The following is a 144179-nucleotide window of genomic DNA, read 5'->3' on the forward strand; positions in this document are numbered from 1 at the left end:
AGTAGAAATGGGGAAAACGGGGTTATAACTCTCGAAATGACCGATCGAGTCGTTACAGTATCACTATAGATTTTGTTGTTGGACTCCCACGGACTCAGAGAAAATTTGATGCAGTTTGGGGTCATTGTGGACAGGTTGACCAAGTCAGCATATTTTATTTCAGTGGCAGCTACCTATTCTTCAGAAAGGTTAGCTAAAATTTTCATTCGTGAGATTGTCCGCCTTCACGGGGTGCCCGTGTCTATTATTTTAGATCGAGGTACGCAATTTACCTCGCACTTTTGGAGGGAAGTACAGCGTGAGTTGGGTACGTGGGTTGAGTTGAGCACAACATTCCATCCTCAGCCGGACGGGCAGTTCGAGCGTACTATTCAGATCTTGGAGTATATGCTTCGTGCCTGTGTTATTGACTTTGGAGGTTCTTGAGATCAGTTCTTGCCGTTAGCGGAGTTTGCCTACAATAACAGCTACCAGTCGAGCATTCAGATGGCTCCATATGAGGTATTATACGGAAGGTGATGTCGTTCGCCAGTTGGCTGGTTCGAACCGGGAGAGGCTCGGTTATTGGGTACCGATTTGGTACAAGATGCCTTGGATAAGGTCAAGATTATTCAAGATCGACTTCGCACAGCTCAGTCCATGCTGACCGTAAAGTTCATGATATTGCATTCATGGTTGGATAAAGAATATTGCTTCGGGTATCGCCCATGAAGGGTGTTATGATATTTGGGAAGAAGGGCAAGTTGAGACATAGGTATATCGGGCCATTTGAGATCCTCGAGAGAGTGGGGGAGGTAGCTTATAGACTTACGTTGCCTCCAAGGTTATCCTCAGTTCATCCGGTATTCCATGTGTCTATGCTCCGAAAATATCATGGTAACCCGTCCCACGTGTTAGATTTCAGCTCTGTCCAGTTGGACAATGATTTGACTTACGTGGAGGAGCCCGTGGCCATTCTAGACCTGCAGGTTTGTCAGTTGAGGTCAAAGAGTTACCCTTCAGTTCGAGTGCAGTGGAGAGGTCAGCCTATTGAGGCAGTTACTTGGGAGTCTGAGTCCGATATGTGGAGTAGATATCCCCACCTTTTCACCAGCCCAGGTATTTTTCTATGTCCGTTCGAGGACGAACAGTTGTTTTAGAGGTGGAGAATATGATGACCCAAAAGGTCATCTTATGTTTTAGAACTCGAATCTACGCTCTTAAGCCTTAAAAATCTCAATTTTACCCTCCTCGATTTGCGTTCACTGTCCGGGCAGGTTTCTGGAAAGCCTTTATCTTGAAAACTGATGAAAATAAGAATTTTTGCCTTAAAAGTTGATTTTAGTTGACTTCGGTCAACATTTCTGGAAACGGTCCCGGATCCATGCTTTTATGGTCCCGATAGGTCCGTATCGAATTATGGGACCTGGGCGTATGCCCGGAATCGAATTCGGAGGTCCCTAGCTCAAGTTATGAATTTTTGATGAAAATTAAAAGTCTGAAAATTAATTATTTTTAAGAATTGATTGATGTTTGTCATTGTTAGTACCGGGTCCGTATTTTGGTTTCGGAGCCCGGTACAGGTTCATTAGGATATTTAAGACATGTCTGTGAAATTTGGTGAGAAATGGAGTTGATTTGACGTGATTCGGACGTCCAGTTGAGAAATTAGAAGTTTTAAAGTGTTCTTGAGAATTTCATTTGGTGCTAAATTTAGAGTTCTAGGTGTTATTTTCGCAATTTGATCGCGCGAGCAAGTTCGTATGATTTTTTTGGACTTGTGTGCATGTTTGGTTTGGAGCCCCGAGGGCTCGGGTGAGTTTCGGATAGGCCACAGGATGTTTTGGACTTGGGAAAAAATCTAGTTTCTGCAGATTCTGGTGTCTGTCATATCTTTCTTCGTGTTCGCGAAGAGTAATCTGATGAGGCTGAGACTTCTTCTTTGCGAACGCGAAGGCCTAGTCGCGAACGCGAAGTGATGGGGGATTTACCCTTCGCGAATGCGACCGGCTCAATGTGAACGCGAAGCATGTGGGGACCTGGGGGAGGGGGGGTCGTTCCTTCAGCGCGAACGCGAGACATTCCTCGCGAACGCAAAGGCCATAGGGGAGAGATCATCGCGAACGCGAAGGCTTGACAGCCAGTACCCTTTGCGAACGCGACAGTGCTCTCGCGAACGCGATGAACACCGTCGCCCAGCACTTAACAAAATCCAAAACGGGATTTTTGCCAAAAAAAAGTCATTTTTCTCAAAAACCAAACGGTGAGGGGCGATTTTTCAAGAGTCATTCCTTCCCCAAATTGTTGGTAAGTGATTCTAAACTATTTTCTTTCAATTACCCATTACATTTCTTGAATTTTCAACCTAAATTCTAGAGTTTTCATGGTAGAATTAGGGGTTAGGTAGAAAATAGGGATTTCGAGAATTTGGGGATTTAGACCTCAATTTGAGGTCAGATTCCAAAACTAATTACATATTCGGGCCCGGGGGTGAATGGGTAAAAGAATTTTGATCCGAACCTCGGGTTTTGACCAAGCAGGCCCGGGGTCAATTTTTTCGACTTTTTGGAGAAAAATTTGGAAAATTTAATTTATGCAATATAATTGATTCCTTTAGCAATATTTGATATTATTGAGTCATTTTTGAATAGATACGAGTGGTTTGGAGGTGAATTCCAAAGGAAAAGTTGTGATTGAGAATTAAGTGGCCTTCAGAGCGAGGTAAGTATTGTGTCTAACCCTGATTACTTGCTAAGTGAAATTCATGTGAGCGGCGTATATGTGAGGTGACGAGTACTTATGCGCCGCCAATTTACCTGTTTTTCATGTTTCTCTATTTTTCTTATATTGTCTCATTCCTATGCCAAATTGCTATGTGTTATACTACTGTTGTTCAATTTATCATTCTTATCATGTTTACGAATTTTCTGGTGATAGTTGAGTTTTTATTTCAAAGTTGATATTGATATTCTAGAACCAAATATTGAAGTAAGGCTTGTACTTATTATTCTATCTCCCTGTTGTTATTTATGCATTGCATTATGGTAAGGGAGAGTGTTAATGCACGAAGGGTAATGCCGTGCCATATTGTGAGTGTTAATGCACGAAGGGTGATGCCGTGCCATGATATGAGAGTTAATGCACGAAGGGTGATGTCGTGTCGTTTCTATTAATTTTATGGTAAGATTAAGAGTAAAAGCACGAAGGGTGATGTCGTGCATTTTTTCTTACTGTATTCACTATTCCTGTTGATTCATGGTATATTGACTGCTCCGGTGATCATTTTGTTGTAGTTCTTTATCTTGTATTCTTCTCAGTATGTTCCCCTCCCGACATTTCCTGTTTAGTTCTTCATTTCTGTTATTTGCATATACACTGTTAAATTGTACAAGTTGATTTGTAGGTGCCTTGCCTTAGCCTCGTCACTACTTCGTCGAGGTTAGTCTCGACACTTACCAGTACATGGGGTCGGTTGTACTGATACTGCATTCTGCACTTTCTGTGAAGATTTTGATACCGGCTCGGGTTGATCGAGATTTTGCTATTGGTCCACTGTCCGGAGACTCAAGGTAGATCTGTCTGCGTTCACAGACCTTGAAGTCCCCGTCTATCTTTTCTGTTCTATTGTTTCTTTCATTCAGACAATTGTATTTTTTTCTGACTATTACTTGTAGCAAATTCTAGAATGCTCGTGAATTGTAACTCCAGATCCGGGTGGTAGTAATTAATACAGTTTTATGATATTCCACGCTTATTATATTTCATCTTAGTTAATTATTGTTATTTACTGAATGGAAATAAAGAATTGGTTTAATGATTCTCTAACGTTGGCTTGCCTGGCAAGTGAAATGTTAGGCGCCATCACGGTCCCGTCGGTGAGAAATTTCGGGTCGTGACATACACCATGTAAAAATGTTTCCAGTAATGCCAGCATCCTGCATACCCCAATCTCTCATACAAGAAATAAAGTCACAACTTTTATCAATTCTATAGGGTGTTCCTCTATTTTTCTCTTCGGGATCAGCTATAACATTAAAATCTCCCATGATAGCCCAGGGACCTCTCACGACTTTAGATATAACATTTAGCTCACCCCATAAATCTTTTCTCAACGAAGTTCTACATTTGGCGTAAATAGTTATAATATGAAGCACTGTAATAGAGATTATGTGATGTAGTCTATAGGTTACCTGTTGCTCCGAGTCAGTCACTATGTCAACTTCAAATCATTGGACCAAAAAGGCCATATTTTGTTATTAACATTTGAGTGACAACCGTGCATCCCAATTTATCTCATGTATCTTTCTATTTGGTTTGCATTCACAAAAAGTTCTTGCAGTCCAATAAAACTAACCTTGTATTGATTTTTAAGAGTCTTGAGTCCTTCAAAAGCACTTTGGGATTTAACGCTCCTTATATTCCAAGAGATTGTGTTAATCATTGGAGACAAAAGGTGATAGAGCTATGTTTTCTCTCTGTTGGCATTGTTCTTCATAGTATTAGGCCCTCTCTTTTCCAGTGTAGAGCCCTCTTGGGGATAGATTGTTGTTGTTTGCTAAAGTATGTGGGTCTTGACTTAGTTCCATGTCCACATTTTCATGCAATATAGTATGCCCACCTTTTGAATTTTCGAATTCACTGTCTCAGATAGACTCCTTCATAGGTTAGAATTGAGTTTCCTCAACTTCTTCCTCAGATTCTGTCTCATAATGAAAGTAATCATCGTTTACCTTCTCTTTGTCTTCTTCCTATGGTTTGTGGGTCTCGTTACCTATATCGACTTCCATGGCAAAATTTGTTATATTGTTAGTGAGGTGAATAGGATCTTCACTGTTAGTCTGATCCTTTCCCTTCTTTAGCTCTTCCTCTATGTTGGGATGTATCTCCGGATCTGGAGGTTTAGAAAGCTTCCCCATTTTAAGATTCAACATTTTCTGACCTTTTACACTCTCACAAAGATCTAATCCTTGATCTTGATATGTGATCTAGGCTTTATTTTCCTCAGCATCCTCCCTATTAAATCTCCTTTTCTTACTTTTTGTCTCCCTTTCATCAGGATGTTTTACTTTTTCAACAAAATTATTCTTCTTGGAGATTTTGATTTTCCTGGATATTTCTTGTTTGGGTTGGCTTCTTGCTTTGTTCACCACAATATTTCTTTGTCTCATCTGGTCGACACTCTCAGTTCCCATAGAAGTGAACGTTAATTTTTTTTGAAGTCTGCTTGGTATGCTCTTTTTGATTTCTTCAATTTTGTCATTCTTTACTGAGTCGCACTTCTGTTGCTTTTCATGATTATCTTTACTGCCTTGAAGGTTGTTGATAGCGTGAGAGTTCTTTGTATGATTCTTCACTTGAGTAACCATCTGGATATGATTGGGCCTTGGAACTGGCCAAGATTCACTTTTTTTTGTGCCTTCATTTTGTAGCTTCGGGCATTCTGACTTTCAGCTAACATCATGGTGGGTTGAACATTGTTATTGTTGTTTTTGCCTTTATTCTTTCCCCTGCCATTAGACACAATAGTCCAACCTTCCTCGTCCTCTAAATTCTTCACATTCATGGAAGTTGAATCTTGAAGCTTATTACTAACATTTGTTTCAGATTTATTGTCGACTTGCATTTCACTAGCACGACCCCCCCTCCCCCCCCCCCCCCGATTCTCTCATCTCCTTTGCTTTTGGATTAGGATGTATCTCCTTCCTCTCGTTAGCTTTGTTAACATTTTGTCTCAGCTCAGGATGAAGAATTTCACACTTAAGGTCACTGTGACCTTGCATTTTGCAGTGGTTGCAATACTCTGGTATAGATTTATATTCCACTTTTTGAAGAACAATTTCTTTTTGTCCTTTCTCATTGAGAATATCTATCCGGATCTCATGAAGCAAAGGTCTTGTTATATCAATTTCAACTTTAATTTTTGCAGTAGTTTGCCTAGTCTTTGATAGAGTTGCCTTGTCAGTGATAATAGGAATACCAATTGGCTCCACAATTCTACATAAAGTTGCCCATTCAAAGTAATGCCACCGTAAATCAGGTAGGTTAATCCATACCGGGGCCATAGTTGTTTCTACTTCATGTTTGAAATCAGTGGTCCACTTTTGTAATTTCATTTGCATTCCACCAATTATTAGAAATGTCATTCCATAAACATTTCGATGGTCTTCCTCCAAATCAAAATCAATGAAACATTCTTTAAATTGTACGCACCTATTTTGACTGCTCCTTTAAGAGGGATCATTCGAATAAACTCAGACCAAACCCTTTCAATAGAGGGCCTGGTTCTTGGGAATTTGCCTACAAGGGTGAGTCGACATGTGTTTGCTAACATATCATGTTCCTCCTTCGTGAAACTTACCACCGACTTCCCATCGACAATTTCATATGGTCTATGCCTGAGTTGGATTTTTTTTCTTAGTTGAGGCTCTATTGTTGCTAGAACCTCCAAATCTTGATGCAAAGTTCAGGGGAATAGTTTCTGTCGGGACAGATTCAGTACTTGGAGCTACTTCCTTTAGGGAATTGTTTATTTGATTTGTAGATAGGTTTGGATGAACTAGTGAAGGAAAAGGGGAATTTTGCATGTTAGTAGTATCCAATGGAGCTGGGGGAGGACCAGGAAATTTCCCGATGTGGCCGGCAGTGAACATTGCCTTTGAATCTGACCGTTGGGTGTTACCGTAAGTGCAATCTGTTTCAGATAGGGGTGTTCAAAATCGAACCGAAACCGAAACCGAAAACCAAATCGAAACCGAAGCTTAATGGCTTATTGGTATCGGGTTAACGGTTTAACGGACGGGGAACGGATTAAAATTTTTTTATTAACGGCTTATCGATTTGGGGGCGGATTATTCAATTTTCTTAACGGATAATCCTTTAACCCGTTAAGAATATATATAATTTTTATTTTTATCCATATATATATATATATATATATTAAATAATCAAAAACCCTTCTTCCACTTCCAGTACTCTATCTCTATTCTCGATTACTAATTTACTATTAGACATTTAGAAACCCTAACGCCTAAATTTCAACCAGTAGCCACCAACACTCTATCTCGTCGACTTCCCGTACTCTATATAACGCCAAAAATATATAGAATAGTTTATCCACACAAATTGGTTTTAATTAAAATTTGAATCCAAAGTGACTATTTTTGCAATTGTTTCAAGCCTATCCCTTTAGAAGCCTAATTTTCATGACCCGCCTGGCCCAACCGGATCTCCCCTCTCTTTAAAACACTCATTTTCCCAAACCCTAAGAAAAAGACAGACGGATCCCCCTTTGAAAACCCTAGCTGCCTGGTCTCCTTCCTCACTCACCCATTCCCTTTCACGCAAAAGGAAGCCGAGAATTCGCCATCATGCACACACATCTCACCTATGAAAAAAGTTAAAACAAAATACCTGAATTCCCATTTTTCTACATCCGGATCTGAAGAAGAAAAATGAAAAAAAAAGATTAAAAAGGTTTTCTGATTTCTGTTTTGTTACTTGGAGAATTTATGGGTTTCTCATTTGTTTTTGTATTGAAGTTGAGGTCGACATTACTGTTCTTCTGCTGTTTGCTATCAAAATCGTAGTTGAACTTCCTTCATCTCCATTTCTGCCCTTTATCAACTGTTTCAAGCTCTATTTGTCAAGTATTTTAGGTACACATTCCTGAATCTGTACTATTTCTCCATAAAAATGGCTGAAATCATGAATGAATTTGTTTCTTATGTTCCATCTCCATTTATGTGACTGTTTTTCTTAATAAATTGCTCATTAGACTTATATATGATTTTGTTAACGAACCAAAGGGATGGCAGTCCATTTCAATTAAGTTTAGACCGTTGGAGTCTTGTTAAGTATTGGTTAATTGAGATTTTTTTTTTAATTTTTCGGAGTTGTTAATGGGCTTTAGGTGTATGCATACTAGTTAACAGTAGTATTTATCACAGTCTCTACTTCGTTGCCTAATGCTGAAATTTGGTGTATGCATATTTTTTACAGGGATCTACTCACTTATGGATTAAGCTGTTGTTTGAACTTTGAAGCTACAGAAATTCAAGCACTGTTAGGCGTTAGCTTCATGACAAATATTTTTGTGTAGTCTGCTCACTTATGGATTAATCATTTTGAAGTATGTATTCTTGACTCACTTTGAATATAGACTGGAATTTTATCATTTTAGAATTAATCAGGGAGCATTGACTTTTCCTTTGCAGTTGTGGGCGGTGGAAAGACATATGTATTCTGGACTCATCTGTAATGTAGTTTGCTTTGGGATGTAATGGACTCATCTATTGTATTCTATAGACTGGAATGTAGTCTGCTGAGCATAGGAACTTTAGTTTGAGTCACAATGGTCAGCAAACAATTAATGCACGTAATATAGATTGAATTAGGCCGATAAACCGCCCGATAAGAGCTAAACCGATACCAATACGCCCTATATCTTATCGGGTGGCTAGCGGATTAATACATTTAAAAGCCGATAACCGATAAGAGTAAATAACCGCCCAATCCTCCCGATAAGCAGCCCTAGTTTCAGATGGTGATAGCTCTACTCAAAGTAAACAAAAATTAAAAACATACTTCCTCGGTTTTAATTTAGATAAGGTAGTTTGACTTGGTACTGAGTTTAAGAAAAAACAGAAGACTTTTGAAACTTGTGGTCTTAAAAGCTTAAGGGGTAAAACTTTTGTGGGGTCATGACATTTGTGTGGTTCAGAGGCGGATCTAGGATTTCTACTACATGGGTGCACTACTAAAAAAAGGAGGAAAAAATATATCTAGTGGAATTGACCCCTATACCTCTTGATAAATAACTTAATCTTCAACCAAGTGCACCATTTAACCTTCTTGTAGCATGGGTGTCAATAGTTAATATTATACCAATTTTAGAAAATATGTACATAAACTATCTAATTTTACGAAGAGATCATAAGTTCACGTGCCCCATACTTATACCTATAAATCCGCCCCTGGTGTGGTTATAAAAGCTTCTCATCAAGGGTAAAATGAGTAAAATGAAGAGTTTAAAATTAAATATTTTTCAATTGTAGAAATGTTTCATTCTTTTTAAAACGGACTAAAAAGAAAAGTGTGTCATCTAAATTGAAACAGAGAGAGTACTACCATGTCATAAGCAAATCCCAAGACATTGAAAATGCATCACTGTAGAAAAGCACATGTGCATGCGGTCTCCTCGAAAAGAGATTTCCCTAGTAGGTTTGTACATGGTACCCGGAACCTAAATGTGGTCTTTTTAGACTCAAATGACCGAAATGAGTGAAAAACAAATTTATGACCAAACTATATATAGCGCAATTTTAAAGGGCGCTATATATGAAGTTGATTAGACTGCCAAGTATATCGCAGTTTATTAAGGCGCTATATGTATAGCGCCTTAATAAACAGCGCTATACCCCTTCAAATATCCGTCCCTTCCCTTTCCCCCGTTACAGAATCAAAACTCCCCCCTCCCCCCTTCCCCATTTTTAAAATCAAACCAGTGGTCCCCCCCCTTAACGACCCAAAAAACTCTAGCGGACCCCACCCGTCCTACAAAAAGTAAAGATTATTGGTCCCACATCCTAGCTAAGCCTTCTCTCGTTGTGGGTTGCTCGTTTCAAATTCAAATCTTCAACTTTCCAAAAAACATAAATCAAGGTATTCCGATTTAGTTTTTGTCGAAACTCGTATAAAAAATGCATAGTAGTTGTTTTAAATATGTTCTATGTTGTTTTGTGTTTTGTTTACGTTAAACTGGTATGTTATTTTTATCCGGACTAAGATATTAGTGTGCTAAAAAAATATGTAAAAATTGAGATATCATTATTATTTGTTCAAAAAAATATTAATAAGTTACTTTTTACTGTTGTATATGTATTTTCGTGAATGTTTTGTGATTAAATGTATTTGTTATTTTTATCTGGTTTAGATTATTTATTTGCTTAAAGACTAGTAATATAGTGCCCTTTTAGCGTAGTAAAATGTAGTGCCCTTTAGCGTAGTATCCCTGTAGTTATTAAAATTAATCATTTAAGTATCTCTTATACCCAAAAATACGTCAAAATAGCAGATAGATCAAACACAAACTCTGTCCAATTCTAGTCAACAATCGTAAGAAAATAACATGAGAAAACAATAATATTTTCCGGATATCTTGGTACTACTAGGCCTCAAGTATCGAGCCTGGAACCCATATATGAATACTTAATAATTAAATCTTGTATAATTATAAAAATTAATTATTTAATTTACAAACAAACATATAAAATTATAAAACTAATATGTAAAATAATAAAACTAACACATACAAGAATTCAGGATATCTTGGTACTACTGGGCCTCAAATATCGAGCCTGGAACCCATATGTAAATACTTAATAATTAAATCTTGTATAATCATAAAAGTTAATTATTTAATTTACAAACAAACATATAAAATTATAAAACTAACATGTAAAATAATAAAACTAACACATACAAGAATTCAGGATATCTTGGTGCTACTGGGCCTCAAATATCGAGCCTCGAACCCATATGTGAATACTTAATAATTAAATCTTGTATAATTATAAAAATTAATTATTTAATTTACAAACAAACATATAAAATTATACAACTAACATGTAAAATAATAAAACTAACACATACAAGAAGTCAGGATATCTTGGTGCTACTAGGCCTCAAATATCGAGCCTGGAACCCATATGTGAATACTTAATAATTAAATCTTGTATAATTATAAAAATTAATTATTTAATTTACAAACAAACATATAAAATTAAAAAACTAACATGTAATTAATGTTGTTTAATTTACATTAGACGACATGGAGGTTCCGCTTATGCATCCCGGACCTTCTAGCGATGAGCTATTGTCATTACTGGGCGATCATAGGTCCTCCCACATATGGGAGGGAGAGTTACTGGCCCAGACTCTCCGCGTTAGGAGAGTGGACGACATGTGGGACTTTCTGAAGGGAAAAGTTCTCCATCCCCGTATAGACAGACGCCTGCAGGATACGGGCTTCTATAGGATTTTGGAGATCGAGCGGCTACAACTCGATTGGTCTTTGATCACGGCCCTGATAGAGCGGTGGCGACCGGAGACGCACACATTCCACTTGCCCATTGGTGAGGCCACCATCACACTGCAGGACGTGGAGGTTATATATGGGCTGCCCGTTGATGGACACCCCATTGCTCTGTCGTAGGCCATGAGAGAGCTGACAGGTGGGCAGTACCTGGACATGTTGCAGCAGCTCACTGGTTTCCGGCCACAAGAGGAGACTGCACTGGCTGTGGCCAGTCATCTGCAGCTGACGACTATCCGAGACCATTTGGAGGTATTGCACCGTGACATCACAGGCGATACACCGGAGCTGCATATTCACCAGTACACGAGGTTGCTGTTGCTCCTTATATTTGGAAGGGTCTTGTTCCCGAACACTTCGAGGAACCTTAGTCAACTTGAGATTTCTTCATCATCTTGAGCGACTAGATGATTTACCCCAGTACAGCTGGGGTGCTGCTGTTCTCGCCTACTTGTACAGGCAGATGTGTCGGGCGACCATAGGCACCCAACATGACGTTGCTGGATTTTTGCCGCTGCTACAGGTGAAAACATATTCGTATACTTTATTCATTATAACATACCCAGTAAAAATATATCTTAAATTTTACGTCCACTTTGTAAGTTAGGTTTGGGTCTAGGAGCAGTTCATGTAGTTGCAACCACCTCTACCACCATTAGCTCCGGGTGTACCACCTCTGTTTCTCCCTCTAGCTAGGAGGTAGGTTCTCTGGCAGGGATATGGACGAGAGTATAAGGCTCGACATAATCTCCCCTTGTGCAGGGATTTGTTGGATTTGCTGGAGGGCGCACAGGTAAATGTATACCTAAGTTTACTTGGCCTGGCTTCACATGTGTTGCGTATACTCACGTTTTTTGTTGTTACTTAATAGTTCATCTGAACGCCATACAGCGACGCGCTTATAGCTGGATTGACCGATTATTGCTCGGTCGGCCGACTTATTTGGAGCTCTTCCGTCCCGTTGATGTGCCTTGATATTCTGGAGCATCATGCCATCGAGCGGGTATTTCGCTAGTTTGGACGTCCGCAGCTTGTACCGCCACCGCCCACCTGGCAGACCACACATTTCCAGCGGGATGATCGTTCCAGGGTGGACCATGCATATGTGGCATGGCTAGAGGCACAGATCGATACTTGGTACCGGTGACTTGACCTGATTCCCCCCCTCCTCACCGCGTTGGACGAATACTGAGCATGATTATATGTGCTGGTACCGCGGCGTTACCCGACTTTTCGTCAGGAATCCCATTCATCGCGCTGGCGGTCGGTACGTTCCATACGCCGGGAGGCACGAGGCACTGGTATGTTATTTGGTATTCTTACTTATAACTGTAACCTAGCGTTCCGTAATTTATATTTTACATGTTGTGTAGGCTATTGGCCTACATTTGTTCCACCAGTTAGGACAGATGCAGCAGCATGCCGGCGAGGGAGCGGCCGCTTTGCATGAGTATGGACGACAGGTTACAGAGTTGGCTGCCCAGACACTGCGGCGATCCCGAGAGGATGAGCGCTTAGGACACGACCCTGCTTATATGGCGCCAGATCAGTACCATCAAGGTAGGGCTGTCCCACGAGGTAGGGTTGTCCCACGAGGCATAGCTATCCCACGGGGTCATGGGGGCCTGCGGGGAGGTGGTCCCCAACAAAGGGGCATTGAGGCACCTGTTGAGGATGTTGGATCTGATCAGCCCGATGACCTCCTTGAGCCAGACTACCATCACAACAGTATGCCGTCATACAGTCTTTAGCTTCAGCTCACTCCAGGGTCTTCGCAGGTGACCCCGTCAGATCCATTATTGATCACGGGCACGGGCATTACACGAGAGGATTGGGATCAGTACTTTCCAGGCCCATTGACCACTGCTGATGATCGGCTGACCCAAGATGTGGATAGTGGGCGTCGGCTGAGTTATGGCTCCTCATCGAGGGGTGCCATGGATCTTTCACAGGCGCAGGTATGTTTGTATTACTATTAAATTTAAATTTATTTTTATCTCATTGATTAGCCATAAATATCTTTATGGTTTTCTTATTAAGGCTTCATCCTCGCCCGTCACGGAGGCCACTTTGTGCGATGCTGACCTGGCTGCGACGGATAATTATATTCAGGAGCCCGACGAGACCATGGTAAAATAATTTAAATTTGTTTGACTTAACACGTACATTACTAATATATATTTTCATATACTGAGCTAACTTATTCTTCTGTAGGTTACTGCTGGACCGACGACCCCTTCTACCGAGCCTGCCGGTACTACTGACAATCATGCTGCAGCGCATAAAGAGGCGACGTGATGAGGATGATCCTGATAGCGTAGCCGGACGGGATGGGATGCGCTTCAGGCCAGCAGCTGCATTGAAGCACACAGGTTGTGGGATGCATTGATTTTTGTTTTTGTATTTTATGTAAATATTATTTTATGTAAATAATAACAATAATTTTTATTGTTTACATTATATGCACATTATGTTTTTATTTTCCCGGTTCTTCGTTATTTTAATAATGCAACACAAACACAAACATAGCAATTTAACATAATTTAAATTCAGTACAACTAATGAAAATACATGACACGGAAAGCATAAAGATAAAATACTACACTCAACACATACATGGCATTGTTTAGTCACTACCGCCTAGTATTCTCTGCTCCAACCACTTTAATTTCTCTTCCAGACTATTATTTTATTCTTCCGCCTCTTTTAGTTTCTCCTGCAATGCCGCAATTTTTTGTTTTATTTCAGACTCACAGCGTTGGTATTCACAGTTCATATCCCAAATATACTGCAAAGATCGTTTGTATCATTCCTGCTTAATGGGTTCATCAACTCATACCTCAAAATTGCAATAATTTTCGGCATTGCCTCCAAACCTATTTACACACATCCAGTATCTGCGCCCAACATGACCATCGGACCAACAATCCTTCACCATACAGCGTTTGCCACCATAGCACATTGGTACATAATTACGTCCAGATATTTGTTAATGCAAAAAAAACCTTGCTTTTATGGAAAGTTTTGCTATTTGTTTTGGTTAAGCGCAAATAATACCTAAAATGCGCTAGTTATTTATAGGCAAGGCAACACACATAACATAGTATTTAATCGCGCTATGCTTCGCGTGTTAAATATTCTTTCGGGTCCAATACAGCTTCTGCAGGCGGGCAGCTTTTCAGGTCGACAAGACAATACACATAACGTAGTATTTAACCGCGCTATGCTTTGCGTGTTAAAGATTCTTTCGGGTACACTACAGCTTTTGCAGGCGGGCAGCTTTTTAGGTCGACAAGACAACACACATAATGTAGTATTTACCCACGCTATCCTATTATATACGGGACTAGGACTATATATATATATATATATATATATATATACACACACACATAATTATCAAACATCTTCCTCCTCTGACAGTGTAGTTTTCTAATAATTTTAGATTGAAATTCGAAAGTCAACGTAATAAGTTTGGTTTTTTAATCCAATACTATTTTTGATAACATGAACGGGAGGGAGAAATTTATTAATTTACTCCACTGATAATGTTAAATATCAATAATATTTAACAACAATGGAAACACAATTTTATTTGATACATTTTTCAACATAAACAAATACATACACTTATTACAACCACATTACGGAAAAAAACACTACGTGTATCCTTGATAGTTGGGCACATTAGATAAACTTCCACTAGGAGCTGGATTACCACCGCCACTCAAACCAGCTGAAGGACATTTTCGACGGTCGTGTCCTCTTTGCGAGCATATACCACATTTGCGTGCATAAACGGTATCACCAACATCCATTTGGTTCTGTATACGCGTTCTTTTTTGCAGCTTTTGCTGACGCAAAAACTCCTTGTTACACACCATTTTAAATGATTCCGGCGGCCAATAATGCTCAGCACCTACTTGCTGCAACTACCCACTATAGGTGTTTGAGTATGCAACAACACTATATTATTTATCAACATAGTTGGTTGGCCCTAAACCTATATGTTGAAAGCACTTGATGGCATGTGAGCACGACATGTGGTAGATGGACCATTTCCCACAAGAGCATAACCTTCTAAATTCATTTATGGTGTGTACACTATTCCCCAAGTTTTGATGGATAGCGATGCGAACTTCAAAAATATTTCGGTCGTGATCATACTGTAAAAATGAATGCCAATGTGCTCGCCGCCTGTATTTCTCAAATCTTTTTATTGGTTGTGGCATAAATTCAACACTCATTTCCATCAATGACGTTGCAGCTGCAGCCCTTTCAACAAACCTCTCCGCCATCTACTTGAATGACATTTGCACCATGGCAGTGACAGGCAATCCTCGTGCAGACTTCAATAACCCGTTGAAAGACTCTGACACATTTGTAGTCAGAATTCCCCATCTTCTGCCACCATCCGCATGCAAAGTCCACTTTTCAGGCTTATGTCGCATCAACCAATGATAGGCTGCCTCGTCTTCCTGCTTTATAGATTCCATGTGCCTCCGGAATGTATGCTCTTGGTGATCTGTTGCAGCCATCCATATTAAATCATAAAAATCCTTGTTGGGATATGCCTTCTGGAAATTGTCCTTCAGGTGCCTCACACAGTAACGGTGGTAGGAATACGGTTCTTGCCATGCAGGCAAATTCTCTACAGAACTTATAATACCACCATGCCGATCAGATATTAGACAAATACCTGAACACTGTTTGACAACGTGCTCTTTCAAGTGGTTCAAAAATAGTGTCCACGTCCCTTGGCTTTCACTGGCACAAATAGCAAAAGCTAAAGGAAATATACTTCCATTAGCATCTACTGCAACGGTGATCAACAGCTTAATATCATACTTTCCATAGACATGAGTGTCGTCTGTGGATATTACCGACCGACAATGCAGAAAACCATCAATTGCTGGTTTAAATGCCCAGAACACGTATTTGAATATATATTTTGGTATTCCCGGACTCCGCTCAAGTTTCCATTCAACAACGGTCCCGGGGTTAAAGTGTTGCAATGCGGCCATGTACTTGGGTAGAATTGCAAATAACTTATCCCAGTTACCATAAACAATTTCAAACGTACGTTTGCGCCCGAGAAATGCCTTTCTTTTGGTAATGGTATAATCATATTCCTGGTGGACGGATATAATGCACTCTTTGATCTTTTACCGTATGGACGCTTCAATGTGTGAAATCAGGTTAAGATAAAACAAGTCAACATCCAAGTTGAAGTGATTCCCACTGAATGTGTCCATTTCACAAGTATGGGTGCCAAAGTATTTACCCACTTTCCACATACCTGTTTTCTTCTTGCTCGCACGCAATATCCAATGACAACCCATAAATCATCTATGGCAAACAACCTTGTATACATCCGGAGTTGACTCTCATACTGTCATCTCACGACACTCTTTTATGCTGTACAGTTTCTCCGCCCTGCTTAGGCGTGTTTTATCAAGAAAAAGCATGCCCTTTGCCAGCACCGTTGGTCTAGACTCATCCCACATTGCTGTCCGAATTTCGTTAGTATCCTTTGTGAGGGCATCCACATCCGGCATACTTGGCAAATGATCAAGGTAGGGTATCTCCCTTGAATGAAACGACACTTGGGACTCGTACACTCTTAGTCTAACGGGGGTGGAGCATGCTCCCTCGTCAAATCAGGTCCAGCATTCTCTTCCTCCTCATCACCACCATCATCAGGGAAGGGTTTGTCATCTCCGGACTCATCAGCATTGTTGTCATAATTACCGTTCTCTTCCTGACTCTGTGCATCTGCTAGATCCCGATTAAATATGTCGTCTTCGGGCAATTGAGTCAGGACAGGAGGTTCAACTTGCTCGTTTTCACTGCACAAACAACAAAATAATGAGCTACTTAAATTGTCAAACACTTTACACATAGCTATATCACTTCACTTACAAGTCGTAATGTGTTGACATCCCATGATGGACATTATCATGTTGGTGATGACTCCAGGATGGACCACCATGATCCAATACACCAGAACTACGCATATTTCAACTGGGCGTGGGTTCATAATTTGTAAAATTCATATCTGGCCGGTACCCCCTGTGGAATATATGAGTGTTAATAAAAATTCAATACAACAAAAATAAATATTATAACACAAAGGAAAATTAAAGTTTACTACTCGTCTTGTGGATTATGTAAAGTAGGAAAGAAATTATTTCCTCGCTCCTCATTCGCCCGTGGAGATAAGTTTAAATCAGGCAAAACTCTTTCAGCCGGAACCTGTTCGGCAAAAATTGCTCCAGAATAACTACCCGATGACTGAGGGTTATCCCTCCTTTGCGCAACCTCATTATTGCGAACGTCTTTAACCTTCACGTACATTTCCAACATTTTTATCAAAAGAAATTTCCAGTATTCATCCGGAATCCTCAAAATATCACTCAAAGTTTCATCATCCTCGATGTTAAACTCAGTGCAACAAGCAACCCCTTGCGAAGTGACAGAATACAGATATCTTTCGGTTACTTTAAGTTTCACCGAACATTTTCTCACACTCATTTTGTTACACAACAACGATACTAGTCTATCGTACTCTATTGTAAGTGACAACTTAATATGACACTATGGAGATAAACTATAGCTCACTAAGTTATTCGCCACCACAACCTCAACCTCAAAATGCTAGATAATTTAACAAGAAGAAAAATTTAACAGGAGTTGAGAATATTTCTGAATGGATTTTTGCAAAATCCTTAACGCTTTTAAATAAGGAAATGCCCAATCCGGGGGGTCGAATTTTTTGAGGTATAACGCCCTTTTAAAGGGCGCAATACCCATTTGAATTATTATTATGTCAGTTAAGCGCATAAGAGTTATTGGTAGGCCCACAAAATATGTATAGCGCCGTTTATAAAGGCGCTATACCTGGCAGTCTAATCAACTTCATGTATAGCGCCCTTTAAAAGGGCGCTATATATAGTTTGGTCACAATATTTGTTTTTCACTCATTTTGGTCATTTGAGTCTAAAAAGACCACATTTAGGTTCTGGACTCTTGTACATGCCATAAAAAAGATAGAGAGCCGCTTAATGACCACACTATTGTGGCCCGACTGTGGCCACATTTACGAAATGACATCAACGTCCTCATTCCATTTCCTCCCTACAATTTTTCCTCCAAAACACAATATTAAATATGTTAACTTCTTCCTATTTCCAAACATTGAGCAACGTGAAATCATCCCATATTGACATACAAAAATCATCCATGTTCACATATGGAGTAAGATGAAAAGTCATTACATTCATTGTGTATTTTTTGTGTATAGCAAATTATTGTATTTTAAAAAAATACGGAATACGATCTTGAAGAGTCGTTCACATTAACGGCTATAATCATTCCCTTTTTTCTTCCTTAATCTAAAAATAAATTTAAACCAAGAAAATTTGGCGGTGCAAAAAATATGAATCTAAATGAACAAAACACAAATACAACAACCATGAATATGAACCAAGATAGTAGGTTTGATCAAGTTAGGGACGAGTTGTACAGATCTTTAGGGATGACATCGGACGGCAGTTTGTTAAATGAATACGAATGGGTCGATGTTGATTCACACGATAGTTTCAACAATATTATGCATTTAGATAATGATGATGAAGAACCCGTTGAAGAATATTATGGAGAAGCTGAGAATGATGAGGAGTAGTTTTTAGGAAATGAGTTAGAATTATATGATGTTGATCGGGAAATGAAGAATGATTTCACTGAAGAGGATATGGCTGTAGGTCCAATATCCAGAATGCGATATAGAAATAAAGATTCTTTCTTTGCATTCTACAAAGAACATGCACGATTGAAAGGATTCTCCGTCATCAAAAGAAATTCCAACAAGAAGGGTGGTGACACTGCCAGATATATAACTTACTGTTGTGATAGGGCTACGATTCGCAAAACTAAGTTTACCACCAAGAGTAACAATTGTAAAGCTTGGTTCAATGTTGTTTTGGATGATTCTGGTTGTTGGCATGTCTCTAAGGTCATTCACGATCACATTCATGATTGCTTCCTGTCATATCGCGCATGATGGCTTGACATAGGTCTATTAGTGATTATTTGAAGAGGGATCTTGTAGCTCACGATCGATCTGGCATTAGACCTCTAAGAATATTAGACTTGCTGAGGTCCAACGTGGTGGACCGCAAAATTTGAGTTGCACTCCAAAAGATTGTAGAAATTTTATTTTAAAGAGTAGGAATTTTGAAATGTAATAAGGGGACGCACAGTCATTGCTCAACCTTTTTAGTGAAATGCAGGTAAAAGATAGGGAGTTTTTCTATTCAATAGACGTTGATAATATTAGTAGGCTGCGAAATGTAGTATGGGTGCATTCACACTATAAGACGGCGTATGAGCAATTCCATGATGAGATATGCTTTGATACGATGTACCTTGTGATTCACTATAATATGCCATGTGCTACATTTGTTGGCATCAATCACCATAGACAGTCCATCTTACTGGGATGTACTCTCATGTCTCATGAAGATATCGATAGTTACAAATTAGTTTTTAGAACCTGGCTTGAGGCCATGAAAAATGTTCATCCAGATGCTACCATAACTGACTATTGTTCGAGCATTAAGCCAGCCATTGCTGAAGTGGTGCCACATACAATACATAGTATTGTATTTGGCATATATTTTCAAAGTTTCCTCTTTACTTAAGTGGTGTTCATCCTTCTAAAATTGCACGTGGAGAATTTAAATCCATGGTCCTTGATAGCATTACTGTTGAAGTTTTTGAGAGAAAATGGACATAATATATTACAAAGTACAATATGCATATAAGGAATTGGTTCAACAAGCTTTACTCTGAGATGGAAAAATGGGTTCATGTGTACCTTGATGTGTATTTTTAGGCTGGTATGTTGTCTACGCAAAGAAGTGAGGGGATGCATGCGTTCTTTGATGGATATATTACCCATCAAATCACTCTTAGGATATTTTTTCACCAGTACGAGTTAGCTATAAGAGCTAAGCATGAGAAAGAGTTGGAAGCAGAATACAGATCAAAAGGCTTTCAAATTGTGTGTGAGTCATTGTTCAAGTGAGAGTAACAAGTAATTCACTATTATAGGCATATAGTAATTCACTGTCAGCAGCCCTGACGATCATCAAGTTGTCCCTGGTGTTGAGAAATTCATCGTGAATGATTATTCAGTTGTACAAAAAATGGTGAAAATCCATTAGAGTACACAGTTGAATATACACCTATCGATAATTTTTTAGTTGCAGCTGCAAATGGCTCACAACCGTATCAAACTATCAAACTCAACATCATGGCTCAAAGCCATATCACGCCATCAAACAACTTATAAAATAATTTATTTTCTTATTTGTATTTTGTATAAAATAATATATTTGTCGCTAATCTAAGACTACCGATCTGCCAAGCTCACGCTTGTCCCAACACATGGACCGGGTAGATAAAATATATTTTTCTAGATAGGTTTTGAAAAGCAAGCATCAAATCTTAAAGCCTCACTTACCTCGCTAACGAAAAATTTTCCAACCTTGCAACGTCTAGAACACCAACCAAATAGTCTCCAATGGCCTCAATCTATACAACATATTGATAAATGATATCACTTAATAGGTCAAACTCAATATCTCTAACTTTCAAGCTTAGAGTTAAACCTTAATATTTCACACCTTAAACCTTGAATTAAAGGAGAAAATTTAACACTATCCACTACTAGAAATTCGGCCAAAACCGACCGCGGCCAACCGACCAACTTCGGTCACCGAAAAATCGACCGAAGTTGGTCGGTTTTTTTAAATATTTTATTTTTTAGTTTTTTTTTACGAAACCGACCGAATTTTGGCTCAAAAATGCGGGAAACTATTTTAGCATCCCGCGAAATTTATTTTTTAAGAAATCGATCGACATCGGTGATTTTTCATATAAAATAAATTAAAATTAATATTCAAAAACCGACCGAAATTGGTCGGTTATTTGAGTCAGTCATTTTAAAAAACCGACCGACTTCGGTCGGTAATTTTATATTTTTAATAAAATCGACCGAAATCAGTTGGTTATTTTCGCGCGAAAATGCAATTAAAGAGTACAAATAAATTAAAAGAAAGTCATAAACCAAAATGTACCAATAGTCTAGTGGTAGAATAGTATCCTGCCATAGTACAGACCCTAGTTCGAGTCCCAGACGGTGTATTTTTTAATTTTTAATTGCATAATTAAAAATACCATCGAATTCGATCGGTTTTTTCGGCAGATTTTTCTTTTTTGGGTCGTTTGTGAAAATTAATTTACCGACCGAAATCAATCGAAAATTGCGACCGACTTCGGTCGCTATTTTTTACCGACCAACTTAATTTTAACGGATTAAAGTCGGTCGAAAATTGGTCGATTTTTCTTGTTTTTCCGACCGATTTCGGTCGATATTTTTGGACGGTTTTAGGCAGTTTTCTAGTAGTGATCGCTATCTAACTTAATTATTCAATTAAAATTTATATAAATTAATACTTGTACTCCAAGTATATAAAGTAAAATAAAGCATCTTCATACGTTAGAAAAATAACGAGCAGTAGCTGAAAGGAACAAGTCCAAAAATTCAAATAAGTTTTCATTAAATAATTGAGTTAAAAATCTGATGCAAATTTTGATATGGAGTTCTCATTAAAAATTCAAATTCCTATCTCTAATCCTACTATTCATTACAGAACGATTGACACCTATTATGGCCAAAAATCCTAAGGTTTGTAAAACAATTAAAAATGGCCAAATACATATTGGCTCCTTAAACTTGACACCAAAATCCATTTGGACATCTCAACTTAGTCATGTTTTATTTAAACACTTCAATTATATTTCAACTGTGCCATTTAAACACAAAATATTGTCGTGGCAAAAAGATTGTATTCACGGCTCTTGGGCGCGTGACTGGATCTGATATAATATTTTCCTTTTCTTTTTATATCCTTTTCCCCCCAAAAGTTCATCACCACATACAACTCATTCACCATTCTCATCCCTCTCTCTCCTCCACCACTCTTCCCATTCCTCCTCCACTGTCTTGAAGCAAAATAGGCCGAAAACCTTTTAAATTTATTAGGAATTTTGGTGGCTTGATAATGACATAATCTATTTGTTGAAACTTTTTACAAAATAAAATACATAGAAAGAGAAGATTGTTGGCCCCTTCATTTATGTTGCTTTGTTCGATGATGAATTCGGGTAATATCAATTTGAAATTCTTGTTACCCGGTTCTTCAGAAATTTGAAGCTTTAAGAAAAATTAAAAATTTCATATTATTGCTGATAATATCAGTTAAAGATTAAAGCTGAAACCTAAAAGCACCACACTCGAGTTCAAAGCTTTAAATTTCGAATTTTAAATTTTAAATTTGTAGGTTATCTTATTCTGTTTTCATTCCCACTTGATTTTGTACTTGAATTTCATAGATTTGGGTTGGTTGATTTTGACCAATAGATGATTGATGTGATTATTGGAGTTTCTATGGGCAATTTTGTTCTTGAATTTCAATTCAGATCTGGGTTTTTTTTTCATTTTGGGGAAGAAGTGAGAAACGGGCTTGGCAATTAGTGATGGAATTTTGCAATAAGGCCATAAAAAATTCTGATAATGTGATCGACGGCTTAAGTAAAAAAAATGGTAAAAGAGAAAGAAATCGAAAAATAGAAATAATACATTGTTCTTCTTTCATTTTTATTTTTTTTCTTTGCTGACTTGTCTTTTTGTTAGTGGTGTTAATTATCATGTCAATGACAAGTATCGTTCACGCACTTAAGTTTTGCTTAGAGTTGTCAAAATTGTATTTAAGTGAAACAGTTGAAATGTAATTGGAGTGTTTAAATGTAACATGACTAAGTTGAGGTGTTTTAATGAATTTTGGTGCCAAATTTAAGTGGACGCATATATGTTTGGCCATTAAAAATTAATACAAAGTAAGGAGAGTTGAACAGTAGCGAAAATTCACACATATGCACAGCTAATTTCTCTAACTTTTACTTCTAAAGAATTACCCATCATTGTATCCCCTAATAATTAATACTATCACATCATGGCTTGGTATTGAGCCATCATTACACTTCTTTACCAAAACTAATTTGCAGAATAATTTTTATTTACACAACAATGAACTAATTAATCGTTATACCTGCACTATAAAAGCTAACCACCTAGTTTCTTACGATGCCGCCGCTAATTTCCCCAATACAAATCTTCTCTGAGTATTTTGCCTCTTTGTTTCAAGACCCAGGAATCCCAAATTTTCTATTCTTTAGGTCACTAAAAACGTGGCAGCCATAAGAGAATGGGCGTAGCTCACTCCTATTTATTTAATAAAATAATCAAAGTCAACTATATAAGTATAGTTAAAAACAAATTAGCCTCTAACTACTTATTTAGTACCATATCTCAAATAGTAATATATTTCCCTCCACAAACTTAATATTTGACCCCAATAGCTACAAATTAAATTAGTTCTCCAATCTTCTAATTAATAAGTATATAAAATATTCGAATTTTGTCGGGCCCAATATGAATACCGAATATCAGGCACGATACAAAAAAATAAAAGAAAGGAACAATGAATGTGACAATTTCTTGATTAAGGAGGCATCCTTAGCGAAATATCTTAAAATTAGAGGTGGAGTCAGGAATTAACTCCAATAGCCGCCTACCTAGTTTTTTAAAACTAAAAAGAGCCATTGGATATATAATATATGTAAAATTCATGTATAAAATGTGTATAACTGTATATCATCAATGTATAATTTATGTATACCGGTTAGAAAAAGTAAACAGTAAATCCCGCAAGCTATTTGTGTAAAAATCCCTTTCAATTTTATAGGTGCTGGATTTTAGAACATAATTTCAAGTACTCCAAACTTAGTTCTAAATTTAATATTTATACATATTTAATGAACTTTTTAATATAATTATTTTATTTAAATAAAAATTATTGGGTGTGACCGAACTCAGAATTCATTCTTCTAGTTCTGCCCCTGCTTAAAACGGATATTGTAGTTATTGCTAATTATATTTTCTCTTGTCCACTTTAATTGATTTTTTGGTCTTTTTTTGTGGTTCACAATATTTGATTTTTTTTATTAAGAAGGAATTAAATTCTTTTTTTCAAAGTTGTCGTTGGAGTAAAGAACTTAGGAGAATTTATTATATTTTTAATGAACAAATTAAGTTTAACATAGTTAATTTTATTGTTAATTAATATTAAAAGTGAATTCTTAATATGTGTGATAACAGTAAAAAAAATTAATTAAAGTGAATTGGAGAGAATACTATTTAAATAAAAGTTATTACACATTCGACTGAACCGTATTCAGGATTCTAACTCTGATCCTGCTTAAAATGAATATTGTAGTTAATGCTAACTTAAATTTGTTTACCCCGCTACGTAGTGTTTCAAGATAAACTACTCCTACTTTATACTTACAAGTTTTGTCTTCTTCCATTAATGGTTGCCTGTTCCCATGTCATACAAGCATTTTCTAAAACACTGTCGCACTAGTGTCTCCCACAACCAAATCAAATACACTAATTTATTGGGTTGAACTCTAAGAAAGTCGTCGCTTTAGCTGAAATTTCTGAGTTCCAACTTCCAACCATGTCTTCTTCCCCTAAACTCCGCCATGAAAATGGCCCAACAACCACCTCAAAACCCGAACTTAAACCCATAACCGGAACCGAAATTGAGGCAGAGTTCTCACACCACGACCTAACCGTAGCCCGCATCAACAACGGCAGCTTCGGATCATGCCCGTTATCAATAATCTCTGCCCAACAACAATGGCAACTTCAATTCCTTAAACAACCCGATTACTTCTACTTCAACACTTTGAAACCCTCCATGCTTAAATCCCGTACCTTAATCCAATCCTTAGTCAACGCCGAAGATGTCGACGAAATCTCCATCGTCGATAACGCCACAACAGCCGCCGCAATCGTCCTCCAACACGTCACTTGGTCTTTCTTTACTTCCAATTTTCAACCCGGTGACGCTGCCGTTATGCTCCATTACGCTTATGGTTCAGTTAAAAAATCCGTTCAGGCGTATGTTGCACGCGCCGGCGGCAAGGTAATTGAGGTCCAGTTACCTTTTCCGTTATTGTCGAATGAAGAAATTATTACTGAATTTGATAAAGCTCTTAAAATGGGGAAAATTAATGGAGGGAAAATTAGGTTAGCTGTAATTGATCATATTACTTCTATGCCTAGTGTTGTTATACCTGTTAAGGAACTTGTTGAGATGTGTAGAAATGAAGGCGTGGATATTATTTTTGTTGATGGTGCTCATGCTATTGGAAATGTTGAAGTTGATGTAGGTGATATTGGAGCTGATTTTTATACTAGTAATTTGCATAAATGGTTTTTTTCTCCGCCTTCCGCGGCGTTTTTGTATTGTAAGAAATCGGATAAGGTATTGGATTTGCATCATCCTGTGGTATCGAATGAGTATGGGAACGGGTTGCCAATCGAGAGTACTTGGATTGGGACGAGGGATTATAGTGCACAATTGGTGATTCCGGAGGTAGTGGAGTTTGTGAACAGGTTTGAAGGCGGGATTGAGGGAATTAGGAGAAGGAACCATGATAAGGTTGTTGAAATGGCAGAGATGTTGGTGAAGGCGTGGGGGACGAAATTGGGGACGCCATCAGAAATGTGTTCGAGTATGGCCATGGTTGGAATGCCTGCATGTTTAGGGATTTCTAGTGATTCGGATGCTTTGAAGTTGAGGACTCATTTGAGGGTTTCGTTCAAGGTTGAGGTTCCGATATATTACAGGGCGCCATTGGAAGGGGAGGTAAATCCGATAACAGGTTATGCTAGGATCTCCCATCAAGTTTACAATACCATCGAGGATTATTATAGGTTTCGAGATGCCATTATCAAGCTTGTGAACGATGGTTTCACTTGTGCAGTTCTCTCGAATTGACTAGGTGATTCTCTTTCAATGGAATAAAATGTCTTTTTCCAACTCTTTACTGATTGGAAATTATTGTTGTATTGTGAATATTAGCTCTTGCAGTGGAAACAACATTTTGTAGAAATGCAAGGTAAGACTGTGTACAATAAACTCTTGTGGTTCGGCCCTTCCCCGGACCCCGCACATAGCGGAAGCTTAGTGCACCGGGCTGCCATTTTGCCCTTGATTAGAACTTGATGTCAAATTTAGTTCCCTGTGTTGCACTTACAATGTGAATATTAGCTCTTTGTTGTGACCATATGGAATCATTCTATACAAAACTAACCACTGTTGAAACACCAATATTGCTTCTGAATTCTGATGAAGATATCTTTTTTGCCAAGAACCTTTGTGCCTTTCCTATTTGGCAGGATGAAAATTACTAGTTTCAAACTGGGAGCTAAATTTTGCTCAGACAGATTAAATTTCGGATTATTCCGGAAAATTTGAGATGCTTGTCAAGTACAATGGATGAACTATAAGGTTAGTTTTCAGCTTAGGAAAGTGTTGGTCCCAGCAAAGTAGGGGATCGGATTCATTAGCGGGCAGTCCGGTGCACTAAGCTCCTTTCTATGCGCGGGTCCGGGGAAGGGCCGGACCACAATGGTCCATTGTACGCGGTTTTACTCTGTATTTCTGCAAGAGGTTGTTTCCACGACTTGAACCCGTGACCTCCTTTCCTGGTCACATGGCAACAATTTTACCAGTTACACCAAGATTCCCCTTACATTTACAGAATGTAGTTAGTTTGGTGAATTAAGTAGCAGGATCTTAACATTGAAGGCATTTTCTACTTTTTAGCTTAATTTACTGCTTCATACAAAAATATATGTGTTTCTCATTTCTGAAATAACATGCTTACATCTCCGTTTCTACTTAAACTAGTGGGAAAATATCGGCTATGTCCATTTATAAGTAGCTTATTATAAAAATTGGCCAATTCACAAAATATTAGCCAATTAGCTATTTGTAACAAAAAAAAGGTCAATTTTTTGCTTTCTTTTGAGTGGGTATTATTAGAATAGATTGGGTACATCTTAAGGAGATTTAATCTCAGTTTTTGGGATGATTTGGTGGAGTTTTGAGGTGGTTTGAATTGAAAATTTGAAATAGAAGATATGAAAAAAAATGATAGGTGTATCACACTGTGTATCACAAATGTATCATATTTGTATCAAATGTGTATCACATGAATATCCATGTATACATGTGTGTGAGATACATGCGTGATACATGTTTGATCCATGTGTCGCTGAAGAATTTTTTGAACTCGATTTTAACTACGAATTTTGATACCAAATCACCTCTAATCTTCCTCAATTTTTGTATATTGACTTATCTATATGTTTTCAATGAATCTCAAACATACTCATTGAAAAAAGTCCTTTTTTGCTTAGATTTTTGGAATCTTGTATATATATATATATATATATATTGGTATTTTATCACCTTATTTGCTACCTCATCCATGAAATTTCCTTTCCGTCTTGCATCTAATGATGCTAATCACACTTTAATGACTTATTTCTTTGGTTTTAATATTTTTATGGTTTTAATCTTTGGTAAGTCTATGATTAATGGCTAGAGGTTGGTAAGTTGGGGCTTTTTTGGGACATTTTTGTAAGATTACCTAAACTAGTTATATTTAGCCCGTGCAAAGCCCGGGCCCAATTCAAAAAATTAAAGCCTGCAAGAGTATTTGAATGGGGTTTTGCATCTATACCCGATTTTGGAATCACAATTAAACTTATACCCAGTTTGCAAAAAATATGCAAGCCTACCCACTTTACAATCAACTTCAGACTTATCGGGTCTAAAATAAAAACTAGTCTGAAGTGAAAAAATTACACTTCAGATGCACTTAAGACCAAATAGGTTTGAAGTGCAACTAATTGTTTCATGCACTTAATACTAATAAGTCTGAAGTGAAAAATTGTACTTCATATGCACTTAAGGCCAAAAGGTCTGAAGTGCAACAAACGTTTTCCTACACTTAAAGCGAATAAGTTTGAAGTGAAAAATTACACTTTAGATACACTTAAGGTCAAATAGGTCTGAAGTGCAATCAATGGTTTCATGCACTTAAGGCCAATAAGTGTGAAGTGAAAAATTGCACTTCAGATGCACTTAAAGTCAAAAGGTCTAAGTGCAACAAATGTTTTCCTACACTTAAACCTAATAAGTCTTAAGTGAAAAATTACACTTCAGATGCACTTAAGGCCAAAAGGTCTGAAGTGCAACCAACGTTTTCATGCACTTAAGGCCAAGTAGGCCTGAAGTGCAAATTGCCCAGAAACAGAAATTTATTCTTCGAATTTTAACAATACAATATACGATTTAATGCCTAAATCTACTTCAAATTTGAAACATAACCTCCAAATATCATCAAGAACAAACCCCAATAATCAATTTATCAAAACAACAATAAATGTAACGAACCCATTTTGCAATTAAGAAAAAAAAAGAAAGAAACCCTTAGCAATAGTAAAAAATAAACGTCACAACAACTCATCATTGTAAAATATCATAAACTACCTTAAATATGTTCACAAATACCATATAAAATCACTATTACCCGATACGTTTGACTTCTATTTTACTTTTATTGAGATGTACAATCGTTTTTCCTAGATAGATTTTGTTTAGAATATATTTATACACCAATAAGTTTTTCAAATCCAACTGAGCCTTAACATGCTTATCCTGTTGAACTGTCAAATGTTTTTAGTTTTCTAATTTTATAGTAAGCAAAATATTAAATGTTAACTTTTAATTTGGCAACTGATTCTACCAATGAAACAAATTTCATGCACACTATAAATGATATATTGATTAGGGGTGTCAGTGGTTCAGTTCGGCTGGTTACTTTATAAAATTTGTATCATACCAATTTTTCGGTTATTCTATCATGCATAACCAAAATTAGACTTTTAGAAACTATAACAATCATGTCGGTTTCTCTTTGGTATCGGTACAGTTCGGTTAATTTTTGTTATTTTTTTAAATGTCATTTAAAAGTTACTAGTAGAAGCAGAATGCAATAACATACGTATTTTTATAGGACTTACCAAAACTCTCCAGACATTTTTACTGTTTAACGGTATGAATTAAGAAACTATGAAAGATGACCATAGTATAGATCCATCAAGCTCAATAGAAATTGCGCAAAGACAAAGAAAATATAACAAGAGTGGAAAGATATTAAGCAAGCCTGGACTTAAGAACAAAGTCTATAGAAGATCAAATATTCAAAAATATAAATTTAAATTATACGAAAGGAAATATATTCAATACATTGTAGTTTGCTACTCATAATCTCTAGAATATCTTGTGTCTTGATAGTAATATGCTGGAAATAGTTTAGTTTCAATATGATTAGTATAATAGGTTTCAGAATTAAGATTTTGAGTTTAATTACTTGTTGCCTTGTAACCGTTTTCATAATTTCAAGACCCAAGGAAAAATTTAATGCTTTATTATTTTTAAACTTAATATATAAATATATTTTCCCATGTAAATTTATTTGGTACGGTTCGGTATTTTTTCGGTTTATTTTCATAAAATAAAAAACATACCCTAATTATCAATATTATCAATACAGTTATAGATTTATATAAAAACCTATGATTTTATTAAAAGAAACCTAAAAATTAGTTCGAAGCGATACGGTTCAGCCGATTTAGTTGGTTTTAAATATCCATTGGCACCCCTAATATTGATCATGTATTGTCGCAAAAAGTAAGTTGCTTAGATAATCTTATATGAGAAAGACAGGCAACAACTACCTCTTATAAATTTATTGTACACACCAGAATAATACTTTTCATATAATGAGGCGACACAGCCCAAACAAATAAAGTTGATATATAAAATTTTCTCGAGTAATTTTATTAGGTAAATGGTATTGGATAATTCTTTGCACATTGCAACAATGTTTTCATTTCATAAATAAACTTTATTATAATGTATTTTAAAATATGGTTTTTATGCTCTTTTCGTCGAACGTTTACAGCTAAATAATGCCATCTTTTAAGACTCTTGAATTAACGCGATATATATACATGATCATAAGTAAATAAATTAGTTAGAAGTGCAAAAACAAATTGACTTAGTAACTTATCTTTGTCTTTCGGGACCACCTTTTATTTTTAAAATAACTATTAAGAAATTTCAACAATATCATATTGCTACACCTGTATTATAGTATAAGACTAATAAAGTTTCTCGTAATTAAAGATATTATGTAAAATAAAACAATGAAGAATTCTATACTAATGTTTGTAGACATTTATTCAAAATTGAGTACCAAAGAATTTAAAAGGTTTACCACGTACTCTTTTATGCGATACTCTTTTTTATTTATTTTGTATCAAACAAAATGACATTTTTTAGGAAGAAACTAATTTTAAACTTCTCAATTTAGTCTTAATATGATTATTTATAGCCATGCAAATATATATAATATGTTTTTACACAAATTTCTTTACTTACATATTTTAGTTTCTTTAAGTGTATATCTTAGTAAGATATCTCATTTATATGTTTGATAAGAATACAAGACAACATCAAAGTACTCCCTCCATCTTATAAATTTTCATGTTAATTGTGTTGAGGCAAAGTTCAATCCAAATTAAGCATACAAAAGAATTAAAAAAGTTTATCCACGTTCCGTCTTATGTGATACTCTTTTTTATACTTTGTACAAAATAGATGGATATTTTTCTTTACAAGAGAACTAATTTTAAACTCCTCAATTTAATCTTAATATGATTATTTATAATCACATAAATAAATATAATATTTTTGTAGAGTCAAATTTCTTTAAGTACGTATTTTAATTTCATTAAGTGTATATTTTAGTAACATCTCTAGTAGTGAGCACCCTCCACTTCCAACAAATAGGTTGTGAGTTCGAGTCACCCCAAGAGCAAGGTGAGGAGTTCTTGGAGGGAGGAAGCCGAGGGTTTATCGGAAACAGCCTCTCTACCCAGGGTAGGGGTAAAGTCTGCGTATAAACTACTCTCCCCAGACCCCACTAGTAAGATTATACTGGGTTGTTGTTGTTGTTGTTGTATATTTTAGTAAGATATCTAATTTATATATTTGATAAGGATACAATACATCATTAAAGTACTCCCTCCATCTTATCAATTTTCATGTTAATTTTTTTGAATCAAAATTTAATCCAAATATTAAGCATAGATCCTTTCAAGACTATTCTGTTTCATTTTCTTAATTAAACCTAATATTATGATTGTTACTGGCTAGGGAATCCCATGTTTTGAGAAGTTAGAATTTAGAAAGAGAAAAGACAAATGATTAAGTCTATTAAAGGCTGTCACAATAGCCAAGAGTGGGTCCCGCGTGAATGATTTTGGATGTCTTGGGGAAAAGGTAATCATGACGTAATTAAAAGGGTAATCGAATTCTTATTGGATGCAGCTCTTTTACTTTGTAACCGGATTCTTAATGTATCTATAGATATAGATACATTACTATTTTCCTTAAGAATCACCTAATTATAACCTAGAGTGTAAGGTTGAATATTTTCTTAATTGAAATATAATGACTTGAAGGAATAAGCCTAAGTCTAACCTCATGCATCAAAGATAAGGGGTTGTTTGGTTCGGAAATAAATTATCTCATGATTAATTATCTCGGGATTAATTATCCCACCTTCCCATAGAGATAAAAATAACACTACGATTCTGAAATTAGTTATATTGCAATATTATTCCAACCAAATGCGAGATAAATTCATCTTAAATTTAATCCCGAAAAGTAGAACAGATTCTCGTCATTAGTGGCTTTGGCTACCAAATAAAGAATTAGAATACTTGGCAAAATAGGAAAAGAACTATTTATAGAAAGAGTGAAAAGGAGAAATATTAATTAAATTATTATATTGAGGGCAAAAGTAAATATTTTGCAAACTTGAGATACATTTTTGGACCTTTTTCATATTTATTTTTTATTTTTAAAATGGCTCCGTTAGTGAAAAAGAGTAAAAGTAAATCACAAATCAAAGGGAGAATATGTGCCAATTTCGTAACGGCATGGCCAAAAAAATGCTCAACTATTAACCGAGAGCAAAAGTGTCCCTATGCGAATAGTAGAGGGGAATTTTCCTTTTTCATTCAAAGTATTCACGTCACATCACACGTTAGTACTCTTACCAACTGACTTTGGTCTATTGGAAAAACTCTTTTCGCACCTTAATCATGAAGATGTTGCTAAGCCGACTTCCCTTTTATGTTACTCATTACATTAATTTCCATTCTTTTCACATCAAAAAGAATTCTAACTGCTAGTACAGGTTGTGTGAATCAAATAGCTTTGGACGAAGTCTGATACGTATATGTATGTAATAACCACAGTTAGGGAGTAATCATAGTTAAATCCATAATTAAATGATAAAGAGTAGTCGAGTTAGTAGTTAAAATTGTTAGTGAAGGTAGTCAGAAGAGGCACGTGTGTGTCAGTGACGCCTAGTAGTTAGTTTTTATTAGTCCCGCCAATATTACTGTATTTATAAATAATAATTCTGCAAAATAAAAGTTATCGTAATGAAACAGTAATAAATTCGAGCCCACTGAATACACAGTGTTTCCTTAAGGAATTTAATCCCCTCCTAGTACCCAAGGTTATGGATTATTTCCTCCAAGGATAAAACGAATAACACACTGGTGTAGTGGTACTTCAAACCCCAGTGTTTCAGCGAACACAAAGTTCGGTAGCAAATCACACTTACAGTTGCTTTGTTTGAAGTTAAAAACAATGCAGAACGAAAGAGTAGAAAATCAGAAAATCGTATGGAAATGCTGAGAGGAAGGAGTGCAATGTATAGCCAAATCTGTTGAGCGATTTCAGTGTTATGTATTGTGTGTTGTGTGTCTTTCTTCAACAGCTGCTGCACATATATATAGCAGCCAGTGTTGAAGAAGACCAATCGTCCACCCTCTATGGTGGAGCAAGCATTAGCTTGTTTGTGGAGCAAGCACATTCATGGTGGGAAGAGCATTAGGCGGCTTCCAAATGGTCAATACGCGGATTGGAAAATATCCGTTACAAATGCGGATAATCTTACGTTAATATTTACTATTAACAAATAAATTTGGTCCAAAAAATTAATCAATCAATCGATCATTTGACCAAATCCGAATCCGAATCCGAAGCCGAAGCCGAAGCCGAGCGAGCGAGCCGTAGCCGAAGCCGAAGCCGAAGCCGAGCCGAGCCGAGCGAGCGACGATGACGACAGCGCGAGGCTTGCTTTCTTCTTAACTCTTTAAGAGCTACAAGAAGAGCAATTATATATATACCCACCAAAAATCTTTACTTATTCCAATATGGGACAATGTCTCATTGTCAAGAGGGGAAACTTAAAATTTTACTCAAAAATTTCATTTTCCCTCCATTTCCCATTCACCCTCATTTTAAGACTATTTCATCTTAAAAATAAAACCTCAACAATCCCCCACATGAATGGGGAATGGCTATATCACGGAAGTATGCATGGAAAAACTGTGTGATTTACAAGTAAGGATTAATCGCATCTGGATAAGTAGGTTTCCCTTTGAACTTTCCGTAGTAAACTTATGTCGGATATACTCGGTCAATCGGTAGATTTGATATCTTTGAACCGTCGATCTTTGGTGTATACCTAGACAACCATAAGTCACACAATCAACCCTTAACCGTCTTTGGTTCTCATTGTTGTGTTCGTTTCAGCCATGAACACCGCCTGGTTTCATAAGTGCGTAGAGAACTGGCCTTACAAAGTTCTCCTTGAAGCGGCTAACACTTCACACTTACATAGGTGATTCCTAAACGTGTCATCCTGTAGATACACTATTTGATATACCCCGTATCAAATTTAGAAATTATTAAAAAGCCTTAATGCTTTATCCTTGGTACTGAACATTGTCTCATCACAAGAACGGACTAAAATTTTATTTGACAATGTTGAACCGTCATTAATGACTTTGTTTGATCTCCTTGAACCTAGATCTTGGGATCTCCAGTCTTCTAGGTAGAGTTACCGCCACAATGACTTGTTCTCGGCCATAGCCCCATTCCCCTTGATGATTTCTCAACTACCTCTCTAGTTAGGCCTTTTGTAAGTGGATCCGACATATTATCACTTGACTTTACATAGTCAATCGTGATAATTCCTCTAGAGAGTAATTACCTAACGGTTTTATGTCTTCGTCGTATATGACGAGATTTACCTTTATACATAACGCTCCCAGCCCTTCCAATTGCCGCTTGACTATCACAATGTATGCATATTGGTGCCAACAGTTTGGGCCAAAATGGAATGTCTTCCAAGAAATTTCGGAGCCATTCAGCTTCTTCACCGGCTTTATCTAAGGCTATGAATTCAGCCTCCATTGTAGAGCGGGCAATACATGTTTGTTTGGATGACTTCCAAGATATCGCTCCTCCACCAATAGTGAATACATATCCACTCGTGGACTTAGAATCAGTTGAACCGGTGATCCAATTTGCATCACAGTATCCCTTAATCACCGCAGGGAATTTACTGTAGTGCAAGTCAAAGTTCTGGGTATGTTCTAAATATCCCAAAACTCGTTTCATTGCCATCCAATGAGATTGGCCTGGATTGCTCGTATATCGACTCAGTTTACTTATAGCACAAGCTATATCTGGTCGTGTACAATTCATGATATACATTAAGCATCCCAACACACGAGCATAATCCAATTGTGATATGCTTTGGCCTTTATTCTTTGCTAATGCAAGATTCACGTCAATCGGAGTCTTTGCAACTTTAAAGCCCAAGTGCTTGAATTTTTCAAGTACTGTCTTAATATAATGAGATTGTGACAATGCCAGACCTTGAGGAGTCTTATGGATCTTAATTCCCAGAATTAAATCAGCAACTCCCAAGTCTTTCATATCAAACTTGCTATTGAGCATACGCTTAGTAGCATTTATGTTGGCAATGTCATTACTCATTATCAGCATATCATCCACATATAGGCAAACAATGACTATGTGATTTGGAACATTTTTAATGTACACACATTTATCACATTCATTTATCTTAAAACCATTTGACAACATTGTTTGGTCAAATTTCGCATGCCATTGTTTGGGTGCTTGTTTTAGTCCGTAAAGAGACTTAACAAGTCTACATACCTTCTTTTCTTTACCTGGAACCACAAACCCTTCAGGTTGTTCCATGTAAATTTCTTCCTCCAACTCTCCATTTAAGAAGGCCGTCTTAACATCCATTTGATGAATTTCAAGACCATACACTGCAGCTAATGCTACTAACATCCGTATGGACGTAATTCTTGTAACTGGAGAGTATGTATCAAAGTAGTCTAGACCTTCTCGTTGTCTATACCCTTTGACTACGAGTCTTGCCTTGAATTTATCAATAGTGCCATCATCTTTGATTTTTCTCTTAAAAATCCATTTAGAACCCAAAGGTTTATTTCCAGGAGGAAGATCAACCAATTCCCATGTATGGTTGTTTAATATGGATTCTATTTCATTATTGACTGCCTCTTTCCAAAACAATGATTCCGAAGAAGTTATAGCTTCTTTAAATGTTTGAGACTCATTTTCCAATAAGAAAGTCATAAAATCTGGTCCAAATGAAGTAGACGTTCTTTGACGTTTACTACGTCTTGGATCCTCCTGATTACATATACTTTCTTTTGTTTCTTCTCGAGGTCGTTTAGATCCTTCACCAAACGACTCACATTCCTTTTTATACGGATATATATTTTCAAAGAACTCAGCATTATCTGATTCTATAACTGTATTATTATGAATGTCGGGATTTTCTGATTTATGAACCAGAAATCGATATGCTTTACTATTTGTCGCATATCCTATGAAAACACAATCAATGGTTTTCGGTCCTATCTTTACCCTTTTGGGTTTAGGAACTTGCACTTTTGCCAAACACCCCTACACTTTAAAATAATTCAAGTTGGGCTTCCTTCCTTTCCATTTTTCATATGGAATAGATTGTGTTTTGCTATGGGGCACTCGATTTAATATTCGATTAGCCGTAAGAATGGCTTCCCCCACAAGTTCTGTGGCAAACCAGAACTTATCAACAATGCATTCATCATCTACTTTAATGTGCGATTCTTTCTTTCCGCAATCCCATTAGATTGGGGCGTGTAAGGGGCTGTTGTTTGATGAATAATTCCATATTCTAAACATATTTCTTCAAAAGGAGATTCATATTCACCACCCCTATCACATCTTATCATTTTTTACTTTTTTATTAAGTTGCATTTCAACTTCATTTTTGTATTGCCTGAATGCGTCTATTGCTTCATCTTTACTATTCAGTAAGTAAACATAGCAATATCGAGTACCATCGTCAATAAAAGTTATGAAATACTTCTTTCCACCGCGAGATGGTATTGACTTCATGTCACAAATATCTGTGTGAATTAAGTCTAAAGGATTTGAATTCCTTTCAACTGACTTATAAGGATGTTTAACATACTTAGATTCCACACATGTTTGACATTTTAATTTTTGCATTCAAACTTGGGCAGTACTTCCAAGTTAATCATTTTCCGCAAGGTTTTATAATTGACATGACCCAAACGTACATGCCATAAATCATTTGACTCAAGTAAGTAAGAAGAAGCTGAAATATTATTATTGTTTTCCACAACCATTACATTCAAATTGAAAAGGCCCTCGGTGAGGTAACCTTTTCCTACAAATATTTTATTCTTACTAATAACAACCTTGTTGGACACAAAAACATACTTAAAATCGTGCTTAACAAGAAGTCCAGTAGAGGCTAAATTCTTTCTCATTTCGGGAACATGAAGGACATTGTTCAAAGTCATGACCTTGCCAGAAGTCATTTTCAGAAATATCTTCCAATATCCTTCAACTTTTGCTGTTGAAGCATTTCCCATATAAACTGTCTCTCCGGGTCCAGCAGGAGCATAAGTAGTAAAAGCTTCTCTAACTGCACAAACATGGCGAGTAGCTCCTGAATCAAACCACCACAGTTTAGGATTTCCCACCAAGTTATATTCAAAAAGCATGGCACACAAGTTATCAACATCATCATGGTTTACTACCATGTTTGCTTGACCCCTTTTCTTGTCTTTCTTTGGAGCACGACACTCCGTAGATTTGCGTCCAATTTTCCCACAGTTGTAGTAGTTTCCACTGAACCGCTTCTTGCTTGGGTTGTATTTCGGACCAGAAGCCTTCTTCCTCTTTTTGTTATCTTCAACAATATTTGCTCCCATTATTGTTGAATTTCTACGGCCTCTCCTTTCAGCAGCTTTATTGTCCTCTTCGATTCTCAATCGAACAATGAGATCTTCAAGGGACATTTTCTTTCGTTTGTGTTTCAAATAATTTTTGAAGTCCTTCCACAACGGAGGCAACTTCTCAATCATTGCTGCTACTTGGAATGCTTCATTGATGACAAGACCTTCAGCAAGTAGATCATGAATAATTACTTGTAATTCCTGGACTTGGGTAATAACAGACTTGCTATCTACCATTTTGTAGTCCAAAAATTTTGTGGCAACGAATTTCTTCATCCCGGCATCTTCAGTTTTATATTTTTTTTCAAGCGCATTCCACAATTCTTTTGACGTCTCCATGCTACTGTATACATTATACAGATTATTTGATCCGAATCCGAAGCCGAAGCCGAAGCCAACTATTAACAAATAAATTTGGTCCAAAAAATCAATCAATCAATCATTTGATCCGAATCCGAATCCGCATCCGAAGCCGAAGCCGAAGCCGTAGCCGAAGCCGAAGCCGAAGCCGAGCGAGCGACGACGACGACGGCGCGATGCTTGCTTTCTTCTTAACTCTTTAAGAGCTACAAGAAGAGCAATTATATATATACCCACCAAAAATCTTTTCTTCTTCCAATATGGGACAATGTCTCATTGTCAAGAGGGAGAAACTTAAAATTTTACTCAAAAATTTTATTTTCCCTCCATTTCCCATTCACCCTCATTTTAAGACTATTTCATCTTAAAAATAAAATCTCAACAGTTTTAACTAACTAACTGCACATCACGTGGATTCACCAATATAACTCACAAAACCTTCCTTTTGTACTTAGCTATTGTTGTGAAGATTAATAACATTCTCTTCTCTATTCGACTGAGCTTCATTGAGCTCTTGAAATCACTATTCAAGAGTAGTTCTTCTCGTTACTATTTAGGTGTTCCTTTTTTTTCCAATTCCAGAATTTCTGGTGCGTATCAAAGTCCTTATTGAATCCAATTATTTCGACCATCCATAAATATATTAAGGTGATAATTAAGATTGTATTAATAAACTTTGCACAATGAAAAAAAACGAAGAAAATATTTATTGCACCTAGAGATTGGAAAAGTATGGTTGGTTAATAACTGGAATAAAGAAAGAAGTCTCTCTTGATAATTGTGGTAACAATCTCTTTAATTGTTTATATTAGGAAAATCATTTTGAGCAAAACCTATAAGAACAGACAAACAATTTGTTTGGTAAGCTGATTGACAACAGTTTGAGTACAAAGATATCTCATTAACTTTCACCCATTCATTGCTAAATCTCCTGAGGCCCAAAGTAAAACAAAATGTAGCTACTTGCATTGGAATTTAGAAGCAACTCTGCTTTATTAAACACCAAAGCATCTTGATCTTATTGTAATTAAAAGCCTTACTAATTTCAAAAACTACAATTATGGCATGTCACTACTGTCAAATAGTGTTGTGCGCTATCCGACAGTCCGGTGCACAAAGCATTCCGTATTCACGTAGGGTTAAGGGAAGGGCCGCATCCCAAAGTAAATAGAATTCATTACATTGTTGTGTATAACTTAAACTCTTTATCAATTTTTGACTCCCTAGAGCTAATTTATTGGGAATAAACCCCCTACAGAAATAATATTCACAATAATAAAAGGGGAATAATAACATAGCACTAAGATACAGTAATTAACAAGAATAAAAGAGTGACAACGACACCGGAATTTTTACGTGGAAAACTCGGAAAAAATCACGGCCCCGAGACGAGCAATTGATATCACTATAGCAAGGAATTTTACACTTTGTAGGTCCGAGTAAAATACTCCAAAGGACACTACAACACTCAAAAGAAATAACCCTCTTTTGATATTCTCACCTTACTATAATATCACTCACTCTCTATTTTTCTCACGGACTATTTTCTTATACCTTGTCTGTGAAACCTCACTCTTTCTTTCTCTTTTTTTTGGTGTGTATTACAATGAGAGCAAGACACCTATTTATAGTGTTTAGGATTGCTTCATTGATGTCATCAATGATATCATGAGTTTGGCAAGAGTCAAATATTCAATGTGAAACCAAAGAAATATTTGCCATAAAATCTTCCTTACTATTCCTTTAGTTGGCTTGACAATTCAAAGCCAAAAGGAAGATGTCTTCCTTACACATGGGATGGACCCATCAAATCTCCCCCTCCAGTCCCATGCACCTGAAGGAGGTAACTCCAGTTTTTCATATAGAGTTCATGCCGATAAGTTCTTTGTACAATTCAAAGTTGTCTCTTGGTACCACTTTGGTCAGCATATCTGCGGGATTCTCGCTTGTTGAAATCTTCAAGACTTTTAGAGATACATTCTCTACCATTTCTCGAATCTAGTGATATCTCAAGTCGATGTGTTTGGTCCTTGCATGGTACATGGAGTTATTGCTAAGGTCTATTGCACTTTGACTGTCACAATAGACGACATACTCCTTCTGATGCAAGTCAAGCTCTTGAAGGAACAGTTTCAACCATATCATCTCCCTGCCAACTTCAGTGGCGGCAATATAATCCGCTTCAGTTGTAGAGAGTGCGACACACTTCTGCAACCTTGACTGCCATGATATAGCTCCCCCTGAAAATGTAAACAAATATCTAGTAGTCGATTTTCTATATCAATGGCACCTGGCATATCAGCATCTGTATAGCTCTTCAAGATTGGATCAGATCCTCCAAAGCACAAACAATCTCCCGTGGTACCTCTCAGGTACCTGAGTATCCACTTGACTGTTTCCCAATGTTCCTTTCCAGGATTTTCAAGGAATCTGCTAACAACACCAACTGCATGAGCAATATTAGGTCTGGTGCATACCATTGCATACATCAAGCTTCCGACTGCTGAAGAATAAGGAACTCTAGCCATGTTCCTTTTCTCCTCCACACTTGTAGGACACATCTTCTTGCTCAACTTTAGATGACTAGAAAGAGGTGTGCTGACTGGCTTAGCATTCTTCATGTTGAAGTGTTCCAGTACACGTTCAATGTACTTCTCCTGAGACAGTCACAACTTTCTGCTTGTTTGCTCTCGAACTATCTTCATACCCAGAATTTGTTGTGTTGGGCCCAAGTCCTTCATATCAAATGACTTGGACAAATCTCCCTTCAATTTTGCGATCATCCCCTTGTCTTGTCCTACAATTAACATGTCATCCACATACAACAACAATATAATAAAGTTATTTTCAGAAAATCTTTTGAAGTATACACATGAATCAGAATATGTCTTTGTGTAAGTTTGACTTTTCATGAACGAGTCAAACTTCTTGTACCACTGCCTTGGTGCCTGCTTCAACCCATAAAGACTCTTATTCAGTTTGCACACCATGTGTTTCCTTTCAGCTACTTCAAATCCTTCTGGTTGCTCCATATAAATCTCCTCTTCCAAATCTCCATGAAGAAATGCAGTTTTCACATCCAACTGCTCCACTTTAAGATCTAGACTAGCTTCTAAGCTCAAGATTGCTCGAATAGAAGTCATTTTGACAACAGGTGAGAAAATTTCGTCAAAATCAATATATTTTTTCTGTTCGAAGCCTTTAACCACCAATCGAGTTTTGTATCTGACCAACTTGCCATTTCCATCTTTCTTGAGTTTAAAGACCCACTTACATTTGAGTGGTATTTTACCCATTGGAAGTTCAACCAGCTTTTACGTGCCATTTTTCTGCAAAGATTCCATCTCCTCTTGCATGACTTTCATCCACTGGTTCTTTTCTGGATGAGACAACACCTCTTTAAGACTTTCTGGCTCCCCTTCGTCACTGATGAGGACATACTCTGTGGAAGGGTACTTACATGACTCTACCCTTGGCCTCTCTGATCTTCTCAGAGGTTGAGGTTGTTCTTCTTCCTGAGTGGGGTACTCCACTTGTTCGACATCATCATCAAGTTGCTCCCCATGCTCAATAACCTCACCAGGTTGCTCCCTCTGCTCGGCAACCTCGTCGGTCCTACTTTCTGCACTTGTGGGATTGTTAGAAGTAGAAGGAATAGTAATAAGGTTAGGAATTATACCATTCTTGGCCTTCTCTGGCATATCATCATCAGTTCCAACTTCACTTTCTCGGAAGACTACATCTCTGCTTCTGATGACCTTCTTCTTTACAGGATCCCACAATCTGTATCCAAACTCTTCATCTCTATATCCGATGAATATGCATGGAACAGATTTATCATCCAGCTTTGTTCTCTGCTCCTTTGGTACATGTGCAAAAGCCCTGCAACCGAACACCTTCAGATGCGAGTAGGACACCTCCTTGTTGGTCCAAGCTCTCTCTGGGATGTCAAAGGCCAATGGAACTGATGGACTCCTATTGATAAGGTAACAAGTTGTCTGAACTGCTTCACTCCAGAATGACTTAGGCATTTTAGCCATTCTGAGCATGCTTCTCACCTTTTCCACAATTGTGCGGTTCATCCTTTCGGCTACGCCTTTGTGTTGTGGGGTTCCAGGAACTGTCTTTTCATGTCTGATCCCATAGCTCGAACAGTACTCTTCAAATTCCCTTGAAGTGTACTCACATCCATTGTCACTTCGGAGACGCTTTAGCTTTTGACATATCTCCATTTCCACCATAGTATGAAACTTCTGAAAAACTTGAAACACCTGATCTTTGGTTTTCAAAATATAAACCCATAATTTTCGTGAAGCATCATCAATAAAAGTAACAAAATATTTGTTACCACCCAACGATTCAATTTCTATTGGACCACAAACATCAGAATATACCAAATCAAGTATATTCAATTTTCTTTCAGATGATGTCTGAAATGGGACTCTATGATGCTTACCAAATAAACAGTAGTCACAAGGTTTTATCGTTGTACCTTTGGTATAAGAAATGAGTGATTTCCTGACAAGAATCTGCAATCCCTTCTCACTCATATGACCCATTCTTTTGTGCCACAAATCTGCAGAAATCTCATCTTGTGCCGCGTTCAATTCACCTTGGCATATTTCTGCATTTGTCCTGTACAACGTGCCATGAGCAACTCCCTTTGCAATCACCAATGATCCCTTGGTGAGTCTCCACTTTTGATTTGCAAAATAGTTCTCGTATCCATCTCGGTCTAAAGCAATTCTCGAGATCAAGTTCATCCGCAAATCAGGTACATGTCGCACATCTTTCAGAACCAATGTGCATTCGACATTTGTCTTGATACAAATGTCACCAATCCCCGCAATCTTTGAGTGACTTGTGTTACCTATTCTCACAAGGCCGAAATCACCTGCTACATATCTACAAAAAAGATCTCTTACCGGTGTGTCATGGTAAGATGTTGTTGTATCAACCACCCATTCCGACTCTGGACCTGATAAGTGCATGCATTCCTTTTCCTCATTTATACAGAGGACAACATTATCATTGTTTTGTACCATGGCGGTTGTGTTGTCATCATTCTTCTTGCCACTAGTTTCACCTTTGCCCTTCCTTGGATTTGGGCAATCTCTTTTGAAGTGACCTGGTTGATCACAACTGTAGCAATTTCTAGCTCTTGATTTGGATCGGTTCTTAGACTTCCCACGAGCTCCAAATCTATCATAGTTGCTCGAACTCCTTTGATAACTCCTGCATCTACCTTCTGTGATGAGAGCATGTCCTTGACTTTCAGGCTTCTTTCTCATCTTCTCATTGAGTAAAAGAGCTGATATGACATCTTTCAACTCAATGGTATTCTTACCGTGCAGGATGATTGTTGCCAGATTATCGTACGAAGATGGCAACGAGTTTAACACCAAGATGGCTTTATCTTCTTCCTCGATTTTCACTCCGAGATTGGCGAGTTGTGTGATAAGTTTGTTAAACACATTTAAACGTGACAAAAAATTTGTACCTTCACCCATGTGTAGGGCGTATAGCTGCTTCTTCAGGTACAATTTATTTGTTAGCGTTTTGGACATGTATAGACTTTCCAACCTTGCCTAAATGCCACGTGCGGTGTCTTCATCAATGATGTTATTTACCACATCATCTGGTAAGTGCAACCTGATTGCACTAGCAGCCCTTTCATCCAAGTCTGCCCAATCCTCAGCTTTCATGGTATCAGGCATTTTGGCATCATCATCTAGTACCTTGTGTAATCCTTGTTGAATGAGCAGATCTCTCATCCTTCTTTGCCATGTTGAGAAACCGCTATCTCCGTTAAATTTTGCTACCTCATACTTTACTCCGGATATTTTTGTTTTTCACCGAGTATAGTACCACCGATAGTGAATAGTATTTCTGTGAACGAGCAGAACCTGTGCTTTGATACCAGTTGTTGGGAATAAACCCCCTACAGAAATAATATTCATAGTAATAAAAGCGGAATAATAACGTAGCATCGAGATACAGTAATAAACAAGAATAAAAGAGTGACAACGACACCGGGATTTTTACGTGGAAAACCCTTTTGAATAAGGGAAAAAATCACGGCCTCGAGACGAGCAATTGATATCACTATAGCAAGGAATTTTACACTTTGTAGGTCCGAGTAAAATACTCCAAAGAATACTACAACACTCAAAAGAAATAACCCTCTTTTGATATTCTCACCTTACTATAATATCACTCACTCTCTATTTTTCTCACGGACTATTTTTTTATACCTTGTCTGTGAAACCTCACTCTTTCTTTCTCTCTTTGTTGGTGTGTATTACAATGAGAGCAAGACATCTATTTATAGTGTTTAGGATTGCTTCATTGATGTCATCAATGATATCATGAGTTTGGCAAGAGTCAAATATTCAATATGAAACCAAAGAAATATTTGCCATAAAATCTTCCTTACTATTCCTTTAGTTGGCTTGACAATTCAAAGCCAAAAGGAAGATGTCTTCCTTACACATGGGATGGACCCATCACAATTGTCACACATGCACACAGTAAAAGGCGGACCTATGCTATAGGTGGAGGGGTCACCTGCACCCGTAAAGTTCGGCAAAAATTTCATATATACATACATATGTCTTTAGAAAATAGTGATATATTAGTAGCGGGCACCTTAAATACAAAATACATTTTGGTTGAATCAAAAAGTGCACCAGCAACCTTCAAATCCTTGGTCCGCCTCTAAGTCAGTAACATCATTCATCAGCTACAATCTGGTATCATACAGTCACTCCCATATGCTCTGAACTTTATCAATGTGCTTGAAATCATAAGTCATCACCAGACTTCTATCCATTCTCCTCAACACAAACCTCTCAACCAACACATAGCAACTGAATCTTCTCCATCCACTACTATTTTCTCTGTACTGCTCAACTTGTTTAATCCTCCTTTGAGTTTTCCATCCACCTCTTTCTTGTTCCCACTTCATTCTTTGAACTATTTCTTCTCTCAATCCCATACTTGTTACTTCTTTTCCATTTTTATCATAGCTTCTAAACCATATTACTCGTTCGACGACATTTTTATCATCCCATGTTGCTTTAGTTCCATCAACTAGGACAACTTCAGTGTCAGGTGCAACATCAACAAGTACTGAATTCCCTTCATTAATGTAGTCATTTTGACAAGTGAAAAATTGCTCCCATCTTTGCTCAAGTGTCATTTCATAGAACATTGATCTCTTCATTTGTTCTTTAAGTAATACTATTCCATCTTTAATAAACATGAAAGGACAATACCATTTCCCTACAACAACAACATCAGAACTTTTACAAGATGGTGTGAAATTGAACTCTGGAAGTTGTTGCCTCAACTCAGCATTGAGGCCTAAAGCATCATCATTTAATTCATAATTTTTAGGAGTTTCGGCACAAAGATGCCAACCTTTTCGCCTTAGAAAGTGCGGTGGGAAACCATCTGGTGCAAGAGACTTAGCGAAAAAGTTACCTTTGGCACTGCAACCTGTATCATATAGACAAATCTGAAACTGCTGATATACCTCCTCTGGATCTAATGGCTTCGGTTTAACGTCTCGTACACATCTGCAGAAACAGCACGTTTGCTTGTCTTCCTCCTTTGAACAAGTAAATGCTTGTCTGCAAAAAGGTCATTCAGAAATTGTAAGATGATATTAATTAGATGAAATCTTAATAACGGAATAAGATTCAACAACAATAACAACAACAGGCCCAGTGAATCCCCACAAGTCAGGTCTTGGGAGGATAGTGTGTACGTACAACCTTATCATACCTTGTGAGGACAGAGAGGTTGTTTCTGATAAACCCTCAGCTAAAGAAAAGATAAAAAGAAGCCGAGGCAAGAAGCAGTAACAACAGCAAGATGGAGATGCAATGGAATAAGATGCAACAACAAAAAATAAAAGATGGAGATTTGAATGTTAAAAAATGGTTCGATGCCCTGTACAGGAGGCGCTGTCCAGTAGATTTCAATCGCTACTCCTGTGGAAAGAGCAAAATGACGTCCTACTAACAAGATACAACAAATCACTCACGAATCTTCTAATGTATGCTCAAAGGAAAATTTCTAGATAACTCTTAAATCTCTCAACCGCCTTTGTAGCAATGTAATGTGAATACAAAAGAGACTTTAGAGGAGTGTGAAATGATAAAGATTCAAAGGAAGAAGTCATGGAAAGTCAGAACTATATGGAAATTCAACTGATGATTTCTTGGGATGGATGTGTCTTACATAGATTGGATACGTCTTTTTGGCTATGTTGCTCGAACTCTCCAAAAAATATTGCCGGATGCGTGCCGGATCCTTCAAAAGTTGCCGACAACAATTTGGAGAGTCCGCGCAACACAGGTTTTCGGAAAATGTTGAGACTTTTCGACAATAGGCACATAAAAAATTTCAATCACTCAATATAAAACCAAACATAAGATTCATTACCTTGGATTTTATCCAGGCAAAGAAATAAACCAGAAAATGAATTTTGCCAGAATCACTTGTTCTGCACTCCAATTAATAGAAGGCAAAAACACAATACTAAGGCTGAACTTTGTTAAGCTGTGTTCTTGTAAATTTTGCAATCAGGAAAAATTTGAATCACATAATGGTTAGTTCGGCGCATTAAGCTCGCGCTATGCGCGGGGTAAATGTGTAAATACAATAACATACCCCTTGCGCTTTCCATGAGGCTTGATAGCATAATAATGATTAGAAGACAATGGCTTATTAAGAACTGGAATGAACATTACATCATCCCTTTGAATTCTCATGTTCTCATCACTACGAATACGAGAGTTCATTCCATCGTTCCATTGGTATCGAACGGTCAGCTTCTTGTTCTGAGGGAAAGGCAGGTCCATGATATCATAATTTTTACAAAGTCCAAAACAACAATAAGTTTCAGATTCCTCATCTTGAATCACTAAGTAACCTGAATTTGGACCTTCAGGAGGTAATGAAAGAGCATCTGGATTCTTTTGGTAGTAAGAAAGAGGCCTTGTTACATACATATTTAGGGAAAAACTGCTAACTGTTTTAAAATCTGTCTGGAAATTGTCTTTTGAAGAAATATATCAAGTTAATAGTCTTCTTTTCCTATTGCCATATGTATGAAGAATAGTCAAGTTCAATTGTAATAAGATAACTAAGGCAACTCATTTGGCCATAGAACCAGCTAAGTCAACATGTTGATAAACCTCTTTTTTTTTTTTTCTTTTTGCCTTCTGTTAGTCTTAGGTTGACTTTCTGCAGCAATCCATATAGGTGCTACCTTTAGTCCGATGCACACAATTCCCGCTATGTGCGGGGTCCGGAAAAAGGTTGGACTACAAGGGTCTAATGTACGCAGTCTTACCCTGCATTTCTACAAGAGGCCGTTTCCACAACTCGAACCCGTGACCTCCTGGTCACTGGCCTTACCTTTAGTATTTTAAGGAAATATGAGGAATTTACTCCAATTGTGCTCCACATTTTTAGTATTTTAAGGAAATATGAGGAATTTACTCCAATTGTGCTCCACATTTCTTGTGTTGAAGGACATACTCCAATTGTGCTCCACATTTCTTGTGTTGAAGGATATAATGGAAACCATGATCTTGTTTACAATTCAAGCTTTTCTACAAGGACAGCTTGTCATATAGTCAAAGCTGAAAAGAATAATTTCTTGTTTTAGTGGCATTATTGGTCTAATCTGTGTTTCTATTAATCTTAAACCTACCATATAAACGAACATTTTATATGTTTGAAAATCAGCTGGAGATGTTTTTGGAGGCTTAATCAAGAATTTTTAATGCAGGGAAAGCAATTTTTCATTTAAGGGTCCTGCTTATAGTCAACTTGTCTGGCAATTTCTGATTATTAGCAAACCAAGAGAAAATATCTCACCCCTATAACAATTATATTTAGAAAAAGGATATCCAATTGTAACTTAATCTAATCTCTCTTGAGTTTTTATAGTTACTCCATAATTTTACTTTCAGGAGAAATGGGTTGGATCCAGGCTTTGGCAGCGAAGGACCTAAGTTTTTTTTAGCTCAAATCACTTGTGTGTATTCAACACACATATATGCTCCATCCATTTTATTTTATATGACAGTATTTGACTCAGTTATAGAATTTAAGAAAAGAAAGAAAAAGACTTTTGGAACATATCAAAAGTACTCTTAGAACTTATAGGTTAAAACATAATCCGGCATAAGCCCAAGTCCAAAATCACCATCCGGACTTAACGGAATCATTAAAACTCCGATCCAGGGTCAAATACACAAAAGTCAAACTTAGTCAACTCTTCCAACTTAAAGCTTCTTAGTTGAGAATCATTCTTCCAAATCACCTGAAAACCAAATTCGTCATGACATTTCTATAACTATAGGAGCATGTTATTTAGGTTTATAGAAAGTTTAACTTCAAGGAATTTCCAACTATAAAAAAGTTTTCATTCTTTTTGCAAGAAACTAAAAGGAAAAGAGTGTCATAGAAGATGGACGGGAAGGAATAATAAATCATCTCCACTTTAAACCCGTTGACTCGCGGCCAACAGCATCACACTTATTCATCATGCTTCCATGTTAATATCTCCCTTAAGGCAGGCATTTAGGAAGGAATGGAGAAATCCGGAATGAAGAAATCGAATATGAAAGAAGACAATCGCCTCCTTCTGGTTGATCCTTTTTTCGACTACCTCATGGCCCTCTGAGGGCCGCGCCAACTGGAAAATTGTGGCATGCACGAGCAAGTTACAAATAGCATTGTCTAGAGATTAGAAAATAGAAAGCTCTTAGTTTCGACTAACATTGAGCAAAACAACTCTCAGAAGCAAAACAAACACACAAGTTAGATTGACTTCTGAAGCCAATAACTTAGCATTTACAGCTGCCTTTGCAAAGCAGGTATGAGTGATGAATACATATGGTGTACACCATGAATCAATGAAACGCCACGCTAGTGACATGACTTTGTGCATAACTAACAAGCAACAGTAAAAGATGATACATATGCAGCCTCTTTACAGCAGCAACAACACCAGTTCATAAACTAAGCCATCTACTTCATAATCGACACGCCAAACCTGTTCAATCACATTTGAAATGTCCCTCATTTTCTGAAAACTTGCTCCAAGAAGCCTCTTATGTCTTATCGGTGCTCTTCTGCTTCATTACTTCATCTTCCCCCTCCTAGTAGCCCTACTAAACATGTCTTTGATATTTAGGGAGTTGGTCTCCACTTTGGCCTTTTTAGTCTGTCTTTTACTCTTACTAGTCTTTTCCCGGTCGTCGCTCTTTCCCTGACGATTTGGAAACATAAAAATAGCAATGGTGCACATCGCAAATGAAAAACTGAAGGTAAATAAATTAAGCAGCCTCTTATATACATAGACAAGTTTCATGGCTACCCTTTATGTTTTCCTTCCTACTTTTCCACTCTTATGTGAAGTTGTGAACATGCAAAGCTGCTAATAGAGTATCTATTATATACATCATTGCGGCCGCAATATATTATTTCTCTATTAATGCATGCATCAACAAATACGAATATCTTCTGAAGACTAACTTTATGACAAATTTATCCTTCATCTGCCCAAAAGGAAAAGAAGGAAAAGAAAAAAGATAAAAGAATTTCACTCCCCGCTTCCCTAAACCAAAACTTAGCTCTTCATGCAAATGTAGGCTTCGCCAATTAAATTGCATCAAATATTACAGTAGGCTAAGCCTGGGAGAGAAACACATGCCAGTTCGTAAATGTAATATAAGATTCAATTCGATCTTCTCATGATACATTAAGACAAGCATCTTTTTGCATACGGGATGAGATTATTCTTGCACAGTTTATTATCCTTGTTCCCTGCGCCGTATAAGAGAATAACTGCTAATCACCAAGTCATGGGATCAGAGCCAGTTTGATAGTGGCAGTCTCCTTACCTGTTCGTGATTGAAGGACTCAAAACCATTTTCCGTTGGTGATGAATGTATTTCAGAATTTGATGCTTTTGTGTCATCTTGCAAGTCTATGCTGCAAAAATACTCGTAACAACAAAATGGTTAGTAAATTAGAGTAAAACTTGTCAAGAAAAGACATTGGGATTTTTACTATACAACCAGACCATCAACTTAAAATGTATGACGTTAACATCAAGAGGAAGACTTTAACTAGGAACAGGTCCTCTGAACAAGACCAGTCGGCCCCTTCTCTAACCCAGTAAGTCCCTCTGTGCCTTGAAATTCACACAATAGCATTTGAGGCTAGCCAAAAAGCATGTGTTGAGACGTAGCAATACTGAATTTTACAACTGGTTTTTGGCGTCAGAAGCACACCCATCCCTGATATCATCTTTAAATATTGATAATGCTTCATCTTCAAATTTTTGTCACAAAGAAAACTATGGTATTATGAAAAGAAACTGGAAGCTGGGTTACTCATTAGAAAATAATTATAAGCAACCTTTAAATGAGGAAGGACGAATGCCACCTTATTAATATCTAATGGCCTATCCTATGAGCAATAAGACAAAAGACAGTACTTTTAAAGGCTTCAAGTATAAAAGATCTGGTTCTCTCAGAATTAATGTGAGTTTAGATAAGAATAAAACATGACAGAAGCAAAGAATCCTATGAACGATATCAACCAGTTGGGATTAAAGCTTTTATTGTTACAATTACAGCATGTATGTTTGTGAATTAGAGACTTGTTTCTCCTCTTAGAGAATTGCGCTATTTAAAGAACCTCTAGTTTTCGAAAACTCGCAAGTCACTTTAAAAGACAAACTATTCAGAATTGGAATAAGATGGTCCAATACAGCTGAATAGGTACGAACGAATTATACAGTCAACCCCAAGTCTTCGACTAGTTTAGTGTTGAGGTTTAGTTGATTGATTGATTTTGTTAGTATTACTGGATTGGTACCCCTAAATCACCACATTCGACCTACACAAAATTCAGGTTCTTTCCCCATGTCACGTCAACTCTTGGGCTCCAAATACTTTCTCCTCGAGGATTGACGTCATTCAAGTGCAGTGTTCTACAAGGCATATTCGTTGAGGCAACGCAATTCTAAGTCACGCTTTACCTAAGAGGTTTGGGCAAAAATACATCAAGTGTATACTTTTTTGGTGAAGTTTTTCCCTTTTGTGTTTCTAGAATCTAGAGTGAGGCACTTTTTCTTAAGCTTTCTTTTTATATTTAAGAACACTTTTGGCAAAGTAGTGGGTTTTTCAAAAGATTGTCCCTCGTTAGAAAAACTATAGAACTTGACCACATGTTTAAGTAACAGATCTTGGACAAATGGCATTCATGCACAAGTGCATGGTTAAGCGGCAAAGGAACTTGGACAAGTGTTTTGTACAGCAACCACTTAAAACACAACACATAGCATGGTTAGATCCACCTCTCATCCCTATGAATAGCCTAGTTATTGCTCCATCATTATACACCAAAAACTACCTAATTATGACTCCATCTTCATACATTCTCTATAGCTTAATTTTCTCCTGCAATCATTTTTCACCAACAAACTCTCAGCTGCTCTTCATTTTTTTCCTAACTTGTTGGTTTGTTATTTAAATCTTATTGTTCATGCTCTCTCCTAGAGGAAGGCTTATTTAATCTTGGGAAAATTTTCACATTATTTCAGCAGTGTGAAAGTTTCTCCTAAACAAGCCTTCCTCTAATGCACTATTTCAGCCTTCCTCTAATGCACTATTTCAGCAGTATGAAAGTTTCCCCAAATTAAACAACCTCCCGTTATGAGGATGCACAAACCGAGAAATTAAAGAACAAACCAGCAAGTAAGAAAAGAAGAGAAGGAAAAGCTAAGATGTAATGATGGCATCACTTATCTTTGTTAAAGATTGATAATGTTGGGTACATGGTTTGGCTATTTATAGAAATGGAAGTGGCTTATAATCATATCATGTGTAATAGGTTAAGTGGTTGCATGTTAACCTCTCTTTCATGTTAGCCACTTGTACAAATTCTTTTGTCACATAATCATGCATTGCATGAATGCCACCTAGATATACTTCCTAGCCACTTGCCAAAGTTCTTCTCAAATTCACTACTTTTTGCCCAAGTTGGCCAACACAAACCTATTTAATTTTTCCTCCTTAATTACACAAAAAGAAAAGAGTAACGAGATTATGAAGTTAGCAAAGTATTTATCTGACTCCTTCCTCCTCTCTCTTTCGACTGCAGCGACCATGCAACATTGATCACCAACAATTGATGACCCCTCTGTTTTCCAGTAGACATCTTGACAATATTTGTTTTCTTACCTTTAAAATTAAACATATTTATAATTCCGTACATCTGAAACGGGATCTCATCCAGCTCCCTTGACTAGTTTTTCTTACGCAGCTATAAGTCAAGTGGAGATCCTCTATTTTCATGAATCCAGTTCTCGATAGTAAATGAAAAGAGTGGCTTATCTCTCATTTGTATTTTGATGTAGAAAGGATATCAAAATATATGGATAGTTGGATGGATTTTTTTGGAAGCTAAATGTGAATTAAACATTATATAACAACGCAGACAGAAGGTAAACTAATGAAATTTTTATAAATCTAAAGAAAGAAAATAAGTACGGAAAGTCGTTTGCACTTTTGCCTTTTAAAATACTGTGCAAAACCATAACCTCTGGTTAACTATACCTAGACAAATAATTTTAAAGATAAATTAGAAAAAACTCAGCCATTTATCAGTTAAAGGAAATACCATAATTTGCTGCAGAGGAGCTTCAACCAAGGCTCGTCCTTCAAGTACTCTCCAATTATTGATACCGCATCTGTTACTGTTCACTTAAAAAGCACTAATTAGTATAATCTTTTAGCTTTCACCGAATTGGTTAAAAAAAATTATTTCCTGGTTCTTTAAAAACCAACGATACATTAAAGAAAAGGGGGTAATGGCCCATTCAACTGATAAGAGATTACTTGAGGAGTTCCTCAAACAAAGAACACGAAAAATGTCTTTCATTTATCACAAGGAGCAAGCTGGCTATGAAAGAACAACACGAAAAATGTCTTTGATTTATCACAAGGACCAGAGCTGGCTATGAGAATTATAACCTGAAAGTGTAAGAATCTTAACAAACTCATTATTCAGAAAGAAACATACATATTTCTTTCTTATCTCGAGCAGCGTAGTTCTTATCCAATGTCAACAAAGTCTTCTTTAATTGGATTACCTACAAATATCTTAAGAGTCAGAATACAGACATAGAAACATGAAAAGGTAATGATGTTGATAGGCATATGAGAGAGTACTCGATTTCTAAAGATGGATAGACCATTGTAGACAACGAAGACTTCACTAGATATAAACAAGACACTACCAACAAATGTACACTTAATTTCCAATAGCCAGTGGTGATATCTTAAAATGGCAGTACCACTGGAAAAACTTTATGTATACCCACTTCTATTAGAGAACCAAATTTACTTGAAGCAAATATCAAGATCAAATCATATTTCTAGAAAGCTTCCTTTTTTCTCTCTTTTGTACTTAAATGAAAAGTGAATTAACAGGAGGAGATTTTCACATTTAATCAAAGACGTACTAGCCATTCCTTTTTCATTGGATTACAGGTGATTGACCCAACAATTGAGAAGCAAACGGATACTGGTAGATGTAGTAGAATATATTTTATATTATGCATAGGATGACATCCATGAAAGTGGCAGACCCATTCTCTTCTCCACTTTCCATATTGTTAAATTCATTCAACCATCCAAATCCAAGCTTTTCCTCTTGTTTCCACAAAAAATCTTCTAATACATATATCTTAACCAAAATATAAAAGAACATCTGTATTACAACAAAAAGTAGAAGTGATTATTAGTTCCTCTTATGTAAGACTCTGGTTGGGTGTTGCCCTTTAGCCTTTAAAAACAAATATGACTTATGTTACACCCAAGCTTATTTTGCCCTATATCGTTTATATTTGGAAAAGTCCAAATCCAAGCTAATGATAACACATCCACTGCAGTTCTAAGCTGTTTCTCTTAGACATGACAAATCATTGCTCAAACCTAACGACTGAGCAGGGAGCAATCGAGTTAAACCATACCAATCAATCCACTTAACTTTACACTGGAAGGATCAGAGTGGCTGCCAGATCATGTGGAAGAAAATTTCTTATATAACTATATGGACTATGCCATAGTTATCATGACTTGTCGGCCATCTTCACAACTCAATGTAGACATAACTAACGAAGATCCATCAACAAGCTAAACTATTACAGGCCATTAATCGGAACAAATTATGAGCTAGCTTTTGATCCGGCTTGCAGATTGGAAAGATCAGATACTGGAGACTCAATCATAACAAAGGGACTATCAAACTTCTAATTCCCAGCAAGTTATGATTTCAACTCTGAATGCTAGAACAAGATCATCACAGCACATAATTCCAAAGTAAATATCCACCCCTATATGTGGGTTTGTAAGGAATGAAATCTGACCTTGAAACATAACCACTTTAGCACCTTCTCATCATTAAGCCTGTAAAACTGTGTCTTTCCAATATCTGTTGACACCAAAAAAGAAAAAAAGGAAACGGATAAGAAGATTAAGCATTAATTAACTTGAAATTTTCAAGTCAAACAACTTGAATTAGCCATTCACCACCAACCCAAAAAGTAAATCATTATAGCTTCAAATGCTTTCTGATTTACACCAAGTTAGATCTACCATTTCCATATGTTTTTTTCTACAATTTATTTGCAAAACAACTTTAAGCCAGATCCTTAACAGAAGGATTTGATGTGAGGTACATGGATAACATCTCTATCTATAGAATACTCCATAAATATGAGATGGCATGCCATCTAGCATTATAAAACAAAATAAAAACTGATTATACTGAGACAGTGTATTATCACCTTTGACATCACAAACCACTTGCATGCAGTTCTCAGCAACAGAAGAAAGATGTTGATATCCAGGATAGCCTACGACATAAGTTATTTCATCCAATTGCCTAAACTTTCCTTGATCATCATTTTTCTGCATTTTGTCAGAATAAACAAAAGCGCAGTTAGAGAACCAGCTAGCCAGTAGCCAAGTGGCAGACAGTTGTCTCTGGTTAATGTTGCATGCAGCAAAAGAACTTCGACCAGCCAAAAGAGAAAGAACATAATCCGAATCTTATGTAGTCATTCAGAGGAAAGAGAGTAATAGAAGTCACCTATTTCAATAGAGTCCTGAAAGTGCTTTACAAGCCCTTGTTAATAAATAATACATAAATCAACAATATGTGTAACCTACACACGTACAAGCATTACACTTCTCTACTATATGAATTTTAGCTAGCAGTTTCTCTATATAAGAAACTTATTGCAGAGAGATACATCATTCAGAAATTAGAGATTAATTAATACCTTCATTCTTGCTTCTTCGAAAATAGGTAACAGAACAAAAACTGGATCCACTGGAGTTGCAGTATACAATCGGCCATCTGTTTTGAGAAATAAATGAGAATACAGAAAAGCTAACAAAAAAAGAAACTAACACTTCCTCTAGAAATCAAGATCAATGGCATTGAAAGTTTTAAAGAGCAGAAGACAAACCAACAGGCTTCTCTATCAAAAGCATGAAAGGTAAAGTATAAGCATACCAGTTATCCTAAGCATGAAATTAAATCAACATCTAGTAAGCAAAAGAAAGATTCCGCAATATGCATTAAGCATCATATCAGAACACGGTTCATTCAGAATTTACAAATAGGGCCACTAGTAAACTCTTTTTTCCCGACAGCCACTAAACTCGAGTTTGGTTCATATGTGCAACTCTTCTACTATTCTCTCTGTTCCATTTTATTGACGTGAGTCGACGTCCACGAAGCATATGAGAAAAATGTTTAAATGAATTATTACAAGTATTGACTTCTGGAGAGAAGAATGTAAATAATACCTTTCTCCAAGATATTTAAAATAATAGTTTGAAATGTAAAAAACAAAGAAGTTGGTTGAACCGAATGAAGAGTGTTTTTCCATATTAGAAAAGGAGTCATTATTTTCCAGACAAAATAAAAATGAAATTTAGATCACTGACAAGTAATTGTTTTGAAATCTAAAATAATCAAAGGGAAGTGCACACAAGGATCAGAACCCTCAATCTTGCTCGTTTGAGACATTGCAGGTGGAATCACAGCAAGACATAGAAGAACCATGTCTATACAGCAAAGACCAAGTTGGACGTGTAGTAGGGTAATTCATTGGACTATGTCAAAAATAAATGAGATAGGCCAAACACCTAACCTGTATCCAGGTTGAACTAAAAATTTTAATTTTTTTTTTTGATAGGCAAATTTTTTAGATTATTTCAGAGAGGTAGTTTTAATCCTCCTTGCAGGTTGATTCAAATTTCTACAATGCTTCATGAGAGGTAGTCTTAATCCTCCTACTGCATCCTCATCAATCTTTCGCATGGAAGAATGAAGCACATAAAGAAAATTAAACTTGAGATTTAAAAAAAAAAGAAGATGTTTTTATTTTCAATTCTAACACTTATTCTATGAAGTGAAGCCACTGTCAAGGACTAGATATTGCCTCTAACGCTTATCATTTGGATTATCGAAAAAACTAATGGACAACGATGGAAATGTAGATTTATCAGCTTTTGAAAGGGTTAGTTAGATCAAGCTCAGACAAACTTTTACCTTCACATACATAATCCCCAAGGAACCAAGACCCATAAGATTGCTTGAACCAGTGAAGTTCTTGAAGAGATCCATCAACACAAACGTAACATGTTGCATTGCCTGTCACAGAGGCGAATCCAAAAACATTATGTCCGACAATCTAATGTTCTTGCAGTATTAAGACAACCTTAGTCACATAACCAGTTCCCAAAAGATAGTTTGACAACCAACAGAAGGTTAGAGCATGGTTAACGAAAAATAAGCCGTAATAATATCGATACATCCACCAATAACAATGTCTCAATCCACTATAATGAAAGCATTAAAACCCAAAGAAAAACAGTAAAACAAGTAAGCATAATGAAAGGCAACATCTTAGAAAAATAAAGATACAATTAAATAAGACGGTGGTATGAGAAGTGCAGGAATTTACCAGATTTGGGATGTTGGAGAGATAATAGCTGCCCTACCTTGTTCCCATCCTTTGAAGGTTCTGCAATGTTAAGCTGAGTTACAGTTTGTAAAATATAAAATAAAAATGTTAGACTGATCATATTGCAGTAAAGTTAGTAGAGATTCTGGATCTGTAGTCTAGGAGATTGACATATCATCATCATCAAGGACCAATGACGCAGCAAGAGAGATGTAAAGATGATTTATTTTTTTTTTTGTTTTGCAAGATGAGTTTTTTTTCTTTTCAGAATCAAGATTTGACGATATGATAGGTCTATCAGTTTAAAGACATATCCGGAAGGACCAACAAGTCATTAAATCTTGGATATTAGTGTTCATCCTTGGGAGATGAATCTTACATTTAGCTACTGATATCTTAAAGCAAGAGTAATTTTACATGCTTAAGACACTCCTTTTAGATCGGAGGCATATACCAAGATTTGAACTTTATGGGTCCGAGTTCAAAATTCTACCACAATTCATTTGATTTATTGGGTTCAAAATCAATTATTTGTACTTATTTATTGATTTTTTTACCACAAATACGGGGGCCAAGACAAACCCATACCTTACACTCTATATCCGTCCTTGCTTTACAACTTGTTTGGATTGTTGTTGCATTTCGTTTCATAATGTATCGTATTGTATTGTTTGATGAATACAACATTTGGATAGATTGTATCGTTTGACGTCGTTTCATAATATAATGCACCAACAATATGAAGAATAAACTTGCAATATTACTAAGAAAAAATAGGATACATAGTAGAATTATTATATAAAAGAGCAGGATAAAAGATAAAATATGATTATTATTTAATAATAAGGAAGGGCAAGATGAGAGAAAAAAGCAAAGTAACGATGCCACCACACCAAATCCGTCATTCCATAAAGTGGCACTTTTCGTCGTAACGTAACTACGGATTTAACGTACGATACAGTAAAATTTAAGTAACAATCAAAGCAAATATTGTATTTAAGGTAACAATACAATACAATAAGCAACAACCATCCAAACAAGTTGTTAGATTCCAAATGGATGAATATATTCAAAGAGAAGCAATATAACACAAATAATGTACTCAATATTCCCATCAAATTAAGGCAAAGCATATTTCTTAGGGCGCAAATCATTCAATCAAGATACAAAAATTAAGGACCATAGTACCCAATCGAAAGTTTCTACCTTTTCTGCTAACAATACATAAAGAAAATGTAATATGTAAGTCTGAAATGTCAAAAAAAAAAGGGAGCGGCAAGAGAAAAGAGACACAAATTAAACTTGAACTAAGGAAGTACCTGGTGCAATAAGAACACGAGCTTCATCGATACCCTCCCACCAAGCCATGGAACCCTTTCTCACACAAGCAAAACCTCTAGGAGTTGAAGGAGTGAAACTTACAAGTGGATGGAGGGGAGCAAGTTTGCAGCCGAAGGAAAGAGGAGAGATTTTGCAGAAATTTGGAATTGGCGCCGAAATCAGTCGGGATTTTGGTGCGAATGTCAAGTCCATTCGTCACCCTAGTAAATGGTGTGGTGAATAAACTATTCTACATAAAAAGTGATTTTATTTTTATTTTTTATTTTATCATTTAATTTAATGAATGACTAATAAAGGATTTATTAATGCGTATTAATTTTATCTATTTAAAATGATTGATACTCTGTAGTAGGGTGCTTATCGGGCGGATAATTACGCTTAACGGTTCGGCTTAACGGTTATCGGATTATAAATATAGTAATCCTCTAGCAATTCATAAGACAACGCGGATTGGTATCGAATTAACAATTATCGGACGGCTTATCGACTAAACCAAATAGAATTTTTTTGAACAACCATTCAATCAATACCAAAATTTTAATACCATCTAAGATCTGACCAAATAGTATTTTTTAATTGAAGAGTCTTTAAGACTACTCATATTGTCATACACGTTTAAACCAAAATTCTAATACCATCAAGACTACTCATACAGACATACATGTATTAATCATTGAGATTTCGATTTTTCGGCTTCTCAGTTCAAGAGAGAGACAAAACTGACGACTTCTTTATCTCTGGTGGCTGCAGACAATTGAGAATTAGAAAATACAAATTAGAGATTTAGCCATTTAGGGTTTCAATAATTCTTTATATACATATGGGGAGTGTAAATATAAAATTTCCTAACTGGTTAATCCGATACCAATAAGCCAATAAGTCTTCGGTTAACGGTTAACGATTTTGGTTCGGTTTTGAACACCCTACCCTGTAGTTGTACATAACCAAAGTAGTGAACATTCCCAGACTTGCAAAAGAACATTGGAGTGTTTAGGTTGGAATAAAAGGGTCTTTTAACACTTGAATTTCTATCTTATTTCGTACTATATAATTTTTTGAGTCGCATATTTTTCCTGCCTTTAGTTTTTATGTTGTTTCATGCTATACAATTTGTTTTCTTTGTGGGATCTTTTTCCCGCGAGAGTTAATCTCGTGCTATAACAGTTCGATTGTAACATAGTTTTGGTATTACTTCTATTAACCTTTTTATTAAAGGCACTTCGATAAATATAGGATTTATACCGGAGTTCCTTTTTGGGGGGAATTTTTTATTACAAAGTGTTTAAACAAGTAACTATGAGAACAATTAAATAGAGTACCGAAGGAAGGAACTTTCACATGTAGGAAGAAAAATTACTGATCCTGCCTTGTTGACAATTTTCCATGGAAGACAACTTTTTGCTCTAATTTATTAGGAAAAAAAGCAAATTTAAAATGTCCATGTTATTGTATCTCAACAATATACAACCTTCATAGAGACACACAGTTAGGCTTTAGCATTGACCTCAAATATATTAGTCAAATAGGTTGTATGGTTCCAATTCCACTGTTTACGAGCCATCGGTCAGTCAGTAATAAGCACAAGAAAACTAATGCAGTCGTTCTGATACCTAATGCAGTATCCAAAACTTCTAAAAAAACTGATGGAAATTTTAATCAACCACCCCTCCTCTTCCACAGATGATCTTTTTTAAAGGAACAGATAGAGAAGTCCTTTATAGAACATTTGCACATCCACCATTTTGATGGATAGAGAATTAGCTTAGTCTTCATTTTTCACTTTTTGGTGGTCCTCGTCTCTGTAAATCCCCTCTCCTTTACCAATATACAACATGTACACCTTAGTAAGCTGGTTCTGCCGGAAGCTGGAGCAGCTCACGTATCCCTTCATGAACCTGCATTCAAGTTTTTTCACAAAATATGCATCAGTTAGTGTAATTTCATCAGGAAGATAAAAGAACGCTCCGGTTTATCTCTCACAACTTGATATTATGTGCGTCCTTGAGAGCTCCGAAGCACATGTTTATGAGGAAGAAGGAAAGGAGAAAAATTAACCCACATACCATCTTGATCTGGGCCTTAATTGATGCAATTAGACGTGTATATTCCTCTATTTGCCTGCACATTTAATTGCAAAAAAATCAACATTCAGTGTAAGGCAAGAAACATGACTTAAAATAATGCTCGCCAGAGTATTTCCGCTTGAACATGGGAAAATGAAGTCATAAAACATGCCAGAGAAGGTTATTCTCTTCCTTGAGTGTGAAAAGCTCAAACACATAACTCCTTATCTTTTTCATCCATAGCAGTCTGGTTAAAGCTTAGACGAGTTTGAAAACAAAAACATAGATTGAACAAAATGAATTGCAGCCAGTTAGTTGAATGATACAAACAATAACTACACCTCAGCCTCAAACAAGTAGGAATTGGCTATATGAATTTTCACGGATCATGATTCTCAATTTAAACTCATCTCAAGCCAATATTATACAAAATAAAAATAAAAGGCTTAATACATATGCAGCCCCTTAAACTTGGCAGAAAATTTCACTTAGACACTTTAACTAAAGGTGTGACCTATTGAACACTTGAACTAATCTAAAAATGTGTCAATTGAACATAATGTGCAGTTATGGCACAGTGAGTGTTTTTCACCTCCTTTGAGAGAGTGAGTATGCTTCATATTTTCCTGAAATCACTTTTTTATCCAGAGATGTACTAGGCTTTCCTCTCCCTACATTCTTTCTGCCCCCCTAATTCATTCTTTGGCCGGATAATCCAACACCAACGAAAGCCATTTTTTCCGGTAATATAACCCGTTTTTCCAACCGCTAAATCACTTGGAAAATCTATAAAAATCTAGCCACCAAACCATAACAAGTGCATAAGTGAATTATGGATGATTTCAAATTCTAAAGAAGAAAAAGAGAAAAAATTGAATGTTGAATTTTCCTTCAAAATTCTCTGTACAATTCATTTTCAGCCCACGTATCTTGTAACTTGCAGTATCTCAAAATTTATCTTCCCTATGACTCTCACCTAGAAACCTCTCTACGTTGAAAGTCATGAAGATCCCCACTTCATGAATTATAGAACCTTAAATACGGACACAAAAGAGAGAAAAAACCAGAGAAGACTGAAACAAAAAATAGCACGAAGGGAACATGGAGAGAAGATGCAAGTAACGGTCGTCACAGCCAGAGAAATGGTGGAAGAAACCGTCTCCTTCGTTGTAACGCCAGTCGCGGACAAAACTGAAACGGAACGTCAAACTTTAACTCAAAGTCAACCCACTGTTGGCATTCTTTCTTCTAGCTCAAATACGCCGTCCTCGTATGTGGTTTTGGTGCAATATGTGTTATTTTGATTATTCATAAAAGGGCGTCTGTCAAAGCTGAAGGGAGGATAGTAACAACAACAACAACAACAACAACAACAAACCCAGTGTAATCCCACAAGTGTGGTCTGAGAAGGGAAGCGTGTACGCTGACCTTACCCCTACCTTATGAAGATAGAGAGGCTATTTCCGGTAGACCCTCGGCCGAGGATAGTGATTTCTGTATACTTGTTTTAGGGCAGGCGCCAATTTCCAGTTGTTTTGATTTCGCCGCCAATCGTGATTTCAATTGAATTTATTAACGCAAAGACAGTTTTTTGTGCATTTTGTGCTCTTGCCGGAGTAGGAGACCAACCCCAGTGGTCGGACTTTAATTTTTACTAGTTGCTGATGTGTCTTCTTTTTATTTGTCACTTTGCCATGCCAACTGCTGTGAATCTCACGCGTTCTGATGTTTTGGCTGAGTTGAAAAAGGTGTTCAATTGACATATTTTTAGCTTAGCTCAAGTGTTCAATAGGTTACACCTTAAGTTAAAGTGTCTGTGGAATTTTCTGACAAGTTTAAGGGGCCGCATATGTATTCAGCCAAAATAAAAAGTACCAAAAGTTCTCTATATTTCTACTAGCATATAGATCTCTGACAAGGCTAAAGGAGACCTAGGAAGCATAGGATCTAAAATAAACATACTAACATGAATATCTCCCAACTAACTGGCATCGCCTATATAGATTTTTTTCTTCATTGTGTCCTATCTTTCACTAAGTCTGCATGCATTTCAAGAGACAGTAAGTCGTCCGAGACAACTTCCTTGTGATTTTAGGTTTATCTCGTCCCATTTTAACACCTTCACTCAACATTATTTCACACCTATGAATCGGTGCTCTTAAGGAGCTTGGGCTACTCAACTGATAGGACTAGGGGCTTGCAACGCAGGACATGGCCGAACCATCTCAAGCGAACTTCTTTTATTTTATCCTCGATATGTGCTATTAGTTGAATTATGCTGTCAGTAAACTTTAAAGCTGGTTATTCATGAAATGCAGCTTTAACTGTACTGTACAAATCTCAGAATTCTGCAAACTTCCCCATCTCCATTTATTCAAGTGACTCACTTGCCAGTAATTGGTTTTAGGAAAGAGATCCAACCTATTTCTTATCAGTAAAAAGAGATCCTCACTATACATCATAAGGAGAAACTCCATGAGGGGTTTGATCTATTATTAAGATGACCAATTCATTGAATTCTTGTATTTTATCATCATCAGTTCTTCTCCAAATCTTAAGAACAGGAGACGGATTTATCATGTGACCAAGTTATACTTTACACAATTATCTAGATTTTGAAAGAAACAGTAACTGAATTTATGCCCTCAAACTTAAATAAAACACTAACGGTGGAATCACAAGTTAGAAGTACCTGGCTAATCTCTCCTCCCTTGCTGATATATACTTTAGAGCTTCCGACCAAGTGAACTCTACATGAAATCCAAGTCCGACGTCGACAAATATGCGCGTTGTATCTGGCCTGTCGAGCATGTTCAAATGATAGCAGACATCACTTGCTTTTGATTTATTTTTCTCAGAAAATTGCTTCCAACATTAAAATAAAGCTAACAAAGACTTACACATCAGCTTGCATGTATACTTCAGAGCCAAGATTAACCAGCGTCCTCATATTAGTTACACTGTTTTTCTCCAAATTCTCTATATTGCTTCTTAAATCTGAGCTAAAAGAAGGTAGTCAAGAAAACTGAACAGACCTCATTCCAACGTCAAAGTTCAGATAAACAATTAAACAATTTAACCCATATAGCTGCAAGTAAATACATCAAAAAGTCCAAACGACTGAAATAATGATCCAACTAAATTTCCATAACTGTGTTATATAACAATATAATACGAGTATAATAACAAGGGAAGGATACAAAATCTTTTGCTGTTCAAAGACCTTGTCCCTGCAGCCAACAAGTTAAAGGAAACAAAATAAACCAAGTTATGCCATCGTAAGATTATTTGCATGAAAGAAAATAAGATTCCCTGGATATTTCCTCAAGTAACATGTTTTTCCTACATCTGCCAGCAAGAACTAGCCAGATTCGTATGATGACGACTCAAGGGCTTCAAGCTCCTGGTTATGATAATTAAACTTAAATATGTATAGATCTTTTATCATATGCAGGTAACTTTAGTATTTTGGATATAAACCATTCCATTACTTTCTATGCAACAGTTTGGACATCACTGTTCCCCATAAGGGGTAATTTGTCTACTGATCAGTTTGCTAATTGCAGAGTTTATTCCAACACATTGCCTTCATACATTAAGATGCTAAAACTTTTTAACACAACATTGCGGGATTAAGCCTCAAATTGATGAACAAAATTTAACCATGACTAGAATAACACCTAGTTTTTCCTCGTTCTACTGCACAATTTGACCATTAATTTGGAAAATAAGTTTTTACAAAAGCAGCCATAATTAATACTATGATTGATGGAGGAGCAAGCTAAATAAGTTTAAGGAAACCACCATAATAGGAATCTACTAGAATATACTTTAAATATAGGTCATCAAAGATCCTTTTCTGTAAATATGAAAAGTGAAATGTTCAGCCGAAAAACTTCTTTGTCATTCAAGGATAGGGATCAAATAGAAATGCAGTAAATGGTGTGAAAGGAAGTAATTAGAGATATATGACACAGAAAATGATTTCAGGAAAACCGAGGAAACTAGAATGAGATATTTGTTACAACCGTTCAGCAATTGCATGAACAAGATCTGGTTTCAGACGGCGATCAACAAACTCCTCAAATCTCCTTACTTTCTCATGTTTAATAGTGTCCATTGCAATCCTGATACAAGATAAAATTGTGCAAGAAAAAACTTAAGCATCGCATCAAAGATAGAGCAGAACAAATTAAGAAATGAGACTCACACATCCGGAGACAGTGAAATAGTCACAGTTAGAACCCTAATTTTCACTCATTAGAGTCTAAAACGAAGGGTATTTCTCTTCCCTCCTTCCTTCAACCATTCCTCTGTTTTTTTTTTCTTCTTTTTTTTAATGGCAGGTGGTGTCCGGACCAGTTTACGGCTCCTTGATTATTGCTATCTATTACTTCCCACCAGCACAGGTACCGGAAAACTCTGCCACTAAAGCTTATGACCTTAGGTAGATGGGAAGAAATTCACCTATTGTTCTTTTTGCATCTGCTAGGATTTGAACTTGAGACCTTATGGTTCTCCAATGTTTATTTTCTTTCTTCCACTTTTTAATTTTCTTTCGAATAATAGTGGTGTTCCAGTGACGGAGCCAGAATTTTGGTTAAGGGGTGTCAAAATATATAAAAGTAAACATACTAGGAAATTAAGGGAAGTCAATACATAATATATATACATATAATTTATTTTTTTACCTACCTACACAGTGTATGTTTTCCGCGTTCCTATAAGGTGGCTCCGCCAGTGTGGTGTTCAGGCCACCTCGATTACTCCATTGCCAATTGCTAAGCTACATCCATGGTTGCTTCTCTCTTTTCTCTCCTTTTTCCGAAATTTGTTTGTTTATAAAATGTTTTCAAATCATGGAATCAGAATAAAACAAATTTAGTAAAACATACAAAATTATATTTTTTGGCTTCTCACTCGTTCAAAAACCCTCCCTTCCATTACCATAACGAAACATAGCTACAGCAACAAAAAAAAGGAAATATACATTAAAAAAAAAGGAAGCAGAAATTAAGTTGAATTTACCAGAAATGAGGCAACTGTATTTAAGTCAGCCAGAGAAATTGAGGCAACTGTTTAGTATTCACCTAGGGTTTCTGTGGAATGAATGAAGTCTGTTGCGTAGTCAGAGACCGATTCCGACGAGAAGAGAGCTTTGGACATTCACTCGTCGCCTTCACAATTTATTCATCTCGAGTTTAGGCTACTGCTTCCCGGGCTAAAGTAGTGTTTTTATTTTTTATTATTAAATTGAAAAACTAATGAGTTTTTTTTATTGACTTAGTAGGCGTTTGGATAAGAAAAAAATATAATTTTTAAAAAACAAATTGGAGTTAAGTTGAAAAAAGTTGAAATTCAAAATTGTGTTTGAATATACATTTTCCTTGAAAATTTATTATAAGTTTATGAAGAAAAATGAATTTTTACATGAAAATATGGTAAAAGCCACATTTTCAAATTTCCAAACTCATCTTCAGAAAATCATTTCAATGTATAACCAATTGTTTGAAATTTTTTTGCAAAAAGAAAGAAAATTTTCTGATGGACAAACGGGTCCTAGATTTGATAGGACAATAAATTTTATTTTCTTAAGTTATAATCTCAGATTAAACACGTATTTTTGTCATTTTATCCTTTGTGATATGATTTGAGATTACTCTAATAGGTGTTATTGGGGATTGCTTTGACGCCAAATGATGCGCTACTAGTTCCACACAAGCAGACTGATTGAAAATAAATTGATCAATGGGGCTAATGAGATAAAATAATAATATATAAATTGAAGAACATAAAATATCTCGATCCCAGATAAGCCATTAGTATGTGAAGCCAACATACCCAAAAACGACCCCAAGAAAAAGCAAAGATTAAAGAAGAAAAAATTACCAATCCAACTTGAAGATACTTTTAAAGCTCGAGTCGAACAAATATTTTGCTTAACCTCACCATAATATTTGTGAACTCACACTATGTAAAAACTCTACCTAAGAATAAGTCTATTATTAAAAAATTTATTTTAATCAAGATAGGAAAAACTATAAATAAGGAAAGAGAAATAATAAAAATAAGGAAAGGAAACGAAAACTCATATTTTGCAAGTATTATTTTTTTTAAAACTAGAAACATGTCATAAAAATGAAACAAGATGCACTTAATTAGTTATTTTTGAAATACAAAACATCTTTTATTTTTTAAGGAAACAAGAAATACGATTGGGATATTTTGTTCTCCTAGCTATTAACTTTGTGCTAGTCGGGTTATTCACGATCGTATCACTTTATTTGTCAGAAAATTCACACATTCATTTGCGTAAGTCTAGTTAATAATAGTAGTGCCGTTGTTCAGTTCGCATCGATTCATATTACAATCCATTATATTTTTAAAGTTTTATGTCTAATCTCTTAAAATATTCTTAGTTTACACGTAAGATATATGAAAATTAAACACAATAGATCATTGCAATATCATTTTTTAAATCAAATTATAAATGACTATGGGAGTGTTTGGATTGACTTAAAAACTGTCAAACAAGCTTCAAAGCACATTTTGGTTAGTTTAAATGTTTGTCAAACTTAAAATATATGTTGAATTATTTTCTCACTCACTTCCGGCAAGTATTTATAATTTTTAATTAGGGATAACTCCAAAAAATATAAATTATGAAAATAATATAATATATTTACAAAAGATTTATACAAACATATTTCACGTGTGAAAAAATTACATATTGCCGATTTGATTATATTTTAACTGACGTTATTTTTTGCAGTTAATGTATAAATCAAGCTAAATATTATTGTATTTTGAACTTTTAACACCAAAAAACACTAAACAAATAGGAATATTGAATATTACTTACTCCAATAATATAATTAGTTGAAAAGTTACGGGAGAAGCATATTCTGGAGGCTGGAGCGGCTTATTTTTTTCCGACAGTAAAATATCTTTTGTAACTCGTCCAACCATTTTTGAGCTATTCGTATATAATTTGGGGTTTAGGGTTTAAGAGTAGCATAACTCACTTTTGCTACACTGTCACTTGAACGAACACAACAGTCGAAGGAAACTTCCTACAATCAAATCAAATGCGTGTTTGAAAAGTTTTCCATGTGGGTTTCAACAATAAGGTCAGCTTCTTATAGATACCTATTCAAGAACAGCTATCAATTTATTCGACTTAAATCAGTTTCTTCAGTAGCTCAATTAAGCCCATATTTTTCGGATTCTAGTTCTGATGAACAAAATGGAAATACCCAAATGAAAAATAGTACCAATAATATTGTTGAGGTAAATTCTTATTGGGTCACTGAAATGCTCAACAGTTTAAAGGAAGAGCCTGAAAATGCTTTATTATTTTTTCGTCAATTAAAAGAAAGTGGATTTAAACATGATGTACATACTTATATGGCTATGGTTAGGACATTTTGTTATTGGGGTATGGATATGAAATTGGATTCTTTATTCGTGGAGGTTATAAATTGTGGAAAAAAAGATTTGGGGTTTGAGGTTTCTGATTTGTTTGCGGAACTAGTGGAGGGGTTAAATGCTGAGGGCCCTAATTCGTTGGTTCAGGCTTTGGATGGGTTGGTTAAGGCTTACGTGAGTTTAAGGATGTTTGATGAAGCTATTGATGTGTTGTTCAAGACGAAAAGGTGTGGTTTTGGGCTGAGCGTGTTGTCGTGTAATTATCTCATGAATCGTCTTGTTGAGTGCGGGAAAGTAGATATGGCCGTGGCGGTTTATAAACAGTTGAGGAGGATTGCGGTGAAACCCAATGTGTATACATATGGGATCGTGATCAAAGCGTTATGTAGAAAAGGTAATTTGGAAGAAGCGGTTGGTGTGTTTGAGGAGATGGAGAAAGCTGGTGATACTCCTAATGAGTTTACTTATTCTACTTATATTGAAGGGCTTTGCTCGTATGGTCGATCAGACTTGGCTTATGATGTATTGCGGGCATGGAAAGGGGCGAATATACCCCTTAATGTCTATGCTTATACTGCTGTAATTCGCGGGTTTGTTAATGAGAAAAAGTTGCAAGAAGCAGAAATTGTTCTGCTTGACATGGAGGAGCAAGAACTGATCCCTGATGCCTTTTCTTATGGGGCTATAATTCATGGTTACTGCGATACCGGGAATATTACTAAAGCTCTGGATTTCCATGACAAGATGGAAGCAAGGGGTATCAAAAGTAATTGTGTGATTGTCAGCTCAATTCTTCAGTGCTTGTGCAAAAATGGTAAGGCATGTTATGTTGTTGATCAGTTCAGTAGTTTTATGAAGCAGGGCATTTTTCTTGATGAGGTGGCTTATAATGTCGTAATTGATGCCCTGTGCCAACTCGGTAGGTTTGAAGAGGCGGTGGAGTTGCTTGATGAGATGAAGGGTAAGAGGATGACACTTGACATTGTGCATTACACTACTTTAATAAATGGGTATTGTCTCCATGGAAAAATATTAGATGCGTTGGATTTATTTGAAGAAATGAAAGAAAAAGGATTAAAACCTGACGTTATTACATATAATGTGCTTGCTGGTGGATTTTCTAGAAATGGCCTTGTTAAAGAGGCACTTCACCTTTTGGACCATATGAAGGGACGAGGGTTGACGCCAACAACTGTCACACATAATGTGATTATTGAGGGCTTATGTATCGGAGGTTACAAAGAGCAGGCTGAAGCATTTTTTAGTAGTTTGGAGTTTAAATCTATAGAAAATTATGCTGCCATGGTGAATGGGTATTGTGAATCAGGCAACACGAAAGATGCCTATGAACTTTTTGTTAGGCTATCAAAACAAGGCATTTTAATTAGAAGGAACTCTCGTTTGAAGCTTTTGAGTAGCCTCTGTTTGGAAGGTGAATATGGGAAAGCGGTAAAGTTGTTCGAGATAGTATTGACTTTAGGTGATGACACTTGTAAAATAATGTACAGTAAACTAATTGCTTGTTTATCTAGTGCTGGAGATATGAAAAGGGCCAGGTGGGTGTTCGATAATATGGTTTGGAGAGGATTAACGCCTGACGTGGTTATTTATACTATGATGTTAAATGGTTATTGCAAGGTGAATCGCTTGCAGGAAGCCGTTAATCTTTTTGATGATATGAAGGAAAGGGGCATTTCTCCTGATGTGATCACTTACACAGTTATGCTTGATGGTCACTCTAAGAATTTAAAAAGAGATCGATTGTCATCATATACAAGGAGGAATGGCGGAGAAATCGGGGAAAATATAGTTCCTCCAGCTTTTTGGAGTGAAATGAAGGAGATGGAATTAACAGCTGATGTTATTTGCTACACTGTTTTGATTGACAGTCATTGTAAATCAGATAACATTGATGATGCTATTCGCCTTTTCACTGAAATGATTGATAGAGGTTTAGAACCTGATAATGTTACATACACAGCTCTGATATGTGGCTATTGTAAGCAAGGGCATGTTGAGATGGCTAAAGACCTTGTGAATTATATGTGGAGTAAGGGAATACAACCAGATAGCCATACAATCTCAGCATTACATCATGGTATCATAAAGGCCAAAAAGGTGCACCTTAGGCATAACAATAACTTGGGAAAACGCTGAGGTATTTTCAACACCTTACATTTCCGGTAGTTTATTATTGGATTTCTATGTGCTTGTTAGTTATTTGGTCTGAATTTCTCGTGCACGTTTTGTATTTGATCCTTGATGCATCAGCTTTGAAGATTCTTTTCCCTGTGTACATTTTGCATCTCCTCATTTTTATTTTGTGCAGGTGATTCGATCCTCATAGATGAGTGATATTTATTGGAGCTCTATTGCACTGCGTAAGTTGTCTATTATGGAAATGCTGAGCTTCATGCAAGGATTATCAGGAAAATTGCACGAGTAAATTACAACAGGGATTGGGGTGCCAAGCATCAGACCAACATGAATCATTCTGGTCAATCTATACCTGTTGGTGGTATTGCCTATAATATTGCTGCACCATGAAGGTAACCAGTGTCTCTGTTCCACTATATTATGGTTGCGTTATGTTCGTGCAATTCTCGTTATTGACCTCCAGCAACGTCAATATCTTCCTCAAATGCTTGCTTACACTTTCTCTTCCTTACCGCAGCCTGGCTGATACAATAGCACATACTTCCAATGCTATATTATACTCACTGCTGTCAGCTTGTGCTTTGTTCTTGAATACTTGGATCAAGGTTTCAGGATCATCAGCCTATGTTGTAGCTAAGCAGTTAAAGGTATGATCTTCATTCGGTTTCATGGCTTTATATAGACATGTTTTTGTTAATATAAAGATGATCCTGAGGTTGAGAGCTAAAGTCTCTCTCACCCTGCACACCATTTCACCTGTCAAAAGAAAGATTAAAGAAATTCTGTTGCTGTTATATCTGAGTCCCTGTGTACTATTATCAGGTGTTCAATTTATTTAAGAAAAACATGTGTCACAACTTGAGCGGATATAGATGCAAGTCGACTTTGAAAAGAACTACTTAACTTCCATGTTTGAACATGTTTGTGTCGATGAAAAGATATAGGTGGACTGTTTATGCATAGAACTGCAGAAAGCTGGGTTTGATTTTTACTTATCCAACAGCAAAAAAAAAAAAAAAAAAAAAATTGGTAAGTTAAAAAAAAGAATTTTGGGTTTGACTTGTTTTGTTGCCTGAATTTTCTGATTTTACTATCTTGATATGGAACCACAACCTGCACAAGTATTGTAGTTGATAAACTGTACAAGAACTTGTCTCCCATGCTTTTCCTGGTGTGTACCCTTTTCTATGATTTCCAGGAATGGTGATGCCTGGGTATCAGAAATTAAACATGTACAAAGAGTTAAACCTCTAAGATATGGACAGCTGCAGCCTTTGGAGAGTGTGTGGCATCCCGACTGTGTTGGGTGATCTGATGGGAGCAATTGGTTCAGGGGCTGGAATTTCTTGGCGGTCGCCATCATATATCAGTATTTTGACACATACAAGAAGGTAAAAGCCAGTGAACTTGGTTTGTTTAGTCTCTCAGCGCCATAGTGCAGTTAACTCTTGGTATCATGCAAGCTGCAACATATAATTAGCTATTCCTTCTCTATCTTTGAAGGTTTCAGATCAAAGATCAATAATTGGACAGCCTTGCAACAATGAGAAAGCTAGCTGAAAAAGATGCAGTAACTGAGGCTCTGGAAGGGCGCCGTTCTTTGTGTCTTTTTTGCATATATTGTAAAAGAAAAAGATTCATGTTATAACCATGTTGTATAGAAACCTTTTTTGATTATAATTATCCATTTTGATTTCAATACGGAGCACTGTGTTTACTATCACCACCACAATTGAAAAAAAAAATTCTAACTTGTTGGGCCCCTGCATAGCATGGGCATCATCCCTCTAGTTTGATATATATATATATATATACACACACACATAGAAAGATGAAGCCAAGTGCCAAGATCAGTTTCAACATGTCTTTTTCTTGGAATTTAATTCAAAGCTGTTGTACTTTTTTGCTCTGATAGTCTAAAAATGTTCTCAATATGACCCCCCAAAAAACCAAATATCTCTACTCTTAATACCTTTCGTTTCCGTTTGAACAGCTTATGTAGCTCTTTATATAAGGACTTACGTGTCCTTTTACGCTGCAACAAACAGCCACCTCACCAAATACCTTATTTTCCTCTTTTTTCTCCAAAATCTTCTTTGCCTCGGTTTCCCTGCTAGTTGTGTCTTTCTTTAAGTTTCTACAATTTCTACCCTGTTCAGTTTCTTGTTCACCTTTGTTTATTTAATCTCTGCTGTTTATTGATCAGGTTTTCTTGGCTTTTATTTGGTTTCTGTAATTCATCTGCTTTGTCTACATGGAGAACATCTATCCGTGCACCCTCCAAATTCCACATGCATCCTTCTGGTCTTCCGCAAGGTCAGAGGTAAGAGACAAAATAAAAGATGGTGAAAATCGTGACACTTTTAGAGGCTGTCATTTTATAAACTTTTTTTGTTCTCTTTGATAGGATAGAGAAGTAGAAAGAAGATGCAGTAGCTTATTTATTGGTATACTGCGTGGAAAATGACGGCATTCATTGTTTACCCATTGTGGTCATGCATTGATAGTTCAATTTTGATATTTGGAATGTGAGACTTTAAATTTTATGCAAGAGTTCGTTTATCGTATTTGATCCTGGTATATTTGTTGATTCATAAATTGATGTTTAGTACCAGCAGAAATTAGAAAATAACTGAAAAGAGACTTCAAGATGAATGTGCCCTTATTGCTTAGACAATGAGGTATTGGTGAAATGAAGGATGAATTCCATCTGTTACTACATATTAATTTAGTTCAATCTTTTTGAGCATAGTGCATTTGTTGAAGAATATGGATGTGAAATGGATAAAGGGAGTACATGGCTGAAGACGCTGAAAATCGAGTCTGGTAACTGCAATAGAAGTATGTTTTGTACCTCGGATCTTCCAAAGATTTGGCTGAGAGACGAGTTGCAATCATTGTTTTGAGAAAGAACAAAGTTTGATCTCCTTATATGCGATATCAGGTAGATTGTAGTTTATCTGTACATTCCGATTTTTTCTATGTTTTTCATTTTTTAATAAATAAGTGATTTTAGCCATCTTATGATCCAAAGAAGAATGAAGAATACAACAATAACAACCCCGTAGAGTAAACATGAGAAAATTTTCTTTTAGATTCACTTCTTTGCCGTTGGCTGCTGGGGAAGCCAGTTCTATGAGGCAAGTCAATGTGGCCAACTTAATGAAGGTAGTGTTGAGGAATTTTCAGTATTGATTCTATTTTCCGCTTTATTCTTGGGGATAAAACTAAAAAAGTTGGTTTGTGCAGGGATGGAATATTATAGTCATGGATATTACCTTTTTCTTTTCGCCTTTGTATATTTCTTTGTCTGCTTAGTCAGGGAAAGCCTGTCCATTTCTCCCCTTTTTTTCTTGTTTGTTTCGCATGAAGCTCAGGGATTAAAAACAATGCAGAAACTTGTTGAAATTTGACTCCAGTTTTCTTTTTACTGGATTCTGATGGATCATCTTTATTGTGAAAATCCTCCTATTTCTTTCTTAATATCGCTCTAAACACATTCTTTTATAGTATACACTTTATTAGTAGAATGAGATCATCAAGCATTAATTCACTGGAGATTTCACTGAACTAATATTTTTCAATTATGACCAGTTCAAAAGATATGAGAACCCAAGAGCTTAGACCTGACTCCTCAGAAGATAGAATATGAATATGTGCCTTTTGTTTCCCTTTTGGTTTCCAGCAATAGAATAGGTGCTGGGTGATGAACTAATGTATCTTTGGTTTATTTATATCAACATTGTACTAGGTAGGGTGGTCCATTTGACTAATTATGTGTAGTTATTAACGACTTTCTAATCCTACGTTGATAAGCATTGTGTTTTAGGCATGTGTTTTATATCTTTTGGTGGTGGAAGCATTTTAAGTAGGAGCGAAGTGTTCTTTTTATTTTTAATTTTAACCTCTGAAGAAGTCAATTAGTTCACTGATTTCTTGCCAAATGACAGTGAATTATCCTTGATAGAGGAATCTTTTCAGTAAGATCATGTGATTGATAGCGAACAATCTTTGTTGAAGAAGATAATCGTTCTTGCTAAAAAGAGAGGGAATCAAACCGGTAATCAGGCACAGCTTCAGGGAGATTAATGCAGTAGCAGATAATCTAGGTAAGGAAGGAAAGAAGCGAGCATGTTTTGATTATGTTAGCTATCTAGCCACCTCATCCCCTACTACCCTTCAGTTACTACTAGAAAGGGATAAAAGCTAGACTGTTTTTGTTAGAAAAGCCTCGACTGAGGTTTGTAATTTTTTTAGCTCGCTTTGGGAACATCTACGCTCTTAGGAGCGCTACTTGTTGCAATGCTACTTAGTTATTAGTAATATATTTGCTGTTTTTACCAAAAAAAATATTCTGGATAAGGAATAATTTCTTTTTGGTACTCATGTGATGTCTATTAGATCATAAAGTTTTATTTGGCTGAAAATTCACCCTTTGAAAATTAGTAGTTTTATTGAATCAGCATATGCTATCTTTATTCATACTTTCTTATTGCTCTTCACCTAGCAGTTTTTGAATTATTTGCTTGGAATATACTTTAGTTTGTATTTCATTTGTTTGTTCTGTTTGAAGTACTCGTGCTGGATTGATCTTGCCGTCTTGGCATACTTGATAGGGACCGATTCGTAATATTCTGGTTGCGTTCTGCGTTCTTGCATTTCTTTTCTCTGCTTCACATTTAGATGCAAATGCATTCATATTTATAGTAAGATCACATTCTCATGCTTTATCCAGGAGGCTGTGGAAAATGAGTTATTGAGGAAAATGTTTTCAAAACATTTAAAAAAAATTGGAAAATATTTTTGGGAAAATATTTTCCTTCATACCAAACACACCCTAAGTCTTTGCTTTAAACTAACACCAAAAGGTTATGGAAAGTGTTTTCCTTCGTACCAAACACACCCTAACTCTTTGCTTTAAACTAACACCAAAAGGTTACTATTGCAGTTGTGTGTATTTTATAGTATGAATTTTGTACCAAAGGTACTTATATTAATGGCTGTTGGAAAATGTTTTAAAGAAATTGTCACTGGTGCTTTATTCTTATTTGGAAGGACTTCCCCCCACCCCCCCAAGTATTAAGCTTGAAATATTCTTTTTAATCGCAATGTTGTTATATCCCCAGAATCACTTGTGGGATTACACTGGGTCTGTTGTCATGGTCAATCGCAATGTTGTTATATCTTTATAGGCACATGAATATTTTACCGTACCCTCTTAATTTTTTGTTAAAGATGTCGTGTTTATGTTTTGTTGTATCTTTATCGGTACCGAGTGTTTACATCACATATCAATAAATAAATGATACTTGTCACTTTATTTAACCACAACATAATGTATTTAACCATGTTAAGTTACCATTTGTTTTGCACATGATCTTATTAATTAATAATAATTGGTTTATCGGCTATCCTGTTCAACTAAGCTCAATTATGATACTAGACTGGAAGATAATTGATCCCTTGTTTCAAAATGCAAATAAAAGTACAAATTGAGTGAGAGATTTGGCTATTCCAAAGAGCTTTACCTACTCTTTCCCGAGTTAATGACAACTTGCATATCTGGCATTCTTAGTAGCGTTATGAAACAATTTATGAGGGAAATTCATAGACACATAAAGATGGAGGGAAATCACATAATGAGTGAATCTCTTCTTTAAGCATGAGATAACAACACTCCTACATAGCAACTAAAGCATTAATGACTACTTTTCGAGCCCGTGATCTATAGGTCATACAGAGACAACTTTATCGTTGCTCCAATGTTCTGTTATATGGAGTAGCTAAGGCAGTAAAGACTCCATACAGATTAGGACAGACAAAAGTAACTCATAAAATAAAATTCAGAGTACCTTTATCATTATGGATGATGAAAAGAATAGTACATGTTTAAACTTATGATATCTTGGTACAGTTTTTTTGCCTGATGATTCTGTGTCAACATCCTAAACCTCGAACTATCATCTTTAGATTGATCTCTCCAAGTTATAACTATATGCTGGTACAAAATGGATCTCTGAAGCAAAAGGCGATCAAGTGGTTGAAAATATTAACACCGCACAACGTATCCCATATCAACAAATACTTTCTCCAATAGGACTTCGACACATTTTCTCATTTTTCCACGAGAGGCACGATTTGCGTACAAAGAAACTTTCACATAGCAATTCCTTCTTCTCATTAAGAACTTCAAATAGCTTTACAATACGTAAAATTAGCTTTCGAACATGTTGTTATTGAACTTCTTCTAATGCTGAAGAAATTGTCAAGGCTTCTAATACAGGCAAAGTTTCTTCATTTGAGGCTTCCATTCTATAGGATTTACAACTGAAGTAGAAAACAGTACTCATCATAGAGTCAATAAGCATAACAAACGAATACATTATTACCAAAAGGGGCCCTTCCCATATTCTTGAAGATCCATTTCCATAGCTTAGTATCTTCACTCTATGCTCAAACAAACCCTCCACAAATGCCATCCCAATAGTCGATCCGAGAAATATCAATAGCCCAACTTGTGTTTGCCCCTTAATGAGAGAACTGGACCGAAGCAACGCCTGCGGTCCAGAATCATCCTCCAAAACAGATATCACAATAGCAATATTGCAAATGATCATAGCATTTGCTAAAATTATAGAAAATATCATCCCAACTATCATCGCGGGGTACAAAATCAAGTCCGGAGGGAACCCCATTACAGAGAAAGCACTGCTCACCGCCACAAGAAGTACAATAAACAACGCGAGACAACCAGAAATCACCATACACACCCACATATAAGTTATGACGATGCGCTTCCAAATCTTTGTAACAATAACATAAAACTTCTTAGAGTCGAAATTCTTCCTCGAATAAGTGCAATCAACAGAGTAGACTATAGCAGCTTTAGACAAGAGCAATAAAGTAACATATAAAGGAAAGCACATTACAGCTGAAATCACCATTTCAGAAAACTTTTGGCAAGACTGTTTGATAAAGGGCTTAAGTGGAAGGCCACTGGACTTAGCCAAAAGCAATAACCTAATAGTCAGTTTCTTCACAATAGATTGATCAACTAAAACATTAGATAAAAGAATAGCAGAAACAGGACAAATTAACAATGTAGCAATTGACAAGAAACCTATAGGATTGTACCTAAGAATCCTCACAGTTTCCTTTAAAATCTCCAATGCATCCATAGAATGATCAAAATGCCTATCTTGGTAATCACCATTATGATCTGTGGACTCCGATTGAGAATCTTGAAAATCCGGCTCATGATATTTTTCCTTATTTAATGCAAGTGTGTTAATTCTTGGACTCAGTCCAGTAAAAGCTTCCATTTTTCACCAACCCCAATTACTCTTTTCAGTTTTTTTCTCAAAGCCAACAAACTAAAATCTGAATTCCCTTGTCAGATCTGTATGTCTCTGGCTCAAGAGTCAAGACTTAAGATTGAACGAATAACACTGTCCTATCTAGGATTTAGAGTCCGCGAGTTCCAAACCAGTACAATCTACTATATATAGTACATTGTTTTAAAATAAATTTGCCTATATTTTTCAGTACAGGTTCAAATTAAATGGCTCTGCCTCGTAAATCGAGTAGTGCACGTGAAAACCACAGACCCAAAGAAAAAAGAAGTGAAGAAAAGTGGCACAAAGAAGCTGATCAAGGTCAGAAGAAGTGCATGCAGAGAGGGGGGTGGGGTGGGGTGGGATGGGGGGATAACGTGAAGGGAGAGGAAGGAGAATGGCGTGAGAGGGTAATGGGGATCGTTTAAGAAGAAGAAGAAGAAGAAGATTCGAAAGTGAAAGTGAGATTACAAAGAGACTCTGAGAAAGGAAAGAATTTTAATAATGGAGAAAAGAGAATTTGGACTTTAGATTTGGCTTCGATTCTTGGAATTACGTTATTTAGTTGTTAAAGGCAACAATGGTGAGAGTATGCGTACGCCATGCGTCCCTTTACATTATTATTTGACTATGCATGCATGTAACACGTGCGAGGTTCCCCCTCACATAAGATTTTTTTTCCCACTAGCTCCATGCAAAGTTTCTACTTTTGATAAAACATACTATAGGTTATTGTAAAAAGAAAATAAAATCAACCTGGCCAAGAACAAAATAAAAAATTACAATAACAAACGTACAAACAAATAAATCAGTGAATTCCACAAGTAGGGTTTGGGAAGGACAATGTGTATGCAGACCTTATCCCTATCCCAGGAGGACATAGATCTTGTTTTCGATAGACCCTCGGCTAAAGAAAATATGAAAAAAGAAGCGGTGGCAACAAGCAGTAACAACAACAAGATATTAAGAATACCGAAGCGAAAGATAACAATCAAATAGTAAGTAATAACAATCTAAGAATAAGATCGAAGATACCATACTAATACTACCGGTATAAGAACGAAAAAGGAAATCGCTAGACTGCCTACTAATCATCTAACCTAATCCTCGACTTCTATCCCCGTTAAGCTTAAGCTACACCATATCCTGCCTAGAGGCCGTTTGGATTGGCTTAAAAAAAGTGACTTTTCAACAAAAATAACTTTTAAGACAAAAAATAATAAGTTGGGAAGAAAGAAGAAGCTTAAAAGCTGATTTGACTCATCCAAACACCCTCCTAACCATTTATCCCTAATACTTCCTCTTTTCCTTTTCCCCTATTCCCGGTGTAATACTCCATGAAGTGCTTTCTCTGATTATAAGAAAGAAAAAGGAATAAAAGAAGAAGAGAAATTAGAGTATTTTTGTCATTTAGCCCAAGTTATAAAATTTAGTACATTGTAGGAAAACTAGTAAAGTACAAAAGAGGCTATACATAAAATATTTAAAAGCCAATGAAATCATATGCCACGAATAAATATAGAGGGGCTACTAACTAAGGGCAACCTATTAAAATGAATAGCGATGTGAAAGTTCTACATTTTTGAATAATAGTGGGATCATCAAAATTTATGTGGATGGTAAACTTTGTATTAGTGAGTAAAAGTTAGCTTTTAATTAGAAATGTATTACTATGTTACTTGAATTTCAGGATTATATATATTAATAAGAACGAAAAAGGGTCAAAAATATCTCTTTACTATTCAAAAAAGATTATTTATACCCTCCGTTATATTTTCGATCAAATATTACTCTCGACATTATAAAATTGGACAAAAATACTCCTCCTCTGTTAATGCCCTCCATTATGACCAACGCTATCTACGTAGCTCGACATTTTATGAAGTTGGACGCCGCGTGTCATACCATCTCATTACCACCTCCGATCCCATTTTACCCTCTTCCCACTTCTTCTTCTACTACTATCTCCCCCTTTACCCCAACCATAACAACCACCATACCCTCCTCCACCAGTAGCAATCCTTTCAAATGCATCAAGAATATCCACCAATTTTGACAAAGAATCATTGCGTCTTCCCATCCACCAAATTCAACTGGTCACAAAGACAAAATGTTCATCGATTACAACAAAAACACAGTAATTAAAAGATTCAGAATTAAACTCAATAAAAAGAATCTTGATTTTAAAGTAATTGATACATAATCTAACATAGACGACAATTATAACAGGATTTTGATTTTAAAGTAACTGTGCTAACGGGCTTCTCGTAAAATTGGAAGATGGGCAGCCTAAGCCCCAACATCCTTACATCTGCAGCATACATCATGTTAAACCAACCAGTCATTCAGCTGTAATTCTCGAAAGTTAGCACATACCCATTCATAGTGTTTGTGAATATGCCTCAATGAAAGTTGATAACTTTACGTCAAAAACTTACTTCACTCCATCCTTGTCAAAAAGGTTATTTAGCAGCATTGATAGCCATGATATGTGCAAAGCTATATCACAATTTTGTTCTTAAATTTTTGTTTCAAGGCTTACTTTTTTCTTTTGGGATTTTAGGTTTAAGTTCAATTATTCATAAATGAATGTTAAGATCCATTAAAAGAATAAATAACTGATGTTTCAATCTTTGATGGTTGGATATGATTCTGATAAAGTTTTAATATCTAATATGTCAGATTTATCTTAGATAGCGAGTTGAGATAAAAATGGAGTAACACTACAACAAATGTGATATTTAGCTACAAAACTTTTAGCCACGACACAAAATAGCCCCGGAGCCTGGGGCAGGATCTCTTCATGTGACCCGGATCTCCACACTCGTAACAACTCCTCGGTACCATAGACTGCTGCCCCAAAGTCTGACCCTGATGGCCTGAATACCCACTAGAAGAACCCTGAATGGCTGGTGGGCGGTATGAACTCGCTGGCATGGCACTGAAATAAGCACTGGAAGAACCCTGATGAACTGGTGGGCGATAAGAACTCTCTGGCATAACACTAAAATAGGGTCGCGCGGAGCACCCCGAGGAGGTGGTGGTGCTGAATATGTGGGCCTACTAGGCTGACCCCTCCCGAACTGACCTTTGCCCCTAGCCGGGGCACCTCTAAACTCTCCAGAGAAACGGGCCCTCTTGTCATGCTGCATCTGCTCTCTACTCCTCTGGCGGTAGCCCTCAATCCTCCGAGCAATCTCCACTACTAGCTGATAACCAATACCCATCTCAACCTCCCGGGCCATACTAGCCCGAATATTGGGGTGCAACCCCGCAAAAAATCTCTGCACTCTCTCTGCGTCGGTAGGAAGTATCATAAGTGCATGGCGAGACAACTCAGAGAAGCTCGCCTCATAATCAGTCATTGACATCTGACCCTGCTCGAGCTGCTCGAACTGACCTCGCAACTCTTCCCTCTGAGAGGGTGGAATATACCTATCCAAGAAAAGCTGTGTAAACTGGTCCCAAGTCATGGGAGGGAAACCCGCTGGTCTGCTAAGAAAATGAGACTGCCACCATCTATGGGCCCTGCCCTCCAGCTCGAAAGTAGTGAAATCCACCCCATGGGACTCCAATATACTCATGTTGTGCAGTCTGTCCCTGCACCTATCAATGAAGTCCTGAGGATCCTCGTGTCGCTTACCCCCAAATACCGGAGGGTGAAGCCTAGTCCATCTGTCCAAAAGATTCTGCGGCTCGCCGGCCGCAACTGGTCTAGGATCAGGCGGGGGCCAGTCAGGTGGCACCCCAACTAGATTCTATACTTTTCCGTCCAGACCAGATGCAGTGGCCTCAGATGGCGTGATCACAAGTATTATTTCTGTCTGCAATAAATATGCTTCGGTGTTATTTGATCGAGGATCTACCTATTCATATGTATCATTCTTTATTGCCATGCCAAGACTGTTACTTTAGTGATGCCAGCGTTTCCCGGGTTGGAGTGGAAGGGTTCGTCTGTCAGTACATCTAGTCGGGTTATCTCTTTCCTGAAGGCTCGACACATGGTTGAGAAGGGTTGTTTGGCTTATTTAGCCTATGTTCGGGATACTACCGCAGAGTTTTCGACGATTGATTCAGTGCCAGTAGTCCGGGAGTTCGCCGATGTGTTTCCTTCTAACCTTCCAGGCATGCCGCCAGATCGTGATATTGATTTTCATATTGATTTGGCTCCAGATACCCAACCTATATCTATCCCACCGTACTGTATGGCTCCGAAAGAGTTGAAGGAGTTGAATGAGCAGCTTGAGGAGTTGTTAGCAAAGGGTTTTGTGAGACCAAGTATATCACCTTAGGGTGCACCAGTGTTATTTGTGAAGAAGAAAGATGGGACTATGCGGATGTGCATTGATTATTGCCAGTTGAACAAGGTTACCATCAAGAACAAGTACCTGTTGCCGCGTATCGATGATTTGTTTGACCCGTTGCAGGGCGCTAGGGTGTTCTCTAAAATCGACTTGCGGTCAAGGTACCATCAGTTGAAGATTCGGGACTCAGATGTTCCGAAGACTGCCTTTCGTACCAGATATGGTCATTATGAGTTTCTAGTGATGTCCTTCGGCTTGACTAATGTCCTAGCAGTATTCATGGATTTGATGAACAGAGTGTTTAGGCCTTATATTGATTCCTTTGTTATTGTCTTCATTGATGACATCTTGATCTACTCACGTAGCCTAGAGGAGCGCAAGCAGCATTTGAGAGTGATGCTTCAAACATTGCGGGAACGGGAGCTATATGCTAAGTTCTCCAAGTGTGAGTTTTGGCTAGAGTTTGTAGTATTCTTGGGGCATGTTGTATCAGGAGAGGGTATTAAGGTGGATCCCAAGAAGATTGAGGCAGTTCAGGGTTGGCCTCGTCCCACTTTGGTGGCTGAGATCAGGAGTTTCCTAGGGTTGGCTGGTTATTATCACCGGTTTGTGCAGGGTTTCTCATCCATTGCAGCACCTCTGACTAGATTGACCCAAAAGGGTGCTCCGTTCCGTTGGTCCGATGATTGTGAGGCAAGCTTCTAGAAGCTCAAGACAACTTTGACTACAACACCGGTTCTAGTGTTGCCTTCCGGCTCAGGGATGTATACGGTATATTGTGATGCTTCACGCATTGGCTTGGGTTGTGTGTTGATGCAGGAGGGGCAAGTTATTGCATATGCTTTTGCGTCAGTTGAAGATTCATGAGAAGAATTACCCTGTGCACGATTTGGAGTTAGCCGCGATTGTTCATGCTCTTAAGATATGGAGGCATTATCTGTATGGGGTGTCATGTGAGGTTTATATTGATCATTGCATCTTAAAACATTTGTTCAAGCAAAGGGATCTCAATTTGAGGCAGCGTAGATTGCTCGAGTTATTAAAGGATTATGACATCACTATTCTTTATCATTCGGGCAAGGCAAATGTGGTCGCGGATGCCTTAAGCAGGAAGACAGAAAGTATGGGTAGCTTGACATTTATTTTAGCGGAAGAGAGGCCACTAGCCTTGGACATTCAGTCCTTGGCTAACAGACTTGTGAGGTTGGATATTTCAGAGCCCAACCGGGTTCTTGCATGTGTTGTTGCCCAGTCTTCACTATTGGGGCAGATCAAGGCTCGACAATTTAATGACCCACATTTGGCAGTTCTTAGAGAGACGGTACTACAAGGTAGTGCCAAGGAGGTTTCTATTGGCGATGATGGTGTTCTGCGACTCCAGGGTCATCTATGTGTTCCTAATATCGATGGCTTGAGAGAGAGGATTCTAGAAGAGGCACACAGTTCTCGGTACTCTATTCATCCAGGTACTACGAAGATGTATCGTGACCTGAGACAGCACTATTGGTGGCGGCAAATGAAGAAATATATAGTTGAGTATGTGGCTAGGTGTCTGAATTGCCAGCAGGTCAAATATGAACACCAGAGGCCAGATGGCCTACTTCAGCAAATGACTATACCTGAGTGGAAATGGGAGCGCATTACCATGGACTTCGTGGTTGGGTTACCGCGGACCTTGCGGAAGTTTGATGCAGTTTGAGTCATTGTCGACAGGTTGACCAAGTCGGCACACTTAATTCTGGTTATGACTACATATACTTCAGAGAAGTTAGCCCAGATTTATATTAGGGATATAGTTCGGTTGCACGGTGTGCCTGTTTTCATCATATCAGATAGAGGCCCTCAGTTCACTTCGCATTTATGGAGAGCCGTACAGAGTGAGTTGGCTACCCGTGTAGAGCTCAGCACTGCATTCCATCCTCAGACCGACGGGCAGTCAGAGCGGACAGTTCAGATATTGGATGACATGCTAAGAGCATGTGTGATTGATTTTGGGGGACAGTGGGATCAGTTCTTGCCTTTGGCCGAGTTTGCGTACAACAACAGTTACCAGTCCAGCATCGAGATGGCTCCATTTGAGGCTTTATATGGTCGGCGATGTCGTTCTCCTATCGGGTAGTTTGAGCCCGACGAGGCTAAGTTATATGGTACTGATTTGGTAAAGGATGCCTTGGAAAAGGTAAAGTTGATTCAGGAGTGACTTCGCACAGCACAGTCTAGACAGAAAAGTTACGCTGATCAGAAGGCGCGCGATGTATCATTTATGGTCGGTGAGAAGGTTCTCTTGAAGGTCTCGCCGATGAAGGGTATTATGAGATTCAGAAAGAAGGGCAAGTTGAGCCCAAGGTTTATAGGCCCATTTGAGGTGTTGAGGCGAGTTGGTGAGGTTGCTTATGAGCTTGCTTTACCTCCTAGCCTAGTAGGGGTTCATCCATTTTTCACGTGTCTATGTTTCGGAGGTATCATGCCGACCTGTCACATGTGTTAGACTTCAGCACTATTCAGCTAGATGAGAGCTTGGGTTATGAGGAGGAGCCAATTTCCATTGTTGCTAGACAGGATCGCTAGTTGAGATCCAAGAGGATTTCTGCGGTAAAGGTTCAGTGGAGGGGCCAACCAGTCGAGGAGGCAACCTGAGAGTCCGAGGAGGACATGTGGAGTAGATATCTATATTTATTCAGCACTTCAGGTATGAATCTAAACCCGTTCGAGGACGAACATTTGTTTAAGAGGTGGAGAATGTAACGACCCGACCGGTCGTTTTACTTTCTAGAACCCCGTTCCCCTAAATAAGACTTCCCTTACATGTTTTTACTGATTTATGACTTGCGGGGATGGTTGGTTCGAGATTTGGAAGAGTTTGGGTTGAAATCGGAATACTTAGTTCCTTAAGGTTGGCTTGAAAGGCCAAGTTTGACTTCGGTCAATATTTTGAGTAAACGACCTCGGAATCGGGATTTGACGGTTCCAATAGGTTCGTATGGTAATTTCAGACTTGGGCGTATGTTCGGATTGGGTTTTGGATGACCCAGGAGCGTTTTGGCACCTAATAGTGAAAGTTGATTCTTGAAAGTTTTAGAAGTTCTTTAAAATTTGGTTTGGAGCGGGTTTTGGTAATATTGAGGTCCAAATGGAATTCCAAGACCGAGAATAGTTCCTTATTGTCATTTAAGACTTGCACGCAAAATTTGGTATCATTCCGAGTAGTATAAGTACGTTCCGGCGCATTGGAAGTAAATTGAAAAACTTGAAGTTCTTAAGTTTGATTCAATTGGTTTAGGGTGTGATTCTTAGTTTTAATGTTGTTTTGGGAATTCCGTGAGTTCGAGCGAGTCCGTTTTGTGATTTCAAACTTGTTGGTATGTTCGAACGGGGCCCGGGGGCCCCGAGTGTCGATCGGACGAGGCTCAAACCATTTCGAAAGTTGAAGCAACAACTGAAGCTCCCCAGTTCTGTCATAACCGCACCTGCAGTTGGCCAGCCGCAGGTGCGAGACCAGCGTCCGCAGATGCAGCCCCAGCCGATTCTTGCATGTGTGGCTCCTTCTACACAGAAGCGGGACCACAGAAGCGGGAGCCCGTCCGCAGATGCGGCCCCAGCCAACTCCGCAGAAGCGGACACCTGGTAAGCAAAAGCGGATCCGCAGGTGCGGCCCATGCACCGCAGGTGCAAAAATTGCTGGAGCAGTGAGGTTCAATTAATACGGGACTTAAGCCATTTTCACTCATTTTTTCTCACTCTTTGGGCGATTATTGGAGCTTCTTGGGAGGGATTTCCACCTAACTTTTGGAGATAAGTAATTTCTACCTATCGTGAGTTCAATACATAGATTTTTGGTAGATTTCAACATGAAAAACCTAGGGTTTGACAAGAATGAGATTTTTACCACGAAGTTGATCATGAAACTTAGTGATAATCATATATTTATGTTCCTTAGGTCATGGGTAATAACTTTCTTTAAAAATTTTCGGAATCCGAGCATGTGGGCCCTGGGGGTAAATTTTAGGAATCTTGCAATTTAGGTTAGGAAATCACTTAAATGGTGGAATTATGAACTTTTGAGCATAGATTGATTAGTTTATGTAATGTTTGACTAGTTTCGAGTTGTTGGGCGTCAAATTTGGAGGTTTGAGCGCGTTCTTGAATTGGGAAGTAGGCTCTGAGACGAGGTAAGTCTCCTTTCTAACCTTGTAAGAGGGAAATTACCCCATAAGTGAACTAAATTAATATGTGTTGTTGTTTGTGGGGGGAGGGGGAGGGCACGTATGCACGAAGTGACAAGAGTCCGTACGTAGTTACTATTCCTGCTATGTCCGGGTAGTCTTAGGCTTACACCATGCCTTGTTGATATTGTTATTGATTTATGTATATTGTTTGCCTTGTGAAGGGCGGAATGGAGTGTGCTTATTAAATGTTTCAAAAGGAATTGGAATTGAGGAAAAATAATAAAATCTTAAAAGTTTTCATTTGAATGTCGTATTTTGAAAAGAATGGGAGAGTACTATAATAATTTGTGAGATCTTTGTGTAACCGCGTCGCATGTATGATTCGTGAGCGGGGTAATTCCTTAAATTTATGTTTGATTGCGTCGTATGTATGATTCGCAAGCGGGGAAATAGATGCATCTATGGTTTGTGCCGTTCAACTCTCGGCAGTGCAAAATTTATATTTATGTTGGATCGGGCCGAACGTCCTCGGTGGTATTGTGTGTGACAGTAGAACGGAAAGTTTCTTTCATAATTAATATGGATTCATTGTTTGTGTGATCATATGTTTTAAAGGAAGCAGGTGATTAAGTTCTTAAATATGGTGATTTCTTGACCAGTTAAATTCTCGTTCTAAGTCTTATTGTTGTATACCATGCTTAATTAGAATCTCATATTATCATGTTATTAACCCCAATAAGTGTCGAAGTCGACCCTTCGTCACTACTTCTTCGAAGTTAGGCGGGATACTTATTGGGTACATGTTATTTTATGTACTCACGCTACACTTCTGTACTTAATTGTACAAGATCTGAGGCAGGTGCATCTGGTTACCAGTCTGGTGTGCAGTTTTGATTCCCATCTCGAGACTTCACGGTGAGCTCCCTTCCGAGCCGTCCTGCAGCAGCTGGGGTCTCTCTCTTATGCTCTATTTTTTCTGTCTATTTCCTTTCAGACAGTAGGCTAGTACTCTTTTGTATATTCTACTAGATTGCCCACATACTTGTGACACCAGGTCTTGGCACGTACTATAGTAAACTTATGATTTTGAATTTGTTTACTTGATTTTGATTAGTACTTGTTATTCCCATTTAATTATGTCCCATTTGTAAATTTCTAAATCTTTTCAACATAAAAAAAAAGAAATGTATCCGCTTAGTAAATTTATTTAAACGGAAAACTACTATTCTGATTAGTGTCGGCTTACCTGACAATGGTGTTAGGCGCCATCACGGCCTAAATTGAAATTGGGTCGTGACATAAAAATGGAGTAACACTACAACAAATGTGATATTTAACTACAAAACTTTTATCCACGATACAAAATTGTCACTAATTATTCACTTTTCGTGTTTAGATACATAATCCGCATACTTTTAGTGACGAAACATAAAATTTCGTAGCAAAAGTTTTGTCCACTAAAATTTTTCACCAAAATATTACTTGGTGCCATTATTTAATAACATTAGCCACGAATTTTATATTATTGGTGGCATGTTATTTTGTCACTAGTGATGTATCCAATTTGTGACAAATCATAATTTGTCTTAAAATTGGTAAAACTTTGGACACGAAAAAATTTCGTCACAAAAAATGCGTTATTACAATAGTGACAAAATAAAATTTGTAGTTAAACATGGTAAACTTTAGCTACAAAAGTTTATAATTTATTATGACATTAGTTTTTGTCACTAATAGTGCAAACAATTAGTGACAATTATTTAATTGTCTCTGTTTAACCTACAATTTAGTCACAACAAAAATTTTGTCAATAAAAATATAATTTTTAAATGGCTACGACTTGAATTTTATAGTTGAATAGTACAATTATTGGCGACAAAAAAGATTCATTGTTAAAAACTAAAAGACATATTTTTGTTCATGTATGATACATAAAATTACTTTAGGACTAATTAACCTTATGACTGAAGCACCCATCTTGAAAGATTATCAAGTTCAAGAAACTTGAATCCCATTTTATAAAGTTCTATTATGAAGTCTATATGACCTACAAAATTGAAAGAAATCAAAGTAAAACCGTACTCATTTTGATTCAATTGCCATATTTAACTTTAGAAAATAGAAAACCAAAAAACCAAATTAAAATTTAATAGAACCCAAGGAACACTTGCTGCTACAAAAATTTAGCTTCCACTTCAAAATTTCTTGAGATTAGAAGGTTAGTCCCCCAAAATGATCCTCCTTTATTTACCAAATTAACCTTATATCTAGCTCATCATTTTATTATAAATAAAAATAAATAGCACACTTCTTTAGCTCACTAATCACAATTAATAAGTCTATCCTCACATGATGCTTGTTAGGCTAACTAACCTCAGACGCCAAAAACACAAATATCAAAACACAACAAAAATTAGAGTTCTATTCGTCAATAAACATGCATAACACAAACTTAATTTTTTCTGAACTATTATTAGACTATACTGTTGACATATCATGTGATAATTAAAATAAATAAAATGCCTAAAAACATCACAATACTCTGAATAAAAAAAGTTATAAATTATATGCACTGTTAGTTTAGTTTAAAGAATGTTTTACACTATCAAGGAATGTTTTACTACTACTACTATTCTCATATTCACAATTCAAACTCATATATCAGAAATTATTGAATTAGGAATGTTTTTTTTTTTTCTAGGGAATCTGGGGAACTTGCTTCTCATCATAATTCCTGCAGTTTGTGAGGAGAAAAATAGTCCCTTTGGAGATTCAATTACATGCTCCACCAATGGAAAGGCCTATGCATCACTATCTATATGGCGGTACCTCCACAACTTTCTCATAAATCTTAAACAGCAATAACCCCTTCACCACTTTTTCTATCTTTTGCATCCTTATTTTGGGTAAATTCTTGATCAGTGACAGTGGCGGATCTAAAATTTAAACGATATATGTTGGTTCTAAGTTGAAGAGTGGCTTCTTAAATTTATATGTATGAAATTCTATTTATACTTGACTCTAGCTAGAGAAGTTTGAATGTTAGCCTCTAATTTGGGTTTCATATTGTGTAGATAGGAGCAGTCTATATATGGACTTATATCTATAACATAATCCGAGAATATGGAGTCCAACATAATACCTCAACTGTCAACATATAGGATTCTGGTGAAGTCCCAGATCTGTTATTGTCCGATAGCTGTACAAAATTGTTATCTTCACAGGATAGGCTACAATCTGATATGGACCATAAAGCTCAACTTGCAGTACCTCTCATTGGATATGAAACCACACAGGAGATTCTTTTCTGTCTATCATTTAACATAGAATTTCAATTTTATGCACTGACAAGGTAGAAAAACTTTTACAAGATAAGGAGTTTACAAGATCTATTACAACGGTTAGAGCTAACAAGAGTCATATGCCTACTTCTAAGCTGTATTCTAACAAAATAAGATAGAGAACAAGAATTTCAATAATGTTATCTCATTTGGCAGAGAAGCCGGCCTCTTCCATCTCTTTTCTACAAATGTCACTCAAACCAAAGCTGTGGCTTCTTTTTCTTTTTTCCTGGCCTGACAATAAATTTTCATGTGACAGACCATATTATTCACCAAAAAGAATCTCAGAGAAATAAATGTCCTTACATACAACACCACAAATAAGTGATTTAACATAAATGTAGTAATATACTTATCAAAAATTTGCTAAGATTCTTTCTAGTCATGATTGAATAAGGGTTATATCTAAAAAGGCAATGAGTACGAATTATAACTCGGTAAAATATAAGTATGATAAACACTGTTTTATCTACTACCAATAAAAGCATTCTTGCTAGGTATAAGATCAAACGTAAAATACATGAAGAGGAGAAAACAAAATGTGTAGTCTCTACAGACTTTTCCCTAAAAAGAACGAGGATTCCCACCGAATCACATTGTAAATCTTCAACATGATGAATGATTTGAGGTCCCAAAAATGTAAATCTATTCAGGAACGTGACCACGTGGGCTAACATACTTTCAAGTAATGGGATCCAGATTAGATTCAGTCCCACAGGCCAATTTTGTAAGTGCCATTGAACGGATAGGGGGTGACTGTTATGGACAAATTGGACATGAAACAATTGGTTATTTTCAGTTGTCATTTTTGACTATCTGGAAGCCAAGTATCCTAGAATCTCCTGGAGGTTATTAGCAAGGCATCTCTATGATGAAGAATTTTGCTAAGAATGAGTTCTTGAAGCCCCCTCATCCAAGAGGACCAAGATAATTTCCAAATAAAACGAAAGGGCTCAGCAATTAAGTTGGTGATATAACATAAAAGAAACGGCAAAGGGCCAAATATACCCATCTACTTTTGAAAATGGTCTAAAAATACATCTCATTATACTATTGGGTTATTTATACCTCTGAAGTCATACTTTGGGTTCAAATATACCCCTCATTTAAACGGAGGGACACGTGTCATCGTCCTGTTGGTCAATTCTAAATATCTTATAATTAATTAAAAAGACCCATTATCCATACCCGAATAATAATAATTTTTTTTTTGTAAAAACTAGAAAAAACTAAAAAATTCTTTTACTAAAAACTGAAAAAAAAAATAAAATAAAATTTCAGTTTTTACAAAAAAACTGCTTTAAAAAATTTGAAAAATATTTTCTAAAATAATATTTTTGTAAAAACTGGAAAAAGAAAATTAAAAGCAATTTTCTAAAGCAATTAAAAACTGGAAAAAACTGAAATATTTTTAACTAAAAACTGAAAAAAAAGAAAATATTTGTTTTTTCAGTTTTTACAAAAACATTGCTTTAGAAAATTAATTTTCAGCTCTTTTTTTTTCAGTTTTTACAAAAATATTATTTTAGAAAATATTTTTCAACTTTGTTTTGTAAAAAGTGGAAAACAAAATTTCATTTTTTTCAGTTTTAAGTAAAAAAAAAAAAAAAAAATCAGTTTTTCCAATTTTTACAAAAAAAAAGAAAATTGATTTTCAGCTTTATTGTTTTCAGTTTTTACAAAAATATTGTTTTAGAAAATATTTTTCAGTTTTTTCTAAAGCAGTTCTTTTGTAAAAACTGAAAAAAAAATATTTTTGTTTTTTTAAGTTTTTAGTAAAAAAGTTTATAGTTTTTTCTAGTTTTTACAAAAAACTAATTATTTTTCGGGTATGAATAATGAGTCTTTTTAATGAATTAATAGATATTTAGAATTGGCCAACAGGACGATGACACGCGTCCCTCCGTTTAAGAGAGGGGTATATTTGAACCCATAGTATGACTGCAGGGGTATAAATTATCCAGTAGTATAACGATGCGTATTCTTAGACCATTTTCGAAAATAAAGAGGTATATTTGACCGTTTGCCGTAAAAGAAAGGAAGAGCAATATGCCAATTGCAACCATCTGTTCATAACGCTTATAGCATTAGGCGGATGATTTATTTACCCTTTCACTATTCAGAGTTCATGTGATAGACACTAATAAAGTTAACATCTATCTATATAGAATAGGAGAAGGAAACTATATTAAGACAAATGGTATAATCACAAAAAGCCAAGTGGCATTGTTAAGACAAAATAAACTACCTTTTTAACTAATTTTTTTTTGAATTTTAAATTTTGAATTAATACACTACTTGAATTAATAAATATAGGTATATTATAATTTATCTATAAAAAATAAAAATATAAAAAAATAAACTACTCATTCAAATCTATCTATATAGAATAGGAGAAGCAAAAGATTATAATTTATCTATAAAAAACGAAAATATAAAAAATAAACTACTCAATCAAATTAGGGAGTAGTTTCAAGTTGAAGTTTTAAAACTATTTTACAATAAAAAACAAAAATAACAAAAAAATTTATAAAATTAATATTTTGTCAAATTATCCGCGCATCGCACGGGTTCTAACACTAATTTAAGAGAAGACAAAAGGAGAATCTGCTTTAGACATTTAAAGTAGAATAAATAAAGGACAGAGAGACCTACACATGCGGATATTACCTCAACACAACTATAAATGGCCTAATTATTTAAAACCAATATAATATATTAAAAAAGATGCATACCCAGCAACAGGTTACTGGCCTTACTATTATGAGGTTACATCATAAAACCAATGTCGTCATCATCATCTGTGTTATCGACTTCATCGTCATTAGTATAATTATTACCTTCATTCCCCTCATGATCACTGATGTACTCTACCATTGTGTCATCCTCTTCATCGGAATTTTCTTCGTCATAACCAACTTCATGTTCTGTTTGAGCCTCCAATTCAATTACAGTTGCATCTAGGGTAATCGAATCAACATCATCTTTATGTAGTTGACTAAGCATATTATCCATATCATTAACAATTGAATTACTTTCAAGTGATACATCTTGATATATTTCATCATTTGTAACATACAATTTGCCATTTTCTGTCTCTGAATTTTGCATCTCTAGCACATCATATAAGTGTCTATCTTGAAATTCGTATAACGCCAATCTAAAACAAATAAGAATATAAACATCATCAAACATTTGTTATCAATGACAAAAAAGTTCACTTTTGTATAGTTTTTAGAAATATCACATTTTCGTCACGAAATAAATTAAGTTCGTCATAAATTCACCATATTTAGTGACAAAAATAATTTATGTCCCAAAATCATCTTTTTATTGACTATGAATCAACTTTGTATTTTTTGACAACCGTAATTGTCACTAATTATGATAATTTATAGAGACAACTTTGTTTTGTCGATAAAAATAATTTTAATGACTAGATGATTGTTTTAACTACAAAATTATAATTGTCACTAATTATATAGTTAGGGAAGAAATACTTTTTTGTAGATAAAAGGTAGTCTTTAGTGACAAAATTACGAGTTTTCAACTTCGAAACACACATAACTTTAGAGACATTTGACGTCGTCACTAATTAAACTAAATATTTAGCGACGAGGCAGTTTTGTCGACATTAATGCACTTTTTAGTGACGAAATCATACTATTAAATACGATTATTTTTGTACTTTTTATGACAAATAAATCCGTCATAAATATTACGTATTTGGGGACGAAAAAAATATTTCGTATTTAATATATCATTATTTAGCGACGAAACACAAAGTTGCCTTTGTATGTTATTAATGGCGGTGTTTTAGAGACGAAAGATTAACAAAAAAAATTTCGTCACAAATAATCTTTGGTGACGAAAAGTGAATCATAGGTGACAAAATAATTCATCACTGATAATCAAATTTGTTGTAGTGTAAAATGGGACTGGAGGTGGTAATGAGGTCGCATGTCACGTGGTGTCCACCTTAGAAAAATATCAGTCCATGTGAATATTGTTTGGGCACATTGGAGGGCAGTAACGGACGGGGGGGGGGGGGGGGGTACTTTTTTACCAATTTTAAAACGTCGAGGGTAATATTGGACAAAAAGTATAACGGAGGGTGTAAATAATCCTTTTTGCAAAGTAAAAGAATATTTTTGACCCTTCTCCATGATAAGAATATAACTATGTAAGGGAACAAATAATTTATCCTAGCCAAATTTGTCAAAACCAAAATTTAAGCATTTACAACATATCTTTTACATATCAATATAACAATATACGATTTGATTCAACATTCAGCAAGGAAAAAAAAAACATTTGGCTCACACATCTCTTCAAGTAATTACTCTAGTAGTACACTTTCAATATTTTCTTGATGACAAACCAAATTTTATACAATTCCCAGAGAAAATAAACCTCTTGAGTCGAGGAGCTATCAGAATTAATTTTTTTACCCTCACAAGGTAAAGATAAAATGTGACTATACTCGGTATGTTATTATTGTCCCAGAGAAAACAAACATATTATACAATAGCATGACTATTCTCATCGGACAAATATATGTTGTTTACCCGAAAAATCAGATAACGTTAAATTTATATATGGTTCTAAGGATACGTGATACCCTTTGATACAAATCGTATAGAGAGATAGAAATACATGTATTCTTGACTATGAGAATGAAATTAACGAACCAAAAGAATGAGTAAGATAAAGTAAAACAAGCACAAGGAGATATCTTTGTATATGAGAAATGATCTTTTGTTACAGTGCATTCGGTATGTGTTCTTGCTTACGAGGATCCCCCCTTTATAATAGAGGGTTATTACTTCATTTATACCAAAAAATAATAAAATAAAGCATATAATGGAGGACCCATGATGAATTGTCTCTTCCACGATTCCCGCCAAGATTCTCTCTCTTAGTGCGGTTGTAACAGCTCTTGTTTGTGAGCTCGATACTGGCTCGAACTCGTTACTGGGTCGAGCCCTCGGTTTTGACTTGAGTTCGACCTTCGGGATGGGCGTGGCGCATTTCCGACCTCGAAGCTATGCCTTGCGGATCGATTTGGTTACGGGCTCGATAAGATTATCGAGCCGACTTCTCGAGCAGCCTTCGAACTCGAGGCTCGTTTGTACTATCTTCGGAACTCACTCCCAAAATCCCACTCCGGTTTCTTGCTACTCGAACTCGATCGAACGTAGGAAGGCCAAAATCTATTTCGACCGCATACAGATAGTCCTCTCGTTTCTCGGAAAAGGATGTGGCGAGAAACGATATGATTTTCCAACAACTCGATCAGATATATACTGACGTTTTCATCGATCCCGACCATGACGTATTTGATAGCTGTCCCATCGGTTCGGTTTTATCAAGGCATTTAAGGTGTCAGACGGTGGTCGGCCACCTCTGATATTGAACCGTCATTGCTTCAACCTATAAATGGCCTTTCCTTCCACCATTCATCATTTTTGCGTCTTCAATCTTCCAAATTTTCCAAGTTCCTTTTCGTCTTTTCTGAGTTTTCTGCCTGTAAATCTGTAAGTTTTACTGCAAACTCTTCTTTAGAACAAAAAAATATTTCCGTTCTTTGTTCACAAAATTTTTAAATGGCAAAGACGTCTAAATCTGTTCCACAAAAAGAGACCGCTTCTTCATCTCGACCTGTTGGTGGCGAGGATGTGGAAGAGCCCCGCCCTGAGGAATTCGTTCCGGTTGGGTGTTCGAATGTAGGCGACTTTAAAATTGAAAAGCCTTCTCCGATACCGGGCCGGTGTGAGCCGATGTCGAGGTACCAATGTTCAATTACCGAAAAGGTTCTCGATAAAGTTATACAGGAATGTAACTAGGATAATAAACTCGTAGTAATCCCATCGCCCGATGGATCAATTACTACCCATGTCGAAGGGTTCTTAAGTGTTTATACTTATCCTTTCACGTTGGGACCCCTAGACCCTGTCATCATTACCTTTTGTAAGAGGTACGATGTGACCCTCGGCCAAATCCACCCTTCTTTTTGGAGGATAGTGATTCTTCTTCGATTTTTCTCGAGCAAAGTCGAGGGGGGTGTCTTCACCCTCGATCACCTTATGCGCCTTTACAGTCCCCGACTTTATCGAGGAGGGTTGATCAAGCTTGCCCGCCGAGCAACCAAAGCGCCATTCTCGAGCATAGACGAGACCCGGGATCGGTGTTGGATGGGCCGTTTTGTTCGAATCAAAACTTTGGACCTGATCCCTGCCGATGACTTGCCATTTCCCGAGAAATGGATTATGAGCCGTGAGTAAACGTTTCTCTTTGCCCGTTTTGATTTTGTGATTGCCTTCTATTTTGTTGATCCATTTTTCCTAATTACAGTCGTAGCTCAAATGCCGGAACCGATCCCAGATCTTAGACAATGGGTTGGAAGTCTGGTGTTGCAGAGACCATACTTCGAGCGTGCTTGGGTTGAATTATCAAAGGGTCGATGGGAGGCCCGTAGTCATGGTAAATCTTTTTTTTTTGGTCGACTTGTCTCTTCATCGGTTTGTATGGTAAATTTCCCTCTTCCCTTTTGTAGGACTTGGAAAAGATGCAGTCATGAGGCCCTCATCTGGTGGCGAAGAAGTTCCTATCCTGAAGCAGGTAAAAGAAAGGAAGAGAAAAGACGTATCGGGCTCCCCGAGCTCGGAAAAGAAGAAATCGGCTAAGAGATCTCGAAAGCCGAAGTGGGCCTCTGGTGTTATGTCTTCTGAAGTGGTCCGCCATTTAAGGGACGAGCCCGAAGAAGGAGAGGAGAATTTAGCCTGCGTACGGGATAATGTTGTGATTCAACAGTCTTCCAATTCGGCGGAAGCAAATCAGGGAACCTTGGCTATAATCCTAGAAGAAAAAGAAACCGAGATTATCCCTTCTCGAGCTAAGATGATAGAAAGGGATAATAAGGGTGGATCTTCTCGGGCAGTAGAAGATATTTCAAAGGATGAGTTCGGGATTGTTGACATTGGCGGATCCCCTCAAATTTCGGATGCCATGATTCGAGAGGCCGTAATGTTGGAGGATCGGTCCTATGAGGGTATTCAGGAGTCGACCGATATCCATGGTTTTATGGAGGGGCTCGAGTCAGGTGCCTCGGAGAAGGTTACCAGTTTTGGTGGAATGCCGGTACCCAAAAAGGCGTCATGGTCAGGTTCTACCGAGCCTTCATCGATTCATAAACTGGTGGACTGATTTTCGGCCTCGAGTATCGATCCCGACCGAAGGCGAAAGATAGTGCTCTCCGTACCTGCGAATACCCTAATTATTTCTTCCCCTGTGGGGATTGCCAGTTACCTTCGGTCCTTGGTGACCGAAAGAGATCAATTAGTGCTGAATGCGGTGGGGCCCGCCTGTCTCTTCAACGAGGCCCAACATGCTTTGAATCAGGTAACTCTAATGGCGTTTTTGCCGCTTCTTTTACACATAGAGTTGCAGGTAATTCTAATGTTTCTCCTTTTGTTTGTGTCACTCCTTTCTTTCTTCTATTTGTTTACTCAGTTTATTTGATGGCAATGATTGAATCGGTGTTGCATCACGAGGCCTTTCTTTGAATCCGGGAGGAGCATGATGCCGAGTTTCGGAGCCTCACTGAGAAGAATGACTCGTACAAGCTCCTTAGTGAAAAACTTTGAGCAGATTTGACAGCGGCTTGGGAAGAGCATGAGGAGATTGATGAGCAAGTATTCTGAATGTTCCATGATAGTGAAGATGAAAAAGAGATAACCACTAACGATCCGATTCTGCAGGTTCGGCAGGGGATCGAGCAGATTGGACGGCTTAACTCACATGTATATGCGCTACTGGCCGAGGCGAAAGAATTTAAAAAGTGTATGGATAACCTTGCCTCAAAAAAGGAAGCCGTCAAAGCTCAGTTAGAGCTGTCTGATGCCCAACTTCGATCTGCGAAAGAAAATGCTTTGGGGCTGATCAAAAAGATGAAAGAGCTTCAACACCGGTTGGATTTGGCCACTTCAGATAAAGCATATTTGGCCAAAGAACTTGAAGTGGCCAAATATGAAGTGATCGAGGCCAATAGAAGAGCTGATGCCAAAGTGGCTTAGTTCAGGATCGATGTCGAGGTTAACCAAGCCAAAGCTGAGAGCATGGTCGAACATGAAAAATGGCAAGCTCAGAGAGAGGCTTTCAAGGAGGTCAGGGTTCAGGGCTTCGATGTGGGGGCCGATATTGAAGTTTCTAGGGAGGAGGAGAACAAAGCTCGGAGGCTGGCCTTTCTTGAAGAGGATTTCGATGACTCGGGGGAGTCTGAAGATGAGGATGGTGCTGAAAATATGGCCTCCAATGAAGATTGAGTCATTTAGGGCCTTAGGTCGTTCGCCACGTTCTTTTGATACCGCTTTCGGTTTTGTATAAAGAATTTCCTTTTGGCAGAGTAGCCGCCTCTGTACAAAAAAATTGTAAATATAAATCTTTCTTCCTTTTGAAGAAAAATAGCCTTTCAAACTAAATAGATAGTTTGAATTTTAATCTCTGTTGCCTTCGAGCCTTGTGGGTAGTCCCCTTTGGTTTATTGGGCCCGAGCAACCTTCAGCTTGAATAGTCAAGTGTTCGTTTGAATTTGAAGTGAGTGCTTGCTTGAACTCGAAATAAAAGTAGCCCGTAGGCTTATCATTTCCCCCTTTGACAGGGTTTCACCAAATTTTTTCAATAATACAGATTCGATCTCATCATCTTCCAAATCATTGCCCTTGATGGCACACGTGTAAGAAGTGACGTGTTCGTTAGGGTCGATCGTTCCGTTATATTTGGGTATTTCGGGCATACGGAATTTTTTGGGGATTGGTTTCGGGGCTGCACTCGAGGGAAAAGGCTTTTGAATGAATTTTTTTGAATCTAGCCCTTTTATCATTGGTGGAGCTCCCGGTATCTGATCGACCCTTGAATTATATGTTTCTACTTTTTTATCATTGGCTTTGATTCATTTTATGAGTTCCTCGAGCATTTTAGTAATTTCGGGAATAGTCCCCGATTCTTGCTCATTTGACTTCACTATGGCTAGTTCCATTCTGTGGGAGATTTCTCGAAGTGGATTGGGCTCCGGTCTGCTTTGTACCTGAGTTTGGCTATGCAACTGAGCTATCACTACTTGCTGGGCTTGTAACATCTCGAAGATCATCCGTAGGCTAACTCCGATCTCCTCCACGTTATGGGTGTCTCGAGCTACGGACCGAGTACCGCCCTGAATCCTTTTTTTTGATTCGAAACGTTGGTTCGCCTCAAGAGCCACTTGTGAATTGACATCTAGCGGTACTTCGACTCGAGATTTGGTGACATCGTTAATTCGCCTTCCGGCCCTAGGTGTCAAGTTATTGGTTTCATCTTGAAGGCCGACTTCGTGGTCGATAGGTAAAGCCATCAGTCGAGGGTTTTCCATCATTGATTTGAAGTTGCAAACTGGTGTGTATTGGAAATTTTTATCAAACAACCACTGTTACCCTCAGCCCCACGGTGGGCGCCAAACTATTTACCCGAAAAATCAGATAACGTTAAATTTGTGTATGATTCTAAGGATACATGATACCCTTTGATACAAATCGTATAGAGAGATAGAAATACGTGTATTCTTGACTATGAGAATGGGAATAATGAACCAAAAGAATGAGTAAGATAAAGTAAACCAACCACAAGGAGATATCTTTGTATATGAGAAATGATCTTTTGATACAGTGCATTCGGTATGTGTTCTTGCTTACGAGGATCCCCCCTTATAATAGAGGGTTATTACTTCATTTATAACAAAAAATAATAAAATAAAGCATATAGTGGAGGACCCATGATGAATTATCTCTTTCTCGATTCTCGCAAAGATTCTCTCTCTTAGTGCGGTTGTAACGACTCTTGTCTGTGAGCTCGATACTGGCTCGAACTCGTTACTGGGTCGAGCCCTCGGTTTTGACTTGAGTTCGACCTTCGGGATGGGCGTGGCGCATTTCCGACCTCGAAGCTATGCCTTGCGTATCGATTTGGTCACGGGCTCGATAAGATTATCGAGCCGACTCCTCGAGCAGCCTTCGAACTCGAGGCTCGTTTGTACTGTCTTCGAAACTCACTCCCAAAATTCAACTCCGATTTCTTGCCACTCGAACTCGATCGAACGTAGGAAGGTCGGAATCTATTTCGACCGCATACAGATAGTCCCCTCGTTTCTCGGAAAAGGATGTGGCGAGAAACGATATGATTTTCCAACAGCTCGATCAGATATATACTGACGTTTTCATTGATCCCGACCATGATGTATGTGATAACTGTCCCATCGGTTCGGTTTTACCAAGGCATTTAATGTGTCAGACGGTGATCGGCCACCTCTGATATTGAACCGTTATTTGTTCAACCTATAAATGGCCTTTCCTTCCGCCATTCATCATTTTTGCGTCTTAAATCTTCTAAATTTTTCAAGTTCCTTTTCGTCTTTTCTGAGTTTTCTGCCTGTAAATCTGTGAGTTTTACTGCAAACTCTTCTTTAGAACACCAAAATATTTCCGTTCTTTGTTCACGAAATTTTTAAATGGCAAAGACGTCTAAAACTGTTCCGCAAAAAGAGACCGCTTCTTCATCTCGACCTGCTGGTGGCGAGGATGTGGAAGAGCCCCGCCCTGAGGAATTCGTTCCGGTTGGGTGTTCGACTGTAGGCGACTTTAAAATTGAAAAGCCTTCTCCGATACCGGGTCGGTGTGAGCCGATATCGAGGTACCAATATTCAATTACCAAAAAGGTTCTCGATAAAGTTATACAGGAATGCAACTGGGATAATAAACTCGTAGTAATTCCATCGCCCGATGAATCAATTACTACCCATGTCGAAGGGTTCTTAAGTATTTATACTTATCCTGTCATGTTGGGACCCCTAGACTAGGGGTGAGCATTCGGTATTTCGGTTCGGTATTTAAGAATTTCGGTTCGATATTTCGGTATTCGGTTTATCAATTGTGTATACCAAATACCGTACCAAAGTATTTCGGTACGGTTCGATATTTCTTATTTTAGTTCGGTACGGTTTCGATTTAAACCGAAATTTTCATTGTCTCACCCACTCCATTAACTAATGTAATCCATGTTGTTTGAGATTCCACCAAAGATCAATTTAGTTCGTTTATGCTAGCAAAATGGTTCCATTAAATTATCTCACCTCATATTAAATAATGATGATTAGTTTACTGGTCCAATTTTTGAGATGAGAGTTGAAATTTGTAAAAGGGGTTCACATTTCTCCGGGACCACAGATAGAGTGATTTGTAACTTCCATTTTCTTAATACACGGGCAGTATTACACAAACATGAGAAGTATTAAACTGCCCCATAAAGCTTACATGATTTAACTAATCATAAAAGAAACCACGGGCAACCAGAACCTTATTTGGTATGAAATGGAAATTATCCAAACCAAAAGTGAGGACTAAAAGCAAACGAAAGTTGTATAATGCAAGAGACACGACGGATTACCTCCATACAAATCATCGACTTCTGTACATTCACATAAACCACTTCAATATCTATACAATCGGTGACATATCGGACAATGAAAAGAATTTAAACCAGCTTCACTGCATGCCTACGGACAGACATTAGAATTCTTCAAAAGCAAATGTGCTTCAAAAAGGCATCCGCCTATTCCACCTATTTTTAACTTCTTGCGTCCAGCAATTCATGGACATACTATAATTTGTTTCATGGATTATCTAGCAACTCAAGTTATAAACAAAACCAATCAGAACTAATAATGACAGGGACACCGAAATATTGATATCACCTCATTAAACTATTTTGGTATTACCGAAATATCAAAAATCCAATACCGTATACCGTACCGATTTACCGAAATACCAAAATTTCTGTACCGAAATAAACCGAAATATCAAAAAAATCAAAAAAATTGAAACCGAAATACCAAATTAATTCAGTTCGGTTCGGAATTCGTTTTTTTGGATTTTATGCCCACCCCTACCCTAGACCCTGTCATCATTGCCTTTTGTAAGAGGTCCGATGTGACCCTCGGCCAAATTCACCCTTCCTTTTGGAGGATAGTGATTCTTCTTCGATTTTTTTCGAGCAACGTCGAGGGGCGTATCTTCACCCTCGATCACCTTATGCGCCTTTACAGTCCCCGACTTTATCGAGGAGGGTTGATCAAGCTTTCCCGCCGAGCAACCAAAGCGCCATTCTCGAGCATAGACGAGACCCGGGATCGGGGTTGGATGGGCCGTTTTGTTCGAATCAAAACTTCGGACCTGATCCCTGCCGATGACTTTCCATTTCCCGAGAAATAGAATATGAACCGTGAGTAAACGTTTCTCTTTGCCCATTTTGATTTTGTGTTTGCCTTCTATTTTGTTGATCCATTTTTCCTAATCACAATCGTAGCTCAAATGCCGGAACCGATCCCGGATCTTAGACAATGGATTGGAAGTCTGGTGTTGCAGAGACCGTGGGGCCGAGGATAACAATGGTCATTTGATACAAATTTGAAAAAAATACGCCATTGTGCTTTGCACTTATTTCCGAAAACATCTTGAATTTCGAATCAGCTACGAATAACCACCAATCAAATGGCTGCATCGATCGATTACGAAGCCGGCCTCCAAGATGAAATCAACAACTTGGCACCCGAGACTCAAATCGAAGTACCCGAAATTCGAGCCGAAATAGCATTGGTTGTCAATTCACAAATAGCTTTGGAGGCGAACCAGCGTTCCGAACCGGAAAGAAGCATTCAGGGCGGTACTCGATCCGTAGCCCAAGACACCCAAAACGCGGGGGAAATCGGGGCCAACTTACGTATGATCTTCGAGATGCTACAAGCCCAACAAGTAGCGATAGCTCAGCTACAGATCCAAACTCGAGCACAAAGCAGGCCGGATTCCAATCCACTTCAAGAAGTCGCCCCCAGAACAGAACCCGCCATAGTAAAATCTAACAAGCAATAATCGGGGACTACTCCCGGAATTACTAAATTGCTCGAGGAACTCACAAAACGAGTCGAAGCCAACGACAAGAGGGTGGAAACGTACAATGCCAGGGTCGATCAAATCTCGGGGGCTCCACCAATGATAAATGGGCTTGATTCAAAAAAATTCATACAAAAGCCTTTTCCGTCGAGTGCGGCACCGAAGCTAATCCCCAAAAATTCCGTATGCCCCATACTCCTAAATATAATGGTACGACCGATCCTAACGAACATGTCACCTCTTACACATGTGCCAAAAAAGGCAACGATTTGGAGGACGATGAGATCGAATCCGTGTTGTTGAAAAAGTTCGAGGAGACCCTCTCGAAGGGAGCGATGATCTGGTACCACAATTTACCGCCGAATTCCATCGATTCTTTTGCCATGTTAGCAAATTCGTTCGTAAAGGCACATGCTGGTGCCATAAAGGTTGCAATGAGGAAATCAGACCTCTTCAAAGTAAAGCAAAGTCAGGGTGAAATGCTGAGGGAATTCGTATCCCGATTTCAAATGGAACGCATGGAATTACCCCCGGTCACAGACGATTGGCCCGTATAAGCCTTCACCCAAGGATTAAACGAGCTAAGTTCGACAGCATCACATCGGCTGAAACAAAATTTGTTCGAGTATCCAGCGATAACTTGGGCAGATGTACACAACCGATATCAATCAAAAATTAAGGTCGAAGATGATCAGTTGGGAGCCCCGTACGGAACCGCTCATCAAAACAGGACAATTATTAAAAACCAAAAGGAGATCGACAGAGAACAACGGTCGAACAGAGACAGATATCGACCGTACGTCGCAGATCGGGTGAACAACGGTTCATCACGCAACACAGTTCAGAACAATCGAAGGATTGATCGAGGGTAAAATTCTCAGGGGCTTATGAGTAAGAGCGGCTTCGATAAATATGCCGATCCTATAGAAGCGCATCGATTATCAGAATATAACTTCAGCGTTGGTGCATCCGCTCTCGTGTCAGCCATCAGACGCATCAAAGACACTAAATGGCCTCGACCAATACAGAGCGATCATGCCCGAAGAAATCTCAATCAAACATGCGAATATCATGGTACCCATGGCCATAGAACGGAAGATTGCAAGCAACTAAGAGAGGAAATAGCTCGCTTATTTAACAAAGGGCACCTTCGGAAATTTCTGAGTGATAGGGCGAAGAACCATTTTAAAAGCAGGGATTTCAGCAAGCAAAACGAGCTAGAAGAACCGCAGCACGTCATCCACATGATCAACGGCGACATCAATACCTCTTAGGGACCAATGCTTAAACGCACTAAAACATCGATGGTGAGGGAAAAGCGATCTCGGACTCAAGATTACGCACCCGTGGGGACTCTGTCCTTTGATGATGAAGATGTAGAGGGGATCATCCAACCTCATAACGACGCACTGGTAATCTCCGTACTCATGAATAAAATTAAAATTAAGCGTGTGTTAATCGATCCAGGTAGCTCGGCCAATATCATCCGATTGAAGGTAGTAGAGCAGCTCGGCCTACAGGATCAGATCGTACCCGCAACTCTGGTCCTAAACGGGTTCAATATGGCATGCGAAACCACCAAAGGTGAGATAGTCCTACTAATAAATGTGGCCGGAACCATCCAGGAAACAAAGTTTCACGTGATCGAAAGCGATATGAGATATAACGCCCTTTTCAGAAGGCCATGGATCCACAACATGAGATCTGTGCCTTCGACCCTACACCAGGCCCTCAAATTCCCGATGTCGGGAGGTGTCAAGACGGTGTATGGAGAACAACCAGCCGCAAAGGAAATGTTCGCCGTCGACGAAGCTAAACCAATGTCCTCACTTTCGCCGATAAAAGGATCGGGCCCGGAAGGAGAACGGGACACCAAATAACAATCACAGACATCGGCTTCAACCCAGCCAGACAACCAGAAAATTCAGGAGGATGATGATCAAAGGGTTCCTCGATCTTTCGTGATTCCCGATGACTCCGACGCCACCAAATCAACAATCGAGGAGCTAGAGCAAGTCATATTAATCGAGCACTGGCCCGAGCGGAAGGGATCCCGTCGGACATAACGACGCATCGGCTAAGTTTGGACCCCAGGTTTAGACCGGTAAAGAAAAAGAGAAGACCCAGTCCGAGAGAAAGTATGCGTTCATAAAAGACGAGGTAACCAAGCTTCTCAAAGTAGGGTCCATTCGGGAGGTGAAATATCCCGAATGGCTAGCCAACGTAGTTGTAGTCCCTAAAAAAGGGAACAAACTTAGAATGTGTGTGGACTATAAGGATTTGAACAAAGCATGCCCCAAAGATTCCTTTCCGCTGCCCAACATCGATCGCATGATCGATGCCACGGCCGACCACGAGATCCTCACTTTTCTCGATGCCTATTCCGGATATAATCAAATCCAGATGAACCCGGAGGACCAGGAAAGACTTTATTTATCACCAAATATGGAACGTATTGTTATAATGTGATGCCCTTCGGGCTGAAAAACGCAAGGGCTATTTACCAACGCCTAGTAAATAAAATGTTTGAAGAACAAATAGGAAAATCAATGGAAGTTTATATTGACGACATGTTAGTTAAGTCCCTGTGCGCAGAGGACCATTTGGCTCATTTGCAGGAGACGTTCGAGATTTTAAAGAAATATAACATGAAGCTCAACCCCGAGAAATGTGCTTTCGGGGTCGGTTCGGGCAAGTTTCTCGGCTTCATGGTGTCACATTGGGGAATAGAGATTAACCCCGATAAAATCAAGGCCATCGAAGACATCGTCATTATGGACAACGTGAAGGTCGTACAAAGGCTGACGGGTCGGATTGCAGCCTTAAGCCGATTCATCTCAAGATCATCTGACCGAAGTCACAAATTGTTTTCTCTTCTAAAAAAGAAGAACGATTTTGCTTGAACCCCGGAGTGCCAACAAGCATTAGAGGAACTAAAACGATATATATCAAGCCCACCACTACTTCACACTCCAAAAACAGAAGAAAAACTTTGTTTGTACTTGGCAGTATCGGAAGTCGCCGTAAGCGGTGTCCTAGTTCGAGAAGAGCAAGGTACGCAGTTCCCCGTTTATTATACGAGTCGAACCTTAGGAGAAGCGGAAACTAGATATCCGCTCCTAGAAAAATTGGCGCTTGCGCTGATAAGCGCCTCAAGAAAGTTAAGGTCGTACTTTCAATGTCATCCCATATGTGTGTTAACCACTTACCCGCTTCGTAATGTTTTGCACAAACCCGAGTTATCAGGCCGACTGGCCAAATGGGCCGTCGAATGCAGTGGGTACGATATCGAATATCAACCCTGCACGACCATCAAGTCTCAAATTTTAGCTGACTTCGTGGCCGATTTCACGCCAACCCTCGTACCTGAAGTCAAAAAAGAACTGTTGAAATCAGGTACATCATCGGGGGTATGGATCCTTTTTACGGACGGGGCTTCGAATGTAAAAGGGTCCGGGCTGGGCATAGTTTTGAAACCACCCACGGGTAGCACTATTAGGCAATCTATTAAAACTATCAGGTTGACTAACAACGAGGCCGAGTATGAAGCCATGATTGCAAGTCTCGAGCTAGCTAGAAACTTGGGAGCAGAAGTCATTGAAGCCAATTGCGACTCCTTGCTGGTGGTGAGTCAAGTAAACAAAACCTTCGAAGTTCGAGAAGGTAGAATGCAAAGGTATTTAGATAAACTGCTTGTCACTTTGCACCATTTCAAGCAATGGACTTTACGTCATGTACCACGGGAGCAGAATAATGAGGCCGATGCGCTTGCAAATTTGGGGTCGTCGGACGAGGTAGATGATACGGGCTCGGGGAATGTTGTTCAACTTTTGAGATCGGTAATCGAAGAAGGTCACGCCGAGATAAATTCTACAAGCCTAACCTGGGATTGGAGAAACAAGTATATTGAGACCATAAAGATTCCAGAACCCTACGGACTAAAGCTGCTCGATTCACGTTGGCTTCGGACGGAACGCTGTATCGAAGAACATTCGATGGACTGTTGGCAGTATGCTTGGGTCCGGGGGATACCGATTACGTCCTACGGGAAGTGCACGAGGGTACTTGTGGGAATCACTCTGGAGCCGATACATTAGTCCGAAAAATAATCAGAGTAGGGTATTATTGGATCGATATGGGCAAAGATGTGAAGGAATTTGTTCGTAAATGTGACAAATGTCAAAGGTTCGCACCGATGATCCACCAGCCCGGAGAGCAACTCCACTCAGTCCTATCCCCGTGGCCATTCATGAAATGGGGAATGGATATCATCAGCCCTTTGCCATCAACCCCAGGTAAAGCCAAATTCATTTTATTTATGACTGACTATTTTTCTAAATGGATTGAAGCGCAGGCATTCGAGAAAATAAGAGAGAAAGAAGTTATAGACTTTATTTAGGATCATATCATATGCCAATTCGGGATACCCGTCGAAATAGTATGTGACAATGGAAAATAATTCATTGGCGGCAAAATAACAAGATTCCTCGAAGACCACAAGATAAGAAGGATACTGTCGACGCCATACCACCCCAGTGGGAATAGGCAGGCCGAATCAACAAACAAAACTGTCATTCAAAACTTAAAGAAGAGGTTGAACGACGCTAAAGGGAGATGGAGAGAAATCCTGCCCGAAGTCCTTTGGGCATATCAGACAACGTCAAAACCCAGTACGGGGGAGACCCCATTCTCCTTAGTATATGGGTCCGAAGCATTGATACCAGTCGAAGTTGGTGAACCCAGTGCTAGATTTCGATTCGCAATGGAAGAATCAAATAACGAGGCTATGAATACAAGCCTCGAACTAACAGACGAAAGACGAGAAGCTGCTCTCGTCCAATTGGCCGCCCAAAAATAGCGAATCGAAAGATATTATAATCGAAGAACCAAGCTCCGCCATTTCAAGCCTGGGGACTTAGTGTTGAGAAAAATTACCATTAATACCCAAAATCTGAATGAAGGGAAACTAGGACCGAATTGGGAGGGACCATATCAGGTGCTCAAGAACATCGAAAAGGGATCGTACAGGCTCGGCATTATAAACAGAAAACAGCTATCAAGAAGCTGGAATGTATCACATCTAAAAAGGTACTACTGCTGAGGTACAACCTTTCCATATTCGTTTATATCTCAAACCTGACCCCTGCAGAAGTCCGAACAAGGGCTAAGATAGATCCCTCGCTTGAAAGCACGCGTTGCACTCTTTTTCCCTTAGACCGGTGTTATCCCAAATGGGTTTTTTAGCAAGGTTTTTAATGAGGCAACTATTGGTCGTGCAGCATTTACAACAATATCCAAGGTCTCGCAAGAAAGTTATTTCACAACGGGGTCCCAATAGGAAAAATTGTAAGAGTCAAATGGTCGAAGCGAACCATGTTCATATAGATTGGCCTCGAACCCAGGCGTGTAATAACGTGCGAAGAGAGTTCTCTTCTTTATCGGCATCTTGTATCCAATGAAAATTCCTCTATTTTGAGAGTTATTATGCAATCAGAATTAAGATACACTCGACCATTATGCCTATGGGCTACACTACTTCGAGTTAGAATCATTCACTCGACTAAGCCTACGGGCTACTTTTATTTCGAGTTCGAGCAAACACTCACTCGACCATCACGTCTACGGGCTACACTACTTCGAGTTAGAATCATTCACTCGACTAAGCCTATGGGCTATTTTTTATTTCAAGTTCGAGCAAACACTCACTCGACCATTTTGCTTACGGGCTACATTACTTCCAGTTAGAATCTTTCACTCGACTAAGCCTACGGGCTACTTTTATTTCGAGTTCGAGCTAACACTCACTATTTTATTTTTGAGTTCGAGCAAACACTCACTCGACCATTGCGCCTACGGGCTATATTTCTTCAAGATCGAATCATTGACAACTAATAATCCTAAAGGGCTACATGGCCCCAAGAGCGAACACTCACTCGTCCAAATTTGATTAAGTTGTCTAAATCATTGTGGAAACATTCATAAGGTGTGAATAAAGTCCTCGCAAGATGGGAAACAAAAACAGAAGCAAGTCGACAAAAAGGGAGATATGTCTATATACAAATTTATCTGCATGGGTGATTACAACGTAAAAACTAAGAACTAAACTTCTCGACTATGAGCGGTCTTTTCTTTATCAGGTTCCCCCCAGTTTTCGGATCCGCTCTTGCTCCCATCATCATCGTCATCGCCATCAGAAACTAGAGCTTCAGCATCGGCTTCGAGTTCTTTGGCCCTTTTTATCTCTTCAGCGAGATCGAAGCCACGGGCATGAATCTCCTCGAGAGTTTCCCTTCTGGATCAGCACTTAGCAAGTTCGGCGACCCAATGCGCTCGACTATTGGCGTACTCGGCTGCCTCTCTTGCCTGGACTTGGGCAGCTTGAGCATCGGCCCGATAGACGGCCACAAGCGCATCCACATCGGCCTTTGCCTTTTCGGCATCGGATTCAGCCTTGGCAAGTACAGAGGCCAACCGAGCCTCAAGCTCCTCAATTCTTCTTGCTTGAACCAGGCCTTTTTCCTTCATTTTCTGAAGTTGGGTTTTGGACAATGATAACTGGGTTTAAGCAGTCTCTTTTTCGGCAGCAAAGCGGTCCATACCTTCTTTCCACCGCAAGGACTCCATTATTATCACGTCGACCTCCTCACGAAGCTTCCCAATCATCTCAATTTTTTGCTGCAGCTGTGAGACCAAAATGTTAGCTATCGTTCCGGTATCAAACTCGCAGGTTTTCAAAAGCAACATTACCTGCTCAGACAAATCGGTCTGATCTCGATAAGCCTTGGCCAGCTCAGCTCGGAGGTCTTTTATTTCCTCCTCTCTGCCCTAAGGAAAGTCTAATGGAGTTCTTCTCGTCAGTAGCCCGTTGTAGGTCGGCCGTGTATCGATGCAGCTCATTCTGGGACCGAGAACATTGTTCTCGATGAACTGCCGCTGCCTGAAAAGAAACAAGAAGCGAAGTTAACGAAAAACGAACATAAAGATAGTACCGACAAAATAATTTTAAAAGCTCACCTGATTCAAAGCCTGCCGCAATCCGTGAAAAAGATCTAATTCATCACCGGCACCGGCAACGTCCTTAATGCCGGTAAACAGGTCACAGAATGGATCTTCTTCATCGTGAGGCCTGTCTAGATCGAAGGCTCCCAGAGCTTGATCTTCCCGAATCACCCTTGCGAAAAAAGCGGAAAAGGTAGGCGAATCCTCGATCGATGTTGCCCCAAATGGCTCGCTTGGAGCGTTCCCCTCAGTTTGGAGGGGTTCGGGGGGCTCTTCGATCATATCCCCTGCCGGTTGACTCCGATGAGATACGTCTTCGATATCCGATAGTTCGGGGACTCTACTCGAATCTTTCTCCGGTATATCCTCAGTTCGAGGCGAAGCCTCATAGAGCATTGTCGATCCAGCCGGCGATGAGGCATCAGTGGTTTTCTTCGTTTGGTCCGCCAGCGCGGACTCATCATTCTCTTCTTCTTCTTCTTCTTCTTATTCATCTTCATCCCTTAGACGCAGAACGGATTCCACGGTCAAAGGAATGACATTCTTGTTCGGGTTACGAGCCGTCCTCTTCTTCGGTTTTGGATATTCGGGAACCGAGGGTCTCTTCCTTTTATTTTCTTTCACCGGCTTTGGGATAGAGGCCGAAATTTCCTCCTCATTGGACAAGGGCCTCAAGATTGCGTCTTTACCAAAACCTGCATATGGGAAACCTTATAAAAAATATTTTGAAAAATGCCTCGTTCGAATCATCAGAGTCCGAGAAATGAGCTTACCGTGATTTTTGGCCTCCCACCGACCCTTTGACAAATCACGCCATGAGCACTCGGCTTATGTGGAGGTCGAAACAAGGGCTTGTACCCAGTTCTTGAGATCGGGAACTGCACCGGGCATCCAGGGAACCGCTACATCAAGATAAAAGATAAGAGAATAAATGAAAGAACAAAAGAGAAGCAACATCAAGATCACACTTACGTTTCATATTCCACTCCTCGGGAAAGGGCATTTTTTCAGTCGGAATCAGGTCCGAAGTCCTTACTCGAGTGAACCTGCCCATCCAACCCCGGTCCCTATCCTCGTCAATACTCGAGAACAGAGCTTTGGTAGCCCGACGCTGGAGTTTTATTAATCCTCCTCGAAAAAGTCGAGGACGGTACAATCGGATAAGATGATCGAGGGTGAACAACATCCCCTCGATTTTGCTCACAAAATATTAGATCAGGATAACGATCCGCCACAAAGAAGGATAGACCTGGCCTAGGGTTACCTGATATTGTCGACAGAAGTCAATAATGACGGAATCGAGGGGACCCAAAGTGAAAGGGTAAGTATACACATTCAAAAACCCTTTCACGTAAGAAGTAATATCTTAGTCAGGGGTAGGAATTATTATTTCTTTTTCATCCCAATTGCAGTCCTTCTTTAGCTGATCGAGGTGCTTCTCGGTTATCGAACACATGTACTTCGATACCGGCTCACACCGGCCAGGGATCGATGAATCTTTATCAACCTTAAAATCTGAAGTAAGGACACACTCCCCGGGAACACACTCCTCAGGCCGTGTTTCTGCCGGTGTCTCATCGACGGCACACTGTGAAGATGAAGCATTCTCTTTCTGAGGAATGGTTTGCGATGTTTTCGCCATTTTTGAATTCAAAGGTAAGGAATAGAAGAAAGCGACAAAAGAAAGTGACAGAGATTCGGTAGAACTGAGGAGGGGTTTTTGCGGAAAGAAATCATAGATTTACTAGTAAGTTAGAGAGTACGAAGAGGAACTTGGGAAATTTTGGAAGATAGAAGATCTAAAAGTGATAAAAAATAAAAGTAAGGGTTATTTATAGGTTCAAGCGATGGCGGTTCAGTATCAGCAGTGGCCGACCACCGCCTGACATGCATTAAATGCCTTGAAAGACTAAACAGACGGGACAACTACCAGATACGTCATGGTCGAACCCGATGGAAACGACAAGATATAATCCGATCGAGCTGTTAAAAATCATATCATTTCTCGCCACATTCTTTCTGAGAAACGAGGGGACTATCTGTATACGGTCGAAATAGATTTCGGCCTTGGCACGTCCGATCAAGTTCGAATGGTGGTTTATCGAAGTAAGATCCCGAAGGGGGAACAAACTAACCTCGAACCCGGGGAGGCCGATCCGTGTCGAGTTCGATATCATTATCAAGCTCGAATCAAAATCGAACCATGATGTAGAGTAGACCTATCATGCTGATAATCCAGAGACCAATCAACATTGACCTCGAATCAATTCGAGGTCTCAAACCAGGATCGGGCTCGAACCAAGATCACAAGTTCGAAGCCGAAATCAAGCTCAAACCAAAATCGAGAGTTTGAAGCAAGATCGAGCTCGCAGACAAAAGCCGTTGTAATCCCACTAGAGAGAATCTTGGCAGAAATTATGGAAAAGTTGACTTATCATGGGTCTCCCACTGAATGTTTATTTTATTATGCTTAGAGCCAAATTCCTCCACTATAAAATGGCTTGGTTATCATTTATATAGAATAATTTTTTTTCGTAGCTTACATTGTAATAAAAGTGCGATATTTTTCTACAGTAAAAAATTGCTCTTTCATATTCCTTAGATTGATTCTATTTGTTGAATCCTAAGATTCATTATTCCTGATAACCTTATCTATATTGCATTCTCTCCAATCTACATTACATTTTTTATCCTTGCATTTTGTATTAAGTTACGCCACATATCCTCGAAACTGCGTATAAATTCAACTCTATCCATTTTTCGGGAAAACAACATGTCTTGTCTTCGTTGACTAGATATGAGCTCAAGAAATATTCAAATAAATAATTTTCAACACGTTGCCAAAAAATATATTTATAGTAATACTAATAATTTTCAACGGTGACATTAAAAGTTCTTCATTTAATAAGTCTTGACCAATTTTCTTTTCCTGTTAAGCCATATGGCGTTGAAATTTACTAATCCAACTAATTCAGATTTTAGACTTTTTTTTTTTCACAAGCTGATCAGTAAGTGTACAATGGGGTAAAGTGCTTCAGAGCTAAAAGTTCTTCAATTCAGAGTTCGAAACGTCTGATTGATATCACAGTTTTGTAAAATGAAAAAAATAAATCAACGGTTGTGTGGAATATTATTTATTTGAATGTTTATTTGAGCTAATAGTCAAGAAACGGCTCCCACTTGTGATTAGTTGTGACATGCTAATAAGAACTAGAAAAACCTCTAGTTAAATTATTTATCATATTATTGAGTGCAAAATTCCTACTGGCTACAAACACTATAGTTTATAAAAAAAGGATATGAATACTTGGCTAGGATGAATTTGTCAAAACTTTGGCGTCTGGGCAATTCTAATTAGATATGAAAATTTTGGTTTGGATTTTCGGTTTTTAGTTCAAAGAAATTACAATCCAAATTCAATCCATATAAACACGGGTTGGATCAATTTTTTTTATTCTGTTTCGGATTAATCAGTTTGGGTATTTTAAATTTTCGGTTTGGAATCTATAAGTTGAGCTTCTTCTTTTAACAAAAATATTTAAATAAATATTCAAATAAAGTGTTCATATCAAATTATCTCAATAGTTTCCCCTATTCACTACAATCGTCCAAATAAAGTATTCACGCTAATCATATTGCAACAATGAAATAATTATCAAGAAAATACAAAAAAATCATTAATAAGGCAATAAAATTAACAAGTACCACGTAGTAAAACCATGTTGAAATAGAAAATATTATGACAATAATTTAGTAATTAGTAATAAATATATCAGGTAATGTCTAATGAGTAGGGTATTGGACTTAGAGTAATACGAACAATGAACTAATATTTAATAGGTACGACTAAAAATAAGATATAAAATTTTTGGATTTTCGGATATCGAAAATTCGAAGTTCTAAGTTCGAAATCCATCCAAAATTTGAAATTTTTTAAAAAAGAATCAAAAATTCGAAAATCCAAACCAAAAATTAAAAAAATTGAATTTCAGTTTGGATTTCGGATTTGCTAAAACTATCCCCACCCTTATAGGTGAGAGTAAAATTTATAGAACTTAACCTCTTTATTCAATATATTCAACAACAGGAAATAAAAGAGAAAAATCATTTGGCTCACACATTCAACAATATAAAAGTGAATGTTTTTGGTACTATTTAATTGTAAAAAGAATTGACAAAAAATAAGTGTAGAAAAAAGTTTAATTTTTTCCAAGAAAATAGGTTCAACGTAGACATACGTTGTTACGCGGTGCCTTCCTGAAATTCCTTGGAAGGGCGACGTAAGGCTAAGCATCCGATGTCAGTGCAGTTGCTATGCGCCAACTGAGGTCCCCTCCGTACGCTAGACTAGATTGTCGGTGCCGTACGGGAAAACTAATATCGTGAGCAATTGAGCAACGGAAAATAAGCAATTGATGATGAAAGCTGATGATTGTATTGATGATGATGAAAGCTATTACAAGATGCTATGCGGTGTCGGAGTGAGAGACACTAGAACAGAGAATTGTTTGAATGCTTGAATGTTTGAATGCTTTGGTCCCCCTTAATAATACTTAAAACTAATAAATCAAAGTTACATGAGTTGACCTAAGAAAGCTCTAGAAGCACACTGAAAATGAATGAAGTAAAACTACTCTATAATTACAATGAAAAGGACTTAGTCTTCTACAAGGTGGAAGCAAGTCCGATGGCAGGAACTTTGTCTTGCGCATCAGGGTCTGCGCGCGCATTGCTATTGGCACGCGCGACACTATTTGGATCGGCCAGCGGCTGGGCGCTGGTGCTGGCATTGGATCTGCGTGCGGTGCACTGTCTGTGCGTGCGGTGCTATTGACAACATGATGGTTTGTGCGCGCGGCACTGATGGCATTCGCCAGCCGCTGGGCGTTGGCACTGATTATCGGTGAGGCGACAGAGGCACATGCACACTTGTCACTTGGCGCTGCCGAGACCACGGGGCCGACCGTGGCGCTAGACATTGGGAGGCTTGCCGGGACGCCACAGGGCGCGTCCAAGGGGACATGGGTCGATGATGGAAAGCAGCCCATGACATTCACCCCCACCTAAGTTGGCAACGTCCTCGAAGCCTTACCTGCCGGATGATGATGATTGGTCAGGCTCTTGTTGGCTGGGAGGTCTGTTCCCCTCGGTATTGTGAGATGGCTTTCTGAATGATCTTTCATGTATTTCTGAAATGGTCGGAGGCGGTTGACATGGAAGACTGGATGGATTTTCCACTAAGCTGGTGTGTTCAACTGGTATGTGGATTTGCCGATGCGCCTTTCAATGGAAAAGGGTCCGATGTATTTTTGCAATAGGCGAGGATCTTGGGTCCTCTTTACTTCTGCTTCGGGGTTCTCACCATCACTTTGTCCCCTGCTTGATGTTGGGCAAAGAGAAGGTTTTGTTTGGCATACCTCGTTACCCTCTCTTAGGTTTTGACAAGATAGCTCCGCACTATCTTCAAAGTTTGCTCCCATTCTGTTGAGAAACTGGCAGCTTGAGGAGATGTTGGCATGTTTGGTGCATTCACATTATGTGGGAGTAGCGGTTGCTGTCTGGTAACAATTTCAAAAGTGCTTTTATTTGTATGGGCACACTTTTGTGAATTGAAACACAGCTGAGCAACATCCAGAAGCTTTACCCAATGTGTTTGTGACCCGGTTGCAAATTGGCGGAGATATTCCTCCAGTATGTCATTGAATCGGTCTGGCTGGCCATCTGCTTGTTGATGGAAGTTTGAGTTATGACTCGATTTGGATCCGAGGCAACTGAAGAGTTCAGTCCAAAATTTGTTAGTGAAGCGTGGGTCGTAGTCACTAATGATGTTGTTAGGCATGCCCTAATGTTTGACAACATGAGAGAAGAAGAGTCGCGCTGTATCTTCTGCCGATATGTTCTGTGGGGCTGCGATGAAGGTAGCATACTTGGAAAAGTGGTCTACTACCACCAAGATGGTTGCATGATTTCCGACCTTGGGTCATCCTGTGATGAAATTCAGAGAAATTCTTTCCCAAGGTCTCTGTGGGACAGGTAGCGGCTCCAAGAGTCCCTATTGTGTTGAGTGACCCGACTTGTCCTTTTGGAATGCTTGTCAAGTATTCACACAATGAGGGATGCCATGAGTTGTTGGACGCCGATGATGTGATGTTTGTTTGATGATGTTAAGGGCAACCGGAGCCATAGATTCAGGTATGTTGGTTCCCTCCTTTAACTGCATGGCCGTGATGTTTTCAGCGGCCATCTTTATGGGTATGCATGGTATGGTGCGGGGTTTGGTCCCGTTGTCTCCCATCATTAGGAGCATGTTGGCATATGGTACCGGGATGGATTTGGTCTGCCTGAGGAATTCCAATCCCACTATCAGTTCGAAGTCATCAATGATAGCTATGTGTAGGTCAAATATTCCCTTGTATGCGACAAGCTTCATTGGCACTTCTTTGGCTATTCCACTCACTTGCTGAGATGGAGAGTTGATAGACTTGACACGACCCTTGCATTTTTGCACTGCTAGACCGAGGCGTTGCACCTGAGTTGAGGCCAGGTAGTTGTGGTTAGCACCCGTGTCTATCAATGCCCGAATAGGCCTGCCGTTTACTTTCATGTTAACAAACATTAAGGTCCTCTTTTGTGTTGTGGGAGGCCTCTCGTCCGCCTTTCCTTTCTCTTTCTTGACGATTGGTCATGCGTTCTTCTTAGGGTTACCGACACCGGTTCCCGCCAAGGTATCATGAATGGAGCCAACAAATGCGTTGAAGGCACCTACTTGTTCGGGGCCGTCTGAGTTGTCGGTATCTGACTCATTTTCAACAATCTGTTGAGCATTGATATGTGTATTGGGACATTGATTGTTCCAATGTTCCCCGCCGCAGTGATGACAATCTGAAGGGGGATTTCTCCCCTGATTGTTGTTGACTGATGCAACACTGGTACTGCTTGAGGAAGGAGCCTTGGATTTGGATGCACCTTGATCTCCTCCGTTTCTGTTAGGTCCACCATTGCTAGGTTGGCTCCCATTGTATCCCCCTCGGACAGGCGGCTGGGCCCTATCCTTATGAGTTTCCAATTGATAATCCCCAAGGCACTCTGCTGCTTGAATGGCCTTGGGCAGGGTATCTACCCGTTGTCTTTGCAGCTCCATACGGGCATGAGGTTTCAAACCTTCTATGAATGCGAACAGTTTATATTTGTCCCCCATATCCCGTATGTTTAGCATGAGTGCGGAGAATTCTCGCACGTAGTCCTGCACCGACCTGGTGTGGCGGAGTTCATGCAACTTTCTCCTTGCGTTGTATTCCACATTTTCGGGGAAGAACTGCAGGCATATGGCTGCCTTCAGTTTTGCCCATGTGTTGAGAATATCTTCATCGGCCCTAATGGTTTCATATTTGACTCGCCACCAGAGTTTTGCATCACCTTGAAGATACGTAGCAGCAATTGCTACCTTTTTGGATTCTTTCAATTGTCCTACAGCATCGAAGTATTGTTCGATATCGAAGATGATGTTATCCACTTCTTTAGCATCCCGGGTTCCGTTGTATGGCTTGGGCTCCAGAATTTTCAGCTTTTGTGGCATGGGGGAAATGTTCATGGCACCCCTGATTTGGTTTTTGCCTCCTTTTAGCAGTCTTTGAAGGGCAGTATTGACAACATTGAGCTGGCCTGTCAAGTTGTCTATGGTTTCATACATGACGGTCAATCTGTCTGTCTCTAGTTCCCAATGGGCTAAATCTTCGGTACGCTCCTGTTGGAGTTCCTCGAATTTGCTATGAATTTCGGTTGCCTTGACGGCAGCCATTTACCGGTCTTCCTTAGAGTCGCGACTGATGTTTGCTATGTCAATATCTTCCTGCCGAATGACAGTTCTAACCATTTGCAGTAATTAGAATAAAATAATGTTGCTTTTACATTTACAAATAAGGGTCGTTTGGTTGTTAATAAAGTTATGCCGAAATTATAATACATGAATTATAATAGTAGGGTAAATGATTTTTGAATTATTAAATGCATATACTTTTTGGCAAATATTTAGTTCATCATATTGAATATAGACTAATAGAATATAATGTGTAATAAAAAATGTGTTCTATTTTAAGTTGGATGCAGTTTTGTTTACAATTTTGCTATTAGTTTAAAATTAAAATATATAAGGAAAAAAAATTCGTTAACAGTTGTAAATTGGAAATAAGGAAGAATAAGAAGACATGATAATAAAAGGTTAGTAAAGATATTCTTACTGAGAAACCTAAATGCTGTAAAAAAAAAAAAAGAAGACTTTTTTAGAGAAAGAGAAGGATTGCGAGAGTAGTAAAAGTGAAGAAGTAAATATTCTGGATATTACGACTCTGAAAACCCGTTGATAGAAATAAATGGCATCCAAATACGGGTAGAAGGCCAAGCACCACGGTACGCAAAAATTCTTCTTTCTTTCATTCTTACTCGAACATAACCGTCTTACGAATAAATTGCTAACTAACTCTTTTGTTCCATGTAGAACTTGCAGGGGGTTCTGTTGTGTGCCCCGATGTCGATACCATAGATGACCCGGAGGAGGCCATGAGGGTATTGCAAAATGCTCTTTCCTGAAGCAGAGCTCGAGGATCAGCCCAAGCCTCCGATGAGGGTGCCTCCTCTCGTAGTCCCTAGTCTGAGAACAAGAAACCGAAGAGAAGACATTTCTCCTTGGTTGGGACTCAGGAGAAGAGAGTAAAGAAAACGTCATTCGAGCCGGCCATAATGGTTCTTGTTGATAAAGGGGAAGCCAGTGATGAAGAGATTCCTCTTCAAATGAGAAAAAGATCTTTATTAGCTCAACTAGATGCTTACCCGAGGGAGCTTCAAAACCTATCGTCACATGAAGTTCAGGCACTTTGGGGAGAGATGGGCTTGGTTGAGAATGTTGGCTCTCACTTTCCGGCCCCCATTGTTGCCTCCGGTCAAAGGCCTTCGGACCCTGAGCTTCTTCTGCCTTCAACCACTGAGCAAGCAATAATCACCATCCCTTCTGCCACAACTATTTCTTCTCCTTCTACACCAACAACTTCACGCCCACCGATGCTAGTTGCTCCTTTGCCACCTGCACCAACTGCATCAACTCAACCACTACTAGCTACTCAAGAAAGGAATGATTCTTCCCCTCGGTATCTCGACCACGGGAACTTGGGGAATAATTTCTCAACCCCTTCCTAAGATCCTCGACGGAGGCGAAGTGTCACTTTTTCGGTTTCGAAAGAGTGTCATATTTTATCCGAGCCAGTGGAGCTTGCTAATTACCTGAAGCCGCTGGTTTCAGAGAAGGATTGGAAAAGATGGGCTCCCTTTCTGGGGAGTGGATTATAAGCAACAACAGGTACATTGCAGCGCATGTATCATCCTAATTCCCTTCTATCTTCTTTACTGTTTACATGTTGCCATGACAACCTTAACTTTAACCCCTTTTCAGGAAAACTTCTTTGCTTCTGAGGGTATGCAAAGGTTGATTCTGGATAAACAAGGACTTTCTTCCAAGAGGATCAACTTTTGGCTGAGAGGAACTAGCTTTCCGCGCGCCTCTCGGTGCTGGAGGCTAAAGTTGCACAAATGGACGATCTTGGGGATCGGTTACAGCAAACCGAGCAAGATAGAATGGCACACAACCAAGAAGCTTCCAATTACATGAAAAGCTTCAAGAGGCTAAGGCTAAGTGGACCTAACTTCATGATGCTGTAATTGCCACTGCCGAGCGTGAGTTCGCCCTCGAGGAGCAAATTAATAATTTGAAGGCTAATTTATGCTTGAAAACCGAAGAGGCCAATACCGCTGATAAGTAGGGATTTTCACTGCTTATTAGCGCCTTTTAGCTTTTGTTTTAGTGTAAAATCATTGGATTGTGTTCCCGAAAGTAATGAAATTATGCAAAATTGCAGGAATGATGGAGGTTGATCTCCCGAGATGAAATCCGACTCAAAAATTAGTAGTTCGAGGAACAAGGCAATAAAGGGTACAGGAGCACAACTGTACGGTCCACAGAAGGAATTCTGCGGCCGCAGAAGAAATTGCGGACCGCAAATTTCCATATGCAGCTGCAAACAAAGAAGGAACACTTAGCAGACATTTGCGCAAATTGCGGACCGCACATGAATTGTGCGAGCACAAAGCCGGGAAAAGAGTTGAAGATCAGAGAGTGTGCAAAAATATCAAGTTCATGAGCCTTTATGAATTGCGAACCACACAAGAATTGTGCGGCCACAGAAGAATGCCTTGCGGCCGCAGTCCTAATTCTGTGGACCGCAGAAGAGTTTCCTCGTGGCCGCAATTCAGAAATGTGCGGCCGCATCCAGTTCTTGACAGATGATGAAATCTGCGGATCGCACATGGAATTGTGCGACTGCAAAACCTCTCGCGGGTCATTTTTGTCCGAGATTCTCAGCCTTGTATAAATAGACGTGTTTTACAAAATTAGGTCAAATTTTGAATATCTAAAGTACTGTAGCCGTTTTTCTTTCCCCCTTTAGGAAGTTTTAGCTTATTTTGGTGTTTTAACATTGGATTTCCTTATTTTAATCTTTCAATATGAGTTTTGTTAGTTTTTCTTCTTTATTTTCTTTAATACCCACTATGAGTAGCAAGATTTTTACTAGGGGTGTGACCCAACCCTAGTGTGTAAACTTTATGGATGATTAATTTTATGCTTGTTTATGATTATGTGTTTATTATTTAGCTTTGTTCATACTTAATTTGTAGAATTGATGGTTGCAACTATTGATTCATGCCTATTTGACTTAGTCTTTACTTGAGAAAGAGGGACCTAGTCTAGATTAACTTAGCTAACAAGGAATTGGGTCAATTGAGAGATTGATTAACCCAATTAAAGGGTTCAACTTAGAGATAGTAATAACTCGACTTGAGCTCTTATCAACTGTTTTGGTTGATACCCATTTGGTCTTGAGAAAGCCAAATTGGGCAAAACCACTCTCTGAACGAGAGGTATTGAGTGAGTAACATAGAGTTGTGACTTATAATACACCCAAATCAATAAAATGAGCATAAAAGTCTTTATCCCTTTAGGAAAATACCTAGGTCATGATCATAGCCCTAGGCCTTTTATATAACTGGAAAACCCCAAAAACAACTATCTCTAGTTTTCTATCTTTAATTTGCAATCATTAGATTAATATTAGTTATAGAAACAAAAATCTCATTGTGAAAGTGCAATCTAGATACTTCACTTGCTCATTCCGAATATATACTCCTAGCTTCCATCTTAGCTCTCTGCGGATTCGACCCCGACTATTTGTTGGGTTTTATTATTGCATACGACCATGTCATATCTCTTTTGAGGTGTGCATTTGGACGCGATCAATTTTTGACGCCGTTGCCGGGGAGTTAAAATGGTGTTAGCTATATATTTGGGTTTGTGAGTGGATTATGTTCTTTTCCTTCCGTATTACTAATTTATGTGAATCAATTGTAGGTACAATTATGACGGCGGACATTGAACTCGGAAACATACCTTTGGGGGATGTGGACATTGATGATGACCAAGTTGAATAGGTTACTCTTGAACCTCAAACCAATAGAAGAGGCCGAGCACCTCATGAAAATGTCCCAGTTCCACCCCCACCTCATCCACGAGTGACTCCACACCGGGTGTTGCCCAATGAAGGGTATGCAAGTGCAATAGTCCCTCCCCGTATTAGGGCGGGCAACTTTCAGATCACCAATATTTTTTGCTCACTTTGCTAGAGCAGCGAGGTTTATTCATCGGGGCTCCAAGTCAAAATGTGTATAAACAATTGAAAGGGTTTGTGGACACTTATTGGGGGAGCAAACAAACAAATGTCTCCGATGATGCATTGAGGCTAAGGCTTTTTCCCTTCTCTCTACAGGGGAAAGCTTTTGATTGGTTGGAACGATTGCCGAACCATTTCATTCGTGCTTGGGATGAGTTGGCGGAGAAATTTATTGATAAGTTTTTCTCTCCCGGGCATATGGCTACACTTAGAGATGAGATTTTAGCATTCAAGCAAGACCCCAATGAACCACTACACGGGATATGGGAGTGATATAGAACAATGGTAAAAGAATGTCCCAACAACGATATGACGGAGAATATGATTCAACAAACTTTCTCTCATGGGATTAACATGACCAACCAACGTGTGGTGAATCAACTTGCCGGTGGAAATTTTATGACTACGCCTTATGCGGAGGCTTGTGATATTTTGGATGAAATGGCGGAAACATCATCGGCATGAAAATCCAGGGCTAATATTCCACAAGGTGATCCAAACGTGATTCACCTCCATAAAGAGTTGCATGACCATGGGCAAGCCATTGCCGAATTGACTACTACCATGAATCAACTAGCAAAGGCGCAAATTCATCAAGTGTAAAATCCTAAGTAAGACAATGCCATGGAAGGATGAACATGATGGTAAACAAGAGAAGAACAACAGGTCCACAAGTGCAAAATCGAGTGGAGAATTATGTGTAAGATGATAGTGGGTTATATAAAGATGACTCTTATAATGAATAAGAAGAGGAAGTGCAATATGTGAACAACTTTCAAGGGCAAAGAAATAATTTCCAAGGCCCAAATCAACAATAATGGCGACCTCAAAGCATACAAGAAAATTGTAACTCTAACAATCAAGGTAATTGGAGTGGTGGAAACAATCAAGGGAATTGTCATAACAACAACAACCAAGGAAATGGGGGGGGGGGGTAACAATAAAGGTGGATGGAACAATAATTAAGGAAACCGGGGGTCGAATTTTCAAAGGTCCCCGATGTATCAACAACCAAGAAACCCGCCTCCTTATCCTTCCCATGGTCCAAGTTCTTCAAAAAATGAAATGGGGCGTATTGAAAATATATTCAAGCAAATAATGTAAAAGAATGCCCAACTTGCCTCACACAACACATTAATCCACAACTTAGAAGTTCAAATGGGGAAAATCTCTCAAGCTCTAAATACTCGTCCTAAGGGGGCACTACCGCGTGATACGGTGGTAAACCCAAAGGGTGGTAACAACACGGGGCATGCCATGGATCTTACTACAAGGAGTGCAAAGGTGGGAATGCATCTACCTTAAGCCAAAGGAAACTTGTGGATGAAGAACACGTGGTGCAAGAAGAAAAGATCCCGAACAATATAGAGCAATCCAATGATGAAGTTCGGATTGATATTGATAATAGTGTGGAAGAAACTCAAGAGGAGGTGAACCCGTCTAGGGATCACATTATTGACATGTTGGAACCGTTAGTGCAAAGGGCTAAGGCACCATTACCTAAGACTCCAACTCCATACCCTCAAAGACTTGCCAAGCAAAATGGTAAAAACCAATTCAAGAAGTTTATTCAAATGACGAAGAGGCTCTTAATCAATGTGCCATTATTTGAAGCCTTGGAACAAATGTACGGTTATGCAAAGTTCATGAAGGATCTTGTGACAAAGAAGTGGTCGATGACTTTTGAAACTATCAAAGTCACTCATCAAGTGATTGCAATTGTGCATTCAATGGCTCCCAAGTTGGAGGATCCCGATGCTTTCACGATTCCTTGTATTATAGGAAGTGCCGAGTTTGCTAAAGCTCTTTGTGATCTTAGGGTAAGTATCAATTTGATGCTCTATTCGATTTTCAAGACATTGGGAATTGGGCAACCAAGGCCCACCTCTATGAGATTGCAAATGGCCGATCGTACTATGAAGAGACCTTTGGGAGTGATTGAGATGTTTTGGTTCGTGTTGATAAATTTATTCTTCCGGTATATTTCATCATTTTAGATTGCGAGGTTGATTATGAGGTGCCGATTATTCTTGGAAGACCTTTCCTTGCTACGGGGAAGGCTCTTTGTGATGTTGAAGCCGGAGAACTTACTTTCCGGGTTGGTGATGAAAAATTAGTTTTCCATGTGTGTAAGTCCATGAGGCAACCCAATAGCAATGAGGTGTGCTCTTTTGTGGACTTGGTGACCGATATTATTATGGATGAAACAAGTGCGGTGATCAATGTTGGTGATATGTTAGAGGCCATCTTGCTCAAATTTGATGATGACGAGATGGATGGCTTCGTGGAATGTGTGAACTCTTTGCAAGGAATGAGGTCCTATAACTATGAACCCCAAAAATTGTCCTTGGATCTTGAAAATAGGACAACTGATCCTATAAAGCCTTCAATTGAAGAGCCTCCTACCTTGGATTTGAATCTATTGCCTCCACATCTTTGGTATGAATTTCTTGGCACTTCTTCTACTTTACCAGTTATTCTTTCATCTTGTTTGTATAACGTGCAGGTTGATTCCACATTGACGTTGCTACAAAAGAGGAAGAAGGCTATTGGGTGGACATTGGCGGATATTCAGGGGATAATCCCTGCATTTTTTATGTACAAGATTAACTTGGAGGAAGGTTCCAAACTATCTATTGAACATCAAAGGAGACTCAATGAAGCTATTCAAGAGGTTGTCAAAAAGAAGATTATCAAGTGGTTGGATGCCGGGGTTGTCTACCCATCTCCGATAGTTCGTGGACTTATCAGATTTAATGTGACCCAAAGAAAGGGGCATGAAGGTGGTCACCAATGACAAGAATGAGTTGATTTCTACAATAACGGTGACCGCTTGGAGAGTGTGTATGGACTATCATAAGCTCAACAAAGTCACAAGGAAGGATCATTCTTCACTTCCCTTCCTAGATCAAATGTTTGATAGATTGGACGATCGTGCTTTCTATTGCTTCCTTGATGGGTAATCAGAATTGAAGTTGACAAGGCAAAGATTGAGGTGATTTCTAAACTTCCACCTCCAACTTCGGTAAAGGGCATGCAAAGTTTCTTTGGTCACATGGGGTTTAACTTCAATGATTATTTCATGAGAGCCTTTGAATTGTTAAAGTTCAAGTTGACAATTACTCCATTATCTCCGCTCCAAATCGGAGTGTTCCTTTTGAGCTCATGTGTGATGTAGCGATGGGAGCTGTGTTGGGGCAATGCATCAACAAGATTTATTATCCGGTCTACTATGATAGTAAGACCATGAATAGTGCCCAAGTCAACTATACCATTACAGAGAAATAGCTCATTGCCATTGTGTTTGCAATGGAGAAGTTCCACCCGTACTTGATGGGTGCAAAAGTGATTATCCACACGGATCATGCGGCACTTTGTTATCATATGAGAAAGAAAGATTCCAAAGCTCGATTGATGAGATAGGTGATTTTGTTGCAAGAGTTTTATATTGATATTCAAGATCGGAAAGGGAGTGAAAATCAAGTGGCAGACTACTTATCTCATTTGGAGGATGAGGGGAGGCCACATGATGGCCTTGAAATCAATGACTCATTCCCCGATGAGCAACTCATGACTATTTCAATTAAAGAGGTACCATGGTTTGCAGATCTAGCAAATTTCCTTGTGTGTTGTATCATCCCGGATGAGTTCTCTTCAAACCAAAGGAAGAAGCTCAAACGGGATTGTCAAGATTATTATTGGGGTGAACCATACCTTTTCCGGATTTGTATGGATGGGATGATTATAAGATGTATACCGTAATAAGAGCGAGGTGAAATTCTTGGGTTTTGTCATTCTTCCCCTTATGGAGGTCATCACGGTGGAGCGAGAACGACAACCAAAGTGCTTAGTTATGGTTTCTATTGTCCCACTCTCTACAAAAACGATGTAAGTGATTTAGTGTAAAGGTGTGATGAATGTCAACGGGTCGGGGGAATCTCAAAGAAAAGTTAAATTCCTCTCACTACCATTTTGGAGATTGATATTTTTGATGTGTGAGGTGCTGACTTCATGAGTCCTTTTATGAGTTCTTGCGAAAACACCTACATCTTGGTCGCGGTTGATTATGTGTCAAAATGGGTTGAGGCCATTGCTCTACCCAACAATGAGGCGAGAAGTGTGGTGGAGTTCTTGAAGAAGAATATTTTCATAAAGTTTGGTACTCCACGAGTTATTGTAAGCGATGGGGGGTCACATTTTTGCAACAAGGATTTCGACACCTTACTTAGCAAGTATGGTATTACTCATAAAGTCATGACTCCCTATCATCCACAAGCAAACGGTCAAGTGGAAGTCTCCAACCGGGTGATAAAGAGTATCTTGTCTAAAACAGTAAATGCTAACTAGACGGATTGGTCAAGAAGCTTGGTGATGCATTATGGTCTTACCGTACAACTTACAAAACAACTATCGGAATGTCTCCATACCAGTTGGTGTTCGTAAAATCTTGTGATCTTCCGGTGAAACTTGAGCACAAAGCCATGTGGGCTCTAAAGAAGTTAAAACTTAATTGGGATGTAGCCGTTAATTTGAGGGTTTCACATTTGAATGAGTTGGATGAGTTCCGGTACCATGCTTATGCAAGTTCGTCCTTGTACAAAAAAAAGATGAAATATCTTCATGACAAATACATTTGGAACAAAGAGTTCAAGGTGGGTGATCTTGTGTTATTGTTCAACTCACGTTTGATGATATTTCCTGGGAAGTTAAAGTCTAAATGGAGTGGCCCTTTTGAAGTTGCAGGTGTGACACCCTTTGGTGCATTGGACTTGAAGAACTAAAACAATGAGGTATTCCGAGTTAATGGTCACCGGGTGAAGCACTATTTGGGAAAAGTTGGAAATGGCTGCGTCGTGGCGGTTATTCATTTCAATTGATGGTATTCTGCGCCGTGTGGTAATTATGGTTGTGCTAACTTGATTTGAAGTATGCTATAGGGATGAGTGTGCTTTACAGGAATTGTGGACAGAAATCTTGTTAAGTGTTGAAGGAGTTGCGTACGTCAGTTAAATTGCGCGAATCACACAATTATGGTTCCTGAAGCAAAAGTGCTATGCGGCCGCACAATTAACTTGAGGACCGCACAAATGAAAGATGGAAAATGATAACTCTCTTAAGTTGGTTTGTCAAAAAAATGGTCGATCTGCAGCCGTAATGGAAAATCTGAGGTCCGCAACAAGGGATCTGTGATCGCACATAAAATTCTGCGGACCGCAAACATAATGATGGTTTAAGCTCAAAATATAACAGAGTACGGTCCGCAACTGGAATTCTGTGGCCACACTCGCTCCTTATTCCCTTGGAATATCGATAAGTAAAAGTAGAGGTCCAGGTCTCCTATTACACTTTTCCCTCTATGAGTACAAAACTTGCACCAATTTGAAATCTCTTATTAAATCATCTGCCCACAAGCCTAGCAATTGTTGATCACTCATTTCTTGCACTCAATCATATCTGGTATGCTTCAAATACTTGTTATAAATTTTCATTTTTAGTTTAATTTATAGTTTTATAGTTAATTTTAGGTCATTTGTCTCTAAAACTAAATTGTATAACCATGTGGGGGTAAATCTGTAGTGGATCAACTAGTACATGATCTATGGGGAATAGGTAAATAGATTTTCATACTTGTACGTTGTTACCATGTCAATATTTGTGCAAAAATTGCAAGCCCTAGATACAAGTACTGACATATTCGTAATTGTTTGAAATCTGCGGCCGCACAAGAAATTGTGCGGTTTGCAGAAGTTGAATCTAGGGTACTTTAGTAAGGAATGGGTCTGCGGCCGCAAGAAAATTGTGCGGACCGTAGAATTCCCATTGCGGCCGCAAAAACAGCCTTTTTTCCTAATATTAGAGAGTTTACAAATTTGTGACTCACATGTGTGTCCGCAAGACAAATTGTGCGGACCACAAAAAATAGGTTGTGGCCTCAAAATAGCCAATTCTCTGTTATCAGAGAGTTGGAATATTTTTGGTTTCTGAGTTGCGGCCAGAAGGAAAAATGTGCGGACCGTAATCCATATTTGCGGCCGCAAGAGAGAATTATGCGGTCCGCAAGGCCCAATCTCCGATCGCAAGGAAAAATGTGTAGACCGTAGATCCTTATCCTGCAAGCATGTTCAATTGTGTTCCTAACTGTGTTTTCTGTTGTGTCTTTACATATCTCTCTGTATGTCTGAACTTGAATTACAACTAACAATTACCTTTGCTTGATACAGAAAATGCTTCGATCTAGAGGCAGAGCTGATACTTCAAAAGGGAAGGTGATCCTTCTAGGGGTTGAGGCAAGAGTGTTTTACCCCTCAATCTAAAAAAGATAATTACAAAGAAAGCTACAGCCGACAGAGGGAGAGGTGCAGATCTGTCCGAGTCAAGCTCTTATGTCCCGTCTAGGTTAGTATCGGAGGGCAACTCGGCCTCAGTTCAAGAGCAGTCGTCTATCCAATTAAGGACGCCAGTAAGATATCAACTCAGGGACGAGTCGTCCACATCTCATAGCACTTCTGAGGGTTCGGAAAGTGCTAGTAAGGCTTCTGAGCCATCCATTGTACCTGCCATGAGGCACCAGATACAACAGTTCAGGTCATCCCCGATGATAGAAGATGGGGAGATGATACAACTGCCGGCCTTGAAAGGTCGAAGAAGAAAGAGGTTTGGGAGGACCGTTTTGTTAGTTTGACTGCCTTCACTAACTTCCACACTTGGTGGCTAGTGAGGTTGCTCGCTTATTAATTAGAGGCATTTTCAGTTAAAAGATCTGGAGAGGTATAACCCTACAGTATTGAGACCGTTTAGAGAACGCAAAGGGTGAATGTGATTTATCCAGAGTGTGGTGGATGCTAAGGAGTACCTTGTCCGAGAATTCTACGATAATGTGGCGCATATCAAAAAAGGGAAAAAGGTGACGAAAGTGAGAAACCTCAAGGTGCGATTTGATCATCACACATTGAACACATACTTGGGATTTGATGATGTCGAGCCCACAAAGTACTTAGAGAAGTGTGCACTTTGGGATGTAGCACATCCTTGGTTAGCGAAGTTTCTAGCTGCACCAGGACCACCACCACCATGGATCACAGCAGGGGTGCCTATCCAGAGGAGTACTCTCATTTTCGAGGAAAAGGGGTGGCAAACTTTTTTCTGCAGCAGACTAGACCCGAGCCAGAATGAGACATATCTTCCGATTCCTTGGGCAGTTCTAGTTGCTTCTATCATGGCTGGGTACCCTATCAATGTGGGTGTCGTAATGTCGGCCAACATCTTAGTAATTGCCAGGAAGGATGACTCTTCCTACCAGTATCCCAATACCATTAGAGAGTATCTAACGAATGTGCAGGTAGAGCCGAGGGATTATGACACAAAGGTGCGGCCGAAGAAGCCTTTCTCATCGTACTCACTCATGGATGTGAACAACCCAAAGAGAAAAAGTCAGTCATCTACCACCACATGCCAGTCTGATGAGCCATCTGTGGTATTTGCGGAGGCAGTTGGTGTTCCATCCACTTTGGTCGGGTCCTCCTCTAGTGCAACAGCTATGCCTCCCCCGTCATCTTCAGTTCCTACTACAGTTCCTGCCACAGGTTCCACTTCGGCTTTGAAGCTGATGCTCATGCCTACTGTCCCACTTTCTGCTTTGCGAGATTCCCAAACACTGGTGAGCCTCAACAACTGGATGCAGATAGCCACTGCAAAGCTGTCTGACTTATCTAGTATTGTTGTAGCACAGTCCTCTATTCAGGCCCCTCAGGTTCCCCCGATAGTTGAAGAGACATTGAATAAGCCCCTGGAGAACCATACTACTATTTTGGCTACTTTGGTACAACATGGGTCAATGATTGAAGATCTAGGAAAATAAGTAAAGAAAATGAGAAAGTCCCAAGCCACCAAGAAGTCAGTTGACAAGCTTCAGATACAGGTCATTAAGATTGTAGCAGCCGAAGATCTTCCCTTTGGCATGCTGCTTGATCCAGGTCTTACAACACCATCAGTACCATCAGCACTGTTGGCACCAGCTGGCCAGTCTGAGGAGCCAGACCTGTCTACCAAAATAGCCAAGGCAGTGCGTTAGATGTTCACCAACCCGACCACTCCCAGAGTTGAGGATGATGAGATCCAGTTGGAGCATAAGGGCGGTGACATTTTTGGGGACACAGAGATGTCCAAGGAGCCATATGGAGTCTTCTTCACTCTTTCCCTTCCTTTACTCTTATTTTGTTAGGAACTGAGGACAATGTTTCTTTTTATTCGGGGAGGTGGAGTTTATTTGATCTTATTTGATGATTATGAGATATTTGGCCTGTAATTAACTTGATACTATTTTCTTTTTATTTCTCATTATGTATATATTTTCTCTCTTCTCTCATTATGTATATGTCTTTTCTTTCTCTCTCATTATGTATATTCGTTCTGTTTTTAATAGGTTTTACTTTGTAGCTTCTTTATGTTTGTTTCCTTATTAGTTAGTGTTAAATTTAGTAGCTTCTTTTTATGTTTCACTAGATAATAAGCCTTTGATTTTCTTAATGCCACGGTTCTTTCCAAAGATAGTTATTGTGTGAACCGGGTTACTCGTCCCAATGATGGATGGCGTGACAACCTTCTTAAGGGAATGCGTCCATTTTGTGTTTAGGTAATAATAGTAGTAGTAATGAATAAAAAGACCTAATTAAGTCAAACTTGAAGAGTCAAACATGCTTCAATTGGCACCAACACATTTAACTATGTGCTTATGGTTAAATACAAGGTTTTTAAAAATGAAATAACTCTAGTTAGTGACTTTGTGACTCTTGTGTTGACTTTGATACTATCGTGTGGTCTAATTGGACCATAGTGATCTTCAATCTTGAATGTAGTCATTATGGGCCCTCAATTCTATCCTATTTAACAATCTAGTTGCATGAGGGGGGAGATGCTTTGTTGTTAGTCCAAGTACCCATGCAAAAGGTTTAGAACTTGCTCCGAATGTGTTTTAAGGCAAAATCCTAAGTTTGTTGGTTTGAGAAGTTATTGTAGGCTTTCCTTGGCCCGTTTGAATTTTCTATTGCCTACCAATGATGTCATCCCTAGTCAAACCCCTCGAGCCTTTAGCCTTTATCATTTGAAAACCATGTTACAAGTCTTTACCCATTCTATTGTGACTCTCTCTTGGCACCCAAGATTTTCTTAACACTCATGTGAAACAAATCGCTAAAAACTTAAGCTTGGGGGAGAGACGAGAAAATTGAAAAAGGTATCAAGGCACAAAAAGAGAAAAGAAATGATGAGAAGGAAAGGCAAAGAAAAGAAAGGAACAAAAAGAAAAATGGAAAAAAGTGAATAAGTGGAAGAGTTGAAGGGATACAAAGAGAGGTAATGATCCCAAACATGGAGAAATATGAATGTAATGATTAAGAAAGAGTGATGATAAGTCTCTCTAGTCCCCCGAGGAAAACAAAGTACCTCAAAAAATTGGCAAAGTGCGAGCCGAGAAATAAAAGATGGAGTGCGTAAGGAAGGTGTAACCACTTACCCATATTGTATCAAATCCCAATCCAAAAGCCTTCATTACATCCCGAAAGAAGTCCTACTTGATTTTTAGCGGAGTGAGATTACATTAGTGGTGATCTACATGAGGGGCAAGCCTATGATACTTGAAGCCGTACTTGTGACATTCTCTTGAGAGAGATGAGTGAACATTTCATAAATCTTTGAATTAAGTACTAATTTATTAAGTGATCTTGGCAAATGGAAAGTAGAGAAGGAAGAGTTTGCAGTCCACCATGACCTACAAGATAGAGCGAGAGTCCTTGATGAGTAAAGTTAACTCTTGAAGCTCGAATGTCACATTAGAGCTATATGTGCATAAATGTTTAACTTGTCGCCTTGTCAATAATGCATGAGTAGTATGGATAATTGTTGGTCCCAACTGAGGTAGGAATGGATCACCCGTGGATACTTGTAATGACCCTTAACTGTTGGAGGTGGGAACTAATTTATTTGCTTGAGGACAAACAAAGACTTAAGTTTGGGGGAGTTGATAAATGGGGATTTTGACTGCTTATTAGCACCTTTTAACTTTTGTTTTAGTCTAAAAGTATTGAATTGTGTTCCCAAAACTAATAAAATAATGCAAAATTGCAGGAATGATGGAAGTTGATCTCCCGAGATGAAATCCGACTTAAAAGGGAGTAGTCTAAGGCACAAGGCAATAAAGGGCGCATGGGCATAACTGTGCGGTCCGCAGAAGGAATTCTACAGACGCAGAAGAAATTGCGGATCGCATATTTCCATCGGTGACTGCAAACAAAAAGGAACATTTAGCAAACATTTTCACAAATTGCGGACCGCAAATGAATTGTGCGGCCACAAAGATGGGCTAAGAGTTGAAGACCAGAGAGTGTGCAAAAAGACCAAATCTAGGAGCCTCTATGAATTGCGGACCGCACAAGAATTGTACGGCCACAGAAGAATACCTTGCGGCCGCAGTCCTAATTCTGCGGACCGTAGAGGAATTGCCTCGTGACCGCAGTTCAGAAATGTGTGGCCACGGACCTCCAGTTCCTGACAGATGATGAAATCTGCGGACCGCACATGGAATTGTATGGCCGCAAAACCGCTCAAGGGGATTTTTTGTCCGGGATTCTTAGCCTTGTATAAATAGAAGAGTTTCACGAAATTAGGTCATGTTTTGAATATCTAAAGTACTGTATTCATTTTTCGTTGCCTCTTTAGGAAGTTTTTGCTTATTTTGGTGTTTTAACATTAGATTTCTTTATTTTAATCTTTCAATATGAGTTTTATTAGATTTTCTTCTTTGTTTTCTTCAATTCCCTACTATAGCTAGATTCTTCTTTGTGAACCAACCCTAGTGTGTAAACCTTATGGGTGATTAATTTTATGCTTATTTATGATTGAGTATTTATTATTTAGCTTAGTTCATGCTTCATTTGTAGAATTGAAGGTTGTAAATATTAATTCGTACCTATTTAACTTAGTCTCTACTTAAGAAAGAGGGACCTAGTCTAGGTTAACTTAGCTAATAAGGAATTGGGTCAATTGAGAGATTAATTAACCCAACTAAAGCGTTCAACCTAGGGATCGTAACAACCCGACTTGAGATCTTATCAACTGTTTTGGTTGATACCTATTTGGTCTTGAGAAAACCAAATTGGGCAAAACCACTCTCTGACCGAGAGGTATTGAGTGGGTAAACGTTGTGAGCTATAATACACACCAATCAACAAAACGAGCATAAAAGTCTTTATCTCATTAGGCAAACACCTAGGTCATGGTCATAGCCCTATGCCATTTATATATTTGAAAAATCCTCAATAACAACTATCTCTAGTCTTCTATCTTTAATTTTCAATCATTAGATTAATATTAGTTATAGAAACAAAAACCTCATTGTGGAAGTGAAATCTAGATACTTTACTTGCTCATTCTGAATATATACTCCTAGCTCCCTACGGATTTAACCCCGACTCTTCGTTGGGTTTTATTATTGCATACGACCATGCCATATCTATTTTGAGGTGTGCATTTGGACGTGATCAACCGCCGAGGAGAAGGGGGACAAAATGGAAGAGAGGCTCAAGAGAGTCATGGAGCAGCGCCGGTTTCACTCAACTACCAATGTTGAGCTTGATTCTCGCCTCAATGCCATGAAGGTTAAAAGAGAGGAGCTCCAGGACGAAATCGATAAACTCTAGGATCAAGAAGATTCCCTCGTATTCGTAAAGACCTATGTTATATATCATATGAAGGAAGACTTTGGAGGAGGCCAAAGTGGATATTGCAGATATCGACGATTGCATTGCCAAAGACCGAGAGCTGTAGTTGACTGCTCGTTAAAATCTTCCCGCTCGGCCTGCTGTAACTGACTCCTCGAATACTAGTTCCGAGTATTCGGTAACCGAGTGAGATACTGAAGAAGATGAATGCCCCAAACCGGTAGCGGATCCACTTTTTTTTACCGGGGGAAATGTAGACCCTTCTCTCCCTTTAGGTTCTGATGAATAATGTATCATTTTTTCTTTCATGTTTTGTAACTATGCCAAAACTTTTTCTAAGTTCAGCCCTTTAATAAATAAAATATTTTTTTTGCTTAAGTGTTGTGCAAAAATATACTTTTTATGTTTAGTTGATAAAACTTCGGGTATATTGTTTCATCCGATAGCTTCCTATTCCAGGCATAAATTCTTCTGAAATCTACCCTTTACTATGAGGGTTTCATAAGAGAGGGCCCTTATGTTTACGATGCTCTTGAAGAGGACGTCTCCTATTCATTGCGGCACAACCATTTGAAGTTTTTGTCAACTTTCAAATGATAAAATTAACTTGTCATTTGGACTAGAAATAAGATAAAAATAAAAGAACTTTGTTTTATTTTCTCTATCTTTAAAAGTAAATAGGCATTCATTTTCTTAAATAAAGTTACCAATGCATGTGGATAACTTGTACAACTTATTTCTACGGGGCTAATCATGCAGTACTCGTTCTTGACAAGACAATAATCCCGGTTTTTAGAGTCCCCGATTTTCATTGCACTCTTGGTGTCGTATTATACATCCCCCTAGTGTTCGAATACTAAGTATGATGATTCAAACACTGAAAGTCTTGTATTCATACTGTTGCTTCATCATTGGAGACAACTTGTGAATGGCGAAATAATATTTTTGAATAATGGAAGTCGAGGCTTGCCATCAGGCCAAATATTATTTAACCATACAACTTTAGGCCTTGATATTTAAAGGTCCTGCCTTTACCGATGATCCTCCCTTCGTAGTATGTTTTACGATGCTTCCTCGTTAAAAAACTTGCCAGAAAAAAACCTGATCGTGACAAAAAATGATCGAAGGAAACAAAAGTGCAGCACATACTTTCAATACCAGCAAGGATCCTCAGCAATAGTCCTTTTGAGGTGAGTCATATTCCAGTTGCTTCTTAGTTTGACTCTATCATGATTTTCTAACTCAAACGATCCTTTACTAGTGAAAACTGAAATACGGTAAGGACCTTCCCACGTTGGTCCCAACTTCTCGGTGTTGATATCCCGAGTCTTAGAATCAGATCTCCCACTTTAAAATAACTGAGATTCGCCATGCGATTGTAATACCTTTCCATTCTTTGCTTTTGGGCTACCATCCTTACATATTCTAGGTCCCGGCGTTCTTCAAGCAAATATAGCTTCACCAGCAACACTTCATTGTTTGCTTATTCTGTTGCTCGGGAAATCCTCAAAGTCAGCTCCCCCACTTCTACCGGTGTCAGAGCCTCCGCGTTGTATACGAGAGAAAAAGGTGTTTCACCAATGCTCGACTTCATCGTGGTCCGATATTCCCACAACACCCCCGGTAGTTCATCTGGCCATTTGCCCTTAGTGTCTTCTAGCTTCTTTTTAAGGTTCTGAAGATTATCTTGTTAGTTGACTCTGCTTGCGTATTAGCACTTGGGGTGGTATTTTGAAGATATAATTCATTTGAGATTTAGCCCTTCCAAGAATTTAGTGATTATTGAACCCACGAACTGCGACCCGTTGTCACAAGTGGTAGATGTCACGACCCAAAATCTGACTAGTCGTGATGGCACCTAACCCAACTCGCTGGGTAAGCAAGTTTAACAAAATCCAATTCGAATGAGATTTACTAAGAGAAGTATTGATAATACAACTAAACTGTTATACAAAACAATCCCAAGGACTGGTAGTACAAATCATGAGCTCCTAAGATTTAGAGTTTACAAAGCTGATATGAAATAAATACATCATCTTTTGAAATATACATGAACATATTAAAAATTATAAAGATACCAAGAACAAGAGGCAGTTATGACCGGTACGCAGGTACATCTTCAATTCTAGCTCCCTCAATACACAACAACATCATCATCCAAAAATCTGCACGCAAGGTGCAAAAGTGTAGTATGAGTACAACCGACCCTACGTACTCAATAAGTAACAAACCTAACCTTAGGTTCAAAGTAGTGACGAGCTGGGACAAAGGTCAGAGTCCAACACCAATAGCCAATATCAGATCATAACAATATAATAAAAGTGGTACAGGAATTACCTTAGAGATATGATGCTCAGCTAGTTCACAGTTATGGAAAATAGTCATACTTTTCAAGTATAACAGTAAAACCCAAATCCTTCACAGAAATCACCAAAATATGAGTAAGTCAGAAAAAATAATGGTTTGTCCCAAAAGCTTTTAACAATAAATAAGATGTTTCATTATCAGATAACATGAGGAAAGTACATCTCTATGCCTACATGTCAATGTGCATGTGAATTCATAAATGTCACAAAACCGTGTAACATGAGAAAATGCATCTCTATGTCTGTATGTCAAGTATGCATGTCAGATGCAATGTGTCACAGTGATGAACTCATGTACTCACACTCTCAGAGTACTCAATATTATAGTCTCACACTCCCACTCATCATGCTCAATCACTCATCACACTCAATTACTTAGCACTGTACGGTATTTGCTGCGGCGCGCAGCCCGATCACATCATGAATCAATAGTAACTGCGCTCACTGTAGGTGTGCAGACTCCGGAGGGGTAGATCCTGCCCAAGCGCTAATATAACCTGCTACGGCGTGCAACCCGATCCCATTATGAATCAATAGTGCCAGCTGCAGCGTGCAACCCGATCCCATAATAAATCAATAATACCTGCTGCAGCGTGCAACGTGATCCCATCATGAATCAATAACACATGTTGTGGCATGCAACCTGATCCCATCAATATCATTCATAATCCGGCCATCATGCCCCAACTCAGTCAGCAATCTCTCCTGTCTCTCAGGCTCACAAATCTCATGCCAATTAGCCCAAACAATGATAACATGTTGTGACAACAAAAGATAACAGAAACTGAGATATGATATGCAAATAAATGACTATGACTGAGTATGTAACTGTAATCTAAGCAAATAACTCAACAATAGATATGACCTTAGTGGGTCCTAACAGAATAAGCATATAGCCTCAATTACTCAATTAATTGATCACAACTCAATTACTCTAACACGTAGAAATTTCATGGATAAAAACAAGATTAGGTAACTATACAGTATCATCGAATCAACCGAGTCATAATTCACATGGTGCACGCCCACACTCCCGTCACCTAGCATGTGTGTAACCTCAACACCAAGCACCTAATATGTATATTCGGGGATTCATACCCTCACCACCGAGTTTAGAAGTGTCACTTATCTCGAACAAGCCGAATCTAACATCGAGTAAGCCAAACAATACTCTAGAAATGCCATCCAGCACGGACCGACCTCCGAACGACTCAAAACTACCAAAAGCAACTCAAGAATATCAAATAATTCGTAAGGAAACAAACCCAATCAATAAAGGTCAAATTTTTAATCAAAATCCCACAGTCACCCAAAACGTCAAACATGGGCCCGCATCTCAGAACCTGACAAAACTCACAAAATCCGACGACCCATTCAATTACGAGTCCAACCATACTAGTTTTACTGAAATCTGAATCCGAATCGATGTTCAAAACTCGAAAGTTCACTTTACAAAATTTTAGACAAAATCCCCCAATTTCTCTTAAAAATACATAATCCCATTACCAAAAATGAAGATAGATTCGCGAAATATAATCACAACTGAGTTAAGAATGCTTACCCCAATCCGTGTGGTTAAATAGATCTCCAAAGTTGCCCAAGACCGAGCTTAAAATCTCAAAATGTCATAAAAGAACCAAGACCTCGAATAAAATAGAATCTGCCCAGTCCTTTTCGCTTATGCAAATAATTGAGCCGCTTCTGCAACGTGAAGCTCACTTTTGCGGAATAAATTCGAAAAATGGACCTTCACACCTGCAGATAAACATCTGCTCCTGCGCAATCGCAGGTGCGACAACTAATCGCGCATCTGCGCAAAAGATCGCTCTTGCACCCAAAGATTTTGCTTTCTGCACGCAAGTACGCTTCTTCCTCCGCATCTGCGATGGTCCCCCAGCCTAGCCTTTTCCCACTTTTGTGACCGCTTCTCTGCATCTGCGGATTCGCATCTGCAACCATTCTTCCGCAGATGCAGAATCACCAGAACCAACACTCCTTTAGCAATGCAACATGCGATAAAATGATCTGAACCTTGTCCGAAATTTACCCGAGCTACTCGGGACCCCGTCTGAATATACCAACAAATCCCATAACATATCACGTACCTACTCGATGCATCATATCACACATAACAACATCGAAATGATGAATCACACCTCAATTCAAACTTAAATGAACTTTGAACTTTGAACTTCTAAAACTCCCGCCGAAACATATCAAATCAACCCGGAATGAACTCAAATTTTGCACACAAGTCCCAAATGATATAACGAAGCTATTACAATTACCGAAACCACAATCCGAACCCGATATAATCAAAGTCAACTTCCGGTCAAACCTATGAACACTCCAAACCTTCAAATTTTTAACTTTCGCCAATTAGTGTTGAAACCTTCAAGAAATATCCAAATGCAAATCCGAGCACTTGCCTGAGTCCAAAATTCATCAACCGAACCTAACGAAACCATTGAAACTCCAATCCGGGGTCAAATATCCAAAAGAAAACTTGGTCAACTCTTCCAACTTAAAGGTTCAAACATGAAATGCATTCTTCCAAATCACTTCTGAATCACCTGAAAACCAAGACCGACGATTCACACAAGTCATAATACATCACACGAAACTGCTCAAGACTTCAAATAGATGAACGGAATGCAAATGCTCAAAACGACCGGCTGGGTCGTTATATTCTTCCCTACTTAAGCATGTGTTCTTCCTCGAACGTACTAAGAGTCATTCCAAAGCCATCAAACAACTGTGTAACTTTACCATGCACATACCCAAGGGTGATCCCACATCATCCTAATCCATATAAGCCTGGTGACACAACATAACTAAAGATCCTTAATTCAACCTTAGCCCATAAACCTCGAAACCCAATTTCCAACATTCGGAATTCCTTACAAGACCCGAATGTCGCATCTACACACTATATAAGTCTGAACAAGTTGTATCAAGCCATAACCATAACCCAAGATATAATCACATGACATACCACATGACTCACATACTCATAGTCAAATTTTCGATCACAGTAACTGCTCAAAACAAACCCGGTACCGGTAATAAACCTCATATCAAACAAACTCCCGTTCTAAACCCTTCATACACTGCCGATGATGAAAGAAACACGTAGAAACTCATAACTACTTATCATATCAACAAGTCATGGAGCTCACTCTCCTTCTACAAGAACTAGAGCCTATTTCTAAGCCGATCAACGACGTTATCCTTCCAAACATACCGCAATCAAATACGATAGCCCCCATTCTAGGTCCGACAACTTCATCTTATCAAATACAGTCCCCCAACTGACATGCCACACCAATACAACCTTAATCTACAAACTGTGCAATCTGTGAACCAATACGCAACAATTCAAGTGTACTGAAACTTGGAAAATTACTCAAATGAGAAAACCGTCGCGCAAGCTCAACAAGTGCCACTACAACGCAAATCTATCACACGCCGTAGAACCAAAACACATGAATCTAACACAAAGGATCATATCCCAACATAACTTCGCTACAATGCGCAATCCTATCCAAACACCGACCCATATGAAATACCTCAAGCCACAATGCTCAAAATTAACAATCACACACAATTCGACGTCAAGTACCCAAAGTGCATGACCAAAACCATTGAGAAGGAAACAACACAATATATCACAACCGAAAAAAGCCATAACCAAGGCGCAATCAGCCATTCCACACCCTAATCACCATCTCACTCAGATTCCGCTACAAGACCCGAATAGATCCATACCATGTGTGTATGTAACTAACAAATCACAACCCCTCATAGCATAGAAGAGTAATACATAGAATATATCATATGCGAATGAGATCAATTCTAATCGAATGGCACATCCCTAAATAATAGCAGTACAGAGTCAACTAATTCGGCTCGGTGTAGAATACGCATCCTCATTAGGCCTACCAATGAGCCCCCAAATCCACCCTGGTCATCCACAAATACATAATTAGCCCTCCTAAAGTCCAGAATGACCTAACCAGAATACATACTATCATTTGGCTAGCTTTGGCCACATCTTCACAGTCTACAACTACGAAACAATCTGCTTCTGAGAACTCCTAGTCTCCAAATTCATAGAACACATGAATCACCATAGTTGATCCCAACTCCAACACTCGAATGTCTAATACATCTCTCATGCACGGTAATCCCACGAGAAATACTTCTATAATTCATTTGTGCCACATAGCAAAAATCTGAATATCAGTAGTCGATCAACCAGGCGAGTACCGCAATACGAATGAGGCATTCATAAGTCAAAACACAGTGCGCCTTCTGAATGTACTCTCCTCAGGCAATACCAAGTAGTAATAGCATTCATCTAGTCATTTGAAACCGTCCATGTTACCTAAGAATTCATGACCTTCCCTTCAAAACTGACCCGTGACCTTGCACATACAAATCTCAATCCCACACAACACACCAAATCTATCATGGCATCATATGAAAGTACGAAAATCTCATAATCAATTCTAAGTCACAAGAAAATTACATACTCAATTAGCCAGGAGCCTTTCACTTGATCCCATCCAGTAGAAAATCACAATACTCAACATTATCCTCACGCCGGTAGTAAATATCCATCTCAAACTGTGGTAGAAATCATCGAGAACAATTTGAAATCCATTTGCACATAACCAAGTTATCAGAGCTGAATCCCTCTAACTCGACCAAGCCACGCAGGTCGCCAAATCAAAGAGTATTGCCACAAAACACCTATAAAGCCTCACCTCACCATAAGAACTAGCAGAACTGAGCATACCATTACCATATAGATCCAACTTACTACCAAGTTTTCCTATTTCCTCCGAGTTTCTTCTGAATTGCCTTCAAATTGATACTTCTCCTCGCCATAATACCACAATCCTCAACCAAAACTCTCCACATGTGACCCTAGCATAAAATCACACCGCCCTAAGGCCCATAACCCGTTGTATTTCCTCTTAAGCACCCCAATAGTACCACAACCGAGACACCCACTCTCAAGAGACCTTCTAAGAATCTAAAGCCATTTCCTTCACCTTCATGATATAGAAATGCATAATGCATAATGATATAGAAATACCGCGAGTCTCGACACCATCCAATGTACATCTCAGATTCTAGCTACATATAAATCTTGAATCCATGAGAACCTTATCGAGAGTCATCCACTCTACTCAAATCTCAATTGCACCGCCCAAATCAGCCGAACGACATATGCCTCATTAGTACGACAATACCCAAAGAAGTAACCCCGCCTTAACGCAACCAAGCAAATTCCTACTCCATGCGCATTAGATCCTTGAAAAATAACAATTCAATCATTCCATGATTCCCATATTCCCACAAAGTGTAATACATCATGCATCCAGAAATTTCCTTGTTTAACTCATCCTCAAACCAACCTCTGCAAGTCATAACCTATTCACAAGTATGCCTCAAATTGAAACTAGTACAACACATAACCATGCAATCAAATCGTCAATAGCAGACTCCCCCACTTGGCTCAAAGTCATAGAACAAAATAGTCGATAACTCGAAATACCCATACTCTATTACTGCCATAATCACGCATTGAAATTCAACTAAATCCTTCATAAGCTCATATAACACAAACTATATAATACCTCAAATCATCCGCTAAGCTCGCATTTATCCTCGTGATGGTTAGGTCAATTTCCTCAAGAGATCTAAACCAAATCGCAACAGACATAACCCACTGGTAGCAAGAAACTCTCTACACAACCATCATAAGGGTCACATATCCGTAGATTACCTCGCAGGTGATAACCCACATGCTTAGCCTCAAACTAACATCTCTATACCCTTTCATAACTACTACGCAATCACCTAATCTTCCTGATTCTGAACTCATCAACAAGACCTGAGAATCTAATTCGTTCCACAACTAAACAACACGAAAGATCCCTCAACACAATCATAACTCGAGACTATACAACACATCAAGACAAAATTCAAGAATCCAATAGTCCTTTCCACATCCCAAACAAACTCTTCTCGCCACATCCAAACCATCTGAATGCTTACCGCCATTATATCATACTCATCACATAACCATCCAACCACTCATCGAGCCATAAATTTCACTTATAGGGATACCGCTTGACATAGAAGTCCAAAAGCACATGCTCATATAACTGAAACTACAAAGCCTGAGCTGGGGTCCAAACCGGGCCTCAAGTCCTCCAGACTGGCCGATCACCAAAACCTAGAAAACATATCTTACATCTCATCCATAGAATCCACAAGCCGTCGATATATAACTGATACCGAGTGCTCACGTATGCATACAAGTGAGTGGAAGGAATTAAATGAGATACATTTCAATCTGAATCAATGTCGCATGAAAAAGAAAGAAAGATGGAAAGTTTATCCTAAATGCCTTGTAGCCTCTCGAAGATAGGTATGGACGTCATCATATCGATCCGCAAGACTCTACCAGACACTTGCTCATGACTCATAGAACTATGAATCGAGAGCTCTAATACCAACTTGTCACGACCCAAAATCCGACTAGTCGTGATGGTACCTAGCCCAACCGGCTAAGTAAGCCAGTTTAACAAAATCCAATTCGAATATGATTTACTAAGAGAAGTAATGACAATACAACTAAACTTTTATACAATAAATCCCAATGACTGATAGTACAAATCATGAGCTCTTAAGATTTAGAGTTTACAAAGCTGATATGAAATAAATACATCATCTGTTTGAAATATACATGAACATATTAAAAACTCTAAAGCAATCAAGAACAAGAGGCAGCTATGACCGGAACACAGGTACATCTTCAATTTTAGCTCCCTCCATACACAGCAACATCAACACCCAAATATTTGCATGCAATGTGCAGAAGTGTAGTGTGAGTACAACCGACCCAAAAGCTAAATTGTGCAATTCAAAAGGTTATCATCATCTATCTCAAGCGACTGCCAACTAAAGTAACGAAACCAAGCTTTTATGAACACTTCTCCGCCGTTCGGCGGTCAAAAACCACCGGAACGATCCTAAAGAAACCTACTAACTAAGGTGCACCCACCCCAACAATAATCATCCAAAAACTCCCTCCCAATCGCTATAGATCTTCAAAACGACGATGGGATCACAGTAGCAGTGAATTTCCTGGGAGATTCAAAAATTTCACTAGCCAATTCTGGGTCCAAAAATGAAATTCCACACCATAGAGATCATTTCCCACCTCAAGGCACACCTACCCACCAAATTTCAACCAGTTCCACCGTCAAATTCATCACCTCCGACCTTTTGCAAACCACAGGTGACACTGAAGTGGCCAAAGACGAAGTTCTAGCTGTCCAAAATGAAAAACATCCTTTCCAGTTTGCTAGTATTGATGAGGAGAACACTGTGGAAGCTCAAATTGCACATGGGTGCCAACCAATTGCTTCAATTTTGCAATTGAAGTCTACATACAACTTGAACCCACCAGGTGTTTGACGAAATAAAGTCTCCACTTTTGGCCAAATTGTCTACCACCACGGATTGGAAACCCTTCTACGACAACTAAAGAACAGGTATGTCAAGTTCAAACTAGTCTAACATGGTAATTGATCACCATGATAAATTGCACAGTCCAGTCCTCCACCAGTTGGCCGGGCATGGTGTTCTGGTAAATCAACTGCCCCAAAACCAATGCCAAACGACTCCTATCACTCAAGAGATTGTTTCACACCTATCAAACCATATTTCTATTGAGACAATTTTCATAACATTGCAAAAAGGTGACTCAGTGCAGTCAAGCTCACCAACTATTTGACAAAATGCCAAAGCTACTTGTGGTACCTAATTAGGTGATCCAAGCAATCCTCAAGCATTACATGATACACAGGAAAGTGATCGCGAGAACCAACCCCAAAAATTGATGATCAAATTGTGGCTCACTCAACTGTGCATCATAAACCTCCTGTTGTTCAAACTATCCCACAACCCTAAAATCAATCCCAGGTAATTCGCATAGGTCTTATAAATCCCCCTCTTAAGGTTTCAACCAACTTTGATAAGCAAAATAACTCTAAAAGGAACCACAAACTTCCAACCAAAACTACTGAGCAAGCAGTCCAACCAAACCAACAGAGTCCCACCTTTCCTATGCAACCAGACTGAGAGTTAGGAAGGAAGCTCAACTTGAACCAATTGAATTTTCCCCTCCCAAAATAACCACCAAGCAAGGTCAACCTCCCGTGATTTTCAAGAGGGATAACTACATGATCAAGTTTGCTGATATGTGCAAATTTACTGTGGTTGGAAAATTTCTGAATAATATGCTAAGAATGGAAGTAATAAGGAGAAGCTTCATTGCCCAAACTGAACTCAAGAGAGGAGTCAAGATAACACACTTCAATGCTAGAGCTGTATATATTAACCTGGACAATGAATAAGATCATGCAATTGTTTGGGGTAAACAACACATATATACTCAATGTCAGATGATGAAGCTGGAAGCTTGGACCCCTACATTCAGGCTCAATGAAGATTCCCCCATTGTTCCTATATGGGTGGTTATTCCTGAATTACCACGGCATCTATACTACATGGAGATCTTAACACCTATGTTATCTCCAATTGGCAAAGGTCTATTCTTGGACTTAGCCTCATTCCAAAAAACTAGAGGGAGTATTGCTAAAGTGAAAATGCAGATTGATCTCACAAAGGAAAGACTTCACCATGTCTAGGTTTGATATGATGAACAACAAGATGAAAATGGTGATGATGAATGGCTAAAAGTGCTGTATGATAGCATACCTGAATACTCCAATGTGAATCCAGGAAAAAAGCGGAGGAAATTCAAAAAAGAAAAGAGAAAGAAACTGCTGCAGCCATTGCAAATATGACAACCAACAAGGAAAACACCAAAGAAGATGCAGGGACCACCAAACAACAAAATGGGAGGATACAAGCTGATAACCAAAAGCCAGGCACTTCTGAGCCAAAGAGGAATCAACAAGAAAAGGAACACCAAAACCAGGCTAACCATCAAAATGCTGATACTGAATAATCAAAAGAAAAGTGACAAACACAAAAGAAGAAAAACTTCAAAAATACTTCACAAAACAACAAGAAACAGAATCAGGCATACATACCAAAGTAAAGCAGTGCATAGCCAAAAAGGAAGCAAACACACAGCAAGCTACTGTGAACAATTCACATACAGATATGCCTTCTACCTCTGAGGAAATAGCTCCTGTTGCTTTACTTGCTAATTTTGGCTCTCAGAATTCTGTATCCCAACACCCCTACCCCCAGTTATGTGTTGTGAATAATGAAGTTGATGGAGTAAAGTTGAATGGTCTGGAGAAACCTCAAGAATTACAAGATGGGGATCCAAATAAGGGGGAAGGGTTTCCTCATGTTCTGCA

At 38.4% G+C, this 144179-nt stretch overlaps 8 protein-coding genes and 1 long non-coding RNA gene across 15 annotated transcripts; 3 read left to right on the plus strand and 6 right to left on the minus strand.

Moving 5' to 3' along the window:
* Positions 1-4964: 4964 nt before the first annotated feature.
* LOC138900260 (uncharacterized) lies at positions 4965-6122 on the minus strand. The gene is made up of 2 exons (XM_070186980.1): positions 5658-6122; positions 4965-5345 (listed from the first exon to the last, which is right to left on the minus strand). Exons 1-2 carry the CDS (start codon positions 6120-6122, stop codon positions 4965-4967), a joined length of 846 nt encoding a protein of 281 aa, XP_070043081.1.
* An 18443-nt stretch (positions 6123-24565) lies between these two features.
* Positions 24566-26882, plus strand: LOC104120808 (probable L-cysteine desulfhydrase, chloroplastic). Its single transcript, XM_009632650.4, has one exon. It carries the CDS (start codon positions 24718-24720, stop codon positions 26044-26046), a length of 1329 nt encoding a protein of 442 aa, XP_009630945.1. The 5' UTR covers positions 24566-24717; the 3' UTR covers positions 26047-26882.
* A 17259-nt stretch (positions 26883-44141) lies between these two features.
* LOC104115345 (uncharacterized) lies at positions 44142-46982 on the minus strand. The gene is made up of 2 exons (XM_009625943.4): positions 46407-46982; positions 44142-45361 (listed from the first exon to the last, which is right to left on the minus strand). The coding sequence occupies exons 1-2, from the start codon at positions 46745-46747 to the stop codon at positions 44491-44493; spliced, it is 1212 nt and encodes a 403-aa protein (XP_009624238.1). The 5' UTR covers positions 46748-46982; the 3' UTR covers positions 44142-44490.
* Positions 46983-48548: 1566 nt separating this feature from the next.
* LOC104115346 (uncharacterized) lies at positions 48549-58352 on the minus strand. Its single transcript, XM_009625946.4, has 10 exons — positions 58125-58352; positions 56806-56865; positions 56391-56492; positions 55111-55187; positions 54613-54736; positions 54193-54257; positions 52845-52914; positions 52443-52518; positions 49655-49745; positions 48549-49020 (listed from the first exon to the last, which is right to left on the minus strand). The coding sequence occupies exons 1-10, from the start codon at positions 58336-58338 to the stop codon at positions 48892-48894; spliced, it is 1008 nt and encodes a 335-aa protein (XP_009624241.1). The 5' UTR covers positions 58339-58352; the 3' UTR covers positions 48549-48891.
* Positions 58353-59569: 1217 nt separating this feature from the next.
* LOC104115347 (uncharacterized) lies at positions 59570-65448 on the minus strand. Of its 4 annotated transcripts, XM_018777371.2 has the most exons (8): positions 65300-65428; positions 65105-65171; positions 64238-64336; positions 63410-63439; positions 63110-63211; positions 62902-63009; positions 60210-60264; positions 59570-60041 (listed from the first exon to the last, which is right to left on the minus strand). In XM_018777371.2, the coding sequence occupies exons 3-8, from the start codon at positions 64327-64329 to the stop codon at positions 59988-59990; spliced, it is 441 nt and encodes a 146-aa protein (XP_018632887.1). In that variant the 5' UTR covers positions 64330-64336; positions 65105-65171; positions 65300-65428; the 3' UTR covers positions 59570-59987. The 4 variants fall into 4 exon arrangements, with proteins under 4 accessions (XP_018632887.1, XP_009624245.1, XP_009624243.1 ...); XM_009625950.4 differs by lacking the exon at positions 65105-65171 and having other exon boundaries at positions 65300-65448; XM_009625948.4 differs by lacking the exon at positions 65105-65171 and having other exon boundaries at positions 65238-65412.
* Positions 65449-67123: 1675 nt separating this feature from the next.
* LOC104115349 (pentatricopeptide repeat-containing protein At2g26790, mitochondrial) lies at positions 67124-74180 on the plus strand. Of its 4 annotated transcripts, none has more exons than XM_009625957.4 (5): positions 67124-69795; positions 69967-70186; positions 70312-70441; positions 70993-71185; positions 72001-74180. In XM_009625957.4, exon 1 carries the CDS (start codon positions 67320-67322, stop codon positions 69792-69794), a length of 2475 nt encoding a protein of 824 aa, XP_009624252.1. In that variant the 5' UTR covers positions 67124-67319; the 3' UTR covers position 69795; positions 69967-70186; positions 70312-70441; positions 70993-71185; positions 72001-74180. The 4 variants fall into 4 exon arrangements, with proteins under 4 accessions (XP_009624252.1, XP_018632889.1, XP_009624251.1 ...); XM_018777373.3 differs by lacking the exon at positions 72001-74180 and adding an exon at positions 71298-71493; XM_009625956.4 differs by lacking the exon at positions 72001-74180 and adding an exon at positions 71305-71493.
* A 1439-nt stretch (positions 74181-75619) lies between these two features.
* On the minus strand, positions 75620-77693 carry LOC104115351 (uncharacterized). Its single transcript, XM_009625960.4, has one exon. The coding sequence runs from the start codon at positions 77114-77116 to the stop codon at positions 76028-76030; it is 1089 nt and encodes a 362-aa protein (XP_009624255.1). The 5' UTR covers positions 77117-77693; the 3' UTR covers positions 75620-76027.
* An 11240-nt stretch (positions 77694-88933) lies between these two features.
* LOC138900499 (uncharacterized) lies at positions 88934-89872 on the minus strand. The gene is made up of 2 exons (XR_011411554.1): positions 89527-89872; positions 88934-89173 (listed from the first exon to the last, which is right to left on the minus strand). It is a non-coding gene; the product is annotated as an uncharacterized lncRNA (long non-coding RNA).
* A 34994-nt stretch (positions 89873-124866) lies between these two features.
* LOC138900261 (uncharacterized) lies at positions 124867-125464 on the plus strand. Its single transcript, XM_070186981.1, has 2 exons — positions 124867-124915; positions 125031-125464. Exons 1-2 carry the CDS (start codon positions 124867-124869, stop codon positions 125462-125464), a joined length of 483 nt encoding a protein of 160 aa, XP_070043082.1.
* Positions 125465-144179: the final 18715 nt, after the last annotated feature.

Source organism: Nicotiana tomentosiformis, chromosome 10 (assembly GCF_000390325.3).
Source record: "Nicotiana tomentosiformis chromosome 10, ASM39032v3, whole genome shotgun sequence".
Classification (NCBI taxonomy): Eukaryota; Viridiplantae; Streptophyta; class Magnoliopsida; order Solanales; family Solanaceae; genus Nicotiana; species Nicotiana tomentosiformis.

Excerpts from the sequence above, each read along its gene's own strand:
- LOC104115349 (XM_009625957.4), top strand. The coding sequence starts at position 67,320 with ATGTGGGTTTCAACAATAAGGTCAGCTTCTTATAGATACCTATTCAAG.
- LOC104115346 (XM_009625946.4), bottom strand. The coding sequence starts at position 58,338 with ATGGACTTGACATTCGCACCAAAATCCCGACTGATTTCGGCGCCAATT. Across the intron at positions 56,866-58,124 it reads TCGTGTTCTTATTGCACCAG|AACCTTCAAAGGATGGGAAC; the intron begins GTACTTCCTTAG and ends TTAACATTGCAG. Across the intron at positions 56,493-56,805 it reads TCTCCAACATCCCAAATCTG|GCAATGCAACATGTTACGTT; the intron begins GTAAATTCCTGC and ends CCTCTGTGACAG.
- LOC104115351 (XM_009625960.4), bottom strand. The coding sequence starts at position 77,116 with ATGGAAGCTTTTACTGGACTGAGTCCAAGAATTAACACACTTGCATTA.
- LOC104115345 (XM_009625943.4), bottom strand. The coding sequence starts at position 46,747 with ATGTATGTAACAAGGCCTCTTTCTTACTACCAAAAGAATCCAGATGCT. Across the intron at positions 45,362-46,406 it reads CCTCATGGAAAGCGCAAGGG|ACAAGCATTTACTTGTTCAA; the intron begins GTATGTTATTGT and ends ACCTTTTTGCAG.
- LOC104120808 (XM_009632650.4), top strand. The coding sequence starts at position 24,718 with ATGTCTTCTTCCCCTAAACTCCGCCATGAAAATGGCCCAACAACCACC.
- LOC138900260 (XM_070186980.1), bottom strand. The coding sequence starts at position 6,122 with ATGACATTTCTAATAATTGGTGGAATGCAAATGAAATTACAAAAGTGG. Across the intron at positions 5,346-5,657 it reads AGATACATCCTAATCCAAAA|ATGGTTACTCAAGTGAAGAA; the intron begins GCAAAGGAGATG and ends AATCATATCCAG.
- LOC138900261 (XM_070186981.1), top strand. The coding sequence starts at position 124,867 with ATGGGGGGTCACATTTTTGCAACAAGGATTTCGACACCTTACTTAGCA. Across the intron at positions 124,916-125,030 it reads TTCGACACCTTACTTAGCAA|ACGGATTGGTCAAGAAGCTT; the intron begins GTATGGTATTAC and ends AATGCTAACTAG.
- LOC104115347 (XM_009625950.4), bottom strand. The coding sequence starts at position 64,329 with ATGGACACTATTAAACATGAGAAAGTAAGGAGATTTGAGGAGTTTGTT. Across the intron at positions 63,010-63,109 it reads GTATACATGCAAGCTGATGT|GCCAGATACAACGCGCATAT; the intron begins GTAAGTCTTTGT and ends CATGCTCGACAG. Across the intron at positions 60,265-62,901 it reads AGGGAGGAGAGATTAGCCAG|GCAAATAGAGGAATATACAC; the intron begins GTACTTCTAACT and ends TTAAATGTGCAG.